At 46.9% G+C, this 144,179-nt stretch overlaps 1 protein-coding gene across 12 annotated transcripts; it reads right to left on the bottom strand.

Moving 5' to 3' along the window:
• Window positions 1–11,424: 11,424 nt before the first annotated feature.
• On the bottom strand, window positions 11,425–112,204 carry ARMC9 (armadillo repeat containing 9). 12 transcript variants are annotated; one of them, XM_075938168.1, is made up of 29 exons: window positions 112,070–112,118; window positions 107,766–107,870; window positions 107,100–107,187; window positions 106,573–106,618; window positions 104,584–104,709; window positions 103,346–103,516; window positions 100,018–100,173; window positions 96,331–96,423; window positions 93,983–94,007; window positions 89,115–89,272; window positions 84,196–84,294; window positions 74,074–74,109; window positions 60,393–60,427; window positions 59,829–59,940; window positions 58,815–58,907; window positions 56,047–56,146; window positions 54,685–54,808; window positions 51,643–51,782; window positions 50,381–50,457; window positions 48,188–48,262; window positions 45,151–45,241; window positions 43,577–43,635; window positions 32,174–32,278; window positions 31,648–31,763; window positions 26,569–26,693; window positions 22,643–22,739; window positions 16,531–16,703; window positions 13,967–14,073; window positions 12,324–12,457 (listed from the first exon to the last, which is right to left on the bottom strand). In XM_075938168.1, exons 4-28 carry the CDS (start codon window positions 106,573–106,575, stop codon window positions 14,009–14,011), a joined length of 2,454 nt encoding a protein of 817 aa, XP_075794283.1. In that variant the 5' UTR covers window positions 106,576–106,618; window positions 107,100–107,187; window positions 107,766–107,870; window positions 112,070–112,118; the 3' UTR covers window positions 12,324–12,457; window positions 13,967–14,008. The 12 variants fall into 12 exon arrangements, 10 of the variants coding, with proteins under 10 accessions (XP_075794282.1, XP_075794284.1, XP_075794279.1 ...); XM_075938160.1 differs by lacking the exon at window positions 106,573–106,618 and having other exon boundaries at window positions 112,070–112,116; XM_075938167.1 differs by lacking the exons at window positions 13,967–14,073; window positions 106,573–106,618 and having other exon boundaries at window positions 11,425–12,457; window positions 112,070–112,115.
• Window positions 112,205–144,179: the final 31,975 nt, after the last annotated feature.

The raw sequence follows: 144,179 nt of genomic DNA on the forward strand, positions 1-144,179 counted from the left end.
TTGGAACAATGTCCAGTTTCTCTACCCTGGTGCTGTAAACAGCTTTCAATCAAACCCTGTTCACCGATGCTAATGAGAGATTCCTTGCTTTCGACAAACACAATCAAGGATTGAAGGAGAATTGGGGGGGGGGGGGGAATCTTGCACAATTCTGTCTTGGAATAGAAAAAGCTTACACGACGAATAGTCCCGCAGATGGCTTTTTGTTACTTTCTAAGGTGCTGCAGGACTAGGGTTTTTTTAATGTTTTTTCATTCACTGATTAACACACCGATTAACGGCTCCCCCCCAAGACTTTTGAAATAGAAAAGCTTCCATAAGTAGGAGGACGCAGGGGTAAGAGCGCCCCGCTGCCGTGAGACAGGGTGTGAGCTGGGGTGCATGTTGGGTCTTGGAGCGTGCAAATGACACCCAAAGCGCCCCACTCCGGTGCAGATCCAGGCAACTCTGTCACAACAAATTGCTTCTGACCAGGCCGGAGTGTTTCCTCGGGCCAGGTGCATATCAGCACGATGCGGCTTCCTGCAATGATTCCCAGCATGAAGGTGAGAGGAGGGGGAAGGAAGGGGAGGCAGGAAACGAAGGATGTGGAGGATGCACTGAGCAAAGAAAGAGCCAGATTTTCACAAGAGCTCCGCACCCAGACACTGCCATTAAAAACAGTGCGCACATGTGGAACATAACAACGGCCACACGGGGTCAGACCAAAGGTCCGTCTAGCCCAGTATCCTGTCTGCCGACAGTGGCCAATGCCAGGTACCCCAGAGGGAGGGATCACAACAGGGAATCATCACGTGATCCCTCCCCTGTCACCCACCTCCAGAGAAACAGAGGCGAGGGACACCATTCCTACCCATCCTGGCTAATAGCCACTGTTGGACCTAACCTCCAGGAATCTATCTAGCTCTTTTCTGAACCCTGTTAAAGTTCTAGCCTTCACCCAGCTTTAACTGGAGGCTCTGAGATTTTGAACCTCCACCCTTAGCATCAGGCTGTCACCAACGTGTGGGGGAGTCGGAGGGCCCTGCACCCCCCCCCCCCCCCCGACACACACAATTCTGCAGTCGGATTCTGCAGCTAGAACAGAAAGTTTATTCGTCGACAGGAAAACCAGGAACATTCTTTGGGAGAAGGGATCCCAGAGCTAGGGGCCTGGCTCTTGGCCTGCGTCCCCAGCCAGCCTGGACTGCCCCAGTCCCAGCCCGGCTCCTCCTCCAGCCTTCATCCCCAGCAAAAGATGACAGCTGACTGCATTCCCTCTCGAGCTCAGGTGACAAAGAGCATTGGCCACTGTGTACTTGCAGATGGCTGGGGCAGCCTCCCTCCATGGAAGCTGCACCCGAAACTCCCATCTCCATCTAGATACTGGGGCAGCGCCCAGGGAAACTGAGGCACACACACACACACACAGGGTGTCTGTAGGTCAGTAGAACTCACAGGCTACACAACAAGGGGAATAAAATCCTCACTTGGCACACAGGCCCCCCAAAGCCAAGTTATTGAGAATGCCGGGGCCAGGCAAGAGTAACAGGAAAGGGAAGTGAAATACTCTCCCAGAGCCTCACAACACAGACCATGCCTATGGCCAGGGAGGATTGCAGAGGTCCTCTGCCTACCATCAGCGCAAAGGATGAATGGCAGAGAGCAAATTCCCTTCGTCCAGCAGCCAACTCAACCCTGCTCCGATCACAACAAACGCTACAGACGCAGGCCTGGCAGGAGCCATAATGAAAGACAGAATCCTGCCTTCTGACAGACGGTTCGAGGCAGCACGGTCTGTTGGCTAAGGCACTGGGCTCTGTTCCTGGCTGGGACACTGACCTGCGGGCTGCTCCTGGGCCAAGTCAAGTCTCTACTCTCTGCCTCAGTTTCCCCTCACAGCTTTGCGATTGTGAGCGCTTTGGGGCCATGACTGCAACAGCCCGAACAATGGGACTCTCTCAGCTGGGGCCCTTAATTGCCACTGCAATATTAGCAGCAGCAACAACAGTAAATCATTAGCCAGGAACAAAGGTGTCCCTGAAAACCAAGAGGCAGCAAGTTTGCAGAGGGAAGCAATGTCTAACTGGTGCCATCGCCTTATTAACCATTACACCTGGAAGCCAGTGGCTTGTGCCACAGACACACCTTTTAGATACAGATCGGGAGTGTCAGCTTCCTCTATGGATCTCCTCGCTAGAACGCCAGAGGTTTTAGACCCCAGTGCACGTTACGGGCGTGTCTACTGAGCGGAGTTATTCCGAAATAACTATGCGAGCATCTACACAGCCATTCCGTTATTTCGAAACACTTTTGAAATAACAGGCAGCTTATTCCAACTTCTGTAAACCTCATTCTGAGGAATAACGCCTATTCCGAAATAGCTATTTTGAAACAAGGCCTGTGTAGACACTCCACTGCTGCTATTTCGAAATAGCCTCTCACCAGAGCCATTCTAAGTTATTCCTCCCAACTACCTCCTGGGGCTCTAAATCGAGATAGCACATCTACTTTAGGGAAGCCTGATTCGGACTACTTTTGAGGTTTCTCTGCAGTATAGATGTGCTATTTCAAAATAAGCTATTTCAGAATAACTATTCCAGAACAGCTTATTCTAAAATAACTGTGCTGTGTAGACACAGCCAATGGGAGTCCAGAGGCCGGTTGCATCTTCGCAGCTGGAAATATTTCAGAATCACTGTGGTAATGAGAACCCCATCAGAGACAGACAGACAGATCCTTGCAAGGCTCTGCCTGTCCCCTCTAAAGAACGGGCTTGAATTGTGAAGTGTGTGAGGGCTAATAAGCTACTTGGGACTGGGGCGAGGAGGTTGACCCTATGTGGAAAATCAAGAGCAAACACTTTTCATTATTGCTGTCATGCAAGGGGACTGACCCAAAATCCCAGGCCCCATGTGGTGTCGGAGACCCAGATCCAAAGACTGCAGTCGGATCTCTCGTGTGTCACAAAGTCACTAAGAGACCACATTGCCCTTCAGTTCAGCTGTGCATTATCAACGGTAATTTAAAACTCATGATTTAAAATCAATGCTGAAGGGCCAGAGGCCGGGAGTAGAATTAGTGGGTGTGAGAGAGAATATTCAGTTTGACTTGTGGCCTGGCAGGCAGAGCTGGCCAGGATCCAGTGTATCTGAGGCTTGCGGAAATAAGAGAGCCAATCCAAGCGGAGTTAGCTTCCTCGAGTCCCATTTTTGCCAGATTCCATTTCATGATTCCTCACGTGGCTTGGAGCTGGAGGGTGGAAGACGATGGATGGGAAAAGGCAGATCGGGGTGAATGGACAGACAAGTAGATGGGTTAAAATATAACCTGACAAACCTGCGCACCACATTTCAGGAAAGATGTAGAGAAATTGGAGAAGATCCAGAGAAGAGCAAGAAAAATGATGAAAGGTCTAGAAAACATGAGCTATTATGAGGGAAGACTGAAGAATTGGGTTTGACAAGGAGGAGGGAGAAATATTGTTCTCCTTGGCCTCTGATGATAGGACAAGGAGCCATGGGCTTAAATTGCAGCAAAGGAGGTTTAGGCTGGATATTAGGAAAAACTTCCAAACTGTCAGGGTGGTTAAACGCTGGAATAAATTGTCTAGGGCAGCGTTTCCCAGTTGGTACTCCACAGAACCCTGGGGTTCCGTGAAACGAAAGTAAGGGTTCCGTGAGGAGCTGGCTTTTTTGTGTTGGGACTTTTTTTTTTTTTTGCTCAACAAAAAGTGGTGGCAGGTCTTCTTTTTAGACAACCCAAGGAGCTCCATGGCCAAATAAAATTGGAGAACACTGGAGATATTTAAGATCAGGTTAGACAGACACCTGTCAGGGCTGATCTAGATGATGCTTGGTCCTGCTGTGAGAGCAGGGGACAGGACTTGAAGCCCTCTCGAGGTCCCTTCCAGTTCTAGTGTTCTGTGAGGACCAATGATCTTCAGGGCTGATGAGGGAGCCATCTGCAACAGCAGAGAAAAGGCAAAGAAATGCACATGCACTGGATTTGCTGGGAAGATACAAAAAAGCAACATCCGCTGAAACTGCTTTCTAGGCTGAGCTGCCCGGTGACCAAATTCAAGTCGGTCAGAAAAAGCCACACACTCATGGCAAGGCCCTTGCTGAAAACAACGGCCCAGCTAGGAAGCAGTGGGGGAGGGAGGTGGGGTGAAATCTAGTGAGAGGAGCCACCTGGCAGGGACTGCAGGGCCTTTCAGTGAGAGCTAACCATCCTGTTTCCTTCTATGGAGATGAATTCCAAAAGCCAGCGCATGCCTGGACGCTCACAAAACAGAGATTTGTTCTCAGGAGGCATTCTGCCTTTGCCAAGGCCCGCCAGGTTTCAGAGAAGGTCTCCTCTCGTCCAGCTATTGCTCACCCCTGGTCTAATGTGTGTTAGAATTCTTCCTAGTGAAAGAATATTCTTTCAGATGTATCCAAGTGAAATATTAGTGGCAGTAATAAACCTCACGCTTATTTATCCCCTAAGCCCTTTATTCAGCAGAATTATAAATTCAATCTTCACAGGTGTTATAAATAAGTAACAGACCAAATTAAACAACATGGCTGTCCTGTTAAAGATGACTTGACTTTAGCAAAGCTTTAGCTACGGACTCCCACAATATTCTTGCCAGCAAGCTAAGGAAGAATGGATAAATGGACAATAAGGTGGATAAAAAGCTGGCTAGATTGTCGGGCCCAATGAGTAGTGATCCACAGCTTGATGTCTGGTTGGCGGTCAGTTTCAAGCGGAGTGCCCCAAGGATCGGTTCTTGAGCTGGTTTTCTTCAACATCTTCATGAATGACCTGGATGAGGAGATGGATTGCACCCTCAGCAAGTTTGCGGATGACACTAAGCTAGGGGGAGAGGTAGATACGTTGGAGGGCAGGGATAGGGTCCAGAGTGACCTAGACAAATTAGAGGATTGGGCCAAAAGAAACCTGAGGAGATTCAACAAGGACAAGTGCAGAGTCCTTCACTTGGGATGGAAGAATCCCAAGCATTGGTACAGGGTGGGGACTGAATAGCTAAGTAGCAGTTTGGTAGAAAAGGACCTGGAGATTACAGTGGATGAGAAGCTGGAGATGAGTTAACAGTGTGCCCTTGTAGCCAAGAAGGCTAATGGCATATTGGGGTGCATTAGGAAGAGCATTTCCAGCAGATCTAGAGAAGTGATTATGCCCCTTTATTTGGTGCTGGTAAGGCCACATCTGGAGAACTGTGTTCAGTTCTGGGCCCCCTACTATAGAAAGGATGTGGACGCATTGGAGAAGGTCCAGTAAAGGCAACCAGAATGATTGGGGTCTTGAGCACATGACCTATGAGGAGAGACTGGGGGATTTGGGCTTATTTAGTCTGCAGAAGAGAAGAGCGAGGAGGGATTTGATAGCAGCCTTCAACTTCCTGAAGGGAGGTTCCAAAGAGGCTGGCGAGAGGCTGTTCTCAGTGGTGACAGACGGCAGAATGAGGAGCAATGGTCTCAAGTTACATTGGGGGAGGTTTAGGTTGGATATTAGGAAAAACTATTTCACTAGGAGGGTGGTGAAGCGCTGGGATGGGTTCCCTAGGGAGAGGGTGGAATCTCCATACCTAGAGGTTTTTAAGTCCCAGCTTGATAAAGCCCTGGCCGGGCTGATTTAGTTGGGATTGGTCCTGCCTTGGGCAGGGGTTTGGTCTCTTCCAGCCCTAGGATTCTATCATTCTATGAAAACTTCAAGACAATGGGGAAATCGTATTTTTTTAAATTAAACATCCCTTCCTTCCTACAAGTCAGCACTCTCGGTGAACAAAGTAATTGACGTCCCTTAGAATTGTGTAGTATCATTGATACTCATAACAGAGCAGCATTTCTACTCTATCAACACAAGTCAGGGGGTTTCCTCACATTTACCTTTAGTGCCTTAGGATTTTAATGTTCATGGGTGTACACTAATGCTCTGGATTTGTGCAAGCTTAGAACTGGAGCAAGAGGGCCCGGTGGAATGCAGAGGTTGTAGGAGGAAGCAACTAATTTTTCTGAAGCCCTAGAATGTGGTCCTCAGACCAAAGTTTGGAAGGCATGAGACCCTTACAGAAAACCAGTTTGACTCAGGATCCTATATTAGACAGGATATAAATATTATAAGGAACAGAAAACTTCCCTCTTTGGGGCCTAAAACAATCAGTAACTTCCTGACAGCATCAGGTACTGATCACTGGCAGGTCACTGGATGAGATGAGCCATTGGTCTGACCGGGCAGGGTAATTCCTATGTTTTTTGATCAGGGTAAAAGTGTAAAACTAGCTCTGGGTTGCAAGGACAGAGGTCTCAGATCACATATTGCTTTACAATTCATTCCCCTCTGCTTTGCTCTTTTAACAAACTGCAGAAAGTCTTAAAGGAGTAGCCTGCAACTTGGAAAATGAGTAGTCCTCTGGCCCCTCAAGGTACATCTACATGGCATGCTTATTTTGAAATAAACTATTCCAGAAGAAACACTCTGAAATAGATTATTTTGAAATAGCACATGTACACTGCAGGGAAGCCTCAAAATTAGTCCAAGGCAGACTCCCCTAACGTAGACGTGCTATCTCGATTTAGAGCCCCAGGAGGCACTGGGGAGGAATAACTCAGAATGGCCCTGGTGAGGGGCTATTTCGAAATGGCACCAGTAGAGTGTCTACACAGGCCTTGTTTCAAAATAGCTATTTTGGAATAGGCGTTATTCCTCGTGGAATGAGGTGTGGAAATTTCAGAATCAGCCATCCGTTATTTCAAAATTATTTCGAAATAATGGAACGGCTGTGTAGACACTCCATTGTTACCTTGAAATAACAGTGCAGTGTAGACACACCCTTAGAGACGAACAAACATATATCGAGCATCATGAGCTTTCATGGGCAAAACCCACTTCCTCAGAGGAGGAGCTGGAGAGGAAATCTCAGGGAAGACCATCAAGATTTCACGGCAAGGTACGATTCTGACAACGTACCGAGAGCATTTAATTAAGACAAAGTGAGCTCGATTGTGGCCACTCTTCTTTTAATACAGAAAGGGAGGCCCATGGAGACCCTATGTGTCTCAACGTTGAACACTTCTCCCCAGCAAAGAGGAGTGTGTAATGGGCTGATTATCACCCATTGCCCAGCGAGGGCAGGAAGCAAATCAGTTCAGGGGCAAATAACGCAGGGGTGGGGAACCTCAGGCCCAGGGACTGGAGGTGGCCCCCGGCTTGCCTGGATCTGGCCCCCAAAGCTCAGAGCTCCCTCCAGCATTAGGAAGTCTGTACTGGTGCGCCAGCCCCCCCATGCTCCACCGCAGGGCTGGAGCACATGAAATCTACACGGCTGGGTCCCCTTAGGCGCTGGTGTGGGAGGGGAATGTGGGAAGTGTCTTTCTCCTCAGCCGGGGGGCCATGTCAAGTAAGGGTATGTGGGGCTTTTTGCTGCTCACCTGTGAGTGATCCCCAACTGATTTTCTGCGAGTCAGAGGCCCCGGGTTCCCGCCCCTGCTTTAAAGTGATGTTCAAGGGAGAAAAGACCCATCAAAGACTTGTTACTTCTTTTCAGCCTGCTGCCTCCCCTCAGTAACAGATCTGAAAGGAGGCCCTTTGGCTAGAATTGTCAGCTTGTATTTGGATTTGTCTGCCCAAACACATTGCGAGTTCCCCCGCCTCCACTCCCTTCCAGCCGCACTCGATCTAAGACACACATTATGAACAGAGAGCGGGAATGGGGGAGGGGGCAGAAAGAGTTAATCCGGGTTCTATTCTGTATCGGTATTGCTCGAGGAAATCTGCATGTCTCTCAACTGCTTTTCAAATGTAGCTGTAAAGACAGCGGGGCATTTCCTTCATCTGCATACTGCACCCTGACCTACAGTAGCAACTGGGTGGAATTTTCTCCATCACATTGCTTCCAAAAGTCAGGGGGAGAGGAGCTAAAAGCCCAAAACCCAGGCAGCGAACACCCCCAAATTCTCACCCCTCCTCTAATGTTTAAATCCACCCTTCTGCTACCAAGCAAATAACCTCCATGACATCAAGCTCATGCCATAAATGGCTTTCAATACAACACCCCAGAACTGCCATACCCAAACCACTGTGCAAATTCCCCCTGCTGTGCTCCCTTCAGTAATGCTACTGCTACAGAGACCATGGCCACGTCTACACTAGGGGCGCAACAGTGGCACGGCCCTGCAGAGCGTCCACCCCATCTACACGCCAGAGTGCAGATCCACCACTGTAGGAAATAAGGGATGTTTCTGTCAATACGTGACATCCACCTTCCCACGTGGCAGTACGTAGGTCCAAGGAAGAATTCTTCAGTCTACAGAGCTGTGGCCCCATGGAAGCATAGGTCAGCTTCGCTGTGGCACTCAGGGTGTGAATTTCTCAAGCCCCAGAGCACAACATAGCTTTGTTGACCTAACTTGTAAGTGGAGACCTGGCTTAAGAGCTAAATGAAAGGGCCACCTTTGTCTCTCAGACGTCAGGGACATGTAAAAACAAACAACTGAAACTGACTGAGCAAACCAACAAAAGGAATTAAGAATATCCATTCAGAAGAGAACACCTGTTTTTAAAGGAAGCATAAATCCTCCTCCATACAGAAATCAAACACTCTACTTAATTGTTAACACAGACAGACAAAAGATAAAATTAGGCCAAAGGGATAACAAAGTAGCTTTATCTAGAACAGTGGTTCCAAAACATTTTGGCATCACATCCCCTTTTTGATTTTGAAAAACCCTCATGCCGCCCCCCAAAAATAGCAAAACTTGTTGAGCGCAAAAAAAAAAAAAAAAAAAAGGAACTGACCAGGGCAGCAAAACTTGATGGGGCGGGGGGAGGGAGGGGGGGGAGGAGGGCTGGGTCGCCTCGTGCGCCCCATGGAATTTCTTCACACCCCCCAGTTTGGGAACCCATGATCTATAATGTGGTATAATCTCACACAGCCTTTTAACCCCGGAAAGCTTTCCTTTTCTGATAATGTGGAAGTCCTGTATTTGCTTCCTGTAAACACAAATACAGCTGGTGTAAGCAAGCAACGAAGCCAGCTCCATTCAAGCGGGCATTCTCCACTGCTCTGATTATAGATTCATTGTGAACACGCTTTACTAACCAGCAGCCTTTTGAGAGTATGTGAAAGTGACTAACTTCCTTTAGGCACGAGGTGTAGAATTTATTGCATGCGTGTTTCCTCTTTTCCTGCCTGGCTACCCGTAACCCTTTATTAACAGCAATACTTACACTTACTAGCCTGCAAAAGTTCTGCCTGTATGTTTGACATTCTGATTTTTCCACGAAGAAGGGTGCTTTACCAGCCTCTATCAGGAACTGCATTGCCGCAAATTTAAATACCCACACGTGGTCCGTGTCTAATGAATTACTCAGGTGAACCGAGGATCGCACAAAAATAGTCTGATAAGGTCTGCTAATTATAGACTGACATTCCAAAATGTAAACTGGCGCAAAGTGAGGAAAGTCCATAGAGTTCTGTCAAGGCCACTGTCAGAAAGAGCGATTTCGCCCCACCCCGGGGCTTGTTGATTTGGGCTCAATTCTGTGAGGTGCTCTGTGCCCTCAATTTATCCTGACCCTCAGTTGGTGCAATTCAGTGTCACTCCACTGACTTCCACAGGTTCCAAGCTAGAAGGGACTGTTGTGCTCAGCTAGTCCGGGGTCTCTATTTACAGCCCATGGCCATCTACGAACTAAGCATATTCACAATCTGGCCTAGGAGACACAACAGCCCAAGGGGGGCTTACCTGTCCCCAGGCCAGTCTCCCTCATGGCAACCTATTCCTCAGAAGGATGGGGCCTTGCAGATTAATGGGCGGGGGCCTGGACTCAAGTTTTAAAATGATAGAGGACGGAGGTCAAAGAGGGTTCACAACCACTTTTAGCCCCATACACACGGGGAACTCTAAGACCTGCTGATTTCCTGAGTATGTTACCCCTCCTGTGGGCAAATTACAATTACAATGTGATCTGCTCTTTCCACTATATTGCAAACTCATCAGTGTTTGCCCAATTCCAAAATGACGTCTGATTTCCCAGGGCTTGGGTTTGGTTACCCACTTTACCGCCCCCTCTGAAGTAAACTGGCAACGTTTCACTGTGCTCAGCGGACCTGATGCTAATCAACACTAACTGAGGAACTGACTCTGGGTGTGTAATATCACCCCAGGCTGAAACTTGCCATCCAAGGTCTAAAGCCAAGTGTAACATTTTTGTTCCGCTCAATATAAACCATGAGGACAAGGCACCCATTTCATTCCTATGGGAAAGGGGTGACATGTTTGCTTCAAAGGCAGTGGGCCAGCCAATCAAACCTCCACCAGGTTCATTCTAATTTGCAAATGCTGTTGCGTTACCATGTCGGAGGTTTTCCACTTGCTTTCCTCACATGGCAATCGCAGCACAAACAGCCTCAAGCTCCCCTCTCTCCCCTCCTGCCTTGGTGTTTGCTGTTGGAAAGCGAGCACGTTAAAAAGTGAAACAGCCCTGGCTGTGCCACAGCCCTGCTCCACTCAGGGGCCGGACTACAAAGGCAGATTTGGAAGCAGGCTTCTTGGCTTGGTTTCTATCCCTGCTGACAGATGAGCCAGAGGATGTTATTGACAAGCCGGTCCTGGTGGCTACTGCAGTGCTTCCTGAGCGCTGCTAGGTTTCAAAGAATGAACAGAACAGCTTCTGCATCATCAATCACCACTAGGGTTAACTGCTCTAGTTCTTATTCCATGACTGGCCCCTCTCTTCCACCATCCACTGGGCATTTACCGAAGAACAGCTCAAGCCTGTTTTAAGAAAACTGGTTCCTGTGGAGATTTGACAGGATGGAACAGTTGAGTGTTCGGAAGTGCCAGGCCAGGCGTGCTACAGAGGGCATCACAGGGTCGAGGCAGGACACCCAGGCGCACATGCCGGAAGGAGGTGTGGAGGAAGAATTGCTCGGTCGTGGCTTGGGGCTTTTAAGGAGAACGCAATCCTTCATCCCGTGCGAGGAAGCCGCTTTGGCACAGGGTGGGGTTTCGCAGGAAGAGTGCGCCACAAAGGGCTGCTGAATAGTTCCCTACTATGTCACTCATTTGGGCCCCAGCCCAACATTCCCTCAGTTGCCCCTCCCCAGGCAAATGCCCTATCCGCTAGGCCATTCCAGAACCCACCCCCTTTCCCTGCCTTCAGGGCATCCCTTATCCGGCCTTCCCAACCAGGGAACCAGCTCCATCCCTGGGACGGCCCATTTTCTATTTCTTCAGCCAAAGGGAGCAAGCACGCAATAATCCCAGGAAAAGATCTCTCTGTCTCACACCACCCACCCCTCAAATTAAGAGGATGCACGGAATTTGCGTTTTTACCAAGAATCTCGAGTTTTTACATATTGCGAAGATAGAAAAATTGACAGCAGAAACTCCTTTATCGGAGCCTCCCTTATCCAGCTCCCCATATTAACCGAAGTGGGGCTGCCAGCCTTGGGCGGTGGGGCTGAGGCTTCAGCTGGGCTGCTATAGTCACTATTAGATCTGATAAACAGGGATCCACAGGGTAGAATACAGACACAGAAGCTTTTGGTGTCTACAAGAAATACAACCTGCATTTCTATGACTTTTGTTTTATTTTAGTTTAAAGACTGATGGCTTTGAACTTGCTTACAAATCGTAACTGGATCAATAAAACACTTGCGTTCACTTCGACATAGCGTGACCAGGGAAACTAACGCTCAGCATTTTGTTTTCACCACACGAAACCTTGGATTTTTAAATATTATTTATTCGAGAATTTTTTTGGGGGGGACGAGGGGGTTCTGACAGAAAATTAGGATCCCTGTTGAAGCCCCCAGCACAGATCCCTGCAGGCCAAGTTCAGAGCTCACTTGTAGGCTTGGAAGCCCCATGAAGGAACGGATTGTGCGCGGTGTTAGTCAGGTTGGAACCAGACATGTTGTCGGTCTTGGCTGCTGCTGTTTCCCTGCACTTAGATCTTCCATCCCCGCAGCTCAGAAAGAAAGGGCTAGCTAAAACAGCGCGTGTCAGCACTTGGTCCAGGGAACAACATGTAAACAATACACCTCATCCAGCTGTCTGGACAGCTCATTGCATCAGCTCTGCAGACCTTCTCCCTGGGGGAGGGGGGGGGGAGACATGCACATCATGTGTTTAAATCTACTCAGCAATGTTGCTCCAGAATAAGTTATTAGGAATAGTGGGATTTGTACATCTTCCCAATCCACCGGCCTCTGCTGCCGGAGATGTGCTGCTACGCAAACTCGGATTCCTGACAAGGTCTCTTGTTTTTGCCAACAGCGGCCGCATCCCATCAGATAATCCCTGATTCATTGTGCAAGGGCAGCACTGATACCTCATTCTCCTCTCAGGCACCGGCCAGTGCAGTGAGGAGTCTTGTTACAGGATGCTGCTACCTGTGTCCTGAGGGATAAGACAGGTGCTTCCTGACGAAAGGAACTCATCTCACTTCCTGGAGGACTGGCTGCCTGCAGAAGGGGGGTAAGAAAGGGCTGTCAGTTGAAAGCAGAACTGATCGGTGGACAGGCTCAGCCTATGGGGAACACATGTTCAGCCTGGATGCCTGCAGAGAGAAAATGCACAAAGGCAACTTCAACCACAAACGTTACAACTCGAAAACGTGGGCTGGGTCATGACAGGCAACGGCATTGATCTTCTCTGAGCTCTCACCTATTAGCCAAATAGGACAGTCACCATTGCTGGACAATGGGACGCTGGTTTAGGGGCTGGTGTTTTCACAAAGAAATTTGACTTTTGTTTGTGTATTGCAGTAGCATCCAGCTGTCCCAGCAGAGATCAGATACAGCACAGACACCCAGTAAGAGAGCCCCCATCCCAAGGAACTCATGCTCAAAAGAGCCACTGTGAAAGAAAGGAAGGAGGGATTGTTCTCCTGTTACAGATCCGAAGCCGAGCACAGATTGAGTTAAAGAATGTAACTAGATCGTCTGCGGCAGAGCTGGTAATTTAGTACAGATCTGAAGTCTCAGTTCAGGGCCTTAACTGCCAGCCCATGTGTCCTCCCTGCACAAGTGGGAAGTGCAACTCGCAAAAGCCTCAAAGCTGAGGGAACTTTGTTTTTGTGGTTACATCTGTGCAGGCAGTCCCAATAACGTCACTACCTGTGCAGTGCTCCAAGGAGGGTGAAATTTGGGCCACAATGGGGAGCTATCCCCATGCTACGCACACGCACAGAACACTTACCATGTGCCCTCATTTGCTTCAAGCAAAAAACTCAAGCAGGCAAAGGGAAAGTGTACATTAGAAGCTAGAGACAGGAGTCCCGGCTCGTACATCCATACACACTGGCTCTCCCTACTAGAAACAGCAGGGTGGCTGGAATGGAGCAAGTATGTAGCCAAAACACAGGGCTCAGGAGGATATGCACTTGGGTGACAACAGGCAAAGACGCCAGCCTGGGAGATTACACTGATCATAGCTGTATTGGACAATCAACTTTCCTCATCATCGTGGCCAGTGCCTGCTCTCTCTATAACCCGCCCTCAGCCTCCATGACTCGCACTGTGGGCTGAGAGCAGATTTTTAAAAGGATTTAGGTGCTTTGGAAAATCCCCGTAGACACCTGCCTGCATCTTCAGACGCTTCACTACTTCAGAAAATCTGGCCCTTAGCCCATGTATCTTAATTGTCCCCTCTGTAAAATGGGCACAAAGATGCACTCCCCTATCAAACACCCGTGTGAGGGAGGGGGGTTAATTTGTTAATACCTGTGAAGGGCTTTGCAAAGGCAAAAGGTTGTCATGGTGTTGGGTTGTTGTAGATACAGATCTCACTAGGGGCCAGCCCAGCCAGTTTGGTCTGGTTCTAGTTAGTTCTGTGTTATGGAATAAATGGACACTCGCAACTGCTCAAGTTCTCTGTGTTTCCAGTGATTAATTTCTAAACTGTGGAACTCCAAACGATACAACAGTTGTGCACATGGTAAAGATACCGAAAGTAATGTTTAGGGAAGATACCTGTCGGAAGCCCCTGGACTGCTTTGAGATCTCAGCCGTTACTTACAGGATAATACAGTGAATAGCAAAAGAGGCCCCAACTAACAGCAAAGTTAGTGCCAGGGAATCTGTAACCAATGAAAAAAACAAAACAAACAAACAAAACCACTAATAAGCCTAACATAGAGCCTCTTTTCAGCACTGAGATAGGGAACTGACTGTTACGTGTTCAGATGTATCCACTGTGTACGTTAGGGATGTTTGCGCGAAGTCATTTACATGATTAACCAATAACCTGATACAGAGGCAGCAGCACGGGGGAGGAGAGGCAGACGTGAGACGGTACGTCCAGGAAGCAGCTTGCACGTATCAGTTCCCATGGAGCCGCCTGGCCCCCTGCATTGCTGCCTCTTTATCAGAGGCATGGGGGAAGAGGGGGAGACGGGTGCAAGCACCGGCTCCCACCTGTCCCCCCTTTCCCCGCATACAAATGTGTAATCACTAAACAAAAATCCAGTGGTTACACAATACATGATAGTTAGCATCCCTAGTGCACATAACTTCAAGATGGACACCCAGGGCAGGAATAACAGATTTATTTCCCAGGGATATCTGAGCCTGTGGAGAAGCCCAAGTGACTCAAACCTCTGATCACATTCCGTTTTGATGCGATTTCGAACCAAGTTGCACTGTACACTGGATAAGGGATTCCCTTCAAAGCCCCTCACTGAGCACTTAGAACTAGGCAGGGCGTAGACAGGAATAATCTTTCATAAAACGAGCACAACCAGGAGCATGAATTCACGCCAAGCTCCCTGCTGCCTGGAGAAGCCTGACACATGGACAGCGTTTCCTTGTGTGCGTGCGTGCTGCACTCTCCCCTTTTCCAGCAGTGCTTCCCTTTCAACCGGCAATGACAGGAGCGAAACAGGAACTGGGGAAGGATTCTTGACTATTAGCACCATTATTGATTCAAGCAGGACAGGGCTTGTATTACAGGAAACAGCAAGCACTTAGGTCAAAGCTCAAGGGAGGTGCAGGCAGCAGGAATACAATGGGGTCAAGCAGGATCTAGAGGAATGAACATGGAACTGCTCTCCAGGAATTCTCATCCCCATTCTAATCCTGGCTCTGCCATTGACGCACCATGTACAGTCCCAGCTCTGCCACTAATTTACTATGTAACCACACTTCACCTTTGGGCTTCAATTTTCCCATATGTAAAATGCTGTTAAGGATACTTCTGTACCTGGTGCTGGGGGAGGGCTAGGAGCATTGCACCGCTAATTAATACTTGCAAAGCACGCCAAGATCTTCAGATGAAGTGCGACAAAACTGCAAATGATGATGATGATGATGACATGCTTGTAATAAGTGCACAGCTAGCAGGTGCGTTCACATTTATTAATGCTGGCTCCAAAAATATGCTCAAGTTTTGGAAAAATATCTACAAAAAAGACAGGAGTGTTTTTAATTGGAGTTAAAATCCTACCAAGGAGCTGACAGTTTGTGGTTTTCACGAGTTGGAAAATACAGAGAAAGATCTACCCCCGCTCCCCACCCCGGTAACTGAACCCACAGACTTGTATGAAAATTACAAAATGTCCTGTCCTCACTATGCTAACTTGAGTGAAGAACGCACCTTCTCTCCTAGTGAAGACACAGCCCTTTGACGCCTTCAGATCTGCTGACAGGCACTAACAGCTGGGCAAGCATTTGGGAGTCAGCAGGGGCACTCACTCACTGGGGAGTCAGAAGAGCTAAGAATATTAAAGCAGGCTTGAAGCTTCTTTCCTTTCCACCTTCTTGGCCCTCACATCCTTCTTTCTTTCTTCTTCTTTGCGCTGTTCTCCTCTCTTCTAGAGCCTGGGCAGGCAAGTTACACTGACTTCCTTCAGGCTTCCATGCAACAGGCCATATTGAAAGATGGTTCACAGATTATAAACCCAGAAGGGACCTCTGTAATCATTTTTAGTCTGGCTGTTCAAGCTACACATCAGTGAGTGGGGATGAGCCAAAGGAAGAAAGGAAGTTAAAACGATTTGAAAGAAAGTCTAATGTGGGGGCTGAAAAAAGGTTTAAATGCCACTTAGGTTCACCTCTGAAACTGACCACCTTCTATACCAAAAGCAGGAAGGAGATTGGATCTAAATGCTGACATGACCGTCTAGAATTATGAGCAAGCCAGCAGGCTGTAATTTTAAGGTTGTATGTCCAACAGTGGATAACTACATAGTCATATACTGCCAGGACATTTACAGCACATACCACCATTAAGGTGACTGCTGCAAAGCTGCCTTCTTTCCTCCCTAAACATAGACTCATAGACTTTAAAGTCAGAAGCGGCCATTATGATCATCTAGTCTGACCCCCTGCACAACGCAGGCCACAGAATCTCACCCACCCACTCCTGGAATAATCGTCTCGCCTATATCTCAGATATTGAAGCCCTCAAATGGTTTAAAGACCCCAAGATGCAGAGAATCTTTCAGCAAGTGATCCGTGCCCCATGCTACAGAGGAAGGTGAAAAACCTCCAGGGCCAGAGACAACACAGAGACAACTTAGAGAGAGGTTTTCACTTACTCTGCCTGCTCCTTGTAGATGATCCCGAAGAACTAGGCCGGCTTGTTTGCTGGGGCCCAGACTGAGAGAACTGTGGTGCGATGGTTGGGATCTTTCCCCTTCTGTGGCTAGGACTCTGTGCTTCAGGAGTGCGGGGGACCCTAGGTTTGCTGGTGAAGGCAGAGCAAAACTCACTGCAGGGAGAGGCAGAAAGCGTTAGAACGTTCAGGTTTTTACATCACGGGACAGAACAGGCGCAGAACACCGGGGTGGTGGTAGGGGGGTCTAACAGCAGTTTACATGCCTAGTCAACCAAATCCCATTGCACACCCTCACAAACACAGTGTTAGAAATACTGTCCAAGTCAAGGGAGGGCACAGATGGAAATGAACATGGCACCCGAAGAAGCACACGCCTTACTAAGAAGCCACATTCCCTTCTGTGGCTCGTACGTCTTCCACCGTACATTATCCAGATCAGAAACACAGAACCAATTCATCTGAGGTGCTACGACAGCGCTGCAGAGCTGAATCAACGGCTTTCACGTCATTTTACAATTGCACTGTTATTTTTCTTGTGCATCTCATCTAGATGCCAGCCCTGAAAGATGCAGAGATTTCTCAACTCCTGTTTAAGTTAATGACACGTGTAGGCACGCCGCACCTCACAGGTCTCCCCCGTTCATGTGGGTCATGGTACGCTCAGAGCTAAATTCCCTTGGCGCTCTCTCAGCTGTGTAATCCACACATTTCTTGATTGTATTACGAGCCTCTTTAATATCTGCCCTCATTGAACTACCCTCTGCCCTAAGTTCAGTTCCATTTAAAGTTTAGCTAGAGGGTAGGCAAGGATAAAGTCTCCGGGGCAGTATTCTTGTGAAGGGCATGGCAGTTATTAGCACGTAGTGGTGAACAATCTGGAGGCACCTGGCCAGTGACCCAAGAGCTGATTGACGGAGTATTCTTGTTCCGGAGCTATATTAACTTATTACTGAGCCTCACCAGAAAAGGCCGAACAACATCAGCAAGAAAAAGACCAAGACAATCACCTTTAGAAGGAAACAAAACGGGAGCCTGAAAACCGCCAACCGGCAATAGGTAATTAAAGTGATAGCTGGGGAGCCTCTTTTGGGCCATCAAAAGAAGCCATTGTGAGGGGCAGGAAGAGCGATTAGGAGGATTTGAAGACGTCTAATCTTCCACTCTGGCTGGAATGCTGCTGAGTCGCCAGGGAGCAGCTAGTCCCTCGCTGCTGTTGCACCTTGAGCAGAGATGCCTTAGCAAACATTTCATTTCGTTTGTACATTACATTCATTGTCCAGGATTTTGCTTTTGGGAGCACTAGCCACAAGTGCCACCGCCTTGCTAATCAGTTAACAGTCTGCTCTGAACAATCTTGGTAGCTAAGATTTCTCTCCGATAGGCCTTCCCTTGCCTCTTCTTTATTGTCCTTCGTTATCATTTCAAAAGATCACACAGTGTAGGGAAAAAACTTTTACAAAAAGAGGACTCTGATTGGCCAAAACAAAATTCCAAGCCTCCCTTACAAAAGATCACAGGGGCTTAGAACCAACAGAAGCAATTTGAATGTTTCTGTCCACAAAACAGTTTCATTGGCATCTCCTGTTTGCAACTTTTATCTCTTGGTTTCAACTCCTTTCCTTTTTGATATTCCAGTGATGTGTTTGTTACATTTCTCAGATGTGGATAATCATCAGGATGCTAATGACAACCCAAAACAAGCCCTAAACCAGCTGTGCACCCTTTGAACAGAAAGCAAGCTCTCTTATTCCTCAGTCCGCAGGCTCTCTAACAAGTCTAGATTTTAAATTCGGCATGTTAAAAAGCCCTTGAACAGCCATTAAAGATCTCCCTGGAGATTAGATAGAGGAACCTGAATAGCTATACTGTAAAAAGCACACTTAAGAAACAATGCAAAACAGCGCAATCAAAATTCATGTCTTTGCAAAGGAACAAGCAGGAGAGGCCAGGCAATAAATATGCAAAGAGCATAGCCCCATACAAAACCTCTCATGCTGAAAGCTAAATCTATGGAGCCAGGCCTACCCATGGGGTAGAGAGGCAGTAAAAGGGTAGTTGCACCAGGGCCTGGGGCTCCCGCCTGCTGTCAAGCCCTTTAAATTGCTGCTGGAACGCTGCCATTATGCTACACTCCGGGTGGCATGGAGGGCTCTTCGGCCCTGCCCCTTCTGCCCAATGCTCCGCCTCTTACGGGAATACCTTCCCCCACTTTACCCAGGGGCCCGCAGAGGCTGTTGGTGCCCTTACGTGGAGCATATATGGCAAGTGTTTATAGTAGATCCCCAGGTGTTCACATGTGCACTGGACCTCAGCCTTGCGTCAAATATCAAATACCCCAAACCCAATGAAAAGAGAATTAGCTAAAGATCTCCTATTGTCTAGCATAGCAACTGGCTGTTGTGTGTATAATAATTAGAGTTTAATTACAGAGGTGATGACGACTAATAAGTCATAGGAAAATAATTAGCAGTGCCTCCTCTTTTGTTCTATAAATGCCAAGGTGTTACCTGGCCATTTCACCTTGAATAGTCTCTTACAATGTGCGTTAACTACTTACGCTGAACAATTTGTTCCACCTTGTTTTTAGTTGTGATACCCGAACATCTTTTTCCAGAGCTGAAAGAGTACTCTGTGTCTGTCCCTTTCCCAAACAGAAACTCGTCCAATAAAGATATTACCTCACCCACCTTGTCTTCCATCAAAGGAATTATTTATGACAACATACTGCCATACAGAGTACACATCACCTTAGCATGTCATCAGAACTTAACCCTGCATCTAGATCAGGCTGGGCAATATTTTTTGATGGGGTGCCCCCTCCAAGATTTTGGAAAGTGGCCGCACTCTTCCATGGTATTAATGGAGGAGGTGCGGGGTCTAGGATGGAGGTTGGGTGCAGAAGGGAGGTCGGGGTGGAGGCTGGGGTAAAGGATTGGGGTGCAGGAGGGAGACTGGAGTGTGGGAGGGAGTTTGGGCGAAGGAGGTGGTTGTGACCTCGGGCAGGGGACTGGAGTGCAGGGGTTTGGGATGTGACCTAGGAGAGGAGGGGATTGTGATCTGGAGCAGGAGATTGGGGTGCCAAATCTGAGAGGGGGTATGGGTGCATGTGGAGTAGTGGGGCAGGACTGTTGGGCAGAGGGTTGGTGAAGGGAGGGGCTAAGGTGCCAGAGGCAGGTTCTTGCCAAGAGACTTACCAGCCTGCCTGCCTGCAGGGCTCAAGACTTGCAGAGCTCAGAATGTTTCTGCCTCCTCGGCCATGTGCTTAAGTGAGTGAGCGAGCAAGAGGGCTGTGCTTTGTGGCTGCCTGTTATTCAAACAGGCACCTCTCATTGGCCAGTGTGTCTAGAAACTGGCCAATGGGATTGTGCTGGGGGTGGGAGTAGCATCTGGATCTTCCCCCCTCCCCTCCAGACTCAAAGAGAAAGTGTCCTGCAGCTGCATTTCTGAGCAGCGTGCAGGGCTGCGGTGCAAGCAAGGGAGCCTGCCTGGGGTTCCCCACTGCCACCGTGGGCTGGATCCAGTGGCTTGGCAGGCCAGATGTGGCCCACAGGCCCTATTTTGCCCAGGTCTGATCTAGAAGAAACAAATCCATTTGCTTTCCCAGTAGCAAGCAGCCTGAAGCCAGAGAAACAACTGGAGAAGAAAATATGCATAATAAATTCAAGGATCAATCAAGAGATGTGGTAGTGTTTGACTGCGTGCAGATTAAGCAGGGCCTTGTTTTCTCCAAAGTTGAATTTCTAGGTAATTTCACTAGACAATTAAAAATGTGACATTAGGGAGGTATCCAAACGTCCTCTCTTTTCTGCAGGTGCTGAAAGAAGGACATAAGATACTAAAATAACAGATTGAAAAGTGGTATTGAAGCAAATGTTCAAAGTTAAGACATGTGTAAGTTTACAATAATAGGGATAGTGAATTCGGGGGTCAAAGGGAAACAAGAACGCATAACCCACGTTAAAAGCAATAGGCGTAACCCGCCTTGTCCTGGATGTAGGTGGGGTAGTTTATAAATCTCAGTCAATAAGTGTCCTTGGGGGCACCATGCATAAAGCTAATGCATAGAGGTCTTAGTCTCTAGCTAATGGGTGGATCGCGCCCCGCAATAATTACACTTGCTCTTCTCCAAATATAAATACATCTTCAGCCAGTCAGAAGCCAGCTGATTTAGAAGTGTTCAGTTTACTATTGAATTATTAGGACTAAAATAGTTTTTGATTGGCTAAAACCACAACAGACCTGTTAGTCAAATGGCCGCAGTCTATACTGAGCCAATCGGAAGCCGCATATTAATAAATGTACAATGGGCAACTGTCAGGTCGTCATCCATGAGCTAAAACGAAATCTGTGGCAATGGAAATAAAGCCATTGCAAGATGAATTGTCAGAGCCAGTGACCCTCACTTGTTTCTCAGTTTGGTTTAATACCGGTGTAAATTCATTAACCTCAGTGGGGTTATTCCAGATCTCCATTACTCTGAGCAAGAGAGGGATTAGGCCCAGGGTCCCTGGCATGGAAATAGAACAATTCTCAGTACATATTTTTCCATACATGTGTTGGCATGTATGTAGCAGGGACATTCACTCTTCTGTTCATTGTTAGAACCAGTGTACTGAAGTATTTAGCCAGTTGAGGAAACGAGATATTGGAACAAAAGGCATGCCTGGCTTCTGCAGAAGCACCGGATTGATTTAGCTCCTCTGATGCAGAAAATCCAGCGCATTGTTTGCTTTTCAAATGGCTACATTCCAAGAGCCATCACTTCAGGCTGCTCTTGTACATACAAATCACTACCAACGGGGGGGAGGGAAGGGAGAAAAATCTCATCATGGGTGAGATTTCACTTTTAGTGTAAAACAAGAGAACAGCTGTGCGTGCAGGCAGGGTGCTGAGAAGGGGGAAGGATGCTGTCAGTTCGCACCTTGCTGCACTCCAGCGTGAGAGAGAGACAGCCGGCTTTGTGTGATGCAAAGGAGGAACCGTGGATCCTTGCACTTCCTTCTGATGAATCATTTAAGTTTGTAATGGTTCCTCCGTTACCACGGAGACGGGCAATTCAGAAATACAAATAATACCGCGGCTGCGGAGCAACAGAATCTGACCGTTACACGTCCCAGCAGCGCTAAACTGTTGGCAGCAGAAAATTCTCAGATCTCTTCAATGGGGCTTGAGAAATTAAGGAAATAACTGGGAGCTCATGCAACATAGAAACAGAAAGCTCCAGCCATGGAGCCCAATTCTCAGAAGGTCGACTGCAACTCAAGTCTATGGTCCAGGACATCTAAAAGTTGGCCCCAGATGGGAAGAAGTTATACCAAGCCTAACGGATCCACACCGTTATCCGTTCAGCATCTATCCTCGGACACGCTATAGCCTCTTGCTCCGAGTCAGTGCTTTAAATCTGTCCCGCGTCCGACATCAGCAAAAGTTGTCACCACCCCGTGGTCATTTGAGGGACTGTATAGAAAAAGATGGTGGGTTTCAAGGTCCAGTTCCTAGTAGGGAAGGACCCTCAAAGCTAATCAATTGCCGTGCATGACAAAGCCTTGCAGCGAGGGCAAGCAGTAATGATCCCTTCGGGTTAGGCATGGGCACTCTGATGGGAGAACTTGCACTGAGGCTGTCTGGAGTCAATGGAAACTCAAAGGCTCCAGGCAGCAGGGCTGTCAGCTCAGCATCTTTCAACCATTTCTACACCCCACCTTAGTGTTTAAATCCTCTTCTTTTTGCAATTTAATCCCTGTCGTGTTCCCAAGGGCTCTGGCTCCCGATTTTTATAATAAATGATTTTTTTTTCTGCACTGTAAGTCATCCAAGGATGGGACCAGGATATATTTGCAGCGACAGTATTGAGGGTTATGGGCAAATGAAATCTGTTTGCTTTAGATTTCTTTTGTTCTGGTTCAGATTTTTAAAACTAAATTGCTGCCACTGGCAGAGCGAAGAGTATTTTGTTTGGCAGGTGTCAGCACAGCTGTGTCACTCCACACTACATCATACAGCAACTGGCTTCCCAACAATATGGAATTAGCTGGTAACCACACGGACTCCTTCCCTGTTTCCTGATACTTGGCAACCCTTTATAATCATACCTGTATGATAGCCCATTAACTCTGTCCTGGGCGAACTCAGTGGATTGGGCTGACGGGTCTTCAGTAACTGCTGGGGTGTGCTGATCCATTCTGAGACCTGCGGAGAACAACCTCCGATGAGCTGCTGTTTGAAAAGAGGTCATGTTTCAAGCCAGAGGTGTCACTTTCCAAATTGCAAGTAAACACACTTAAGCCATTTGAGTCCCCCTTACACATTCTGTATTAGGCCAGTGGGAATTCACAGGCTACAAGGAGCAGGCACTTAAAGACCCCACTGTCAGCACCGTGTTAGTTATGTCATTTGCTCATGACATTGGACTGCCCTCCCTGGGTGCAGCACTAGAATGAATAAACCAGAATTGTGCACGAAGTCAGTTTTCTGAGAAAGGTGGATGGCATTAGACACGCAAATTCAACGGAAGTGAAAAGAGGCTGGTGGCTAAATTCCCTCACTTAGGGCATGTCTTCGATCCAGTGGTGATCTATTTAATGCGTCAAGCACTGATGGAGAAGAAGCGGAGTGGATGGGAGCGTGTCAGCTGCGAAGATCCTGCGCTAAGCAGACTTAAGGACGTAGGCATTAGCTGCGTTAGTCATGTTGCTGAAGTTGCGTAACTTAGGTTGACAGCCTGTGGTAGTACAGACAGGCTGTAGAACACACACGCCTGGAGCATCTTCTGTTGGTGCTCACTTAAGCGATTGCTCTCGTGCTGAAACCAGGACACAGAGTGGGACATGGTCAGATCAGCTGGAAAGAGCTTTCTAGTACGTCTCACGTTCTGTGCAATGATCAGACTTGAAGTCACAAGGTCTCCACTTTAAGGCTGCCAACAGCTGTCAGAAGGTCATCCCCACCATGTTCTGATCATATTGCTAAATGGGAGGGGTGTGGTTCGAGTTAGATCCTTACTAGGCAGGAGGGGGATTCCCAGGTAGCTGAAGATCCAGGTATGGAAGGGTTTGAGAGGCGGTTAAAGTGGGCAAAATGTCTTGGTGCAAGGGCAGGCCCTTACTTGTGACTCTGATTGCTGATGCTGGATCACACTGATCCAACTTTTGAATGGTTTGTCCCATCCAGACGTTCACTATTGGTCAGTCCCTGACCATTTCATAACTCCACTGCATTAAACCCAGGGACACCGCAGCCCTGGGCTGATCACAATGAATGTATAAAAAAAAACCAATCAGGTTTCTAGTACAAGGGCAAAACTTAACTAGCTGTACACTCTACTGCAAAACAATAGTATTGGATCACAATAGAGCTCCTAGAGGAAGCAAAATTATCATCCCATACGTATGGAAATATATGTTACTGGGAAGGGACAAAAGTGTTCTGTAGGCTAAGATTTGTAGGTTTGTTGTTTCATGTGATTATTCTACATATTGGTTTTGGCTCAGCCTTTTCACGGTAAGATTTTCCCATAGGATCACACTGTTGCAAACAGATGGGAACGCACCACGGACCTAATCCAACTTCCACTGAATTCCATGAGTGTCCATGAATTCCATGAGTGTCTTGTCACCAACTCCAATGGGAACTGGATTAAGCACCAAGTTCCCTTTTTTTCCTACCCTCTTCCATCTCCTCTTCCCTTCTGAATTCCAAAGATCAGGGGAGAAATAGATGAGCAATATCTGAAGCAAACCATTGGGAACCCTACCACAAAGTTCCATGACTATTAAAAAAGAGCCACGATTCTGCTACACAAAAAAGAATTACTTTACCTGTAAAAATATTATATTTATAACAGGTGCATGGCTATGTACATAACACAGTCCCATTCAGTGACCTCCTCTGTACAAGAAGAAATCACGTAGTTCCCTTGATAAGCTATACATTGAACACATTCATAGGTACACAATCTGGCTAGAAGCTAGTAATAGATTTTGATTTACATGAAACATAGTACCAAGGCTATAATGACCTGTGATGATTTCCAAGGATGGGGGAATTCGTTCATTATCCTAATCAAGATAAAACAATAGCATTTACATTCAGCTCTCACCTACATTTCCTCTTGTTTGACAAGCCCCTACTAACAAACTGCTGTCTAGTGTCACTGGCAAGGAACAGCTGCTGCACAGTCACCCCAGACGTAGCCATATTTCAGGGGTGAGATAATATCTAAACTCACCGTTTATAAGGCATGTTGGGCTCCTTGAGACTGAACTATGCCTTAGAACTAGAAGGGATTATTCCTCAAAATGAGTATCCAATGGAGGGTTTCATCCTACCGGACATTTTGAATCAGCAAACAGCAGCACTTTTGATGTCTGATTTGCTTAATTTCCTTTACAAAGTTTGAATATTGAAGAGGTTGTTTTTTCCTCAATGCAGGAAAACTGCCAAGCCAGCAGGTTTCCTATTAACTTATAACATCTGATGTTCTGAGCGGCTGTTCCTGGCCAGCTGATCTCTGCAGAATGTTTTTGTTCTGTGCCTACGTACTATTATGAAATCTGGGGCTTGAAGACCATGCCTCTCCTTATGACGGAATACGTGGAACCCTCAAATGCATGCCTTAAAGCTGGAACTTCATCTGTTCCTTTTGTACCCCTTGGGTTAAGCCTATTATATCAGCTCTGTGCATTATGCAAGTAAATTCTTCTCTGTGAAACCGCAGCTACTCTTCTCAAAATCCCTTTCATTTCCTTTCGAAAATTTAAAAAAAAAAAAAAAAAAGCTATTTCTTCTCTGATTCAAAGCACATTTTTAGCAAAGCAAAGACATCTTAGTCTCTGATTTTTTAATAATGCTGCACTGGCCAGCACCTTCTGCTGTTAGTCCCTAATTTACACGGTCAAGCTTACCCCCAGAAATTGGCTGGCACCCCACTATGCAGATCTGTAAGCCACACACCCCCTCCCCTTCTGAAAGGCAGGCCCAGAGGAGTTTGAGTTAGCGTCCGTTCCAAGTTGCAAGGAAAGAATCTCTAGCAGCATCTTCCATGCTACTGTTTTCTCCATAGGGCCTGGAAATGCTGCCCAGCTCAGAGCAGCTCTGGTAACTTGCTAAGAGCCTAAAAACCATGGGCAGTGGGTGAAGGTAAGTCTGGGGAAGGCAACCCGGAGCCCTGCTCCAGCTCCGCCCCTTCTGCCCAGGCTCCGCCTCAGCACCATGGGGAGGGCCTGCGGCCCCAGCCTCCCAGCCCCAGAGCACGGGGAGGGCGGGCGCTCGGAGGCAGCAACACTCCACCCTCAGTACGTCTACAATAGGCGTTCTAAGGGTGGAGTGTAGGCGGGGCCAGGCCTGGTGGTTTGGGAAGGCAACGCCTTTCCCTGCGTATGATACCCACCACCACTGCTAAAGACCACAACTCATTTAAATAAAACAGAACAGATGTGCAGGTGTAGCCACAAGGGAGAAGGTCTGGGGGATATGCTGTCCTCTCCCCCCCCCCCCCCCCACAAAAAAAAGTTTTACTGTCCTGTTTATGTCTCTGCAGCTTATGTGGTTCCCCTCCTCAAGCACAATTTGCCATATGAGAGTAGTTGTGCAAATGACCACCGCTTCCTTCGATGGGAAGACAAAGATGACAGGTCCCAGCAACAATGCCTTTAGGACCAAGTGAAGGGATTATTTGGTCCGGGCAGTCACACTGCTTGCTGTGTGGGTTACAGTTCCATTTGAATCCAATGGAACATTGCGTGCTGGGACCATTAGCCTGTGGAACACAGTCTTGTGCTGCTCAAGATTCAACACTACATACTACATTTCTGGACACTTCGCTCTTTGGACGGCCGTTCTGCTTGGATCAGGGTGGAACGTTTCATGCTGGGGGCTCATGGTTCACCCTGGCATACTAAAGAGCATGTCAGAGGCACACTGTATAGAACTCCACAGCACACCCACAAGGCGTCCCGTTCTCCAAATGTCCGACCCGGTTAAAGAACAATTAACAGCAGCATTCTCAGAATATCCTTACATGCAGAGGAAATACCAAAGTTGGAAATGCTGGATCTGCTACCGCTACGAGTAGGTGGACGACAGTTCTGCATAGCCTGGAGTTTGCAGTCCCTGCCATGGGAAGAAATGGCATCATTTTCTGGCCTGGAGGAGAAAGGAGAATGCAGGGTGATAAATACCTACAACCTAAAAAAGCTGCTTATACCATATAATTTCCTGGAAAGGCACCCAAAAAATAGAAAGGTGTATTTTATGTGGCAAGCCACTGCCAGGGGCACAATTTACCAGAATTTTGACTGTACTACTGACATCAGATGATGTTAGATGCATTGAAAATTAACGCTTTCCTAGAGTAATAAATAGCTTGGGAAAGAACCCACGTCTTGTGACAGTCTGGCATGAAAAAATACCAGTGGCCCCCTCAGTGCCAATGAGTCAATCAGATTGCCCACATCAAGCTTGTTCAGGAGTGTAAAATGTGTTTCTGAGTATGACAGGGGATTCACACCATGCAAAATGGAAACATAACACAGTATTGTAGCTGAACAGCTGTAAAACTAGATCTCTTAACTTCTTGGGTGGGACTGGTTGTTAGGAGGAGGGAAGAGCTGCTGAAAGAGAGGAGAGAGAATAAGACTGCTTGGTAACTAGATGACAAGACAGGAAACAGTAAGGGCAGATTGGGTGGACAGAGTAGGTGGTTGGTAGGAAAGCTACCCACAGATGAGAGTTTTATTGACTATTCATGGCAACATCAGGCTAAGATGTGTCTAGTTCGAAAAGGGACTTTCCAAGAAGGTGGTTAATAATTGGACCGCTAAATCCGTTTCTAAGGCAACAGACAGAGGAATATTAAACAATTTGTACCCCCAGAGTATTCTCATGAAGTAGAAGATCTTTAAAAAGAGCTCTCCAATATTTCCTGGCTAGTGCATCCCCTTACAGCATAGACTAAGGGCTTGTCTACATGCGGATAATCAGGAAAATTAATCCAACTGAACTAAACCTTCCAATTCAAGAGGATTGGTTAAACTGTATTATATCCCTATAAAGTCACTGTCTTTCAGAATTAAAGTGGTCTTAATTTGGTGTAGTTTAGTTCACTTGCAAATGCCTCTTTTATATTGAATGGGAGTATCCATGTAAGCGGTTAAGTAATCCACTTTTAAGTCACACCTTTAATTAACTGGAAGTAATTTTTCTGAGTGCTCCCCTATAGTCAAGTGTAAACTGAATGAAGGCCAGGCTAATTTTTAATAAGAATATCCACATAGGATTTAATGCCATTAATCCACTTTAAATGTATACTTTTAATTAATTTGGATTAATTTTCCTGAGTTTCCTCATGTAGAAAACTTAAAATAATAGAATCATAGAATACTAGGACTGGAAAGAGGTTATCGAGTCCAGTCCCCTGCCCTCAAGGCAGGACCAAATACTGTCTAGACTATCCCTGAGAGACATTTATCTAACCTACTCTTAAATATCTCCACAGATGGAGATTCCACAACCTCCCTGGGCAATTTATTCCAGTGTTTGACTACCCTGACAGTTAGGAACTTTTTTCTAACGTCCAACCTAAACCTCCCTTGCTGGTTTAAGCCCATTGCTTCTTGTTCTATCCTCAGAGGCCAAGATGAACAAGTTTTCTCCTTCCTCCTTATGACACCCTTTTAGATACCTAAAAACTGCTATCACGTCCCCCCTCAATCTTCTCTTTTCTAAACTAAACAAACCCAATTCCTTCAGCCTTCCCTCGCAGGTCATGTTCTCTAGACCTTTAATCACTCTTGTTGCTCTTCTCTGGACCCTCTTCAATTTCTCCACATCTTTCTTGAAATGCGGTGCCCAGAACTGGACACAATACTCCAATCGAGGCCTAACCAGCGCAGAGTAGAGCGAAAGAATGACTTCTCGTGTCTTGCTCACAACACACCTGTTAATGCAGCCCAGAATCATGTTTGCTTTCTTTGCAACAGCATCACACTGCTGACTCATATTCAGCTTGTGGTCCACTATGACCCCTAACTTGTCATACTCCACAGCAGTTTAATACAACACAGTCACTAGTTGACTGAAGTGATTTATAATCAAATAAATACAGCTTAAGACTTTCTCTTCATATCTGGATTACTAAATTCTGATCAGTTTTATTGCTTTGCTCACAGAAAAGTGGCATCCTATTCATGCTTATCCTCTAGTAATCAATTTCATTTGCTAAAAAGTTAGTGGGGTATAAACTCCATTAGATCTTGTTCTTTTGTCGTGAAAATCCACACGTATGGTTATTGCTGGTTTACTCAAGTTTTCCTGCACACAGATGTTAGCTAGAGAGGGTTTCATTGTAAAATGCAAATGTCTCATGCATGCTACTATTGCCTGCTCTCTATTTTAATCTTGGTTGGTACTTAACTGTGTTCACATGGGCTTTACCATCGGAGTGAAATAATGAAAATTAAATGTTGCACAGTTTTTAAATAAGCAAAACTAAACACAATATTTGCAGTTTTGTACTATAGGGCAAAGAAACCATCTGCAGAGGCCGTTATTCCCTCGGCTATGGTTGCTTGCACCCAGAGGGTTTCTCAGCAGCAGGTCATTGAGTGGCATTGTGGAGACAGGAGTAGGCTAGGAGGCACTGCCCATTAGGACATTCAAACTGTGCCACAATCAACTGGTGGCATGGAATCAATATCAGGCAGAGATGCCTAGGAAGCCTTGATGAACCCTCTTTAGAAAGAGATCAGTTCTGGAGTACTGCATGGGAGGGAGGGAGTAATGGACATGAGTTATTTAACCTCATCTAGGAAACAGCTGTGGCCTAGAGATGAGCGCATGTGGAATGGAGTCAGAGGACCTCAGGGCTGTTCCCGGCTCTGCTACTGACTTGCTGCATGACATGCTTCATCTTCCCCATCTAGAGGATGGAATAATAAGACTGTGTCACTTTGGTGGCCTTTGAGAACTACAGGTGAAAAGCAGGATGTAAGCAAGGCATTCCCATTACTGTAGAATCCACAGGAATTGCAGGGGAAAGGGAACCCTTGAATGCATTTGAGGGTGTTAGCCAGCAGTAACATGGCTTTGATCTGATGTTCAGAAACATATTCAACAGATGACATCATGTGGGTCTATAGCCCTTCTGGGGGAAGTGAAAGAAAAACAAGAATAAAAAGATCTGTGTGTTACTAATAGCAGCCCACATAATGACTAGGTCACTCCTCTCCTGCCATATGTAGAAGGTTTGCTAAGATGTGGGATTTTATGGATATGGAAAAAAAGACCATTCTGAAGGTTCTTTTACCATATACTTTAAAATCTGTACCCCCTGCTTATGCTGTAAGGAGGAACTAGATTCAGTAATTGCAAAGCACCCAGTTTCTTTAGAAGTGTACCAAGAATAGTATACGGGCACAAATAGGAGCTTGCAGGCCAAATTCTTCCTCAGAATAGCCACATATATTTCCAATATCAGATCTTAGGTCTACTTGTTTGATAAATCATGCTCAGGTTTTACATTCTGAAATGGCGAAAATGTTATGCACTCAACTAGAAACTGATTTTGTCAAGGTTCTCCTAATTGTCTTTGTAGATATGCAATACATGTACAATAAATGTTGTCCTCTACCATTTTCTCATACTTTGTGCTTTGATATTTTATCTTTGTAACTGTTTTGATCGAATAAATATTTTGAGACAGTGAATATAAAAGAAACTGCACAAAAGTCATATTATAGGCAAGCAGCACATAGAGGTTACAAAACAAAATTTGCATTAAAGGAGGCGTTCGCTCATATCAAAGTGATTTTGACCTTTGGGTTTAGTGCACATTCTCTGTATGCAGAAACTCAGTATAAAATATGTTAATCTACTGATATCACTTCCCCAAACTTTGTGACTGTAAAGACAGCTTTATAAGAAATTATCACAACTTGCCTGAAAATGCTATTTTTACAAAGAGCACCCAGGGTGACTGTAGGTGAAATATTTTCTCTGTAATTACTTTTTGTTTAATCAATTCTACTGTTTGCCCATTCAGAGTCAGTTTCCCTCATTCGTGTGGATCTTCCATACGCAACGGGAAAGAAAAGCATTTTAAGAAATAGAAAAGTGAAAATAAAACAAAAACAAAAATGACTGGAGGACTTGAAAGCAGATTTAGACTTGAAACTGAATGTAACTCGTATTTTAAAATGCCCAGTTTTCAACTTCACATTTTCCTTCCTAATTTAAAAAAAAACATGAACTAAGTAAAAAAAATATGTAACTATGTTGTTGATCTGATGGTGTTTGAGGTAACCAATTCCATCTGAATAGAAATGATTGGTATTCTCTCAGTTTAAAAAGTGCACACAGAAATCTGCAAGACAGACTACTCTTCCAGTCTGTATCGTAGCTATTTGAATTTGGTACAATCCAAGATTGCATGCACCTGAAAGAAGAAAAACTGGTTAAACTTGTTCCTTGGCGTGAGATAGGATGATGTCAAATCCTTTACCTCCTCCATAGGGGAGATGTAAGAGCCTGGAAGTCTCTTACTTTCAACTGCAAAACAATGGCCTATCAGTTCACTGATTTCAGCTACACAGAGCTGCAACCAGAAGTCACAGATCTCCCTTCCACCTGATCCCTTTTACTCATTATTTTAAGTAACTGGTGCATCTATCACACGTGTAACGTTTGTCTTAATTCCTTCTTTCACGTGGGAGTAGCAATAGTCTCTGGGTGAGATGACATTTTCTGGCGTACAAAGTGGAAGGGCCACTGGTATGTCAACTGCTGCATGGAAATCATCCACAGAACTACTATAGCCAGGTGGAGAATATGGACACGTTGGATTTACTGCTCTGTACGTTTTCACTCCGTTATCCCAAGTACATGACTTTGGTCAATGGACTCTGCTCTGACTGCAGTTTTTTCCCCCTTTCTTTTTCAAACATCCATTATCTTACGCGAGGAGCTTTAAAGAATGACAATGGCAATGTACTTTCCAATATGGAGGCTTTATTTTTTGTATGTTCAAGTTACATTATTTTGGAGCAAAATTCAAAGTTAAGAAAAAATAATCCAATGTTCTGCCTTGTTTGCCCAGACTTACGTTGGGTATGCAGCTCTGTGATAGCCTGGGGTGACTGGTCTCTGGAGAGGCTCGTCTACACTCAGGTGAACACCAGGAAACAGCTTCTTCTTCACTTTTGGCGTGTGGGTCATTATCTAATACACAGGAGGAGAGAGGAGGGAAGAGAGAGGGGAAAATAGGCCACTGTGGTCATTCGGGCAGAGCTAGGAAGACAATCTGAGCATTGACCCGGGTTTGTTCCTTATGTCACTGAACAGAGCTGCCATAGCTTGCTTCGTGTCTGGGCTACGGCTCGTTCTGCTCAGTAAGGATGGACGTTTCCCTTTCCCAAGCTTATCTTATTTCTGCTGGAGAGACCCTTGTCAACAGGTAGCAAGGAATTGGGGCTGAACAGGCACACAAAGAGCTGAGTCTCAACAGCCTCCTATGTAGCAGGCGGCTGCTACAATGAAACCTCTGGTTGTTAAACGTGGACTGAAATGTTGAAATCAAATGCCTAGTCAAACACATTCATTATTTCAGAATCCCAGGGAGCGGTTCTTACCCCCAAATACTCTGTGGTCAGCAGCTTCTCTCCTGACAGTTCTCCCAGCTGAGGCTGGATCACCTCATCTTTGTCCAGATCAGCCTCCATTGTATCATGGTCCTCCTGTTACAATAATGCGCCTCGGTTATTTGAACCCAGATCCTTGGGAAGCTTTCAGTCCCAGCTGAAGCATTTAATTTTCACTCCGGCCGCCTCTTGTGTAATATACATTTAAAACACAAATGATTCTTGCTCCTAGGGCTATTAGAGTGTATGTCCATTATTATACATGTGTGTGCATGTACATATACCAGGGCAATCCGCAGCCCGCGGACCCATCTGACCCCCTCTCCCACATGTCTCTCGTTCACTGGGGCACTGGAGCCCCCACTTCTTACTCTCCCTCCTAGCACTTTTGGAGTTCCACAAATCTGCTGATTTGCACTCCATCCCCCCTCCTCTCCCTCCCTTAGCAAGAGTGGAGGGAAAAAATCATAGTCCCAATCAGCAGCTCTCCTTAAAATTTCAAATCCCTAAGTATTCTACGCAGGCTCTCCAGACGCAGTAATTAAGGAACCCGGTGTTAATTTTCATTACTTTCTAATAAGAATAGTTCCCCTCCAACCTCCAAAGAACACAACAGATCAGCACCACAATAGAAAGAAAGGTGTTTTGATTTTTAAAAAGAAATTGTATGTAAAAGTCCATTATCCGTTCTAGAATAGGTTACTTGCTTTGTATGGTAACTAGAAGATTTACCCAGGACTGCTCAGATCCTTAACTATTAATTTTTGTGTTTTGGGAAATAAAAGGAAAAGATCCAGGCTTCATTTAAATCATTGCTCTGGAGTAGGGCTGGGGCTTCAGTATGAAAGACTACCACTAGCCCTCTCTCACCGCAGCAACTTGAAGCCAGGTGAGAAGTATGTCTCCATGGCTGCTGCAGTTCCAGCAGGTACAACCAGGAAAGGGGTGTATGTCCCCCCGGCTGGGGCAGGTCCAGGTTCATCTGCCTCCTGTGCTCCACAGTCAGAATTAAGAATGCAGCAAACTGTGCATTTTCCCCTTGCTCCCTGACGAAGGAGAATAGCCAGCATCATCCCAGTATGAACCGAGGTAGGGGACTTCAGCCCCCTCCACCCTCCCTAAAGGGCACCTGAGGGGTGGGTGGCTTGAGTCTGTGGCAGTCCGAGGGGGACACACACCCCCAGCAAGTCCCTTTCACCTGCCTGGTGCTCCTGTCTCTTTTCTGTATGGTTTTTATAAGAAGCAATCAGAGTCCAGGCATAATAATCCATTATTCTGGCACGAGCAAACCCTGACTTTAAGTTAGGATAAGAGGAAGCTGAATAGCAAATTTGGTAATCCTACCTCTTACCATTTAGGAGTTCTTGAACAAATAGACTGACAGACGGACGTATGGACACATGGATGGACATACAGAGGCACACACTCTCTTAAATATATAGTAGATTTAAAGGAAAAACCTTTGAATTAATTATTGTTTCATGTAGGGAATTAAGAGAGCACCTAATTAAGTTAATCATCTGGGATGACTTCCAATTTGCAATCACTAAATAGGGGTTTAATCTTTATTCATTTTCCTTTCCTATTTATACTTCCCCAAAATAAATGCAAAAAAGACCAACACATCAAGAAGACACCCACTTGTTATTGTAAGGTGCTGGATTGAAGCCCAAAGGTGAACTCAGAAACCCGGAAGACTAATCTCTGTTGTACTTACAATTTGAGAGGAAATGCAAAAATAGACTCTTTTGCCTACTATTTTTATTTATTTATAATTTACTTTCCTTTTCTCAATAGGCACATGATTTACTGGCAAATGAATAACCCACTTTATTACACTGGAGGTCTGCACAACTGAAAGTTTTTCTAACTATTGAACTGTCCACATTTACAGTGTATCATTGTATAAAGCAGAACACCGTGATGGAATCCATACGTATGAACACAAACAATGATGCACTAGGGATGTTACATTTAGTTTAAGAAACTAATTGACTAGTCGATGGATTTTCTATTGACTAGTCAATAAGCAGGGGAACTGCAGTTGGGTTAGCTCCCAGCCCGGGAGCTAACCCCGCTGCAGCTCTGCTTTTTAAATGTCTGAAAAGCCTGTCTACATTTAAAAGGCTAAAGCGCAAGAGGAAGGACCGAGCGTGAGCCGTGAGCTGATTTCTGGCTCGCACCCGCCTTTTAAATGTATTAAGAGCCAGGGGAGCCTGCACGAGATGGGAATCAGGTGTTCTGTTGGTTTCTAATACATTTAAAAGGCTGGTGCTAGCTGGGAATCAGCTTTCCCGGCTCATGCTGGGTCTTTCCTGCTGTGCTTTAGCCGATAGGTTCTTAATACATTTAAAAAGCAGAAGCGCAGCATCTGGGACTGGGCACGAGCTGGCAATCAGCTGATTCCTGGCTCACGCCAGGTCCCCACTACCCTCTTACCCCCGCAGAGATGGCTTTTAAGCTGGCCCCACCCAGCACTGGCTCCTGTTCTCCCTCATTGCTGCCTCTGATAGAGGCAGCAAGGGGGGGGGGGGGGGAGAGCAACCAGTCGCTTACATCCCTATGATGCACTGTAATTATAACTGACTTTATTGCAATTAATATTTTTTAAATCCATCTCTTCTTCCTCTCCTCCAAGGAGTGTAATTCCTAAGAGCTGGATAAAACTCACCAGTCATTTTTCTCAACAAACTGGATACATTATTTTTCATCCTGCTTTCTAAAAATGGGGTTGCATAGCACTGCTGCTATAGAATGACACCTGTATTATAAGAATTACATTTCAGTGGAATGTGAGAGAATTCTGTGCACGTAAATCAAGATTTTCAAAACACTTTAGGGGATTTAGACATTTTCCAAGACAGGGTGCAAGAGGTACTTAGACCAACTTCAGTTGTAAAGAGAGGCAAGCTTTCAAGCTCAAAAGCTTGCCTCTCTCACTGGCAGAAATTGCTTCTGTCTTTTGATGTTGCTTCTTGCTGAGAGGTATTTTCACACTGAAGTCAACTGATTTTATTGCCAAGTGCCGAGTGATAGGTGGCTCAGAAGGTATCCTGTAAATGTCTGTTGTCCCATTATCTAATAAATTTCACATTTACAAATTAATTTAGAATTAGAGCTAGTATCTCATGTATTTAGTCTTACAGACTGCTTTTAAAGACTGTCCAAACTCAATTAAAACCATATTTAAAGATTATTTAAAGTCAAGCTAATATTTAAAAATAAATACTTTAGCACTGTATCTGCTACTACAAGGTATAGCAAAAACACGGAATATGCTTTGCTGAAATAGGTGATTTAATCTGTTCTTAAAATAAGCAGGGGGGCATAAAAATCTGTCTCTTAAGCAATAAATCCTGCAGCCTTTATTTCTGGGGAGAGTCCTATAGGGGCTTTAATAGGGGTCCAGGGCACACTCCAGGAGTAGGTACTAACGATATATTCAAGGCATACATTTTTTAAATGATTATGTATTTGTTCCTGAATAAGGCAGGAAGTCACATGATATGGCATGCAGTTGAATTGGTAAATTCACAGTTTGAGTGTGTTGTGAGATCACCTAATCCAGTGGTTCGCAACCTTTTCAAGCATACGGACCCCTTTTCAATTTATTAAAATTTCACAGACCCACCCCCCAGGGGAGAAAAAAAATAAAAGGAAAAGAAAGGGGGGATGGGGGGAAGAAAAGTAAGGATTGGGCCCATTGCAATGGGCCCGATCATTATTTTTAAACTTTCAACAGAGCCCCAGCAGTACACTTGCAGACCACTAGGTGTCCGTGGACCACAGTTTTGGGCCCTAATAAATTATCTGGTAAATCTGAACTTGCTAAAGAATGTTGCTGTTTTCAGAAAATGTTCTGTCAAAACATGTAAATAAAATTAACCAAAAAATTGTATTGCAAGAAATCTTGTGTGTAAAGACACTTCAAGATTTGTATTCTTTTCTTTAATATTTTTTTCTAGGAGAAATACATTTGGATTCCTAAATTGTGCACATGATTTATGGAAACCAATAGTCTTGGCTCTCCTTTGGACACCTGCTGTTGAGTCTGACAAGACATAGTTCTAGCACCCAGATGGTGACTGACTTTCAGCCCCTGTTTCCATGGCATGGAAAATGGCAGATGGAATTGTTGAAAAAAAGGGATGAACATTTTGAGATCAGCCAGCACGTGCCTTTTTTTACCTGGGCTTTGTGTCTGATGAGCCACTGTCTATTTCCAACAGTCGGGCTCAGCTTCCGGCTCTAAGCGCCATGAGGCTGCCAACGGCCGGGCCCAGCTCCTGGCTGTCTGGGTCTAAGTGCCGTGTGGCCGGGTCTAAGTCTCTGATGTCCTGCCCTCCTTTGTCGGGACCCCTGAAGATTCCCAGTGCCAAGACACTGTCGGTGCCAGGGGGACATGCCAACCTAAAGCCCTGGGACAAACCGCCGGTGGTCTTGAGGAGCCAAAACCGACTTCATCAGCGGTGCCTAAATCTAGTATCTCTGTCCCGAAAGGTCCTAGGATGGAAGGATCTACAAATGCTGATGTGGCCCTCACCCAAGCAGCGGAGGCAGTTTTCGTGAGGGTTACTAACAGGCACAGGCCTGTGACACTTGGCAAGTGTTTAAACCTGAGACCCCGGAGCATACCCCATCTCCCGGGCTAGCCCAGTTGGGGGGGGGGGGGCGCTAACTATTTACAAAGACTATGAACTCTCAATGATTTAAACCTGGGAACTCCCTATATAGCGCAGCATATGCTTGCCACTGCAGGAGGTGCTAGGACCCGGTTCCTTATGGATACTGCTGAGGAAAAATCTTCCAGCACCGGTACGTGTGGCGAGCGCACACCCCTGCGTTGAATGGACATAAGCATCACTCGAAGAAAGCTGCAATACTTAGAAAGCTACTTTTTAGCACAGTGGTTTGAACTTAAGTGGTCACTACTACTAGATCCGCTAAAAGCCAAGAGAAAGTCAGATTAATTTAAAGCTAAATACAGAAATAGCAAATATAGAAAGTTGATGGTAACTGGGGGATCTCATTGTACAGACATATTGCTATAATGGAAGGCAGGAGGGATGTGATCAGGAAAATGGGCAGTGATCAAAAAAAGCCACCTCCCCACAATGCTGTTTTTTTTTTTTTAATATTCACTAAGCTTTAAATGTTTGCAACAAGATGGGCACTAACATACTATAAAACAGGCCGTCTGTGTTAGCGGCCAACACAGATACCCTGCAATGCCTAGATTTTGTGACAGTTTGTAAAGTTGCTTCAACTGGCACTATGGATTTGAGTGTGTAGTAAAAGACTTTTGATGCGTAACACTTTCCCAGACTCTCCTTTGTGTTGGTTTGCCTGGCAGCTCTGTAAGATCAGATATAATCATGAAACTCCATCTAAACCTGGAGAACAATTACATTCTGCATTCCACAGATACAAAGGTCTGAGAGACCGGGAATGGACAAATCATGGGTTATTTACAAGAACAATAACTTGCATGAAACTAGCATATAATTTTGTTGCCATTTATTTTGGTATAAATCTGCTCTACCAATTTTGTAATCAAGGGACTAGAATAGGCCTCCAGTTGATAACAGAATTACAGTTATTCAGTGGTAATGATATAGCTAAGGGCAGGAGCAGGTTAGATACGGCCCACGGGCCGCCCCACCAGGATCTTCAGGCACAGAGCAGTCCCACACCACTTTCAGTAGCTGGCTACTCCTTGTGGCTCTCTGCTCTGGGTGCCAGGGAGAGGGGAAGGCTTCATATGCACTGCCCCCACCCCCCCAGGAAAATCTCTCTGCTCCTACTGGCCTGACCACAAGGAGCAGACAGCCATTTTGAGCCACCTGGGATTGCAGCAGGAAGGAAGCCTGCCTCAGGGTCCTGCAGGGCTGCTGAGCAGAAGGTACCTAGTTAAGTGCCTCCTGGCCAAAGCTTGCCTCTAGCACTCCAGTCCCTCTCTCTCCCCAACTCCTTCCCCGCAGCCATCACCCAAACTTGCTGCACACCCCTCCACAGGTCACAACTCGCTTCCAGATCCTGCAACCCCTTCTATAATCCCTCTCCCCGGCCAGAGTCCTCTTCTGAACCCATATCCCCTCCCAGATCCTGCACCCCAAGCTCCTGCCACAGACCACAACCCCCTCCTTGACCCAAACTCTCTCAAAGATCCCACATTCTCTCCTGCACCCCAGTCCCCTGCTCCAAGCTCCCTTCTGCACCTAACCTTCGCCCCAGACCCTGCATCCCCTTAACAGAAAAAGTACAGCCCTTGACCACCTACTAAAATGTTGAAGTGACCTCCTCCATCAATAATTATTGCCCACCCTAGCTAGGGGCCTATCACTATTTCTATAAACCCCTGGAAATAAAGACTTAGCATTTACACTTAAGCATTGACCTTAAAGTGGACACAAGTTTTTAAAAAGGGGTCTTGGGAGGTTTTTCTTTTATATAAAGGAAGATTTTATGTACCACAAAAATTCAGACATTTAACTGTTTCAACATTCCATGGCTACAAAGATGGAACAGGACATGGAGAATTAACTCCCCTTTTACTCCTGCATATGACCCCTGAAGAACAGAGTGCTCAACATTGATGAAATTCGGACCACACCTTTCTTGAAGTGGTTTCTGCATCACTCTCCATCTCAATGGACCAAAGCCATGTCAAAGTACCTCTCAGAAACAAAAAAGCCAGAGACCAATGGAAGATTTCAACATCCTGTGCTCTCACAGTGGATGTAAGGCAATCACTGTTACAGACCTTCACTGCTAGCAATATCTGCACCCCTCATAAGGTCTTTTGAAAGCAAACGACGTGGATTGCAATGAGAGGTCATAAAGATGAGCTCCTGGAATACCCAGGATGTGCCACATCTATTGCTATAAGGGTCTCCTGTCCTGTCAGAGGGGATGGTGGCAGGAGCTGGGAGGAACTCCCTGAAGCTGCCAGGAACCACAGTGAGTGCCCCGCGGTTCCCAGCCCCCACGGGAATGCATCTGCCACAAATGGCGAGAATTTCCTGTACTTCAAGATAACTGGAAATGCAGCAGTTACAATAACTTCATTCCAGAATCACTCGGTTCTTTGCACCACCTAGGGCCGAAACAACTGAGAGTATTAATGAACATTTTTGCAAATGAAGGTTCAAATGTAGGGAAGGTCAAAGGTGGAATCAGTTTGCTGGATTCAATCTACTATCAAGGGACATGTTCTCATCATGATCCAACATATAGTCTTTGGCTACCAGAAATCGCAACTGCTTCCGAATTATCCAACCACGGAAGATAATGCTATGCCAAGGTCAGATGCTGTGAGGTGCTGAGATCAATAGCAACTGAGGGTGCCTAATCCTTCACCCGACTGGGACCTTTGCAATGGTCCTCTAACTTCACAATGAATCAAATAGGGGCCAGGGCCGTCTTTTCCTTCTGTTTCTATACAGTGCCTGTGACATTCTGTATTTGGGGGAGTGTCCATATAAAGCATGCTATGTGAGGCATTGAGAAATGATCGGCTGGAACCCACTGTTCCATCTAAGTACACGTATCATTAACGCATATGAAGTTACTAGACGATCTACCTGGTGTTGCTCAAGTCCTTAACTCAATTGTTTTGTTCATTGAAATCATTGCTCTGGGGTGGGGCTGGGAAGGAGGGTTCAGGATGCAGGCTGCCTCGGGGTGGGGCCAGATCAGAAGCACTTCCCTATGGCAGCTCTAGCGGGCACAGCCAGAAGAGGGGTGCACGTTCTCTGGCTGGGGAAGGTCCAGGTTCATCTGTGTGCTCCCCAGCCAGACTGAGGAATGGAGCAAACTGTTCACTTTCCCCTCCCCCCGACAAAAGGGGAACAGCTGGCAATGTTCCCTTCCAAAAGGAGAATGGAAGCTGAAGACCCTCCCTAAAGGGTGGCTGGAGAATGAGAGACTCAGGGCTGGGACAGACCCAAGCAGGGAGCCCATTTCACCTGCCAGTTGATTGTCTCTTTTCTGTACAGTTTTGTGTCCCTACATGCATCGTGGACACAACCAAACCCTCACTTGGCCTTACACAGCCCTTTTAAGTTAGGCTAAGAGGAAGCTGCATACCCAACTTGGTGTCCTAGCTCTTACCATTTAGGAGGGACAGACTCACTTCCTTGCTCACAGACAAACTCTCTCAAATATATTGGAGAGGAGAACGAGTTGTATGGTTGCCACTAAAATACACTGCGAGCTGGGAAATTGACCAGACATTAGATCGCCAAGAACAAGGGCAGGTATCAACCAACCATTAATAGCCATTGTTCTGCAAGGGGGCTGCTTGCACAAGGCCATAACTGGGAATTGTTCAGTCTTGCCTTATGACTCAAGAGTGCCCACCAAACACGCCTGGACTTATGGCCTCCAAGCACAGGGGACAGAGGGTATGAAACAGAGAAAAGGAGTTTCCTTGCTGGCCTTTCTCCCTCCCTCACCTATGCTGCAAGCCACAAGGACATTCAGAAGATTGAAGACTCCAATGGAGGAGACTGGCCCAAATTTCAAGGGTGAAATCTGTGTCCTATGAATTGCATTATCCAGTGGGGTGGATACGACAGCCCCTTGCCCCTACACACAGCAACAGCACATACTCTGCCCCTGCACACATCACCACCACACACACAGCCCCTGCACACAGCACCACCTCCACACCCTCTGCCCCTGCCCACAATGCCACACCCAGTCCTCCCCACACCCTGTTGTGCCACCAGAACCTACTCACACATCCTGTCCCTGTGCACAACACTACCACACGTATCCTGCCTATAAATTAATACATTTGCTCCGCTCTCCTTCAGCGGCAGAAGACAGTATATTCCTGAGGTACAGTGCTGGGAACTGGGGGGAGGGGATCTGGCTGATGCCCCTTTCTGTGCGATTCATGAGTGGCTCTGGAAACATTCATGCAATCTATTTGTGCTGAGGGATTTTCTGCTTGTCATTAGCAAAACATTATGAGAGACAGCCCAGGCTGGACAGCAATGATCCCCTTAATTTTTTCCATCCATGTGGGAAATAATGTTTGTTATGTGCACCGAGGCATGTGCAGATGTACACCATCAATAGAAACACATGCTGCCGGCTGTGGGTAGCTGTGGTTCCTCTATCAATCAGCTGGGCAGCACCTGAATCTCTCCTGGACAGCCACCTAAGCGCTGAGGTTACAGGGGACACTGCTGTAGAGTAAAAGGGACACAGACTGCACCCCAAGGATCTAGTGTCTGTTTTCTCCTTTAAGTTCTATACGATTTAGTTTTTCTATAATGCACTTTACACCCTAACACAAAGCATTTACAAACAAGTTGGTAATTTCTTCTCATTTAAAAATAAAATAGCAGCTCTGCTCAAGAGCTGTAACTATAAAATTAAGAAACAAGGAATGGTCTAGCACACCTTAAAGACTAACAATTCATGTAGATGGAATCGTGAGCTTTCGTGGGACAACCCACTTCACCAGCATCTACATGTTTTGTTAGTCTTTAAGGTGCTGCTAGACCAGTCGTTGTTTTTTAAGGATTTCTAGTTACAGACTAACTCTGCTACCCCTCTGAAGCTTTTATACGATTAAGCACAGCTACTGTAGCAGAGAACAACAGGAGTACCTTGAAGTTAGCCCAGCGTCTGCATGACTTGAGGGATAACATCTGTGTCTGGAGCTAGTGAATACAGGACAAGCATGCTGAACTTTGCATTTCTTACTATTTGCTGGTTTGAATCATATAAATGTTGTCCATATGGTGAAGTTTGGGCTAATCTGACACTAGCTATTCTCCAGGAATTTTCATAGTACAAAGTGATTTATAAACCAAGACAAACCATGATTGTCAGCTATCAATGCCAAGGATCATTTTAGAACACATACTATACATACACACACATATTCATAGGCTCTGCCCTTCCCTGTAGTGGAGGGGTGAGGGAAGAGGTGGGAGCCCCAGGCCCAGCTCCCACTACAGTCCCCTCCCCAAGCCCTCACCCCACCTCTTCTCATCCATGCTCTGCCTCTTCCCACTCCTCCCTCTCCCCAGTGCCTCCTCAACACAGCAAAAAAGTTGTTCACAATGGGCAGGAGGCACTGGGAGGGAGGGGAAGGAGTTGATCTGTGGCCAGGAGGCAAGAGGTGCTGAGGGAGAGGGGAAGCACTGGCTGCCGGAGGGTGCTAAGCATCTATTCATTTTTCTCCATGAATGTTCTAGCTCTGGAGCATTCATGGAGTTGGTGCCTAGGTGTATATACACACTCAGCTATTATACTATATGCTTATAACCCTGCACGTTCATAGCTTCCAGCTGTCACTTCAAATTGCTCATGCAGCACTTTTTATGCAATGAGAGTGCTATCTGGAGGAACTCCACTCTGGCTGTCTACAGTATTTTTCCAAGATATTTTCTACTGTTGCACTTGCATAGATGTTGCAATGACAGATGTGCTAATTTGGACAGAGCAAAAGCATTTTTATCGCCACGCCACATATTCAGCTTGCTAGTAATCAAATGGTTAAATAGTCTACATGTTGTCTAAATTAAAGTTCCTCCTACTGCTGTGTAGGAGATTTTCTGAACAACACTAGCAAAAGCTTCAGGGGGTAGCCGAGTTAGTCTGTTACAGAAAAAAAACAACAAATGGTCTGGTAGCACTTTACAGACTAAAAATGATGCTACCGTCTACATGTTTTGTTAGTCTATAAAGTGCTACCGGATCATTTGCTGTTTTTTTAACACTAGCAAAGACCATGCTTAAGTTAGCAGATCTTGAAATGCACAGCTGAGTAGTTCTTATCTACCCAAATTGCAGGCTATCTGCACATTTTCTTCACAATTCTGACTCAACTTTGTAAGGGGACTGTGGTAATTTTCCAAATCAAGAACCACCTTTCTATTTACTGGTTTGCTAATTTTACATTAACAGAGTTAATTCAAATAGATCTTCCATTTTCAAAATAAGAAGCTACACCTTCAAGCAGCTGATGATGCTTGAAAGAAACTTGGTAAACATTCAATTTACATGCATTCCTGCTGGTGTTCGTGGTCATTTGCATCCCAGGTTTCTAATTACAAAAGGACATTTGCATGAAAACAGGATCTCTATTGATATAAGAGCATTTCTGCTTATTCCTTACTTAAAACTGAAACCCTTTGTTATATCACCGTTTATTATTATAATAATTAGGATTCCATAAGAAAAGGATTAGGGCTTCAAATGAGGAATAAACAGCAGGAGCACAGATCCTCTTTTCATGCAAATATCTTTGGTAATGACATTTAAAACACCCCCTACAAAAGAAGAAATAAAAGTTGCCACAATCACCAAAACTGTTCATGAACAAAATGTTCATCAGTTTCCCATGAGATCTTAGCACCCCTTTACACTTACTTCATCATCTTCATCCTCCTCTTCATCATCAGATTCAACACTATCATCCAATGGCTCTTCTAGAAAGAAATACACAAAAAATAGCAGTGTAAGTGAACAAAAGTGAATTAGCCTGTGTCTATCCCATCAGAAATTTTAGATATTAACCCTCCATGCTGAAAAATTGAGTTTGACAATATTTATGCTAGTTCTTTGTACGGCATCTCTTGAACTTTGGGCTAGTATTTTGAGGACAGCAACGTTTTTAGAATCACCAAAAATCACTGGATTCTCTGAAGAAAGCAGAAGCAGAAAGACTCAAGTCACGTCTTTACTTCCTGCACCGGAGATCACCTCATTTGGAATTCACACCTCCAGATCAGCTGCTAGAAGTGGGCCTCATCCTCCTTGATTGGATCCACCTCGTCATCTCCAGCCTGATCCTGGCCTGCATATTTATACCTGCCTCTGGAAATTTCCACTACATGCATCTGACGAAGTGGGTCTTTGCCCACGAAAGCTTATGCTCCTACACTTCAGTTAATCTATAAGGTGCCACAGGACTCCTCGCCGCTAGTGCTCAGAAATTTTGCCTAACAGTCATATGTTCCCTTTCAAAAAAATCCCATTTTCACAAACACTGCAGCAAAACCTTGGCATATGCTTGATGGATGTAGGATGTGAATAGTCTCTATCGCCAATACCTTAGTCAAACACAGACTGCATGACATTCTATTTGTTCTTTTCCTCATTGTGGCTATGTCGACACGAGAGAACCGCGCTGTTGTCCTAAGGCGGAGCTCTCCTGTCAACATTATTAAACCACCCCAATGAGCAGCGGTAGCTATGCCAGCAGGAGAGCGTCTCCCCCCGAGATAGCGTTGTCCACTCGGTTGGTGTAACGTATATTGCTCAGAAAGGTGGCTTTTTCCCACACCTTCGAGTTATACAAGTTATACCGACAAAAGTGCTAGTGCAGACATAGCCCACTACTAGAAGATTCATCAGTGCCTCTATTCTTTTACAAAATACAAGAAAGCAACTCAATTAGAATTGTTTTTAGTGAGCAGGAGGAAGCCTCCTGAATTCACCCTGGTTTGCTGTCTTGATAGCTTCTCTCTCCAACCACTTCCCCCCAGCCACAAAGGCTGAACGTAACTTGTCAATTCCACTTTGGTTGGATTTGGGTAAGGAGAGATCACAGATACCAAGAGCTTCCTGTCCTTCCCCATATATAAACAAGAGAAGAACAAGACTGACCTCCCCTGTGCCACTCTACTGTGCTACAATTAAATTGCCAGCTGATTCAAGCATTGTACCTTTGCGTCCAGGAGGACAATGCCCCAACATAACCATCATGCTGCACAAGGTCAGAAAGCTTTGGAATTTAGGCCCCAATGTTTGTTTTTGAAATACAAAGGAAATTTTAAAACACATTTGACACTGAAATCCTGATGTTCCCTATTTGAGCACTCTCAGTCCATTACACCGTTATCATTCTTTGTAAGTTCCAATGTCTCTCAAAAACATGAGCTTTTTTATGGCCTTTGTGAAAGATTTATAGCCCAGTTAATAGCTGCATCTGTTCCCCTGACCTGAATTAAGCTGCTTGATAATGAATTCAATTTGCCGGATCATCTCAGCATTTCCTTCCTTGATGAAGCACCGCAGAATTTCTTCCATTCCCTGGATATATTGGAAAACATCACTGGGTTAGTGTTTCATGAGACTAACCCAGCACAGGTCATTTCACTAGCTAAAATCATTGTTTTGCCGGAAAAAGAAAATATACAGGCAGTCCCCGACTTACGCGGATCCGACTTATGTCGGATCCGCACTTACGAACGGGGCTTTCTCGCCCCGGAGCTCGCAGGCAGCGGTCCGCCACCTCGACCTCCGGGGCGAGAAAAGCTGCTCCCGGTGTCCCTGGTCTGCTGGGGACCGTCTCCAGCAGACTAGGGGCACCGGGAGCAAAGCCACAGCCGCGGCGGGTTTGCTCGCGGTGTCCCTGGTCTGCTGGAGACGGTACCCAGCAGACCAGGGACACCGGGAGCAAAGCCGCAGCGGCAGCGGTCCCGCCACGCGCCACGCAGCTAGTGTGCCCTCCCCCAGCAGACCAGGACCCTGGGGCAGAGCAGCTGGGGAGCTGCCGGTTGGTCCCGCAGCGCCACTCTGGGCACTACTGGACCAACCCGGCAGCACCCCAGCTGCTCTGCCCCAGGCGTCTTGATTCTGCCGCTGCTGGTCAGTTTCAGCAGCAGCTGAATCAGGACGCCTGGGGCAGAGCAGCTGGGGTGCTGCTGGGTTGGTCCAGTAGCGCTGAGGAGCGGCACTACTGGAGCAACCCAGCAGCACCCCAGCTGCTCTGCCCCAGGCGTCCCCAAGTCAGCCGCTGCTGAAACTGACCAGCGCTGACTACAGGAAGCCCGAGGCACAGTTGCTCTGCCCCGGGCTTCCTGGAATCAGCCGCTGATCAGTTTCAGCAGCAGCTGACTTGGGGTTCTTAAGTTGAATCTGTATGTAAGTCAGAACTGGCGGTCAGTTTCAGCAGCGGCTGAATCTGGACGCCAGTTCCGACTTACATACAGATTCAACTTAAGAACAAACCTACAGTCCCTATCTTGTACATAACCCGGGGACTGCCTGTACAGGGAAACTGCTGCGTACAGTTATAAATATTCCATTCTGTCCATTAACTGCCAGAGATTAAGGTAACGTGGTATCACACTTGAACACAGAAGCCACCAGAACATGCAACGTTAACAGATTTCTACAGGAGCTACTCCTCTGCTTTCAAAACTCAGAACATAACTGGTTCGTTACAAATATTACTCAGTAAGGAAACAGCATGAAAAGATGAGGTGGGCCTGATTTTTATCCTTTCCTTCTGGTTCATCTCTTGTTGCAATTGTGGGCTCTGTTTTGTGCCTGTAATACTTTAAAGTCATATCAACATCCCACTCTGTATGCTGGATAGCGGCTCACAGATAGGACAAGGAAAAGGCACCTAAATGAAATCATTAGACCTGCAAATTATGGATGCAAAGAGAGAGAAGGCCATAAACTGGTAATTAGGAAAGAAAGTGGCTCAGCTCCTTCCTACCAGCTTTCTGTTGCCATCAGAGACTCCATCCCCGGTTTCTTTCCTCTATTACTGCACTCACACAGTCCACATGCCCTCAGAGCTATGTCATCCAGGATGTGTAAAATCCACACGCCTCTGTGTGATGCCGTTATATCAACCTAATCCCCTACAGACAGCACAACAGAAGAGCTTCTCCAGATAACATAGCTACCATGCAGATGGGAGAAGCTGTCCCCTCAGGGTAGTAGTGTCTTCACGGAAGTGCTACAAGAGGTGCAGCTGCACCATTAGCACCGTACATGAAGACAAAACCTAACATTTGAAAAGTCTGCCTTCCATGCCAGCAAAACCTGTCAAGGTAAAGTCTGGAGGCAACGTGCCTAGAAGTTAACACGATCATCTTGGCATATGTTAAAATCTATACTGCATTGTCTACATTTGATTTTTCAAACATCATTTTAGGATTGTGTTCGTTAACAAGTTCTCAAGTAATACCTTTCAATCCTAACTTTGCCAAAACCCTTGAAACCAAGTCCCTGTACCCTCCTCAAAGGCACAAAAAGCAGTTGAGTGCCCAACTCCAACTGAGTCTGAAAAAAATCAACCCCAAGTTCTCCTCTACAATAGATCACCAGGACAGACTATTCCTCAGGAACCTGGCAGATGCAACTATGCAGCCTCTCCTCCTAATTACTGTCACTATTATTTAATGCAGTATCACCTTCCCTGGCGGATGCTGGAAGAGCAGACAATGAACAGCTATTTTTAATCCAAACATTGAAACCACGAAAAAGCAGACAACTGAGACTTCTGAGATACCTTTTGAATAGACTTTGTATGATAAGAATGGCAGGAAAGGAGACATGCTGTCCAGGTTTACATTTGAATTGATTCCGCATAATAAAGCAGACAACGTGAGCCAGTATAAATTAGACCAGACACAAGCCTCTGGCTGTTGGCTTGCGATGGGGCATTGTTATCTTCTCCAACAGATAGTAACGGCTCTGCAGGAGACCATTCATCACCTCAATTCCTTCACCATCACCTGCTACAGAGATGGCAAATTCCTCTTGCAGAATATCCAGCAGTTTCATTTTGACTACAATTTCCCACCAACCATTTTGTAATGGATGGAATACAACATAGATTTGTATTTGCAGCAGTCAATAGGAAACAATGATCCAAACTCAGCCTTGACGTAACTGGATGCAAGGCCACTGACTTCAGTCACATCAAACCCATTTACATCAAGGTGGAAAGTGGCTCAATATCTCCCCAAAATAAAATGACACACTCCATGACAGCCCAAAGAACTGGAAAATTTAACAGCTACTTTAATGAAATTACATATGGGAAGGGGAGGCAGGGGGTGCGGAAGCAAAATGAGAACTCCAAATAATCATTTACATTAAATTTAGGTTTACTCTGGAATAATCACAGCCTGGTTTGAGGTACGGTTGTCAGAAAAGCGACTATGCAGATATGTTCTTCCTTACTCAATCAGCTTCTTCTGATTTCTTTTCTTTGTATAGTCTGATGTTCCTTACCATTGCTCTGGCTTCTTCTCGTATAGAAGGGATAGCAAGAATGCTGTACAGCGCTCCATTCACATATGGCTGTATCTGAGAAGGAAGAAAATGTGCCAATGGTCAGTCCATTTTTCATTATTCCAACTCTTGAATCCTACCCAACTGCCAACAGGTGAAGCATCGGAGTAAATTGCTGAGCCACATGCATGGAATCTGATCCCTGCAATCCACTCACACAAAAGTCTCCCAGCTTGAAATAATGCCACTTTGTGAGCAGTGAACTGGTAAGGAAGATGATCAGAAAGCCAGCTGGTCATCAGGAGCTTTGTGTGGAGACCAACTGTAGGTGCAAAAGTGCTCTCTGAAGTCTGCACCCCTTGAAAAATGACTTAAGGCAGCTCGTGTAGATTTAGACAAAAAAAGTAACAAATATGCAAAGGTCCTCCACACTGTTCTTGGCAAGACTTGCTTGCTCTCTTTACTGTCCTGGATAGTTTTAAGGAAAAATAAGCTAAGCGAAAGTTGTATACAGGCAGTCCCCGAGTTACGCGGATCCGACTTATGTCAGATCCGCACTTACGAACGGGGCTTTCTCGCCCCGGAGCTCGCAGGCAGCGGGACCGCCCAGAGCGCAGCGGTCCCGCCACCTCGACCTCCGGGGCGAGAAAAGCTGCTCCAGGTGCTCCTGGTCTGCTGGGGACCGTCTCCAGCAGACCAGGGACACCTGGAGCAAATCCGGGGAGGCGGAGGGGTCCCGCGCCTCTGAGGCTTTGCTCCCGGTGTCCCTGGTCTGCTGGGGACTGTCTCCAGCAGACCAGGGACACGGGGAGCAAAGCCGCAGCAGCGGCGGGGTCCCGCGCCTCTGAGGCTTTGCCAGAGCAAAGCCTCCGAGGCGCGGCACCCCACCGCCGCTGCGGCTTTGCTCCCCGTGTCCCTGGTCTGCTGGGGAGGAGGGAGCGCAGCTAGTGGCCCCCCCCCAGCAGACCAGGCTTTTGTTGTGGACCCTGGGGTAGAGCAGCTGGGGTGCTGCCAAGTTGGTCCTGCAGGCTTGAGATTCAGCCGCTGTTGAAACTGATCAATGGCTGATTCCAGGAAGCTGGGGGCAGAGCAATTCTGCCTCCAGCTTCCTGTAGTCAGCCCCTGGTCAGTTTCAGCAGCAGCGGCTGATTCTGGAGCCAGTTCCGACTTACATACAAATTCAACTTAACAACAAACCTATAGTCCCTATCTTGTACGTAACCCGGGGACTGCCTGTATCACATTTCTTGAGATAAGAACTAACCCAGAGGGTCTCAGCGGTCTCTTCTTCTGCCCTATTACCTGATTTTATTAGAAGGTCCAGATAGTGCAAGTATAAGCAGCAAACTCCCTATTATGAACCAGAATTGCCTCCCATGATGGAGAGGATTGGTTCCCACTGTTCTACGCATCTACTTTAAAAACCCATGAGGAGTCTATTTAGCAGAGGCCAAAATGACAAAAATTATAATAATTTACTGGCAAGGGAGAGGGCGGAGGGAAATGCGTGTAGTCTAGAGCATTAACCTATAAGCTTGTGTTTACTGGTTAATCAACCATACTATTGCATCCCTACCCTGAAGTGCTGTGCTGTTGTGCTGTGTGCAGTTAACCAGCGATCCGAATGCACCAGCAGTGGATGAAGTAACGCTGCATAACAAGGGTAAGTGTATTATGGGATCCTTTGAGATGAAAGGTACTAGCTGTTAGTATTCTGCCCCAGGTCAGATGTGTTTATGTGGGCCAGGGGAGAGGCCATCCAGCTATTTTTATACTATTCTTGACATGCTAGCATCTGATGCTTTGCATATAGTCTGCATTGCAAATAGCTTTGTATCTCCTGTTGTATTAAGGCTTGGGAAGATTTGGATTTAAAGATTACTTCAAAATAATCCCAGGAACCTGCAGGCTAGAATGAGATTACCACACCGCTACCAAACATTCATTTGCAAATGACCAGTCATACTGTTGGAGAGAGACATCAAAATCTCTAGGAATATACCCCCCATCCCCGCCCCCCACAATGTTCACTGAGCCCAGATGAGTTTACAGACCTGTGAACTTTACTGAAATTCTATGTGATTTACTACGAGGGTGTAGTAGCCAAGGATCAAGCAAAACACAACTTTAAAAAAAAAATCAGCAGCTTTACCCTTCCCTTGCCAAAGAAAGGAATATTAGCTGTACAAGTACCTCATGGTTCTCATGGCCCAGGAGATCAGAGAGAACTTTGAGCACGCGGTTTGCAACTTTCGCACACATTTTCTTCCCTGCACAGGCACAATGTTTTTTCAAATACAGAAAAGGCATTAAAAGAATCCAAACTCGTCTTTCTTTCCTAAAAATTAATACAATGCAACATGCAATGCACTGTTGTCCATGCCCGCTAAATTCTGCTCTCAGAATAACCCTACTGAGGTCAATGGAGTTACTCTGATTTTAGACACACGTAACCATGTGCAGAATCAATGAGAAGTCTTGTGGCACCCTAACGACTTAACAGATTTGAGCATTAGCTATCATGGGCAAAACCCACTTTGTCTGATGCAAAAATCTGTTAAGTCTTTAAGGTGCCACAGAGTCCCTTGCTGTTTTTGCTGATACAGAGTAACACAGCTAACCCTCTGGGACTTGCCATGTTCTAAACAGTTACTTTCAAGGTCTGAGACACTGATCCTACAACAATTTAAGAAAGATGTTACTTTGATGATGCCAACTGAGGGCTATTGTGTACTTGTCTGGGTTTAACTTTTTCCCTTTAAAGACTGCAAATTCCTTGGGTCATTATTTTATCCTAGGGATCTCTAAGTGGTAAGAGGCCTGTTAATCACTGTGGATCCAATCCTGCAAGGTGAGGAGTGGGCTTTATGGCATTATTGAATTAAGAGAATAATTCAATTCTAACTGGCTTTTATAAACAGGCATATTGTTTGCAGTCAGAAATCAGGTAACTCATACTAGCACGGTAGCAGGCAGGCAGTGGTTTTGCTAGAAACACTCCACCCCATTAGGCGATGAACATGCTGGGAAGGGGTTCAAGGAGTTATGCTGACAGTGAGATGGGTGGCTGCTTACTACAGAGAGGACTCAGGGTTTAGGCAGAGCACTTCTAAAAGGAAAAATCCTAGGGACAGACAAGCCAGGGAGGATGGAGCGAACACTAATTTAATTTCTTTGGTAACGAAGGCTAACTCCAGTGAGGAGGCAAGTTCTGACTTCTCACAAGGTGTGGATTTTGTTTCAGAGCAGGTTGGGAAAAGATACCTTATCAAAAGTACCATTTATGGAGCTCTCATTCTATGGTGGTGGGTGCCGTTTAACACAGATAAATATTGATGAACACAGACAAGCAAAATCACTTGAAAGACCTCAGTAATATCGGTATGAAAAGTTCAAGCTCAGGGTTTCCCCCATCCATTTCCCAGCTGAAAAATCACACATATAACACAAGAGACCTGAACTCCTGAGACAAAGATTCATGAGCAAGGCTACAGAATATTCCAGCGTGTAATCTGACAAGCAATCCGTATCCTTTAGGACATCAACTAGCCAGAAAATGAGCCCGTCATTGATCATAGCCGATTGCAAGGCACGTCTAGGAAAAAACACAAATAAATATATTTTACTCTGGATATATTTACTTCAAAGAAGAACGCAGTAAAACATAACTACTACTTAGGCTGTGACAACACTAGGGAGCGTGCAGCAGCACAGATGCACCAAAACAGTTGCACTGCTTCTAGCTCTTTAGTGCAGGCACTGTAAGCCGAGGACTTAATCAATCCACCCCAATAAGCAGAGGTGGCTATGTCAGTGGGAGAAGCTACAAGAAAAGCTGCCCCCATGGTTCCCTCCTGATTTAGCAAATATTATCTTTGTTTAATCCAATTTGTTCTTTTCCCTGAAAAGATTCCTGGTTCATTTAACTATCTATTCACAAAGAGAAAACTTAAAAAACAACGAATGGTCCTGCAGCACCTTAGAGACTAACAAAAAATGTTGATGGTATCATGAGCTTTTGTGGGCACAACCCACTTCCTCAGATGAGTGAAATAAGGGGTCCGGAGGCTCCACTCATCTGAAGAAGTGGGTTGTGCCCACAAAAGCTCATGATACCATCGACATTTTTTGTTAGTCTCTAAGGTGCTGCAGGACCAATCATTGTTTTTTTAAGTTTTTTCAGTTACAGACGCAGCCACCCCTCTTCGACTTTTATTTACGAAGAGTTATCTCCTATACAACACCACACTGAATTCTTGGAGTTTCTGCTAACCACAAGGGTTTAGTGACCCACCGCAATGTGGTAGGTAGTTCATTCTCTAGCAAAGCAAGAAATCCACCAGAAACTCAAAACTGTGCTGCAGAACTCCTTCTACCTGGTGTCTAAGCCTGAAACAAGATGTTGTTTTGTTGGTGGAAACTTTGTGCTGAAGAGTTCATTACCTTCATTTTATCTAAAGTCCATGGCACTTTAAGCTTAATTTTCAAGTTGTCCAGAAGTAGCTTTTAATGAACAAAAATACGTATTTCTCTTCTTATTAAAAGGCTGGGCAATTGATCCAGATAGTTCCTCCCTCACCGAGCTTACTGCACTCGTGGATTGCCATTTGTGGCATGGACTAGACCAGGGATGGGGAAACTAAGGCCCAGAGGCCACATGCAGCCCCCCAGTTTGCCTGGATCCAGCCCCCGAGGCTCAGAGCTCCCCCTAGCATTGGGGAGCCTGCGCTGGCGGTCCAGACTCCAGGCTCCTCTCTGCAGAGCTGGAGCACAGCAAATCTACTAGCCTAGGCCCTACTAGGCTCTGGTGTGCAAGGAGAATGTGGGGAGTATCTTTCTCCTTCTCAGTCCTTCTCAGTCAGTGAGGATTTGGTTTTTGGATATTTGATTCTCAGTTGTGTGCAGCCCTCAACTGATTTTTCTGGGTTTTTTTGGCTCCCGAACCAAAACAGGATCCCCACCCCAGACTTGGGCAATACCTGGGGAACATTTGATATAAAGAAAAAGTCTTCATATGGGGTATATGTAGCAGCCTTTCCACAAGATTAAATATTAGTATTAAAAATACATCATTTTAAATTCTTTGCAGCCTATTGCACCATAATGTGCTCAATGTCAAAATAATAGTTAATAAATTCCCCTGTATTCTTTATAACAGAATGCTCCTTTTCTCAAGGGGGCATAAAAATGGCCACCGCGGTTTGGCAACCCAGCACTTCGTCAGCAAAAAGTGGCACTCTAGAGGGGGATCTGTCAAGAAAAAAAAGCCTTTTTCAACAGATCCCTTATGCCTCCTGCAAGGAGAATTACAGGATCTGTTGAAAAAGGCTTTCTTTCTCGACAGATCCCTCTCTAGACTGCCACTTTGCTGAGTCGGCAAAACGTGGTGGCCATTTATGGCTTTCTTTCTCGACAGATCCCTCTCTAGACTGCCACTTTGCTGAGTCAGCAAAACATGGTGGCCATTTATATGCAAATTAGGCACGGGATAGTTAAATCCCTGCCTCATTTGCAATGTCGACCTGCCTAATCTGCATCCCTGTGCTGACAGAGGGATGCAGTCTAGACATACCCTAGGAATGGCATCTGACTTTTTTTCTGGCAGGAATTCCAAGCAGCATGGTACAAAAAGTAGACATTTGTCCGATACCATGAAAATCAGAATGAAAGTAAATAAATTCAATCTACTCTATGTCAGGGGTCCAATGTAGGACCTCTACTTTATGGTGTATTTAAATGTTTTTTTTCCCCAGTCAGGTTTTAAATTAGAGAAATTTAAAACCCACCCTCTTCAAAGGCAAACTTTTAACCTCAGTTTAAAAGAGAGACTGAACATCTTTTGTAATGCTATAAGACTGATTCCTTGCTGCTCTTCTGCGAGAGGAAGGGACGTAGAACAAGTATAAATGACTCAAGAGGGTCAGACATCCTCTGCCTCCCTTCAGTCCCATGAGAAATCTACTGTGGGGGCCCTTCCAGCACATTTTCTAAGGCAGAAGTATTATCACAAAAGCCAGGAGAGAGAGAGCCTCAGAATGAATGGCTCCAGACTGAGAGGATAAGTGGGTCGAGGAAGAAAACCAGCTAATTCCATGCAGAGAGGGCAAACCATAACCCCATCCTTTGCAGACAACTGAGTGGAAGATGACTATAGGAATTCACAGGTTTTTTGGTCCTCGAATAGCTTTTTAAGACTTTCAAGACAAGGAATCTGACAGTGTTTCAATGAGGTTATGCAATTAAAAATCCATATTGTCATACACAGACACTAATGTGAATAAATTCACCTGAGTCTGACAATTGCTAAGAAATCAGACTAATTCTGCCAGCAGAGTGGAGTCCTTCTCCAGTTATCAATGGCACTTCTTTCATCAGCCTCAGTGGGTTCTGATGATTGTTAGACAAAAATCAAGTGCTCTTCTTTCCTCCCTGAACAGAGCCTAACTAGTTTGCATTTCCCTTCCTGCTGTCACCACTGCCTGCTGGGCTATCATCACCTGAGGCTGAATTTCTGCAAAGCCCCCAGAACATTCTCCCGAGTAAGGGAATCCTTGTCTTCAGCTTTCAGCCTTTCCTCCAGCAGTTGCAGCAACTTTGGGTTCTGGGAAAGGTAGAGGCGACCTGATGCAAACAGTGATGAAAGAATAGAAACTGAGATCCCAGCCAGTGACAGAGAGCCTCCCTCCCCTTTTGCAAAGAAACATGGCATGAGCCCACCTTCTCTAACAAGGCAGTAGAAACCCTCACTAGAAACTTACAATGTGCACAAAACACATCACTTTTAAAACTGTTTCCACCCATTTGGAGCAACTGTGCCAGTTTACCAAGCTAGTGCTTTGGCTGTACTATCCAGACCCAGCTACCATATGCAACCATGTGCTTTCTACCATATTGCTTACGGTGGGCTAACACCCAAGTCTGGGATTCCCAACGGAGCCTAAGAATGTTAAGTGTCCAGCTCCTATTGACTTTTAACAGCAGCTGGGTACCTACGTCTAACGCAGTGTTTCTTAAACGTTTTAAGACTGAGAAACACCAAACAATAATTTTTTTTATGAGGAACACGAAGTATTTTTTTTGTTGAGGGAAAAAAAAAAGGTCGGGATGGAAAAGAGTCGGGGGCCTTTAAGGGGAGCCATTTTGAATTCTGTTCTCCGTGGCACACCTCCGACTGCCTTGCAGCACACCAGTGTGCCACAGAATACAGTTTAAGAAATACTGGTCTTACAAGTCCCTTTGACAATACCAGTCCAAGAGACTAAGATTAGAAGCTAGCTCCATCCCAGTTTAGCATGCAACTGACCGGGCAGCAGGGATGCACAGATGTTCACCGTGCTAGAGAAGGAGAGTGGGACAGTACCAGTTACCAAGGTCTGCTGTCTCAGTACTAGCACACAGTGCAGGGGCTGGGAGACTCTGCAGTTGACGTTGATCACTGGACAGTTTTTCAGGTAGTTGTTTTAAATGTGCATTTTCAGAACATTATTGATGCGGGATGGGAACAGTTACAAGTTTGGTTCTGCAAGATGCACAACTGCTGTGGTTGAAGAGCACACTTTGCTGCCCCATGAAGGGACACAAGGCATAACAAACAGAATGCACAGTGTGCAAATCAGGAAATATTAACAGCCTACAAAGACCACAAACTGTACAAGGTTGGAACTGAACTAATAAAAGCTGAAATAAACTGTCCAAGTGGCAACTGTACAGACACTGACAATCTACACCTTGGACAAACATAACAAAGGACAGCTAATGCTCAGAAACAGGATGTATTTAAATTTCCACACACAATGACAATGAAGTATCTATCATGTGCCAAGGTACATGGGGCCAGCCCTTTATAGTGGAGCTCTTACCTTCTGCCAACGAAGCAAAAGCATTGATAAGCCTCGCTATGTACTGTCGGACCGCCTCACTCTTGGAATGTAACAATTTCAGCACACTTCTCTGCACACTCTATGAAAATAAATGAAGCTGGAAAATTCCAGTCCTGGCTTATGAAATGCTTTAACTTATAGGTATAGTAAACAACGCAGAGCAAATTTCAGAATCATATAAAAAAGCAGATTAACAAGTTGTCAACTTGACTTTGATATTCCATATGTATGTATGGTGGCAAAACAGAATAAACTCTGATGTGCATGGTAAAGTCATAATGAAGCAGCACCCTAGGAAAGGAAATCTAAATTGACTGCACTTAAATTAATAAAGTGTCTTTGAATAAAACAATTATTTTGTAGAGTTTTTGTTCATTTCTCATTAAGTAATAATACTACTTGCAATAGAAATATTTGCTGTTTGACAGCTATTAATTAGCATGTTTAGGTGCAAGGAAACCATTAATGAAAAGTCTGACTAGCAGTGCTTGGCTCACAAAGCACAAATGCAAATCTTTGTTAAATTTGGGCTCAATTTAGAGTTTTCAATACATCACTATCCTTTACAGAAAGTTTCAGGTATCAAAAACAGAACTTTATTTTTTTTAAACTAATTCCTTGATAGTTTTGTAGGCCAAGTAGGGAAATATGGTCTAGACAGCATTATAAGGTGGGTGCACAATTGGATGAAAAAACATATCCACAGAGTAGTTATTAATGGTTCACTGTTGAATTGTGAGGAATATCAAGTGTAGTCCCATAGAGGTCTCTCCTGGATCTGGAATTATTCAATATTTTCAGTGGTTCTCAACCTGTGCGCCTCGACTATGGGTAAAATTAACTCTTATTTAAATAAACATAAAAGTCATGATTTTGTTAATGACACAGTTGGACTGTCAATTGCTGAAGATCCCTTCCAATCTGTATGTAGGCTAGAGCATTCTGCAAACGCCCGCTGCTGCCGCTTGAGTCCCGGTGCCTGTGGTCTGCTGGGGACGGTCCCCAGCAGACCACAGGCACTGGGACTGAAGCCGCAGCCGCGCGGGGAGGGGGGGGGGTCCCGCGCCTCTGAGACTTTGCCAGAGCAAAGCCTCAGAGGCGCGGCACCCCGCTGCCGCTGCTGCTCTGCTCCCCGTGTCCCTGGTCTGCTGGGGGAGGGGGCGCGGATAGTGTGCTCCCCCCCCCCCAGCAGACCAGGCTTTTGTTTTGGACCCTGGAGCAGAGCAGCTGTGGAGCTGCGGATTGGTCCTGCAGCACCCGCTCTGGGCACTACTGGACCAACCCGGCAGCACGCCAGCTGCTCTGCCCCAGGTCCTGATTCAGCCGCTGCTGGTCAGTTTCAGCAGTGGCTGAATCAGGACGCCTGGGGCAGAGCAGCTGGGGTGCTGCTGGGTTGGTCCAGTAGCGCCGAGGAGCGGTGCTACTGGAGCAACCCAGCAGCACCCCAGCTGCTCTGCCCCAGGCGTCCCCAAGTCAGCCGCTGCTGAAACTGACCAGCGCTGACTACAGGAAGCCCGAGGCAGAGTTGCTCTGCCCCAGGCTTCCTGGAATCAGCACTCATCAGTTTCAGCAGCAGCTGACTTGGGGAAGCTTGGGGTTCTTAAGTTGAATCTGTATGGTCAGTTTCAGCAGCGGCTGAATCTGGACGCCAGTTCCGACTTACATACAGATTCAACTTAAGAACAAACCTACAGTCCCTATCTTGTACGTAACCCGGGGACTGCCTGTATTGTATGAGCATCTTATGATCAAAATCCTAGTTTACTTCTCACTCTGGGTCATCAGAGAAATGACTTCAGTGGATCCTCTTACAATATGTAATTTACTCAGAAACGATTTATCGAGTGAGTCCTTATACAGGTGAGGACCAATCTCCTATGTTAGGGTCTGATTCCGCTCCTACTGAAGTGAATGGTATAATTGCCACCACTTTCACCTGCCACAGGGGCAAGTCCCCAATGCATTAATGAATTTCCCTGTCTCTACATGTGCTACACACTAACATGCAAATTAAGAACTCTAGAAACACAACTGCTTGCTATAAACAGCACAACACTAACCATGAAGAAACACACACAATGTTTCAGCAAACTGACCCCAGAGAACCACTTACAGAAACTGTTTCAGAGCCTGGTCTATAAGCTGCATTGCCGGTGAGTGCAGTGTACCTCTGACTCTCATTGAATCAAAGGTGAATGTGGCCTAGCAGGACTGAGCCCTACTACTGCATAAATGACAAATGTCACATTTTGGCTTATGAAACACCACTAAGTAGTCATCCCCCAACACTGCAATTAGGACGAAAAAGGTCAGTTTCCAAACACAGGCAGACCAGCCCTTCCCCCAACAGTGAATGGCTTTCAAGTAGGAATAAGAGATCCTCCGGAAAAGGCTTTATTTTCCAGAGAATCACGTCTAGACTGGCGCTTTTCTCCGGCTTATCTCCAAGCCGGAAAAAAGCGGCAGCCATGTTAATGCAAATACCGCGGGGATATTTAAATCCCCCGCGGATTTGCCTATTCCAAAGTGCTACATTAGCATCCCTTTTCCGAAAGGGAGGCCAGTGTAGACACAGCCAATCTGTATTAGTGGTCAACGTATTCTGAAATGTATGTCTAAATCCAAGAGATCACATAGACATCTTTTCAATTATTTGCAGTGCTGTAATACACAGGGTTCTCTGAGCAGCACGTTATACAAATAAACAATGTCACACACAAACCAGGGTAAGACCTTCTCTTGCTGACCTGGCTACTGTTGTGAATATCCAGTAGGTCATTGCTGATATAAGCTTGCAGAACGGTGTCTCTCTGCTCACCAGGATGAGACGTCGTCAAACGCTGCAAAAATAGGGGTGTCAAATTAATGCCAATATGAGAGTGTGTCTAGAAGAATTCTTCTTTGTGGAGAATGACTCCTCCTCTCACATAGAGGACGAATTCAACTTTGATGTCGAACAGCAAATGAGTTTAGCGCTCTCAGCTCAGAGGCCCACCACAGAATTGTTATTCAGAATTGGTTAGCATCTGCAAAGGCACCACTGACCTGTAAGGCAGACAGGAAAGGGAACCATGGTAGGGCTCAATTAATTAGCAAGATAGAACCATTAATGAAAAGTATGGCTAGCAAGGGAACCATTAAAAAAAATCTGACTAGCGGTGCTTGGCACAAATGCAAATCTTTGTTAAATTTGGACTCAATTTGGAGTTTCCGATACATCACTATCTTTTACAGAAAGTTTTAGGTACCAAAAACAGAACTTGATTTTTTTAAACTAATTCCTTGATAGTTTTCTAGGCCAAGTAGGGAAATATGGTCTAGACAGCATTATAAAATGGGTGCACAATTGGATGAAAAAACCAAGTTTACACTCCATCCACCTGGTTTATATGATCATCTTCCTTGCCTGTCATTTTGCCCAGCTCAGCTTTCCTTGTCAATCTCTCCATCAGCTTCCCCTTTTCTGTGGCATGAAGTTAAGAGAGTCTTACTGCCACCATCACAAACCAAGCCTGCATTCTTCTCCCAGCCTGCACCTTCAGAGCCTCAGCAAACATCATTAACGGGAACACAAGCAGAAAAGCCTCTGCATTTTCTCTCTGCTCCCCTCCCACCATCCTATGATGAAGGAAGACAGTTTACTCCAGATGTGAACCATCTTGTCTGCAAATTAAATTTTGGCTCCAGCTCTAGAGAAAGGTCCTAAGCCAGTAGCACGAGATCCTTCTTCATTTGTAGTGAGACTTACAAATCTCACTTACCCAGCGCAGAGCTTGCAGTAAGAAAGTTTTAAGACGGTCGCTCCCGCTGATCAGATCTTTCTTCAGCTTCTCATAATCCAAAGAGGGTAACAACGGCACTTCCTGCATTTTCCTATACGGCAGATGGGAAACCAGACACTATTAAAATCCTGTCTAAGTTCTTTAAGGGGGCTGTTAACGCTATGGAGAAGAGCAAATCTAGTTTCAAAAAAGCAACCTGATCACGTTCTATTCTTATGCACTAGCACAATACTGCTTCTTCACAGAGCACTGCAAGGAAATGATGATTTCTTCACAAGTTCCTTTCCCTAGATCGGTTTTGTTCTTATGTACTAAGGATGTTAAGAAGCCGGTAACTGACTAATCGTGTAGTCGATACAATTTGTACCAACTTCATGGTTAGCTGCCCTCAGCCCCATCCCTTCTGCCTGTGGCCCCGCCCTTTTCAGGAGCATGGAGGTCACCTCCCCGCAGCTATCCCAGAGACCCAATAAGGCTATCTTATGTTTCCTCCCATGCACTCTCTTTACTGATAACCAAGCAAAGTCAGCAAGAAAGACTTACACAGGGGCTAAAGATGCTCTTAACATTGTGGATGCCTGGATAAAAGAAAAGGAAACACAAGAGGTTAATCCAAATTGTATGCAGGCAGTGCTTTTTAAACCAAATTGACAGTGTTCTCGCTCATCAGCGTTATGAGGTCTGGAGTCTATCACTAGTGCCACCGTAACGTACTTAAACACAGCTAACCCTAAGGATGTTAAATTTAGATTAATCAACTAATCAAATAGAACTGGCGGTGCTTCTGCCTTTGAAATGCAGCAAGCGCAGGACTCTTGCTCCATTTCAAAAGCAAAGCGCCGCCAGGAGCATGGGTCCAGCTGGGGGCTGTTTGAGTCCCCAGCTCACCCAAGGTTCCCCGCAACGCTTCTGCTTTTGAAATGGAGCAAGAGTCCTGCGCTTGCTGCATTTCAAAGGTAGAAGCATCGCCAGTTCCCCACTGCGCTCATCCTTCTCCCTGTGGAGATGGTGCTGGGGGGAACCCGCTTTTAAGCCAGCTCCCCCCAGTACCAGATCCTGCTCCCCCCTTGCTGCCTTTCTCTGATAGAGGCAGCACAGGACAGGGTGGGGCAAAGTGACTAGTCACTTACTTCCGGCATTAGCTAGGGATGTAAGTGATTGCTTTTGCTTCAGTGGGAGCTGGATCAGACACTAGCTCCCAAGTAAAAAGGGCTGACTGCACAGTATTCACAGAATATTCAGTGTCTTCCTTTTCATTATGATTACATTTCTACAAATCTCTCATTACCCCTTATGCCTTTAAAACTGGTCTTCCTCTATAACCCAAGATCTTTCAAGACAGATTGTATAATCAATGTCTATTGCTCAGGACTGACCCTTCTCTTTGCAGACATACGCCAAAAATTACCCACAGAAGATCCAATCATTCAAAAAAAAACCCGCAAAAAGTGATAACAGGGAGCAGGAAAAACAGGTTTACAGGTAGTGGGCTATCGTAAGCAGTTAGCCTGGTATTTCATATGACTCCCCTGAGGACACACAGTCCCTGAAGGAAATGATGGGCTACTTGGAAGGTCTTGAATGACTCTAATAATTTTAAAATACTCTTTAAGGCTGAAAAAAGTACTCTTCTATATTTACAAAAATAAGTATCAGAGGGATAACTGTGTTAATCTGTAACTGCAAAACAAGGAGGAGTCTTGTGGCACCTTAAAGACTGAACAAATTTATTCGGCCTTAAGCTTTCATGGGCAAAGATCCACTTCATAAGATGCATCTGACAAAGTGAGTCTTTGCCCATGAAAGCTTAAGTCCAAATATATGTAGATAGTTTCAAACTCAGATATAAGATAGAAAATAGGAATTTTATCTAGGGAGCTTTGTCCTGTCCTTAGTGATGTACAAAGTAAAGGAAGATATAGACCCTACTTAAAGCAATGTAAACAAACATGACTATCATGGCACCTCTGCACTACAGAGCGACGTTGATCTTCTGGAGTTTGATTTAACAGGTGTAGTATATACCTGCTGGATTGAACTGAAAGGGCACCCCGGTCAGCCCTGGTACTCCTATTCCTTCTGAGCATTTGCTCCTGTTGACTTCCTGCTGCGTGGACGGGATACATTGTTGTATATCTTACTTTGACTTTCCCGAGTAGTGCAGACCAGGCCTCAGAAGAGCAACTCACAGCAGCAAAGCTTGTTTCTGGCCCTATCTTAACTTAATTCATTTTAAACCTTGTTTCCCTCAGTAGAAGCCCTTTTTTGGTGATCAGAGAGAAGCACCCATCCTAAGAAACTTGTTAATGTCAGCATGGTTTGTATAATATGTATCCATTTTAATAAACGGCCTTCACTAAAGACGACTGTGGGTATGCCTGGGAAAAATATTCTGGCATAAAAGGGTCCCCTGGAATGTATTCCACTGATGTCAACTGTGTGCAATATTCACAGAATATTCAGTGTCTTCCTTTTCATGATGATTACTCCTGCTCAATTTCTAAAAAGCTCTCATTACCACTTATGCCTTTAAAGCTGGTCTTCCTTTATAACCCAAGCTCTTTCAAGAGAGACTGTATAATCAATGCCTATTGTCCAATTTAAAACAGGGAAGTTTAGAAATTTAGAAGACGAAAGGCAGGAATCACCATAGAGAATATTTAATGACACCATCTCACATACCACTGAGCACTTAGATTTCACAATGGTCAGTGGTATCCCTTACTAATACAAAGAACAATTCTCTCATAAATAGAACAGAATTAAAATTCCATTGCCAGTCATTATATATGTTTACATCAAAGAAGAATGTACACCACAGCTAATTAATGGTTCTTAAGGCCTTAAAATTAACCTGACTTGACAGCTGTTCTCCTATGATGCTAGAATTACTTTTCACAGTGGAAAAGTCTTTCAAACGTATCATCTACTATACATTTGAAGGTGTTTTCCTGTTTGTTCAAGAACTCCTAAATGTTAAGAGCTAGGACCACCAAATTCAGTATACAGCTTCCTCTTATAATGTAAAGCAATGTAAGGGTTTGGTTGTGCTAGGGAAAAGGAGACTAAGGGGGGATATGATAGAGGTCTATAAAATCATGACTGGTGTGGAAAAAGTGAATAAGGAAAAGTCATTTACTTTTTCCCATAACAAACACTAGGGGTCACAAAATGAAACTAATAGGTAGCAGGTTTAAAACAAACAAAAACGTTTTTCTTCTCACAGCGCACAACCTGTGGAACTCCTTGCCAGAGGATGTTGTGAAGACCAAGACTTTAACAGGGTTCAAAAAGAACTAGATAAACTCATGGAGGTTAGGTCCATCAATACTTATTAACCAGGATGGGCAGAAATGGTGTCCCTAGCCTCTGTTTGTCAGAAGATAGGAATGGGTGACGGGAGAGATCACTTGATGATTCTCTGTTCTGTTCACTCCCTCTGGGGCACCTGGCATTGGCCACTGTTGGAAGACAGGATTCTGCGCTAGATGGACCTTTGGTCTGATCCAGTATGATCGTTCTTATATTCGATATGCCTGGAATGGGATTGCTTCTTGTAGGATGAAATTCAATAAGGACAAATGGAAAGTACTCCACGTAAAGAGGAACAATCAGTTTCACATATACAATATGGGAAGTGACTGTCTAAGGAGTACTGCAAAAAGTTATTTAGGGTCATAGTGAACCACAAGCTAAATATGAGTCAACAATGTAACACTGTTGCAAAAAAGCAAACATGATTCTGGGATGCATTAATAGGAGTGTTGTGAGTAAGACACGAGAAGTAATTCTTCCCCTTTACTTTACATTGATTAGGCCTCAACTGGATAATTGGGTCCAGTTTTGGGCACCACATTTCAGAAACAATGTGGAGAAATTGGAGAAGGCCCAGAGAAGAGCAACAAAAAATAACCCGTCAGGGAAGGCCGAAAGAATTGGGCTTGTTTAGTTTAAAAAAGAGAACACTGAGAGGGGACAAGATAGTTGAAAACCGCTATCTAAAAGGGTGTTACAAGGAGGAGGGAGAAAAATTTTTCTCCTTGACCTCTGATGATAGGACAAGAAGCAATGGGCTTAACTGGCAGCAAGGGTGGTTTAGGTTGGACACTAAGGAAAAACTTCCTAAGGGTACGTCCTCACAATAGCTCGTACCTCAAAATAAGTTACACAATTTGAGCTACACAAGTTGTGTAGCTTATTTTGAAATAGTTTATTTCGAAATTTGGCGCTGTCTATACAGCACTTATTTCTAAATAAATCACTATTCTGGTGTCTTCCTTATTCCTCATGCAATGAGGTTTACAGGACGCTGGAATAAAAATGCCGTTCGAAATAACAGGCATGCTGTTAAGATGCGCAGAACGTTATTTCAGGATAACGGATGTTATCGAGAAATAGTGCCACTGTGTAGACATACCCCAACTGTCAGGATAGTTAAGCACTGGAATAAATTGCCTAGGGAGGTTGTGGAATCTCCGAGAGATTTAAGAGCAAGTTAGACAGACATCTATCAAACAGGGATGATCTTGACGATGCTTTATCCTGCTGTGAGTGCAGGGGATTGGACTTGATGACTTCTCAAAGGCCCTTCCAGTCCTAGTGTTCTATGATTCAATGTAAACCATACAGAAAAGGGACAGAATCATCAGGTGGTAAAAGGAGCTGGCTGGGGACACATGCCCCCTGTCCAGGACTGCCCCAGCCCTGAGCTTCCCACCCCATTTCCCCCCGACACCCTTTAGGGAGGCCAGGGGGGGCTTAAGCTCCTTACACCCAATTCATATGGGGACGTTACTCACTGTTCCCCTTTGTCAGGCAGCAAGGGGAAGTGCACAGTTTTCTGCATAGCTTGCTCACTTGGGCTGGGGAGTGCATAGGGGGAGACGAACTTAGACCTGCCCAACCAGGGGACACGGACTCCTCCCCTGGCTGTGCCTGCTGGAGCTGCAGAGGTCATGGAGAGGGGCTTCTCACCTGGCTCCAACCTGCTGCAGTAAGAGGGGACTGGGATAGTCCTCTCTCCCCGGGGCAGCCTGCAAACTGAACCTTCTCAATGAAGCCTGGACATTTTCATTTTATTTTTTAAAAACAAAATGAATAGAATTAAGGACCCAAGAAATGTGGGTAAATCATCTAGTATTATATATAAACATTCATTCCATTTACCTTCCAGTTATTTTTATTCATTTTTCTTGATGCTTTTGTCAATATTAAAAGGTAAGTTTGGTTTAAACAAATCATTCTGACCATCCTAGGCCTTATCAACACTTAAAATGCTGCAACTGCACCTCTGTAGTATTCATGGGTAAGTTGGAATGTGGGTGGGGGAAGGACAAAATAACAATAGCAAAGAAAATACAACAGATCCCCAGCAGGGTATGCGATAATGTTTACATATCTTCATCCTTTTTACAAGAGTAGGATAAATTTTGTACAAAGTGAGGAATCATTTGAAAACTCGTAATCTACTGAACATTACTGTCCTGCTAAAATGTGTGACAACTTTGTATGTAAAGTTATAAAACTCTACTGTATAAGCCATGTTTCAAGTCTAAGGAAACAGCTTCAAATCAATTCCCCCCTTTTCAAGAGACAAAAGGGTAACCAGCATCTCAGATTGGTGTCAGCATCATTAGATGGACTATGTTACCTGTGTAAGTGGCCATTCTTTGGAAAGAAAAAGGGTGAGTGCAAGAAATTTACATGTAGGCAAAGAAACAGCTAGATGTGTCCATCTCCTCAAACTTCCTGTCTTCTGAACCCCAACTGGAAAGGATGCTCAAAGAGGAGGAAATGGATAAAAATAGAACAGAGACCTCAGATCACTCCTCTGTTCCCTCTCTCTGCATACAACAACCAAAAAACTTGAGGGACAAGGAAAAGAACAGTGGATTGGAGGAGAGGTCCTGGCTAAAAGGCATCCAGCCAAGTCAGACTATAAAAGAACATGTGGTGAGAGAGACCCTTTTGCTTTATGTTCACTTAGGGTGCGTCTACACAGTAGGGTTTAACTCAAAATAAGCTATGCAAAAATTGAGCTACATCAACTGCGTAGCTTATTTCGAAATAGCTTATTTTGAAGCTGGGAGCGTCTGCACAGCACTTATTTTGAAACAGAGCTCTCTTCCTTCGACTTCCCTTACCCTTCGTACAATGAGGGTTACAGGAGTTGAAGTAAGAAGTCCTCAAGCTTGACAGTAATTCGATATTATTTTGAAATAATGTCGCTGTGTAGATGTACCCTTAGATTGTAAAGTAAGGTATTAGTGGGCATTTTCCCTTATAACTTTGTAATCAATTTTGACTTATGCCTCATTATTTGTAATTGCTTAAAAATTTTCCTTCTGTAGTTAATACACTTGTTTTATTGTTTTATCTGGACCAGTGCATGCTTAAACTGAAATATTTGGGAAATTTCATTTGAGATAACTGGATTTGTTCATATCATTTCCTACTAATAAAATGACAGATTTCCAATTAATTGTATTGTCCAGAAGGAATGAGCTGGGCAGTACAAGACACACATTCTGGGGACAAGTCTGGTTCTAGAAATTTGCTGGTGTCACTCTGTAATGGGTGGCTGGCTAAGCACTCATACAGTACAGCTGTGAATAATTGACATGCTAGACTAGAGGCTGTAAGAGAACAGGCCAGGAGAGGTTGTTATCATAGCCAAGCAATGTAAAAGGCACCCCAGGCTGGAGAACTGAGGGGACACATCTATTCAGAAGTCCAGACTGTGGTCCAGAAGTCCACCAGGACCATGGATGTTGCTGAACCAGAGAACCCTGGACCAGAGAGCCCTGGCAGTGGGCAGCTAGTAGCCCGGCAGCCATTGGAAGGCCAGAAGCAGATCCTGGCCAGCCCTTTAGCCCCTGGGCAGGAAACACAGCCAGGCTGGCAGCTGCTGGGGGCCAGGAGAGGGGCCAGTGGCCAAGAGGGAAGCCAGCCGGGAGGCCAGCACTCCTGGAAGAGCCCTGACCTTCCCGGTCCGGCAAACTCTCTTTTCCAAGACCTATCAGATTCCGAGGATGCCAGACAAGGGAGGTCCAACCTGTACTGGCTTCCTTTGTAAATTGCTTTGAGATCTACTGATGAAATGTGCTAGATAAGGGATAGGGATTGCAATCAAATTAAATAAATGCTCATGGCTGTTAAATAATGCACAACCAGAGAACAGACAGTGTTTGACTCTGCCAGAAAACAACAATGCTCCAGAAAGTATGTTAACATGAGTTACAATAAATAATAATTTTGCAATAAATGTAGTTTATATTTGGAACTTGTTTGGGCCTATATTGTAATAACTTTATGAGAACAAGAACAGCAGTAAAATATTGCTAGAAAGTTATTTGATTTCTACAGAAGGTCATTTGAAAACCAAACACTGTGGTTACTTTTATGCTTTATAGGGCTATAGATTCAGTTTCCAAGATGCTTTCAGCTTGCTTTTGACAAGCAACTGAGGCATACTTAATACATGAGCACCGTATCCCACAGAGCCACCCACCACCCTCTCCCCATCGCGCTGCTGCCTCTGATAGAGAGGCAGCAGCATGGAGTGTGAGGTGGGCAGACAGGAGTCGATGTGCATGGGAACTGGCTTTTAAGCCGGCTCCCCATGTGTACCGGCTCCTCAGAGTTGTCTTCCCCTCTCCCCCTGTGCTACTGCCTCTATCTGACACAGAGAGAGCAGCGTGGGGTAGCAGGGCTCCCCATGGATGGCACCAGGAGCTAACTGGCTGCTAGCCCCGCCCCCTGGAGGACTATCAAATAATCATGTAACTGTTAAGATTTGATGCAGTTACACAATTATTAATCGATATATCTAGCATCCCTAGTTAAAACCTCTTACCAAATTTTTCCAAGTCCAACACAACAGAAATTCTTTGTGAGCACAGCAACTTCGGGATCACAGCTCACAACACTTCACTAAGTGGCGAGTAACACTGACTCAGCTGTGTGACTGGCCAATGCTCGGCTACTGAGAATGACTGAACTGCCAGATCCCACCCGCAGGCAGCACACCTGGGATGCACTCTTCTGAAGCTATGCTGTGACACATGTGAACTGTATTTACATACACAGCCATAACAACTTCTGATGTGGCCATGATGCCCTGTTTTACAAGTACACACATTAATATATTTGAAAAAGAGAAAAAATTGACGTCTGTCTAATTTGGCCCTCCTTAAAACCTGGCGCCCTAGGCAACTGCCTCGTTCGCCTATGTTCAGGCTGGTGGCGCCTCAGAGCAGTGCATCTGGGAGAGAGTAGATATATTAGGCACACTGGTTGACTAACTCAATTTTTAGTAAGGGGAGGCATTTCCAAGACAAATGCCATAGAACAAGGGCTCAGGAACTCACAGGTAATCAGGCGTGTTAGCAATTCCTGGGGCAAAGGTCGGACCACTGAGATCTCTCTCACAACAACCCATTTCTCTCTTTAATAAACTCCTTGTGGTTCATGAACTGGTACATTCCATGTACAATGGCACAGCACATGATTAATTACCACAGGGCAGAGGGAAAACAAAGCAATCTGAACAAAATTGATCCTATTAAACATTTAACAAAAGAAACACTCATTGTAATCTAGGTTTCCACTAAGCACATTGAAGGTTAAAACTAACAATGACTGAGTCTCTACAACCTAAATTCTAGAGCAGTGGCTTCCAACCTTTTCATTTGGAGACCTCTAAAAAATTCAAACGGAGATACAGACTCCTTTTAAAGTTCTGGACATAATCTGTAGACTTCTACCATCCACAGACTCAGCAATGCTTCCCCTCAGGTTTTCAAGTTTACTGAGTGCAATGTTCTTCTTTAGCTATAATTAGCTAACACTAAAAGGACTCGTCAGGCCATTTTAACATAGAACCATGGGGTTGGAAGAGATCTCAGGAGGTTCCCTAAAAGCAGGAACAATCCCAACTAAATCATCCGAGCCAGGAATTAACATCTTCTAGGGATAGGGTTGCTAAAAAACACCAGGAAAAAATTCTGTTGAAGAATTTTGTTGAGAGAGAAAAAAGACTCCAAGACTTATTAAGCAAAAAACAAACAAAAAAAAACCAATAAAACAGCATTAAAACAGCATGTCGCCTTTAACAGTGAGTGCAGGGATAGGAACAGGGGACTGGTTGAGCACTAAGACCCAGGGGAATCATTGCTTCCCCTTGGTCTTTTTGCCGGCAGTCATTTTGTGCGGGCAGCTTTGCGGAACCAGGTAAGCATGGGGGCTGGGGTCGGGGGGCTAGGAGTGTTGGGGCCCGGAGGGATATCGGGGGGGGAAAGGCCGAGAGCTGAGTGTTTGTAGGGTTGCCAGGTGCCCGGCATTTTTGCCTCCTGGCCGGGGGGCGGGGGGAGGAAATCAGAAAATACTGGATATCTTAGGTGTCCAGTATTTTTTAACCGGACAGGAGGCAAAAATACCGGACTGTCTGGGTGAATACCGGACACCTGGCAACCCTATCTAGGGATGGAGATTCCACCCCCTCCCTAGGGAGGGGCAACTCCCATTCCAGTGCTTCCCCACCCTCCTAGGGAAATAGTTTTTCCTAATATCCAACCTAGACCTCCCCCACTGCAACTTGGGACCATTGCTCCTCATTCTGCCATCTGTCACCACTGAGAACAGCCTCTCTCCACCGTCTTTGGAACCCTTCTTCAGTTAGTTGAAGGCTGCTATCAAATCTCCCCTCACGCTTCTCTTCTGTAGACTAAACAAGCCCAAATCCCTCAGCCTCTCCTCATGAGTCATGTGCTCCAGCCCCCCCTTCATTTTTGTTGCCCTCCACTGGACTTTCTCCCATGTATCCACATCCTTTCTGTAATGGGGGGCCCAGAACTGGATGCAGTACTCCAGATGTGGCCTCACCAGTGCCGAGAAAAGGGGAATAATCACTTCTCTAGGTCTGCTGGTAATGCTTCTACTAATGCACCCTAACATGCCATTAGCCTCGTTGGCTACAAGGGAACAATGTTGACTCATATTCAGCTTCTCATCCACTGTAAATCCCCATGCCCCTGATCTTTCTACATGTGCAACAGGCACTGATAGATTTTAAACATTTGAATAATAGTATTTTGCAAGCTATCAATTACATGATTAAGAGGAACATTCAGTATATATATGTATATCCATGACATCCTAAGGTTTCATTCTGAACAAAATCCCATACAACTTATGCCTTGGGGCTAGCCAGTTTTTCGAAGGTAGACAGTGAATGCAGTACAGAAACTAGGCATCTTTCAGTAAGGAAATAAAAGACTAATAGCCAAGCACAGCTCAGTCTGGCAGGGTCATCATAGGCCTACGACTAATGTTGCTGTGCTGGGTCTTGCCAATGCCGATACAGTTGCTATATTAATTTAAGTATTTCTGTCACAATGCAAAAGTAGCTACAGATGGCCACCTTGCATTTCAGAAAGAAACAAAGCATGAATGTGATCAGGGCTCAATAAAAAAAAAGTTCAAAGGGAAATCAATGTTTATAAAAGAAAACAAATACACGTCAATTTAGAGCCAAAACCCAAAGATGATTAACAAATACTGTAGCTCATAATCCATCCAACTGGCTCATCTACATTATTTTACATGGTACTGCATACATCCGAAAGCCAGATTCTGATCTTAGTTACTTGCGGGGGCGGGGGGGGGGGAGGGGGAACCAGTGTAAAACCTGCAGTCTCTCTGAATTTACAGAAGTATAACTGAGGTCAGAATTAAAATTATAGCTGCCTGACGAAAATGTAAGTTTCAATATCCAAGTTCAGGCTAATTTGTGCAGCTCACTTGCACCCTGAAATATAAACAGTATGCATACAGTTTGGATGCTGAACTTGTTGATATTCATAATATGTTGATGCCAAGCAAAAGCCAGATGCAACCTGTAATGGGCCATATTCTGAGCCTGTGTCAAACAGAATAGCACCACTGAAATAACTGGAAGTAGGCCAATGTACACGATCCGAAGATCTGCCCGGAGTTTTTAATTCTTGAGGAAAATGGTTAGTTCCTAGCATACTGCAGGTATTTTCATGTATTCGGTCTTATGCAAATGTCTCTTTTCTCATACAAAATAGATCCTCTCTTGGTGTTTGACAATCCACGCTAAAAGGCTCTCAAGCAGGGGTTTGGAGCCCCTGGAGGGCCACGAGCTGGTATCAGGGGTCCTTCCAAGCAAGGCCAGCATTAGACTTGCTGAAGCCCAGGACAGAAACCCAAAGCCTCCCTGCTTGGGACTGAAGCCTGGGGCCTCAAACCTTGCCATCTGAGGCAGAAGCCAAAGCCTGAGCAACATAACTTTGCAGGGTCCCTGTGGCATGGGGCTCCAGGCAACTGCCCTGCTTGCTACCGCTTACCACTGGCCTTGGCTTTTATATGCAGAAAAACAGTGTTGTGCGTGCCTCAGAGGAGCCATGGAGTTTTTATAGCATGTTCAGGGAGCCTCAGAAAGAAAACCCGTGCAGTAAAAATCAATTACTTATAAAAGAATGAAAGTACAGTGCAAAATTATCGTGGTGCATTAAAGGGTCCCCCACTAGTCTAGTACCAGTGTACTAGAATGTATACAACACCTGAGTAAAGAAGTGACATATTGAATGGTAACAGTAAGCAAGTGAGAGAGAAAAAAGAACCACAGCTATGAGCTTAACAGATGCTGTCTAGCTAGGGGTCAATAATGCTCCAGAGAGAGTTTTGAAAATAAGTGGGGGGGGTTTTTTATTTGCATTTTTCTATCTTAAACTAAGAACATCAGCATAAAAAGCAATACTTGATTCTCCAAGAGTCCATTCACACCTGCTAATTTCTCACCTGAAAGCAATCTTCCTTATTAAAACCTCAACTGGCCACTGCAGAAGTGAGTGGAATGTCAAACACCAAGTGAAGATTGATAGCATCATAGAATCATAGGACTGGAAGGGACCTCAAGAGGTCATCGAGTCCAGCCCCCCGCCCTCAAGGCAGGATCAAGCTCCGTCTACACTATCCCTGACAGATGTCTATCTAACCTGTTCTTAAATATCTCCAGAGAGGGAGATTCCACCACCTCCCTTGGCAATTTATTCCAATATTTGACCACCCTGACAGTTAGGAATTTTTTCCTAATGTCCAATCTAAACCTCCCTTGCTGCACTTTAAGCCCATTACTCCTTGTCCTGTCCTCAGAAACCAAGAGGAACAAATTTTCTCCTTCCTCCTTGTGACACCCTTTTAGATATTTGAAAACCGCTATCATGTCCCCCCTTAATCTTCTTTTTTCCAAACTAAACAAGCCCAGTTCATGAAGCCTGGCTTCATAGGTCATGTTCTCTAGACCTTTAATCATTCTTGTCGCTCTTCTCTGTACCCTTTCCAATTTCTCCACATCTTTCTTGAAATGTGGCGCCCAGAACTGGACACAGTACTCCAGCTGAGGCCTAACTAGTGTAGAGTAGAGCGGCAGAATGACTTCACGAGTTTTGCTTACAACACACCTGTTGATACAACCTAGAATCATACTTGCTTTTTTTGCAACAGCATCACACTGTTGACTCATATTCAACTTGTGGTCCACTATGACCCCTAGATCCCTTTCCGCCATGCTCCTTCCTAGACAGTCGCTTCCCATCTTGTATGTATGGAACTGATTGTTCCTTCCTAAGTGGAGCACTTTGCATTTCTCTTTATTAAACTTCATCCTGTTTCCCTCTGACCATTTCTCTAACTTGCTAAGGTCATTTTGAATTATGTCCCTATCCTCCAAAGAAGTCGCAACCCCACCCAGTTTGGTATCATCTGCAAACTTAATAAGCGTACTCTCTATCCCAATATCTACATCATTGATGAAGATATTGAACAGTACGGGTCCCAAAACAGACCCTTGCGGAACTCCACTTGTTATCCCTTTCCAGCAGGATTTAGCACCGTTAACAACAACTCTCTGACTACGGTTATCCAGCCAATTATGCACCCACCTTATCGTGGCCCTATCTAAGTTATATTTGCCTAGTTTATCAATAAGAATATCATGCGAGACCGTATCAAATGCCTTACTAAAGTCTAGGTATATGACATCCACCGCTTCTCCCTTATCCACAAGGCTCGTTATCCATGATCATGTAAAGGATCAACAGGAATACGTTGCTTAATGGAGGTAATCTTTTAATACAGGTGGGTCGGGGTTGGACTCAATGGTTCCAGGACATTGGAAGTACACCAAGATTGTATTTGGCCCAGTGCATTCAGAGATACTTTGGGGCAGTTTCCTAAAACAAAAGATTATTTACAAAGGGTGGGGTGTACTGGTTTCTCTGTATTTTCAAGGGAAGAATAATTAAAAGCAGCAAATGGAAGAGAAAAAAAATGTGTTTTATGAAAACATCCTTAATAAAGTCAAAAGTAGTGCAAGGAAAACACATAGGATTTACTAAAGAGAACATTGCTTGACATTTTTGAATGAGGTGTCAGTAGCTCTTTGTAGTTTGATTTCATACTCGATTGTTTAACAAACTAATATCCTTTCTCTGCAAAGAATGCACTGTCTGTGGGCAATATCAAATGCTTACAATGCACTTGTAATATTGTCAGAATACAAATATCCATCTGGGGTGCAGAAGGTGCTGTTGGCACTCCCTGTACTATTTGGGTTTTTAATTTTTAAAGGAAAATTATGTGGTTTTAATTGTATGACAATCTGATCATTTTTCAAATACCAGATTTTGATTTGTGACAAAAAATACAAGTAGCTCTTTTGGGGGACAGAAAATGAACCTGTGCCATGTTATCTTAAGTAAAGATGTTTATCAACTTACCTAACAGGTTGGTACAAGGGTTAGCTAATGTTTGCACTGAACTTTGAAGATGCAGTGTGTAATTCAAGTGCTAAATATTAAGGCTCATAGATCAAACAAACATCTCCTCCATTTTATAAAGAAGCCACTTTCCTCTTAGAGCTACATTAATGCAGCAACTCTTGAGCTAAGGTGCCTTGTGTCAGAGGTGTTACACACGAATGAGTTGCCCTGGAATGTGTATCTTGTTCTCCATGCAAGCATCCCCAAAACCCATATATACAGTTTTAAAAAATAACTGTGATGTCCAGAATAGTCAGTGACTTGGTATGGAGTAATGTAGAGCAAGTGAAATTATCATACACAGAGCAAGCAGAGAAATACAGAATGTGACAGGCTGCAGCAGGCAATGTGAAAGATACAAAGAAGATATAGAAACTTACATATCCGTCATCACAAGGGCTCAGAGAGTAATATCCCTTGATGGACAAACAGGCACACATTAAAATAAAGAAGATTAAAAAAAATAAGTTAACAGAAATAACTCACAGAAAAAAAAACAATTAAAAAAGACCCAAACAAATCAAAATTACTTGAAGAATAACATACAGTTGAATAGGAAAAGCAAGGGTGCAAACTCCTCTTCCTCCTCTCACTCTGCAATAAAGCTAGTTGTGCCTATGGCTGTGGGGCTGAGAACAGGATAGGTCTCTAGTTACTATTTGCATTGGTAGGCCTGCCACAGACACACCTGGTCTACACACAATTTTTACAGGTATAATTATTTTGATGATAGATTATTTTTTACCAATATACTTTTATACCAGTTAAACCCCTAATATGGATACAGATTACTGGTATAAAAGTATATCTTTGACTAATATTACTTACTCCCCTTCCTGTTAAGAAATAGCTATACAGCTTTAAGTGCCTTCATACAATTGTATCCATACTAGATGAACTGTACTGCTGTAGCTAGACCGGTATAGTCAGAGCAACAAATACCAGTGAACTCAGTCTTGACTGGATGATACCAACTACAGGTTGAACCTCCCTCGTCTGGCACCCTCAGGATCAGACCATTTCTGTATAAGAGAGTTTTCTGGATCACAGGAGGCCAGTGTTTTCTAGCAGCATTACTAACATTTCCACTGCTTACTGTGCTTTTAGAGGACATTTAGGGGTAAATCAGAGCTAAATAATAGCAAGAACACTGAGAGCTAGGACTGGTGGCTTTAAACAAACTTTATGGGGTTACAGGAAACTTGGTCACAGCCATGAAAAGTGGTCATCCGACGAACTCAAATAATTCTGGACAACTGATGTTTCTAGATAAGAGTTCTGGACGAGAGGCGTCCAACCTGTACTGAGAATACTGAGAATGTAATCGTCGCTTGGTTTTTCTCACAAGTGCAAGGAGACAATTGTGAGAAATAATGCAGCGGAAGGGTGTTTAGTCTAGAAGCAATTTCCTACAGAAGGCAACTTTAGAGTTACTGAGGAGACTTCCCAAAGGTAAAAATCAGGGCGTAGCTACACACAAAATCAGCTGTAATTCCCACCTTCAGTTATTTTAGTACATATCTGCTTGTGAGTTCACTTCAGCTGAAGACCAACCCTTTCCAAATTAAGTTGTTTTTAAATCTAAATAGGACATTCTGAATCCAAAATAAGAATGTCCACACATACTGGCACCAATATAACTAAGGTACAACATTCAACCACTTAGTTATTTTGGTTTTTGGTTGTGTGAAGAGGAGTCCTCAGTATTCAGTTACTCCTGCCATAGAGTGACCAGATGTCCTGATTTTATACAGACAGTCCCACTCTTCAGGACTTTGTCTTACATAGCCCATGTCCCCATTTTTCACACTAGAATCCTGCCCGTGCAAAGAAATAAATAGATAAGAAAATACTACTATCGGCAAGTTTCTCATTTAAGTGTCATCCATGCTGTACTGTTCCTATGATATATGGGTAAGGAATTTTGCTGCTCTCCATCATGACTGGGGTTTGGGCAAAAGTTTCACAAGAAAAGACAACAAATGCTAATTTCTAGACCATTGCAGGAGAGAGGGAAATAAGCCATAGGAGTCCAGATTCCCCTTTCCTCCCGCATTAAGGCATTTTATTCAAACATGAAACATCTCTCCTACACTCAGTAGAGAGGGCAGTTACACGCAAACTGTGTACGATGCTCTGCATCAGCTAGAAAGCATAACCTGTCTTTGTCTAAAATATAGAGCAGTTTTGTTTCTGCATTATCCAAGATCACACATGAGCATTTTTTTCTGCAGGAAGGCGGGGAAGACGGGAAAAAGTATATTTTGTCCTGGAGCGAGTCTACTTAAGGCTGATATTAATTTATACAAAAGGTGTTTTTGTTTTTAAAATGACAGAAGTACACCCGTAGAAAGTTTAGTAAGCACATTCTAGAAAGCTAAAAACAAGAATTCTTCTGTTGTGCCCCCCTGGATTTGCTCCGGTAACCTCCTGTAAAGAGCATTTTACTAACAAAAAGAGACACTTGCTACAAAGCAGTTACTGTTAAACTTGAATGGCATATTTACATTAGCAATGAAAGATGTGCTTATTAGGGAAAGCAAGCAGTGCAAGACAAGAAAAGGAAACATACTATGCTGGGTTACGCAGTAAAAAAAAATAAACACAACCCCAAATCCCAGAGAGCCAAGATAATAAATAACTTATGTGCAGTCATTAAATCAATAAGCACCATATGCAAAAGCTGATGTCTGACAAGTGTGTCAACATTTAAAAAAAAAAGGGTTTTCCCCTCACAGTTCCTTATGACGTCTGCCAAAAGGACAAGTAAAACATAAATATAATTACGGGTAAGCCCCCAAAAGGCAAGCAGAACACAAAGGAACGGCAGAGCGCCAATGGCAGAGAAAGAATGTATTATGCTTTTTTGAATAAAAAATTAAGAACTTTACAATGTAATATAGGTTTAATATGGGCGGTCAGATATTTGGATTCTTAGTCATAACACAGTCCCATGAAAAGGGCAATGACTATGATGCACCCACCACTTCAGCTACAACAGGCTCCATCAAGGAAATAATTTCTCTTCGCCTTTACACTTAGATGTTTCACTGACTTGAGCGCTTTGTATTTCATTGTTAATATTTCGCAAATTAGATGCTTCAATGGTTTTTATAAGTTTGTGTTTCACTGGTCACATTTTAAAATGTGACCTATGAATAAAGTGCTAAATGCACCAAACTACCCTGATAATGCCCGTCTAGAATAAGATAAAAGATGGTTAATTTTGTGTGTGTGTTTTTATCTAGAGTACGATGAAAGGGATACCGTAACCGTGAATTTGCTAACCCATGCTAACTGAATTGGAGGTGTAATTCCCAACTCAGAAAGACATATCTGTATAGGTTAGATGGACTTAGCAAGCTACAAAAAGCAGCATGGGTGGTGGGACAGGCTAGTCCGCTGAATCCCTGGACTCTCAGACAGGATTGTACTCATGGCAGCTAGTCTGTATTACTACGGCATAGCTCAATTGCTACTTTTAGTGCACTAGTTTGACCAAAACTAGTGTCCATGCATCTACCTAAAATGGAAATGACACCTCCAGTGGCAGTGTAGACATACCTTAAGATCACTGAAAAGTTTTTTTTAAAATGTATTCACCAGCAAATAATGTGATTAAACATTAAATCATAAAGACAATTACAGTTTTAACTCATGGTAGTTGGTCAACATATATTCAAGGCTCCTCCTAGCTTTTTTTGCATGAATTTCTTTGATTTTTAAGGGGTTTTTAATTTTTCAGATAACTGGAAGAATATTTTTCATCACACTAATCTAGGCTAAAAACAGAAGCCTAGTTGGGAGCACATGTACACTGGTGCTTTACAGACCTGTAACTTGCTGGGCTCGGAAGGCAGTGGGAGTGTTTTTTCACACTCCTAAGTCAGAAACTTTGCAGTGTAGACTTGGCCCTAGCAAAGAGCGGTCTGAAATACAGATAAGTGGGCTAAAACTTAGAGGCCAATCCTGCATAGACTTAAATGTGAGAGTAATTTACTCATGCGTAATCTTATTTGGCATTATTCATGCTTCAATTTTTGCAGGATAGGGCCCTCTGTGTGCAAATTAAAATACAATCTGCATTTACAAATCAACATTTTAATTAAAGACCTTGATTTTCCTTAGCCAAATAATGGCTCAGCTGACTACAATCTGAAAAGTTTTAAAAACCAATGTGTTTAAACTTCCAAAATTATTCCTTCAACTAAAAATTATTTTCAAGTGACAGAGCCGACATCTTGAAGGCCAACTTTCAATCCAAAACAAATTTTTACACCAAAATTATGAAGCACGAATCATAAATATTATTATGCAAAGGCTGTCAAATTCACAGACAGGACACATAGGGTGGGACGAGGCATACCCGGGAGGTCGACAAATGCCTTTCATGTTGACCGCGGAGCATCCAGACTACTGCGCTGAGCTGACAAACAGCTGATCGGCTCAGCGCGGCAGCCATGTAAATTTAAATGAAGCAGCGATTATTTAAATCGCCGCTTCATTTTCCTATGCCGGGTAGTCTAATCTACATGCCTCTGTCATCAGAGGTATGTAGTCTAGACGTACCCATATAGTGCAATGTAGAAAGTAGTACGGGGACAGCACTTTAAATAAAAGCATGGCCACAACATGAGCACTGGGAGAGAGCTCTTCCAGCGCTCCACGTAAACCACCACCATGAGGGGAGTAGCTAACATTGCTGGGAGCCCATGTACACTGGTGCTTTATAGCCTGTAACTTGTTGGGCTCGGGAAAGGGTGGAGAGTGTTTTTTCACACTCCTGAATCAGAAACTTGCATCGTAGTAAATTGGCAGCATAGACTTAGCCTTAGTAAAGACTTTTTAATACAGATGGGAGACCTTCATCTGCAATTCGAGAGGTGTCGATAGTATCTTTCCCTTCCAAAGAAAAGTTTTCTGAGCATACCCACACCTACTTGATCAAAAGATAACTGACTAGGCCTCACCCCATCTCTACCTTTGCAATCTCCCCTATACAGCTCACTAAAAGTAGCATAGCTTTAAGGCTGCATATCAGGCCAACAAAAAGGGAACTCCACAGTCAATATCTTGCACTTTTTCCTTTCTGTTAACCTGGCTGGAGAACAGATTTTAAAATGTTATTAAAGCTAATGTTTGAAATGAAAGATCACATGTTACACAGGTTTGGAGGAAAGGCTCTGTACATCTAGGGTCATAAACTGCATCTGAGCCAACCAAGCTGATCCAGGTCTTACTAACTTCAACAGGGCAGGACCACATGCTAAAACCTCAAGGAATAGGCTAAAAGAAAACTATGAAAGCTTAATAAATTTGCTGAGGGGCTAAACCAAACAAAACCACCCTGAATGCCAAAGGATGAGCTTTAAAAAATTCTGCCGTGCCAACACTTACCTTATCTAAGTCTAAGTCCCTATCTATCAAAAACAACAAGGAATCCAGTGGCACCTTAAAGACCAACACTTTTATTATGGTAAAAACTTTTGTGAGCTGCAACTACTTCGTCACACATGAAATGAGTTGCAACTCACAAAAGCTTATGTTATAATAATAAAATGGATAGTCTTTACAGTGCCACCCAGCTCCTCCTTGTTTTTGCTGAAACAGATGAACATGGCTTCCTCTCTGAAGTCTATCTAGCCAGAGAAAGTGGTCTGTATAAGAAGAGACAGTTACCGCTACATTTGGAGTCAGTGCACTTCAGTTGGAATGTAAATTGTAGTCTGCATGTGTCGTGCACTGACTGGCCCACATGGACCTTGCTGATGAAAACTATCAGATCCTACTGGCCGTTAATGTAGTACCAGGACTACAATGAACACACACTTGTGTACCGACCCCTTGCATGCAGGGGTGACCCAGGCCTGCAGGGAGAGCAGAGGAAGGGTGGCTGGTTCCAGCAGTGTTAGTGAACATGCTCAATCCCAACCAAACAGCAAATCTAGGAAGGCACATGACCCCACATGCTGACACCTCCCCACCCCACACATACCCCTCTGCCTAGTGGTGTGCATTAGCACACCATGCAGACAATCCCCTAGTAATGGTAAAGGACACATTTTTAAACCACTCTGACTGGTTTAAAGTAAACAATGAAGTGACCTTCCAACACATACCCCGCACAGATGTTGCTTAGGACACACTGCTTTATTACAAAGCTTATGTGAAAATCTGAAACCACTTAAGGACATGCAGAACATCTAGTTGCATAATAAAAATGTTATTTGGACATTTTTAAACCAAGTGTGATAGGCTACCTAAGCAGCCTGGTGGGCGATCTGCAATGCCATGCCATAGACCTGGGGGTTTGATTTCTCATCTTTTGTTTTCTGGGTCAACAGAGACTGGGAGTACTGCAGCGTATCATAGAGATGGACAAGGAAGAAGTCCCTGAGTTTCTGATATGTCAAGTTATTCCAGCTTTATCTAAGGAAGCGAGTTGAGCTGGAAGATCTTCAGTTTTTGGTGTGACTACTCTTGTGTTTGTTTTTAACTATTCATTGTTCACACGCCAAGAGTGCTTCTGGGAGGCATGTGGTATATATTGGAAACAAACAAGAATTCTATAATTCAGAAGAATGAAAGGACTGAGTTAGAGAAGCTGCTTATAATGGGGCTCAGATTTGCAGGGCAGACTAGTTAACCCTGCCCCCAAACCAGGGCTAGCTGCTTGGATGGCAACATGATTATTTCTCATCCACACTACACATTTTAACTGGGTTGTAACTGGATCTCCTGATAGTTGTGCTCACAGTCACAGCTCAAATGCCTACATAGTGAGAGTATAAACAGGAAGAAAGTAGTGGAAACCACCAGAAATTAGGGATGTCAACATGTAGTTGACTATAAGATTAACTGATAAGCCTAGGCTAATCAGTTAAATCTTGTTGACTAAACACATCCCCCCCCCCCTTTTGCTGCCTCTGTATAAGGGGGGAGTAGGAACCGCTTAATGGGACCGACTGGGGCTTGGATGCGCGCCAACAGCTGCGCCCTATTTCCCGGGCTCCCACTCTTACCACCCTCTCGATTCACCCCACCTTAGCCCCACCAGGCACGTTCTGTTGAGAGCTCCCTCCCCCCAGTGATAGTTTCATTTTGTTGCCCTGAAGATCCTAAGCACCAGCCTGTTTTTGTTGGTAATCAGTCAGGCTGCACCTGGGTCCTTAGTCCGTATGGACTATTTAACAGCTCCGGCAGTAACGTCACCTCTCAGTTTGTTAATGTCCCGGACCACAGTTTCCCACCCAACCTTACCTCCATCGCCTTTATTTCCCCTGAGGAGAACGCCTCATGGGCATACCCCTTTATCTCCACTAACGCCATAGGGAACTTGTTAACCTGTCTATTTCTTGCATTCATACGGAAACCAATGGCCATGAATACCGAGATCCCATTCCCATTCCCTGGTATTGGGGCGATGACCACAATGAGTACAACCTCACTATCTTTCTAATGGACCACCAAAAGCTAAACACACCAGCTTTTTCGAAGCTCAGTGCACTCCGCCCTGGACATTTCTGGATTTGCGACAACCAAGCCCATGCCACCCTTCCTGCACACGCCATAGGATGCTGCACCCTTGGCTACGTCTAAATTGAGGGAGGAGACATCTACTCCTACGCGAGAGATGAACATCCCCGCTTCACCCATCGACAAAAACGTGGGTCTGGGGACATTTGGAAGTCAATTGAGGGCTGGTTTAGTAAAACCGCACAGGCTGTGGTCACATTTAACCCTGTAGGCAATTTGATTTTGCAAGAAGAAGTTCGAGCCCTTGGCATTAGCATTGAAAGACTTGGCAATAAGACTGCTACTGCCTTACTTCTTACTAATCAAAAGGTAGAAGAAATGCGCCTGTATGTAATGCAAAACTGTTTAGCTTTAGATTATTTGTTTTTAAAGGAATCTGGGTTTTGTCGTTGGTTAGGCAACAGGTACCCTCAGTTTGCAGGTAATGTTGTATGGAAATTAAATCTATTGAGCAAAATGTAACACAGATTACTGATGATATCGAGGAGGTTGCTAAGAAGGCCAGAGAATCTGTTTCTTGGTGGGAGAACATATTCAGCTGGGTCCCTTCCATATTTGGCCATATTTTCCCTTTGTGTCATATTGCTGGCTGTTAGCTTTGTGCTGTGCCTTGTTTGCGGCATCGTAAAAAACCTCACGAACGGCATCTCCGCCCTACCTATCTCCACGCCCGAACAAGAGGGGCCACTTGCCTTTGAGGAGGCGGAGACGGACGAGGAGGTGGAGGTCTAGGTCTTCCCAGACGCGGCCATGGCCACGGGGGCATGTTAGAGAAAAAACTGCCCCCCCAGTAAAAAGTTTGGCCAGGCCGCTTTTGCTATAGTGGGCTACAGTACTCCTTGGGAGAAACCGGCCGCACCCTTCCTGCATACCTTTGCCTTTAGAAAAAGGGAAGGTGTGAAAAGGGGAAAATAGCCCCAGACTCTCTCACCCCTCACCTTGGCGTGAGAACTGCGGAGCTTACCTGGTTGCATGAAACCTGCTCAGTTTCAGCCCAACCCCTGGGACACAGACCCCCTACTTGGTGACCGTTGGGCCATATATGGTAATATGCAAGCGTGGAAAAGCAATGTGCAGATTTGGGGATAAATACCTATCACACATGTCGCTCTAGGAGGTCTTTGCAACTGTCACGTTACTGGATTTTGAGGGGAGCAGCCAGATCACTGCTGCACCCATGGGGGGGTGTTGGCCCCAAAAGTGGCACAAAGGGGGGCCATGTGAGGTGTCAAATAGAAGCCTATTTCCTTCTGATTCCATATATGCTATTCATGTGATTGTATAATGTCGGTATGTGAAGTTATAAGCATGTATTTTGTGTGGATACCAAATGTTTCTCTATATGTGGTTGAACTATGGGCAAAGCAGCTCAGCCTATGGACATGCTAACGAGCAAAGCTCTGGAACAATAGCCCTCTATAGGCTAAGGACACACCTCAAGAGTGGTGACTCATACCTAGGGGCTACCAGCAGGGAACACAGGGATAGGCCACAGGCCAGGTGACCTGCTGTAGCCAAGAAGAGACCAGGAAGGAGGGATAAATAGACCATGTGGCTGACTCCATCTTGGTACTCAGCTCAGCACTTCATCCCAGAGGCAGCAATGCAGGGATCGAAGAGCAGGAAAGAACAGTGGACCTATCCTGATCCTAGGATGCGCAATAAGGACTTTTAAGCCAGCAGCTGTAACATCTCTGCTAAAGCCTGCATTGAGAACTGGGAGATTCGATGCATGTAATGTACTATCCTTTAACAACCTTACTCTCATGCTTTTCTTTATTGTAGTAATAAACCTTTAGATGTTAGATGCTAAAGGATTGGCTCAGCATGATTTGTGGGTAAGATCCAGAGGGTAAATTGACCAGGGATCTGTGGCTGGTTTCTTGGAACCGGACAGAACTTGTTCGGGGTAGGTGGGATTGGGTTCTAAGACCCCCCCACCTGCGTATGAGGCCCGGGGCCATCTGGGGCACGGATATTGCTGGGGTGTCGGAGGGGTTTTGCTCGTGAGGCTTCAGGCAGGCTTCTGAAGCGCTCTGTGGGACTGGTTTGTGGCCTGTTTGGGAAGGTCACCAGTCTGGGGGCTGTAAGGAGCCCCATATTTGAGCAATTCGCCCTGAGCGGACGCCCTCAGTGGTGCCCAGACCTGGTCCGGTCTGTCACAGCAACACACGTACCACCGTGAGTGTGCCTTCCCGCATACTTCAAAGCACTGCCGGCCTGATCAACCGACCAGCCACCTCCCCCGACTCTCAGGCGTAACCAAGGCCTTCGCAACCGAACTGATATCTTGGAAATGTTCCATGTGCTGTGTAAGTTGGTATGTAGGATTTGATTTTTTCTTGTTGTATAAGCTTAGTGTTGTAGTAGTTTTGGGTAGTACATAAGAGTTTGCAGTTATCACTGTTATTTAATTAGTGTAGCTGGATATTTTTAGAATAGAGATTATTCCCCTTGCCATTCCCATCCTTATATCTCTGACACATTTAACTAGAAATCATAGAATAAATATAATAAATACTGTAAATTCATTATTAACACGGTCTATTAAAAATCTTAGAATAAATACTATAAATTCATCACTGTTATAAATAAATATTTTTTATTTGCTAAAACGGTCCACCTGGTTCTGTCCTTCCCCCCCTTGGGTATGCATCATCGGACCTGTGATTCTTGAGACATTTATAACCAGTAAAACACAAAATGTCGACATCACATGGTCAAAATAGACAAAGTAAATATCCTTAAATCAAGCGTTAAGTTCTCAAGTAGCATTCTCTCTCATTTTGTCTGTCTGTATATTTCTGTCATCACTGATGGAAATATTTGTTATTGGTGTATGTGGCAAAATCTATGTTTATGAATAGAAATCTAATTCCTCCATGCCTAAATAGACAGCTTACTGAATATTGCATGTTAAGATGGTTATAGTGATTGAAGTAAATATTTGCATTGATTATACTTACAGTTCCAGGCCTTGTGAAGTCAATGCTGTGTGCTATGCTTTGTCTCATCTGATTGCTAAACAAGCGAACACAGATGCTTTGAAGATATTCTGGTGTGATCTAAAATAAGGAAACAAAACAAGCCCAGGGAATAACATAACATTTCCATTTGACTTCAGCCAGGTATTTGTACAGCAGGTCAGTGCTTCTTGGGTGGTCGGACCCAACCATCAGCAAGTGACAGAACAGTTCTGGATGGGTCTGGAACCCAGGGTGGAGGTAAGACCCTGCAGAGGGAGGAGAGGGTGGAAAGGGGGAGCAAGCTTGTCCCACAGTCATTCATGGGGGCTGGACCCGGCTCTGGGTTTTTCAGCCTGGTATATGGGGTCGCAGCCCATTCAGGTTTGATCTAGCCACCCACGCACATATCATGAAGGGGGCAGACAGACAAACACAAGCGGGGATGCAACCCTTCGCACCAGGATGCTGCACCATTCACTCAAAATTTGGACCCACTGCCCTTCCAATCATGATGGCAAACCTGAGTGCCACTGTGACTTCGTGTACCAGGTCACAATGCCTGGAATGGGGTACTAGTCTCAACTACATGGGATAGGAGCCATCTCTGCAGGGTGAGTGCAGGGTGGGTTTGCTCTCCATCCCCTCCCCTGGGGATTCCCCTTTGCACTATGCTGGGATTAGGGCTGTAGTACCAAGGAGGGTGCTGCTGTGTGTAGCTGGTGCTCCAATAGTGGGGCACCAAGAAGCAGGAGGTGGCAAAGGATGCTGACCTATGATTTTGGGCCTCCCGGCTAATTTAGATCCTGTGTGGGCCACACACACAAAAAAAAGACAAAATGCAGTTGATGGTTCACCTTAGTAAAAAGTTTTGGAGAACCTCTGCAGTAAGCAGTTTTACACAGGAATGCCAGAAATGACATCCCTTAGCCACTCACTGAGACAGCTGTAAGTTCTGCATTGCAAACCAGGAAACTGTGTCTGGAAATGGACCAAACTTTGGGCTAGGAATATTAAGTTATGACAGTCATAGAATGTTCCCGACTACAACACTATAGCACCGTGGTCCCCAACACAGTGCCCGTGGTGGTGGGGGGGGGGAACGCGCCGGCCCCAGGTGCACGGCGTTTGCAGGGGGCGCCGGCCCCAGGTGCGCGACGCTTGGCGGGGGAAGAGCGCCGGCTCCGGACGCGCGGCGTTTGCAGGGGGCGCCGGCCCTAGGCGCACGGCGCTTGGCAGGGGCCCTGGCCCCGTGGCTATGGGGGGGCCCCGCCCCCAGGCGTGCAAGTGTCCCCGCCCCCTGGCGCCCGGTGGGCGAACGGCCACGCCCCCTGGCGCCTGGCAACCTCTAATGGCTGGGGACCACTGCTATAGCACATCGCCCTTGGCAATCAGTTCATAAGGAAGATAGAATTCATCATATTAAAGTCTGTGTGGTTTTCCTTTGTTAAAAGGGAAGTTAGACCAAGAATAAATATGAAGTGGAAATACTGCTGAGAGTAATTGTAGGCAACACCTCAGTATAATCCAGCCTAAATGAATGGCAGAGTTCAAAGCATACACAGGTAGCATTCCAGGAGAGAGAGAGAGTAAGCACGTATCATATATGAATACATTTTGTGCTTCATTTCATACAATTGAAATGTTGTTTTCAGTGGGCTTTAGAGTTTGGGGAAAATAAAATAACAGCCACCCTGCCTCCCAGGGAAATGGCCATATGATTCCTGGATATTGGCAAATCTGAGAGTTGGGCTGTTCACCCCTCATTCCCTCTAAGGGGTTGCTGAATGGGATCTATCTGCCTCAAAGCAGCTGAAAGCTCTTCAGTGGGTGAAACGCCTGCTCTTTCCTATCCAGGGAACCCCAGTGCGTGATCTCTCTTGGACCCCCTAACAGCAGCAGTACAAGGTTCCTGATGCCTTCATAGTGTAAAACAACATTATTTTAAATAGCCCAGTTTGGGGCCATAACTGTCCCTCACCCTTACTGGTTTGGTTTTTTACAACGGGATGGAAGGGACACACCAATACTCCAGTACTTTCATTTGGAATTAAAGCACTTCCAATATGATTCTATTCAATGTTCAAAGCTACCCTGAAGTCAAAGCCAGAGCAGACACATTGGTCCACAACTCAAGACCGCCATCACCTGGACACATTTGGGAAGGACAGAATGCTGTGCTGGACTTAACTTTGGGCATGTCTACACAGCAGGGCTAAACTTGAAATAAGCTGCACAACTTGAGCTACACTAATTGTGTAGCTTAAGTCAAAATACCTTATTTCAACATTAGGCGCTGTCCACACAGGAGTTATTTCAAACTAGAGCACTCTTCCCCTAACTTCCTCTACTCCTCATACCAAGTTTACAGAAGTTGGAGTAAGAAGCCCATTATTTGGAATTTGTTTCCAAATAACGGGCTTGCTGTGTCGACGCACACTATGTTATTCCGGAATAATGCTGCTGTGTAGACACCCCCTTTGAGTGCAAAACCAAAACAACAGCTCCTCAGCCTTGTGCTCTTGACACAGCTCCAGATAAAAACACAAGGTATACCCTGTGGGATCGCACCAAAGTATTGAATGGGAGCAGCAAGTGACTGGACATTTTTCTCCTAATTTTTTTCAAAGCTAGCGTGAGCAATACACCTTTCCCATCCTGTTCTGGCCGAGAGGGAACAGGATAGCACTTTTCAAGTATATAAACAGGTGTTACAAGGAGGAGGGAGAAAAATTATTCTCCTTAACTGCTGAAGATAGGACAAGAAGCAATGAGCTTAAATTGCAGCAAGGGAGGTTTACCATCGTGAGACGGGGCCGATCCACACCGCACCCCACTCACTGTTGCGCACACGCTCCTCGGGGCGAACCGAGAGGCATGAGCTGCGTGCACACACTGTTCTCAGGCCGCAGCCCAGTTGACCGGTACGGGGGTCAGCGGCGGTGGAGCACTCCATGCCGAGACGACACCGGGCGCAGCGGGACACTCTCAACCCCTGGGTTAGCGGGTGACGTCATTAGGAGGCGACCCAGGTAGGCGGTTGAAAGGGACAATGGGGGCACAACGGGGAGGAGGAGGAGGTGAGGAAGGGCATATCATGGTGTGGCAGCTCTTAGGGTACGTCTAGACTACATGCCTCTGTCGCCAGATGCATGTAGATTAGGCTACCAGGCATAGGAAAATGAAGCGGCGATTTAAATAATCACCGCTTCATTTAAATTTACATGGCTGCTGCGCTGAGCCGATCAGCTGTTTGTCGGCTCAGCGCAGTAGTCTGGACGCGCGGGTGTCGACATCAAAGGCATTTGTCGACCACCCAGGTATGCCTCCTGGAATGAGTAGGATAAGCGAAGAAGGGGACTCGAGCTGGCCCCAGGCTGCATACGGTGTTTCAAAGCGGCAGCGCAACGTGGAGCCCAGGATCAGCTGCGGACTCCCCTACCAACCGTGGGCTCCATCCAGCACTGCCACTTTGAAACACCGTGGGAGCACAGGGCCAGCGGGGAACTGCTTGAGTTCCCTACTGGCCCCGTGCTCCCCGCCGTGCCTTTGCCTTTGAAGTGTAGCAACAGCCCTGGAGGCGCCCTTATTAACTAATCAGTCGATGCAAATTACATTGACTATTCAATTAGCCAATTAATCTAAATTTAACATCCCTATTGCATGGTCCCACTTTAACACTGCTTCAGCAGCAGCAAAGAACCCTAAACTCAGTCGCCAGCCACCAGACGTTCACTCTTGTGTAGGGGGATCCTTCAGCAGCACAGAGCCCTGCTCTCCCTGCTCCCATCAATCCATGGCTGCCTCAATTGCCCCAGGGAAACCACTGGTAGCCAGCATAATTAAGAAGAGCCTTCAGGCTGTTCCAAGTTCCACTGGAAGACAAAACCAGTACAGAGTGAGACCTTGGCTGTGCTACTAAAGTAAATCGAACAAAGTCCGACGGCTGTCTGTCAACCTCAGTAATTGCTGCAGTGGTTCATGTCCACACTATGTCCCCTCTCTTGGTGGTGTGCCAATCTCACCAGGAGTACGTCTACTGACTTAACTGTGCGGGTCTCTGATAGCCATGAGCTCCAGGCAAGCCTGACAGTCAATAGGTGATACCAACGATGCAGTGACTAAACAGACACTAATTCATCCTGAGAGCTACTCTCACAGAGGCAGAGTTATTAGGTCTCTGCAGTGCACAAGTTCATTGGTGGGAGCAACACTGTAATGCAGATGCTTACAGAACTCGATCAACATAAGCTGCCTCATCTCAACCTAACTATGTAGTGCAGATCAGGCCTCAGCCTAGGCGTAGGCCAGGGGACAGAAAAAGACTTTCTGAGACATCTCAATAATGCAGTGCCCCAGAGTTGAGCTGTGCATTCCCGAGTCACAGATAGGGACCCGAGCCTCCTGGCACTGAGACAACCCACCTCCGTCGTAGCAATTTTTCTTTCTTAACTAAATTAACATCACGCAAAGTTGAGCCTGGGGGACCGAGGCAAAGGTGTGCTGAAGTCACTGCTGCACCACCCAAATCTTGGATTAGCTGGGAGACTGGTAAAAATTAAATGAAGCCTCATGGAGGTGCCTCTAATTTAAATAGCTTCCCCAAGGGCTGCTTTGTGCTATGCCGCAGTCCATAATCTCCATATCACTAGGCGCTATGAAAACACCTCCTTCCTGCACCTATGAGGAGAGCATCACAGAAACAATGAGCCTCTACTGTTTCTTAGCTAGGGTACTTCTATTCCAGCCCTGTGTGACACGTTTACACTACTTGAGTAGCATGCAGGGACCAAGGATGACTCTCTCCCCAAGAATTCTGTTTGTCTAGTAAACGCACGCTGTATTTACAGAAACACTCAGCTATTATAAATCGTAACTTGCACTTCCATTCCAAGCAAGTCCACACTTGGGACTCCGCTTACCATCTTGCCATTGACTGTGGCCTCGAGAGAATCCACCAGCTCAGCAGTGACCCCGATGAGATTGTGATAATCTACCTGGATTTTATTAAACCGTTTGAGGTAAGTCATGTTCCTGTGCTCAGCCTCCACTAGCTGCTGATGAAGCTGCTGCAACATTTCTGCAAAAAGGTTAAAAAATAAATCAACTTATTCTTCTGAATAAGAGACAATTTTTTTAAAAGTCAGAAACACAGTTTTATTGCACTGCAGGACAACAACTTTGCTTGCCGCCATAATTTTTTTTTGTCCCAAGATAGAGTTAGAGCAAATTCACTTGTAGCTGTGAGCACTTCCCTCTTGTCCAATCCATTCAATGAAGCCACAATCACAATTACTTCCACAGTTTCAACCTGTGTAATCAGAAATAGCACTGTAACCCTTTGGAAGCATCAGGCAAGATGCTGATTAAAACAGAGATGAAGAGAAGAGAAATCTGTTTCTATGTAAAACCTCCAAATAATCAGAAAAGAAAGGAAATTCAGAAAAAACGGTGTGAGAAAGGGCTGCCCAAACTACATCCGCTGAACTCTGCGAATGTCTCTTTGGATTGTTTTGTAATCTGCATCAGCATACTGAGCTCCCCAATTCCATTCTCCAGCTAAGCTATCCTCACCTACCATAGCCCCTTGCATCTAGCCAGCATCTGGTCCACGCACCAGAGTTTAAGAAGTGAGAGCAGAGGCAGACTCAAAATACAGATTAATCCGCAGGAGGTGACCCATTGTTATCTACAATTTCTAGTTCAAGTTACTTGGAACAAGAAGAGATAAAACCTGTTCGAACAGAAAGGATATTTTCAAGTTGGAGCTGTCACTTCAAACACAAACCAGCAAGAGGTGAAGGAGGACACATAATCACTAACTCATGGAGAGCCCTTCTGGTACTTCTGCGGTAACATTATTAAACTAAGCCCTTCCTATAGTAAAATTTGGGAGGATGATTTTTGTAAATGTAACCGTGCAATGCTCTTTTTCTGTGCTAAATTATGGGACTTGAAGAAAAAAAATAATTATAAAGACAACTTTAAAAGTCCTCTTACGCTATCTAGTAAGAATGTAAAAATTTATAAAAACAGAAACCATGTAACCAATAAAAATTATATAGGTGACATGGTTAACTGTGGGGCTGCCCCAGCCCGGGGGAGGGGCGGGGGGCAGCTCCCAGCATCAGCTTGTCATATAACCAGTTAAACTCTTACCTCACTAATATCTAACCATCCTTCTACATCACAACATTCATGGACTTTTACAAATTCCCCAGGAATTCTGGGCATCTTCAGCCTTAGAAGTCTCTTGGAAAGGGGCAGGAGGACATGATTTCATCATGTATTTTGGAAGATGATTCTCCCATCTAACAGACGTGGTAATAAGCAGAATTTGCAATTACAGTATAATCTCATTACTTGCAAACACTGCAAGAGTGGAGATTGATTGGAACTCCGAAATATTTAAAATTCTAAACATGCTGTTCTTTCAAAAGTTTCCAAGTAAACGCTGACTTAGTAAAGTTTCAAAGTTGTATTATGCAGAAGAAAAATAATTTAATTTAAATGAAACAAAAGCAAAGAATTTCCTTACATTGTCAATTAAAATAATTTCCCCTTAAAATTAGCTTATATTTAGCACAGTAATGTACAGCCAGTCTCCAAGTTACGAACACATCGACTTACGACCGTTCGTACTTACAACCAACCTCCCATTAAGCCGGTCCCTGACTTAGGAACGAAAATCTGCACTTGCGAGCAGCACGGCCATATGTAAGTGAATGTAATCCAACTTATGAACAGATCGAGTTATGACCTAGTGTTTGGTACGTAAGTCATTTGTAAGTCAGGGACCAGCTATACTGTGTTTGCTACATCAAAAGGGACAATAAGGTACATTAATGGGTTACATTCCTGTTCTTTCACATTCCATCACTTCTGGAGTAAACAGAACCCCAATGCAAACTAAACAACATTGCTTTAAGCTTCAGAGTTCAAGTCTAATCCCTAGATCCTTGCTTTCAATGAACAACAGCAATCATGTTACAGGCTACCAATAATGGTGTAAACATACACACAAGATGGGAATTTGAAATTGTATGGTATACTGGACAGGACCACAAACTGACAAAAGCAATAAAGGGAAGCAGAGGAAGGCTATGTCACAATACTGAGTTTTGTTGAGAAAACTCATGTCAGCATGCAAACATCACCAAAGCATGTTTACATTTGCTCCCTCTGTTCACAGATTGTGTCCACATCTTCAGCTTCCCCATTGACAACAGGAGCAATGCACTCTGGGTATGTACTAGTTTTGTAAGTCTGATGGGGAACATTTTCAGTGAGGAGAATAAATCTTGCAACAATGGATGGCAGGAAGAACTACACACCCAAATGCCGATACATCCCATGAAATGTATTTAAGCATCTCCGCATTTAAGGACACTTTCCACACAGAAGAAGCACTGCCCTCCCTCCGCTGTTAAGCCTAGAGTTCTTCACTTACCATCAATGGCCTTCTTCACTTACCATCAATGGCCCTTCCTCAAAAAAATGGTTTCAAAAGCAGAGGGTTCACTGGGTTTTTGCACCCTGTGCATTCCACTGCTCTTCACCCTCCCCTAAGTCACCAATCAGCTGTTTGGAAGCATCATTGAACAGCTGGTTGGCAGCACTTCTGATTAGCTGACATGGGGTGCCACCTAACAGCTGTGGCTGGTGGGTGCCACTTTTTTTTTTTTTTTGCAAAGCACCTCTGGAGTCAGTGCCCTATGCTTGGGGCTTTGCTTGTACAGCACCAAAATTTTGTAATTCCTCTAATCTACCTAATCAAATAAATAAACCTAAAGGGGAAGTTGTCAGGTGAGCACGACTGCCACCCAAATTTTTTTTTTTTTACCTGTATGATTGAAGAGACAAAACAGGTGAGGAGCCAGAGTATCTAGCAGATTAATCAGAAAAGGTGAACACTTGAAACTCTCAAGTGCATCCTCCAGAGCATCTGCACCAACTCGTCTACCCTCAAGTACTTCAATATGTCAGAGACTAATGACAGGCAACTATTTACAAAAGACTGTGCTCAGAACTCTTTGCTATGCTACATTTCATTCACGTGTTCCGTATTAATTTTGTTTGCATTTCTACTTCATTGATAAAGCAAACATTCACTCGTGTCTCCAACAGCGAGCCTATGGATCTCACTGAGACTTGTGCAGGAGAGCCGGGAATCACAGGACAAAGTTCTTTTTAGTCTTAAAACTGGCCTAAATTCTAAGGAATAAAACAAAGCTACATATTAAGGCCCAAAACCCCAGAAGACTCAGTCAAAATCCAGAAAACAAATTCATATTTCAGAAAGCAGTAATTTCTCTAATAAACCAAATTAGCATAGTACAATAAATAAAGCCTCAGAGTGAAAGAAACTAGGGATTAGAAATGGGAACAAATAGTCGACTGGTCACTTCCTCCCCCACCCTGATACCTCCCGGTTACTGCCTCTAATGGAAAGAAGCAGTAAGGGAGGGGGAAAGAGGAGGGGGTGCTTCAGAGCGGCAGTGCTGCGTGGAGCCCGGGGTCATCTGGGGACTCCCCCACAGGCCCCGGGCTCTATGCGGCACTGCCGCTTTGAAACGTTGCAGGGAATACGGGCCCAGCAAGGACTGCTCGAGTCCCCCACTGGCCCCATGCTCCTCACAGCGCGTTTAGCTTTGAAGTGTAGGAACAGCCGGGGGGCCGTTGCTGCACTTCAAAGGCAGAAGCGCCCTTATCCGACTAATCGAAATTGCATTGACTATTCAATTAGCCAAATAATGGAAATTTTACATCCCTACTAGGGATGTTAGACACGTGTAATTGAATAGTCATGCAACCACACCACATTTTAGTGGTTACATGACTATTTGATAGTCCCCAGGGATGGGCCCAGCAGCCAGTGCGCTCCTGGTCCCACTCCTGGGGAGCCCCCTGACACTCTGCACTGTGTCAGAGGCAGCAGTGCAGGGTGGCAGGCAGGCGCTGGTCCAAATGGGGAGCTGGTTTAAAAACTGGCTCCCCACAAAGCCCAGCTCCCACCTGCCACCCAGTGCTGCAGCCTCCGATCCAGAGGCTGCAGCAGCCCCTGTCCAGGGCGGGTCCAAGCTCTCTGCTGACAGAGGCTGTACCAGCATCCCAAGGAGCAGCTTCTGTCTGCTGGGAGCTTGCCCCCCCCCCCGTCCCAGGGACAGGGATTGCTGTCTGTCTGAGGCAGGCCCAGGCTCACCACAGAGGCTGCTCCATGGGATGCTGTCTCAGACTCTATCTGCAGGGAGCTCAGATCCCCTGCAAACAGCAGCTGCTGCCAGGAAGCAGCCTCCTCTGTCACCTCACCCTATGCTGCTGCCTCAGAGAAGCAGCAGCGCAATGGGGAGCGGGAGGTGGATACACGGAATCAGCTCCCCCCCAAGCACCGGCTCCATGGAGCTGCCTGCCCCCACCCTGTCTCTGTAGGAGGCAGCAAGGGGAGGCCAGGCGGGTCTGCGAAGGTGGCATACAGGGGAACCGGCCTAAAAGCTGGCTCCCACCTGCTCCCCTCACCCACCACACTGCTGCCTCTCTATCAGAGGCTGCAGCATAGGGTGGGGGGAGGCAGGTGTATCTGATGCTTATGGGGAGCTTAAAAGCCAGCTCCCCACGGGCACTGACTCCTGCCTCCTCCTGAAACATCCATATTCACTGCTGGTATATATCATTTGGAAAGTTATAACCTGTTAAACATCATTATTCTATCAAAATGTATCATTATGAAATTCTGATACATGTTTGTTACTGAAACCTGTTGCAAGTCTGGGAAACACCCACAGACATTTACCTTTGCTGCATTGTCCATTCTCCTTCTGTTGTAGGCGAGGGAGAGCAATTCAGGAAAACATCTCTTCATTAATGGGATGTTCAGCCTAGGGACACAGACCAATGGACTGTATCACCATGGCAGAGCCTATCTAGTTCGGTATGTACACTGCTTCTGGCAACACTGGCTGATGCTTCACAGGAAAAAGGAAAACTCACAAAGCATCTAACCTGATATGCAATGTTGCACAGAAACACGTGAGCCTCTTTTTTTATTCCTCGTGAGCTTTGGTAGCCCCGATGAAGTGCAGACACCAAGAAAGGGCTCAAAACTGCACCAAATATTAAATTAATGACAAATCTGTACAACTGGTTTATAGAAAGAAATGTTTGCTATTAAAGAAACTTTTAGGGTTCAGTCATGAGTCAGCCTATGCACCCACACAGAGGAATAAGGAGGCATAAGATGCCCACTTACTCCTCAGTGTTGGCTTGCCTCATGAAGAGACATAACATGGGAAAGAGAGCAACCACCGCAGATCACAGCTTCCTAGCCAGCCAGCAGGTAACAAGTGAAAAAGCATAAAAGAACACACGCTCCATTTCCCCGCTACAAGGGCCAGCAGAACCGCAGTGATGTATTGGGGGAAAGGAAGCTGCATTAGGAAAAGGGATGGTATAGTTCATGTTTGCTGCGATGTTAGGACTTTGTAGCATCACAATTCGGTCCATGTTTTGTTCCCGGGGATACACAACTAAGTGCTGTCCCTTACAGAAATCTGTGAGGTACCAATCTAGCCCTGAGTGAACTGAGCTGAGGAAAAACAGGGCAGTCTTTTGATGCCTCTGTTACTATGCAGATTACTACAAGACAGACCCAAGAAAACCAACAATAGAACACCACTTGTCATCACCTACAGCTCCCAACTTAAACCTGTCCAACACATTATCAATAGATTACAGCCTATACTGGAACAGGACACTAAACTCCAAGAAGCTCTGGGAGACAGACCCATAGTCTCCTATAGACAACCGCCTAACCTCAAGATGATTCTTACCAACAACCACAGGACATACCACACTAATACCAACCCTGGTACCTTCCCTTGCAACAAACCCCGCTGCCAGCTTTGTCCACATATTCACTCTGCTGACACCATTATTGGGCCTAACCAAGTGAGTTATAAGATCAAGAACACATATTCCTGCGCCTCCAGAAATATAATCTATGCTATCATGTTCTGAAAGTGTCCGTCTGCTATGTACATTGGACAAACGTCTCAGACACTTCGTCAAAGAATCAATGCCCACAAAACAGACATTAGACAGGATCACAAAGAAAAAACAGTTGCTTGTCATTTCAACCAGAAAGGACACTGTCTGAATGACCTGCTAACCTGCATCCTACTTCAGAAGACATTCAAATCTGCACTTGAAAGGGAATCCTCTGAACTGGCATTCATGCTAAAATTCGACACTCTCGGCAGGGGACTTAACAAAGACTCCAACTATCTTAGCCATTACAAAGATAGCTTCCCCAATTATCACCTCTAATACTATTAACTCACAAACATCTACCCTTCCCCACCTCTAATATCATTAACTCACTGGCATTCACCTTCCTTCCCCCCCCCCCCCCGCATCCCCCTTCTGTTCTGAAATGTGATTTGTCCTTTTCATATGTGTTCATTTTTTTTAAATTGTATCCTTTGGTATATGTGGTTGTGACTATTTTCTTCCACTATTTGATCTGAGGAAGTGGGTCTGGCCCACGAAAGCTCATCATCTAATAAACCATCTTGTTAGTCTTTAAAGTGCTACATAGTCCTGTATTTTGTTTCAGCTACACCAGACTAACACGGCTACATTTCTATCACTATGCAGATTAGGCCTCCCACTGCAGCTCAAATAACATTGATAGAGGAAAAGATGATGATTTTTCTAACAAAACAAAACATGCAGCATAATTTGTTTAGTAAAATGATCATCTCCGGGACTCCTGAAAGCTTTGAAAAAATTCCACTGAAGTGAGCTTCTGAGAAAGACTGAGGATTTATTGGCTGCCCAGAGAGGAGTCATGTCAAAATTGTGCCTCGGGCAATGATATACTAACCCATTACACTAAATAATGGTGATCTGGTAAGCAAGCAGGTCAGTAGGTACCAAATATTTAGACTGCTGTCCTAACATTTAGTGTAACTTTCTTTAAAACGACTTTTCTAAATGTGGTATGTCAACATTTCCTAGAGTTAGTAACACAACTCAGTAACGGTATGATGATTTCAGGGCATACAAGCAGCATGCCGCTTCTATACACTTTCTATAAAAAGGATGATCTTATGATCTTTAAAACATTTTTCAAAAGGATACATATAAAGTGAGAAGTCTTGGGGCATGACTGGCTTTCAGAGTCAGAGACAGGAACTTTTCCAACCTGGTCTTTAACTCTGGCGTCCAAGAATCCTTAAAAAGAAAAAAGAAACAACAAAAAAACATTATAATTGGAGTCATAGCAACATCCAGAAGCAAGCAACACAGCCAGCATGGCAGTGAAAAGTTGGTTTCTGACGTATGAAAGCTAATTTGCTTGATGAGTGGTTCATAAGCATGCAAGAATTCAACAATAACCCTAGATGTTTCATATGCAGTTTTTTTAAAATCCTGAATAAATTATATAATATTTTATTTCAATGTTAAAATAGTTACCCAAGAGAAGCTTACTGAATGTGAATGGAAAACGAGGCATTAAGTTGCACAAATGCAAACAAATCAAGCAAAAAAAAAAAAAGGCAAATAAGAGAAGTTCATTTATTTGTAATGGAACATAATAATAAACCCTTGCTAATTCTTCAGCTTTAATAAACAAAGCTACAGAAATCATTGTATTCATTTTTCATAGTTGACTGTGTGTCAAATTTAAGTCAATGTTTTGTCATTAGACTACCAAGGGTCATGGGATTACATCAGTGAATCAGAATGCAACATTTCTTTCAGAGACTGGATTCCAAGAACCTGTAAGAAAAGTGGACTAATTCATGAATCACCCATTGTAGCTATCTGACAGATGCACAGTGACCATATTCCCTGTGCTGAATATAGGACACCTGGTAAAATTACTCATATTCAAGTGAGCTCAATGGCAATCAGTCGCACAAACTTTCAAATTAACAACAAATGGTCTGGTAGCACTTTATAGACTAACAAAACATGTAGCTGGTATCAAGAGCTTTCGTGGGCACCGCCCACTTCTTCAGATGACTGGTGTTTTGAGTTTAGGATGTGCAGACCCAAAATAAATAGGAGACGGAAGGGTGGGGGGAGAGAGAGAGAAAAAAGGAGGAGGGTGGGAAACAGAGAGCTAGAGGGAATCAGTAAGTACCTGAAGATTAAGCAGTTAAAAAGAAGCAGATAAGAATCAAAGTCAATTGATAGTACCCTTCCTGACATAGGAGTCTACACAAAGAGTTGTTTGTACCTTCAACGAGTGTTAAATTGATAGTGTCCCACCACCCTTCATCACGATTGAGTCCATTAGCACGTGAACTGAATTTGCGGATGAACTCTAATTCCAATGTTTCTCTGTGTATCTGGCTAGTAGAACTGGTTTCTGACAAGATAGCATACTACATAGTTGTATTTACCTTATCTTTAAGTCTTTAGGGTTCAAATGAGGAGGGGGTGTCACACACATATTCCCATACACCTCTTTTACATGGAGATGGGGGTGTTTGAGTGACTAAATCCTTCCTGCCGGGCGCTCTCTGCCCTCCATGCCTGGCTGGGCTCCTAGGACAGACCTCCTCTCCTGATACCTGGCACAACCGACCCCTCCTCCCCACTGCCACCACCACTCCAGTGGGGCTGGAAGCAGCTTGTCCCTTCCTGCACACACAGCATCAAAAGGCAGCTAACATATCCAGGCTGCTACTGGCCACCAAGATAACCCAGCCACCTCCTGTCCCTTGACAGAAAGGGGTTAAGCCCTAAGGATGCACTGTCCAGCAGGGCCCAGGGAACCTGACTGCAGGAGCTCCAGCGAACTCGGCCACAGAGGTGGCTCAGCAGAGAAGGGCTGGGATTCAGAGCAGCACCCAGGCCTGTGGGTGTGTGTAAAGAGAATGCTAAGCCTCTATCCCTGGGGCTACTGTGGAGTCTGCAGGTTCAGGGTGTGAACAGGCTGGAAATCACTCCCCTTACTCCACAGCTTAGCTGAGGGGGACAGAGGCTTCCCTGTGCCAGGACAGTGCAGGGCTTGGCTCTCACACAGTGCCCCAGACCAGAGGGTCTTGGGCTTTCCTTGGACACTGGTGCTGCCAAAGGCAGTGGGGGAAGGAAGGAGCCTGCTGGCCAGGCTATTGGTGAGCTGAGTGCTCCGATCAGGGGTTGGAGGGTCATTTCTTCTACCAAGTGAGGGTGGCTGCACTGCTTCTGTGCAACATGTGAGAGCCCCACTGGGGAAACTGTGGCAGGGGTCCCCATGCAGATAACCTTGGTGGGGTAAAGAGAAAATGCAGCCTTGGGCCAGGCGTGAGGGAGGAGGGCTTGCTGGGGAAGCAGGTTCCCTGAGCTCAGCCAGAGTTAGTGTCCAGGAAGGTGTGGGAGCTATGAAGAGAAACTTTGTTGCTGTGAATCTCCCCCACCCAGGAGCTGAGCTGGCCCAGCAGCACATGCCTCCCCCACTCTTGCAGCCTCAGCTTCCAAGAGCCAGTGCCATTGGCTGCCCTGGCCTAGGAACGTGAGGTTGGAAGGTTCTTGCACCTAGAGGTAATACAAGAGGCATTCTCGTCCCCCCCAATTGCAACAGTTACATGTCATCTCTATCTTGTATGTTTGAAAAAAACCTCTAGTCCTTTTCCAGGACATGAAGATTCTGTTGAAATCTGGTCTCTTATTAACAAGACTGCTGAGTAAGTTAGTGACTTCTTTCCCCCCTTCTCTTAACTTTGGAACTGAACAACGGACTTGCCTCAAGGAGGCATGTGAATTGTAGCATTCCACCGAAACGGTGAGTGACTAAGGATTAAGATCTTGGACAGTGAGATCCTGAGGATAAATTAAATGTTTCTCCTAGAATAGCATGTAAAAAGGCTGCTGACCACAATTCAGAGATCCAATCAGATCCCATTCTCTGAAACCAAGCAACCCTTGGCCTTTTCTCATTATTTGCAGCAAGTTCCTAAGGATGTGGTAAGATGTTCCTTACCAGAAGATAGCCAGGTACCAAATGCATGCAGTCTGCCCAAGGGCCAAGTCAGCACCACTAGTTTCATCTAGACATTGAACTATCAAGCTGGGCAGGTACCTGGAAGTGGATTTACATAGAGACCATTCCCCCATTCCCCCCACACACTAGTAAGTCAATGGGAGAATTGCTATAAAAGCTCCAAACTAAGATTAAAGATTAAACCCACTTCAAACAAAGATATCCAGCTGACAATGCATTTGACTTTGTCCTCTTAAAATCAGGAATAAGGGATCTTCCGGAAAAGGCTTTATTTTCCGAAAGATCCCGTCTAGACTGGCGCTTTTCTCCGGCAAAGCCCCGAGCCGGAAAAAAGCGGCAGCCATGTTCATGCAAATGCCACAGGGGGATATTTAAATCCCCCACGGCATTTGCAATTCCGACTTGTCTCATTAGCATCCCTTTTCCGGAAAAGGGTGCCAATGTAGACACAGCCTTTGTGTACTTCCAACAGACTCTTTACACATAGGCAATGTCTACACCACCACTTATATTGCTCAGGGGTATGAAAATACATACCACTGGCGACATAAGTTTCACCAGCATAAGTGGTAGTGTTCACAGCACTACCTTGGTGGGAGAGTATCTCCTTCCAACACTGCTACCAGTGCTCATTGAGGTGGTTTTATTATGCCGATAGGAGAGTTCTCTCCCATCGGCCCAGCTCTTAGGCTTTATCTCATCACAAATACCCTTTTAGTGATTTGCCATGTCTATAAAAGAAAAAACTTAAAAGCATTACTGGACAAAACAGTATTCACATCAACCCTATGAGAAAAATAATTAACACAAATCTGTGCAAAATAAATATTTACCTGAAAGAGTTCTTTAAATGATGGGTGGACCATGGGGTTGGGAACAAAAGGCAAAGCATAAAAAGGGAGGAATTCTGTGGTCTGACTGAGTGCAGCCCCTTTCGTCTCCAGGTAAGTTTTGAAGCGAGAAATCCTTTCATCAAAGTCAGCTTTGTCCTAGGAAACAATGCCACAGGCATCATTATTCAGAAGACAATGCCTATGGGTGTTTAATGGAGCCGGCCCTTGCAAGTGGAGACTTAAATTCAACATCAAGTGCTAACCCTCCATCCCACCATAGCTGCTGAACAAGTGTTTCTCAATGGGCAGGCCAGAGAACAGCATCCATTATAACTAGACAGAGAGCATTTCACCTGCTCCCTTATCCAAAAGGAAAATGTAGAAGGGTTCTTCCATGTTAGGACAACAGAGCCAAAAGAAATAAGAGGGGGCTACTTGCTGGATAAGCAAAACAGTCTTGAGCACTTGGAGCAGACTTCTGCAGGTCAAGTGCCATATCCGCATTCAGCAAGTGGAAAGGAAGTCACTACTTGATTTCAAACATGTTAAATAAAATAAGCCATCTCGTTTCTCTGGCAAGCGGGGTACAGTCAAAGCCACATAAGAAACAAAATCAACGGATCAAAAATCATCCTCAATGTCACATGGAATATATTTTGCTGGGAATATTTATTTGATAAACTTTTAAAAGGAAGCATTCTGCTAAACCTAGAAGAGATAAATGTTGCATTAAAAAAACTCCACACATTTTTACTAAAAATCATTCTCACTTAAGCCACTAAATAACACATTTAGCTGTTCAGAATTTTTAAAACATAATTAATTTTTCAAGGACTTCTCACAGACTGGACAATTAAAAAAAAAAAAAAAAAAAAGACCAGTCAGTTTCATTGTTGGCAGCTTGCACCATTGCACTAATGCATTGTTTGGATTATGCCTGAGACTATTTGGGTATGTCTACACTGCAATTTAACACCCATGGCTGACCCATTTCAGCTGACTCAGGCACATGGGGCTTGAACGAGGGGACTGTTTTATTGTGATCCTGGAGTCCAGGCACCAGCCAAAACCCAAGTCAGCTGCCACTGGCCAGTCTGGGTGTTCAATTGCGGTGTAAACATGCCTTTTGATTTACACATTGTTTCCAGTGAATATATTTTAAATTCTTGGGAACATCGCTATTGGAATTAATTTTTAAAAACTTGCCATTCAGATCAAAACGTACCTGACATTGTCCCTTTTTGTTGCCAGTCATAGTAAAGCAGAGAAAAAACAAGAACACAAAAACTCACAGACAGTGGGACATTTATTCTAGCAGGTACCAATTCTCACCTATGAAATACTGTGGACAGTCTTGCTGACACCAGATAGCCTGTATAAATTGATTTTTCACAGCTGGATGTTCTACTTTTCTATTGTTTAGTTACTATACATTGCCCTGAAACTATCCCTGTTATAGATGTAACATTACTAGGGTTCACAATAAACTCTCCTATATTATAGTTAAGGTTACAATCATGTTTACAATACAAAACAGATTTCTGACCACACTCTAAAACCCAGAGCAGCGGTTCTCAAACTTTTTGGGCCACGGCCCACCACACTCAATGCAAACCTTTCCATGGACCACAGCCATCCACCCATGACAACAAAATGCCTTTGCCTATCTCTACATACCTGAAATACCAAATTATTCATATTAGGCTACTGGAGCATAAACACTTAAATACAATTATGTTTGTTTAACAACGTAAGGGGGCGTTTATAACCAGTAAGAAAGGAAATATTAATCACGTTAATTTAACAGATTAAGCGCTTTAACTTTATCATGTAAGTGTACCAACCCTCACTGATGTGGCCCCCAACTGACACACCTCACTCTCCTGGAGCTCCTTTCCACACTGGGAGGGGTGGGGGGACAGGAAGGACCAATGTTCAGGGCTTCCTACAGGCCAGTTTAACTCTTCTGGAGTCCCAGGGTTAGTAGATTTTGTGAGCCCCTCAAGGCTTTGGGGTGGGGCCAAAAGAGGGGTTCAGTGTGCAGGAGGGTGATGCCAGGGAGGGGGATAGAGACGGGGTGCAAGAGGATGTGAGAGTGACGGGTCTGGGGGAGTGGCAGGGTGCTGGAGCAGGCTGAAAGTGGGGATCTGGCCAGGAGTTTAAGTGCAGGAGGGGTTCAGGGTGCGAGATCTGTCTGGGAGTGTGCAGGCTGGAGGGGGAGGGTCTGTGAGGGAGGGAGAGTGCAGAAATGGGCTGCAGATGAGGGGTTTGGCCAGGAGGGAGGGTATAGCAGTAGGCTGAGGGTGGGGAGGGGCATGAGAGGCAGGATGCAGCAGCGGGCTGGGGGTGTGGGGTCTTGGTGGGAGGGGAGGGGAATCTATGAGGGTGATGGGGATGCGAGGTCTAGGCATGAAAGGGATGTGGGGGGGCACACTTACCTGGCTCCACACCTCCCACGCGTCCCAGGCACTGCCTCCCGCTGTTCCCATTGGCCACAATTCCAGCCAATGGGAGCAGTGGGGAAAGCCTTCAGGAAAGCAGTTTCCTTGCTACCTTTTCCCTAGCTGAGGAGAGGGGGAGTGGCAGCAGGTGGAGCCACTTGCCCCCCCGGGAGCTGGCCCATGAAGCTCGGAGGTCCCCGCACAGCAGGAAGCCGGCACCGGTGCTCCAACCTTACGGAGATGGGAGTGAAAGGGACCGCAAGTTTGGAGCACCAGTGCAGGCTCCAAGCTGTGGGGGCAGGGAGGCCTCAGCCTCAAGCCACAGCCCAGCTGCAAGGCTGTGAACCACAGTTTGAGAACCACTAACCTAAAGAAAAGGTCATTTCTCAGCCCAAAATGACAATAGAGATGGTAAATGAGGCTAAAAAGAGTCCCAGAAATGTGAGGGGTTCAATCTATTTGACAATATGAGAGTTTGAAAGAATGAGTTTTTTTCCTGGTTAGTGGTAGATTCTTCTAATTAATTTGGTGGTCACATCTTATTTGCCTTGCAGGTTACTGAGTATCCACTGGAACAAACTAAACTCCCATGAATTCCAGGGCAAGATTTTGAAGGTAAACCTCCCTCCCTTTGACTCTTTTGACACTGGACAGCACTCAGCACCTCATAGGATCAGGTTCGACTGGAAAATTTCATCTCCACACTTGACCAGCCCAAATGTCTGTTTTCAAGACCAACTCAAAGATAGATTGCTGTCAATGGAGTGGATTTGGTCTGAGGATGCCTACAGACCAACCCATCTGAGTCCATATTAATTTGACAAACACCAAGACTGGAGAAGATACACAAATAATTAAAACAAGTGCAAACTGAAAAGCGAACCTACAGGCTTCCTGCCAGAGTGCTTCAAGAGGTAGATGGCAAAGTGGATGTGAAGATAAAACTCCAGCTTCTGGGCAAGAGGTTCATTGTCTCGGAGGGAAGAGGAAATATGCTCCTCCCAAAGTTCAAAGAACACTTTCTGATTTCCATCTTCAAACGCTGTAAGTAGATCCTTCTGCAAAAGGAAAAAAAATAGTTCATTCCACCCCCTATGTAAATGGGCAACATTTTCAAAAGTGCCCGACTTACGAGCATAAGTACCAGTTTCAAAAGCAGTTAAGTCTCTTAGATGTTTTGAAAATTGTATGTAATTCACCAGCCACAGTCTAATTACATGAATCATATTTCAACCTGTACCCTACCAGCTTTTAGATATTGTAGCTCCACATGAAGCTTCTTCTCCAAACTCATGAGACCACCCAGCAGAAACTCCAGCTCTTCCCTACCCTCCAGCCAGCATTATACTATTAAAGCGCTGACCGAGCACTGAGAGATCCCAAGGAATCAATGCATGCAATAAACCTCACTTTGATAAGCCTTTGATCTTGTGACACCCGCACAAATGTATCTGCATCTTATTAAACTTGACCCCACTTCAGATGTTGCTCTTTCCATTATTTTTTTTGGTAGCTTCTACCTCAAGGGTTTGTTTTTCTTAGCATGGGCCTCTCTCATCATTTCTACAGACCTGGTCTACAAACTGATCCTGGTGTCAAGGGGCCCCCCCCCCACGCTTTATGAAAATTTGGAATGCATAACTCGAAGACACTTTATGCGAAACAGATTGTGTCATATGTCATTTTAAAGGCTGTAATCTGCTGAATCTGCATATCCTATTTGTGTGCATCTATCTACCTTGTATGTGAAGTTAAAAATAAGTGAAAACCTGTTTCATTGGTCCATGTATTCTAGTAAAAGTTGTTAATGATACTTTAGGAACTTGATATTTCAGTGATCAAGTCAATGACCTGTGAATGGTTTGGTTTTTCCTGTAAGCCCAAACTCTGGTTGGTCCTACAAAGTTGTAGGCCATCTAATGCTGAAACCCATTTTGGATTTGGTACTTTTCCACTCAAGGTGAGAAAAGTTTGAACTGAACATAAAGAAGTCCTGTTTAAACCAAAAGTTAGCTCAAACGTTTCAGATTATTTCAGCTGATGTAATAGCACTTGTTACATGCAAATTCTTACCCTAACTGTTCTTATCATTAGCTAGTCAAACCAAACATAAAAGATTTGTTACCTGGATAATCAAAGCTTTTGAGTCTCTCAAGGAACCACCTGTTGTTTTAGGTAATGGCTTCCCTTTTATTTTACATTCCTTTGTAAACGTTTTCACTGTGTCTTCAAATTCTGCAAAATCTAAGTACTACAGAGACAGGAATACACAAAAAACAAACTCTATACTTTTTAATGTTTAAAACAGTTACTGATTAATAGTCAAACTTATTTAAGGCTTTGCTACAAAGTTTCACTATTTTCAGTTGATTTGTTCATTTAATCAAGAAAAGGAGTTAATACCCTATAATGCAACAGTTACTTTAAGCATGGTTGAATAGACAGTCACATAATTTACACTTTCTGAAGGTAGCATCATCTATAGGTAACTGGAACTCTACTTCTAGCACCAAGAGAGTCAGACAAATGCTGCGGCTGAATTTTAAAATAGGTCCTGATAATTTTAATCACTACTCATAATATCCGAATTAAAGCAAACCAAGCTAATGATATTGGTAATCAAAAATTATTCTACAGGGCAAGTTGTAAAGATCCAGAAAGATTTCTCCCTCCTCCTTCCAAAAGATATAAAACTGGCCACATTACAGGATTTTTGGTTGGTTTTTTTTGTTGTGTTTTTTTGCCTGCCTCTGAACAATTAGCCAATGCTAGAGGCAGGACATAAACGTGAGTGGACCAACACTCTGGTCTGTCCAACTATGGCAAATTTTGTGTACAGCTTTGCCATTTCATGAGAAATTCAGAAAGTACAAATATAGACTAAAAACGTGGTGTTAAATTGAAAAAAGAGAGAAACCAAATCAGATGAGTGGAGCCCGTCACCAGAAAAAGGAAAAAAGATACGGAAATTATGCGATGAACCAAGTTACATGTACTGTTTGGTGCTAACCCAATGGCTGTATCACAGCAAGAGTGGTAACTTAAAACTACTTGCTCATAAGCCGACTATTTTTGGAAAAAAATCCCACTGTGAAGGGCGGGGGGGGGGGGGGGGCAGCTTATGAACTAAGGATGTAAACAAATAGCAGACTACCCAATAAGCAGGAGCTTATCCAGTAGCACTATCGACTACTCACTCATTTTCCCCTCCTCTCCACTGCTGTCGTGCTGCACTATTAAAGGGACAGGGAAGCTGACATGAGAGGATGCTGGCTGACTTCTTGGTCTTGGGTCTCAGCACAACCTCCTCTCCTAGCCCCCTCACCCCGCCACACACACACTGCTGCTCTGCATTTTTAAAGGGACGGGAAGCCAGCGCGAGTGGTGAGACCCAAGACCAGGGATTCAGCCAGCATTCTCTCACAACAGCATCCCTGTCTCTTTAAAAATGCAGAGCAGCAACAGGGAGTAGAGGGGAGAGGTTACGTTGAGACCCAGGACCAGGGAGTCAGCCAGTGTCCTCTCATGCTGGCTTCCCGTCCCTTTAAAAATGCAGAGTGGCAGCAGGAGGTTGTGCTGAGACCGGGTGTTAAGTGGGAGTGAGCACTGAAACTGCCCTTCCTTATCGATTAATCGAGCAGTCAGCGGAAATTCCACTCACTACTCGATGAGCCAATTAACCACTACTTAACATCCCTATTATGAACGGGTTCCAAATAAATACAGCAGCAGTGGGGGACCTGCCGTGAACCAGGACACAGCAGTTGCAGCTCGCACCGGGTCCCAGATGCTGCAGTTCTGCCTTGTAAATGTAGTAAGAGCTACTACATTTAAAAAGCAGAGCCGCAGCGGTCTGGGACGTGATCCCCCAAACTTACAGAGGAAAAAATTGTAAAAAGTCACTGGGCTGTTTATAAGGTCCTAGGCCGCTGCACTTTGGAGTTGGCTTATAAACAGGTCAGTGACTTTTCACCATTTTTACTCTAAGTTTGGGGGGGGGTAGGCTCATAAGCAAATGTGCTTGTGTTGAAGTATATACAGTAATTTTAAAAACAAAATCTGTATTACTGACACCAAGATGATTAAAATTGAATAATTTATGTTGATATTTCACCATTCATGCTGTGTTCTTGTTTGTTGCATTTTGGACACATTCAATCCTGTAAAGAGTTACAAGTTACTTAACTTAAACACTGCAAAGAGTCCCACTGAAGGCAACAACATTCATCACACTGCATAATGTAAAGTATATATTTAACTCTTTGTAGGATCAGAGCCTTAGGTGAGACAGTAACCGTGGACTGGTACATTTCAGTTTCCAATTCTCAAGCACTTGCATGTTTGGTCTTGGGAGTTTTTTAAATTTCATTAACAATTCTATTCATATTATATTTGCAAAGCCTATTTAAAGTGATACTTTTTGGGTCCAAAGTTAGCTGATAGTGTTGTCTTCATTTTGCAGTGCTCCACACTTTGCTTGCATAATGCTCCATCAGTGGGGCTCCATGCAGCTGCAAGCAGCTGCCCAGATAGAATAATTGCAGGATTGATGGCTAACATTTACAAATGTGCCCCCTTCCCCCATCCCTAAGTGCAGGCATCAGATGATTTCCTCTTTTCTGTTCTATAGCAAACGTATACCTCTTTCACCAGCCCAAGTAACTCTGCTTCATAAGCTAGGATGTCTCCCATCATTAAAGGTTACTGCTGAGCCTCATGGAAGAAAGACCTACAAAGTCATGAAAATACACAATTATTAGGACCACTGATTAGCTACCATTCACACATTATCTATCAGACTGTTTCCCAAACAGTGATCCCAACTTGGAGGGTCACCAAAAGTTTCTATATGGGTGGCAGGCTCCACATGGAGGGGAGGTTCCAGGAAAGTGGGTTTGGAGAGTGCACTCATTCCCTCCAGTCACCAGGAATCCAGAGGCACCTGGCTCCCCACAGCAGGCATTGAGACCTGGTAGGTCCCACAACCAGGAACAGGGAGCTGAGACCAGCCTCATGTGACAAGAACTGCCACCATAGGGTGAGTGTAGGGCAGGCTCTCTCTCCAACCAACCCTCTCTCCCCCTACTACCCCACAACCTCCCTTCAGCACTAGGCCAAGATTAGGATTATGATAAATGGTATGGAGGATGCTGCTTCGGATGGTCACTGCCCCATCAGCAAAGTGAGGAGGTGGCAGCAGAGGTGGAGGAAAATAATGTTGGCCTATGATTCTGGCACCCATCTCCGCCCATGAATTTGGACGCTGCGTGGGACATACAAAAAGACAAAGTGAAATTGGTGGGTCACCTTAGCAAAAAGTTTGGAAAGACTGGTCCACTATATCTCTGGTAATGGTCCAAAAAGGAATGCTGTAAATACATCTTCTTGGTGTCCCATGTTTCAGCCCCAATCCTGCAAAGAACAAGCTAGCCAGTTTGCACGGAGACCCATAGACTCCAGTGGAGCATCTTACAAGTGCAGGGATATGCCTGGCTAGTGCCTTTGCAGATTGGGCCTAAATCTCCTTCAAAGACCAAATTAAAGGAATTTACACCAGCACAACAAGTTCAGTCCCATTACTGGAAACTAGCAGGTGCTAGTAAATCAACTTCATCACCAATAAATAAGGACATAAGAACACAGTTGGCAGTTTGCTGAGGGCACAATAGCAAGTCTTTTCAGTTCCCATTCTACAAAAGTACATTCGTGAATGTGTAGGGAAAAGCACAGATACAGTAGCTGGCTGACAGGGGAACGGTGAAGCTAGATCTACTATTCTAGTTTGGCGTGGAGGCTGTCATCAGCTGCCAGCTACATTTGGAAGCCAGTCTCTGCTGCTAGTGCCGATGACTTTCAGAGCAGAATACAAGCTAGAGTAGGCCCACCTACCCCCAACCTCTTTGGCTGGCTACTAGCCCATTGCTAGTCACCCCTTTCTCAGTAGGCACTGCACCAGAGCTGGAGCCTGGGAAGAAACTGGAAGGAGGAGAAGGAGCAGGACCTGCAGTAGGGATGTGAAGGACTAGTCCACTATCCAATAAGAAAATGCTTATCAGAAGTTGATAGGATAGTCTTGACTGGTCGTTCCCCCCCCCCCCCCACATCAGATAGAGGCAGCTGGGGGGTGGGAGAAGGGAGGTACTTCAAAGAGCCCAGGGTCAGCTGCTCTGAGCAGTGCTGCCGCTTTGAATGCCGCGGGGAGCCCGGCCTTAGGCTCCTCAAGGCATTTCAAAGCATCAGCACCTGGGGAGCTCGAGATCAGCTGGGGGCTCAGCTGGCCCCGAGCGCTGTGAGGCGCTGACGCTTTGAAAGGCCGCGGGGAGCCCGAGATCAGCTGGGGGCTCAGCTGGCCCCGAGCGCTGTGAGGCGCTGACGCTTTGAAAGGCCGCGGGGAGCCCGAGATCAGCTGGGGGCTCAGCTGGCCCCGAGCGCTGTGAGGCGCTGACGCTTTGAAAGGCCGCGGGGAGCCCGAGATCAGCTGGGGGCTCAGCTGGCCCCGAGCGCTGTGAGGCGCTGACGCTTTGAAAGGCCGCGGGGAGCCCGAGATCAGCTGGGGGCTCAGCTGGCCCCGAGCGCTGTGAGGCGCTGACGCTTTGAAAGGCCGCGGGGAGCCCGAGATCAGCTGGGGGCTCAGCTGGCCCCGAGCGCTGTGAGGCGCTGACGCTTTGAAAGGCCGCGGGGAGCCCGAGATCAGCTGGGGGCTCAGCTGGCCCCGAGCGCTGTGAGGCGCTGACGCTTTGAAAGGCCGCGGGGAGCCCGAGATCAGCTGGGGGCTCAGCTGGCCCCGAGCGCTGTGAGGCGCTGACGCTTTGAAAGGCCGCGGGGAGCCCGAGATCAGCTGGGGGCTCAGCTGGCCCTGAGCTCTGTGAGGCGCTGACGCTTTGAAAGGCCGCGGGGAGCCCGAGATCAGCTGGGGGCTCAGCTGGCCCTGAGCGCTGTGAGGCGCTGACGCTTTGAAAGGCCGCGGGGAGCCCGAGATCAGCTGGGGGCTCAGCTGGCCCTGAGCGCTGTGACGCGCTGACGCTTTGAAAGGCCGCGGGGAGCCCGAGATCAGCTGGGGGCTCAGCTGGCCCTGAGCGCTGTGACGCGCTGACGCTTTGAAAGGCCGCGGGGAGCCCGAGATCAGCTGGGGGCTCAGCTGGCCCTGAGCTCTGTGAGGCGCTGACGCTTTGAAAGGCCGCGGGGAGCCCGGGATAATCGGGGGCTCAGCTGGCCCCGAGCGCTGTGAGGCGCTGACGCTTTGAAAGGCCGCGGGGAGCCCGAGATCAGCTGGGGGCTCAGCTGGCCCCGAGCGCTGTGAGGCGCTGACGCTTTGAAAGGCCGCGGGGAGCCCGGGATCAGCTGGGGGCTCAGCTGGCCCTGAGCGCTGTGAGGCGCTGACACTTTGAAAGGCCGCGGGGAGCCCGGGATCAGCTGGGGGCTCAGCTGGCCCCAAGCGCTGTGAGGCGCTGACGCTTTGAAAGGCCGCGGGGAGCCCGGGATCAGCTGGGGGCTCAGCTGGCCCCGAGCGCTGTGAGGCGCTGACGCTTTGAAAGGCCGCGGGGAGCCCGGGATCAGCTGGGGGCTCAGCTGGCCCTGAGCGCTGTGAGGCGCTGACGCTTTGAAAGGCCGCGGGGAGCCCGGGATAATCGGGGGCTCAGCTGGCCCCGAGCGCTGTGAGGCGCTGACGCTTTGAAAGGCCGCGGGGAGCCCGAGATCAGCTGGGGGCTCAGCTGGCCCCGAGCGCTGTGAGGCGCTGACGCTTTGAAAGGCCGCGGGGAGCCCGGGATCAGCTGGGGGCTCAGCTGGCCCTGAGCGCTGTGAGGCGCTGACGCTTTGAAAGGCCGCGGGGAGCCCGGGATAATCGGGGGCTCAGCTGGCCCCGAGCGCTGTGAGGCGCTGACGCTTTGAAAGGCCGCGGGGAGCCCGAGATCAGCTGGGGGCTCAGCTGGCCCTGAGCTCTGTGAGGCGCTGACGCTTTGAAAGGCCGCGGGGAGCCCGGGATAATCGGGGGCTCAGCTGGCCCCGAGCGCTGTGAGGCGCTGACGCTTTGAAAGGCCGCGGGGAGCCCGAGATCAGCTGGGGGCTCAGCTGGCCCCGAGCGCTGTGAGGCGCTGACGCTTTGAAAGGCCGCGGGGAGCCCGAGATCAGCTGGGGGCTCAGCTGGCCCTGAGCTCTGTGAGGCGCTGACGCTTTGAAAGGCCGCGGGGAGCCCGGGATAATCGGGGGCTCAGCTGGCCCCGAGCGCTGTGAGGCGCTGACGCTTTGAAAGGCCGCGGGGAGCCCGAGATCAGCTGGGGGCTCAGCTGGCCCCGAGCGCTGTGAGGCGCTGACGCTTTGAAAGGCCGCGGGGAGCCCGAGATCAGCTGGGGGCTCAGCTGGCCCCGAGCTCTGTGAGGCGCTGACGCTTTGAAAGGCCGCGGGGAGCCCGAGATCAGCTGGGGGCTCAGCTGGCCCCGAGCGCTGTGAGGCGCTGACGCTTTGAAAGGCCGCGGGGAGCCCGGGATCAGCTGGGGGCTCAGCTGGCCCCGAGCTCTGTGAGGCGCTGACGCTTTGAAAGGCCGCGGGGAGCCCGGGATAATCGGGGGCTCAGCTGGCCCCGAGCGCTGTGAGGCGCTGACGCTTTGAAAGGCCGCGGGGAGCCCGAGATCAGCTGGGGGCTCAGCTGGCCCCGAGCTCTGTGAGGCGCTGACGCTTTGAAAGGCCGCGGGGAGCCCGAGATCAGCTGGGGGCTCAGCTGGCCCCGAGTGCTGTGAGGCGCTGACGCTTTGAAAGGCCGCGGGGAGCCCGGGATCAGCTGGGGGCTCAGCTGGCCCTGAGCGCTGTGAGGCGCTGACGCTTTGAAAGGCCGCGGGGAGCCCGGGATCAGCTGGGGGCTCAGCTGGCCCCGAGCGCTGTGAGGCGCTGACGCTTTGAAAGGCCGCGGGGAGCCCGGGATAATCGGGGGCTCAGCTGGCCCCGAGCGCTGTGAGGCGCTGACGCTTTGAAAGGCCGCGGGGAGCCCGGGATCAGCTGGGGGCTCAGCTGGCCCCGAGCGCTGTGAGGCGCTGACACTTTGAAAGGCCGCGGGGAGCCCGGGATCAGCTGGGGGCTCAGCTGGCCCTGAGCGCTGTGAGGCGCTGACGCTTTGAAAGGCCGCGGGGAGCCCGGGATAATCGGGGGCTCAGCTGGCCCCGGGCTCCATGCCACGTTTCAAAGTGGCAGCGCCTCACAGAGCCGGGGCCAGCGGGGGAGCCCCCAGCCGCCCAGGGTCCGGGCTTCGCCTTGGAAGCGCGGCTCTGAAGGCGGCGGCGCCCTGACACCCCACATCCGTCTCCTGCAGCCCCGCCTGCCGCTGAAGAGGATGGGGGGGGGAGGCTCATTTCTGCAGCACCCCCAGCACGGGTCAGGGCGGGGGCTGAACCTTCTGGCGGGAAGGAAGGGGGGGGGCCTCATCACAGCACCCACCCCCCCCACACCGCCCAGGGCCGGGGACCCCTCCCCCCAGGAGGGGGCCCCCATTAAACCCCTCCAGAACGGGGGGGGACCAAGGACCAGCGGGGAAGTCCACACACGCCCCCCCCACACACACGTGACTCGAGCCCCCCCCCGCTGACGGGAGGGGTCGCTAGCCGGGGGCCGCACCCGCTTACCTGCCCCGCAGCCCCCGCCGCCTCGGGCCCGACCAGGCCGCTCCCCGCCGCCCGCTACGGCGTTGCCTGGCAACGACAGCTCCCTCGCCGCGACCACGTGATGCGCCTGAGCCAATGCGGAGGGAGGGGTGAGGGCCGGGATCACGTGACGGGGGGGGCGCGCACGCCCCAGCTGGGAGCCGCTGGCTGGCCAGGTGGGCGATCGCGGAGCGGCGGCTCGTCCCGGCTGCCCCGCTGGGAAGAGAGGCCGGGGCAAGCCCTGCACCCCCCCCCCCCCCACTCCTCCGGGGCTGGGGGGCTCCGCCCTTCTTACCCCCCCCCGCTCCGAACTGCCCTTCCCCACGGCGCAGATGGGGAAACTGAGGCACGAGAGGGCGCCACGTGATGCGTGCGGGGCCACCGCTGAGCATGGAACCCGGCCCCGTCCCCCAGCCCGGCCCGAGCAGGGACCTTCCCCCCCCCCCCCCGCCTTGCAGCGCCTGACTGCGCGGGGGCTGCTCGCTGCCCTCCCGAGACAGGCGAGCCACGGCCCCGCGGGACGCTCCTGCGTTTGCACCAGGGCTCCGCGGGGATCCGCGCTTGGCAGAACGAGGACAGCTCGGCCTTGTGGGGGCGGAGGAGGGGCCCTGGCACAGGGGCGGGGTTCTTTCTTTTTTTAATAAAAGTTATTTTCCCACAGGCTAAGTCTACACTGGCACCCTTTTCCAGAAATGCTTAAAACAGAACAGTTTTCTGTTATAAGTATTTCCGGAAAAAGCACGTCTACATTGGCAGGATGCTTTTCCGGAAAAGCACTTTTCCCGGAAAAGCGTCCATGGCCAATGTAGACGTGCTTTTCCGGAAAAAAGCCCCGATCGTCATTTTCGCGATCGGGGCTTTTTTGTGGAAAAGACTACTGTGCTGTCTACAGTGGCCCTTTTCCGGAACAGTTTTTCTGGAAAAGGACTTTTGCCCGAACGGGAGCAGCATAGTTTTTCCAGGAAAAACACTGACAATTTTACAGTAGATCGTCATTGCTTTTCCGGAAAAGCAAGCGGCCAGTGTAGACAGCTGGCAAGTTATTCCAGAAAAGCGGCTGCTTTTCCAGAATAAGTGGCCCAGTGTAGACACAGCCACAGTGTCCGCTATCGCAAAAAATGAGGGGGGGTTGGTCTGTGTTATTGTGGGGAAGAGGGGGGTGATTTGGGGTTTTTTCCCCCTCCCCGATTCGCTGAGGAGACTGTTCCTTTAACTCACTAACCGTCCATGACATTTAATTTAGGGTTGGAATTAGTTTCTTTAAAAAAAAAAAAAAGTCTAAACTGCTGTCTGCCTAACTCCTTGCTTTTGAGGCTTACTGGTTGAAATCTACAAACTACCTACACAGTTTTCTCAGTTTTGCAAAAACAGCTTTTAATTACACAATTAGTTTACCAGCTATAAATCTGATGAAGTGGGTTTTACTTACAAAGGTCATGACCTAATAAATCTGTTAGTATTTCTACACTGCAGCATTATTTCAGAGTAACTGACATTATTCCAAAATAACATAGTGCATGTCTACACTACAATCCTTTATTCTGAAATAATGTTGAGCTGGAGGACAAGGAGTAAGGAAAGTCAAAGGAAGGGTGTTTTTCCTTTGATTTCTGCTGCACAGACAGCCCCAAAAGCCAAAAAAGCTATTTAGACTTAAGCTATGCAACTGACGTAGCTGAAGTTGCGTAGCTTAATTTGACTTTAGCCCTGCTATGTAGATGTGCCCTAAAGTGCCACAGAACCACTCAGTGCAAGGAAGGGACCCTTAGTTCATTTACACCGGATCTCAGGGCTGTGTCTACATTGGCACGATCTTGCGCCAAAGCGGCTGCTTTTGCACAAAAATATGCTGCCTGTCTACACTGGCGGGGAGTTCTTGCGCAAGAATACTGACATTCTAATGTGTGAAATCAGTGCTTCTTGCGCAAGAACTATGACGCTCCCACAATATATGGGTGGAATAACCATATAAAAATGAATGCAAACTAGTCACACTTAACAAGCATTTTCAGTCCAGGGGACCAAGCAATGGAATGAACTTCTGGAGGGAAATTAGGTAAATCGAGTGTCTGACCCTGGAAATGCTGCTAAAGCCTCTTTGCCATGAGAAAATGAGACTCTCAACCCCTCCCCCCCAACAAAACAAATCATCTAAAACAAACCAACAATTGATTTTACATGAAAGGCACTCAGGGTGTGTCTAAACTACATGGCTCCGTTGATGGAGCCATGTAGATTACGCTGATCAGCAGAGGGAAATGAAGCCGCAATTTAAATAATCGCAGCTTCATTTAAATTTAAATGGCTGCCGCACTGAGCCGACAAACAGCTGATTAGCTGTTTGTCGGCTCAGCGTGCTAATCTGGATGCTCCCGTGCCGACCTGAAAGCCCTTTATTGACCTCCCCGTTATGCCTCGTAGGATGAGGTTTACCGGGGAGGTCAATAAAGGGCTTTCATGTCGACGGGAGCATCCAGACTGCCCCGATCTGCCAACAAACAGCTGATCAGCAGAGCGGGGCAGCCATTTAAATTTAAATGAAGCTGCAATTATTTAAATCGCGGCTTTATCTCCCTTTGCCGAACGAACAAATCTACATGGCTCCGTCGACAGAGCCATGTAGTCTAGACGTACCCTCAGATACTGTGGTGATGAACAGCAGAATAAAACCTTATGGTAGAATCTAGGAGGTACCCAGGGCTGGAAAAGCAGGGGGAGTCCTACATGTCAGAATTGAAGTGGACTGACAAAGCTGGGTGGAAACACAAGACTGGAACAGCAGGGGTTGAAGGGCATTGGTAGAATTGTGTGGGACCTGGAACTGATGCTGAGAGTCAGGCAGCGCAGCTGGGGAAAGAGAAAGGACTGGAATAGGTCGATATTCTGCAGGCCAACATTAAAATACAGTCTCAAAAATGCGGAGACAACTTGCACAGAGTCAGCCTTCATCACTCCTAGGAGCGCCTCACACCTTTACGAGCAACAACTGCACTCACTGTGGCATTCAGCCACCTTTTTATGGCTATATTAACAGCTCTCTCTTGTGTAAATACTGTGTGTTTTTTAACATCCCTGCAGTTGTGCCGAGTTCAGAATTTCCACAAACTAGAACCATCTGCCTCCCCTGGCGAATCTGCAAAAGGCTGAATGGATTGTTGATACTTGTGGGTTATGCTGCTGTTGCTATTAAAAGCTAAAATTACTGTAGGTCCCCGGCTGTTTATTCTAAAAGCAGATGGTTCCTGCTGTCAACAGAGAAATCTCTATAACCCTGCAGCTTTGGGGAGCGTGTTGAAACCATGGAGTTACTTTTATAGCGATAATGTTTGCACAGCCTTTAAAGAAAAGGAGTGCACTTTGGGTGCAGCGTGGAAACTGGCTGGAGGCAGACTACAGTGACTCAGGGAAGCTAAATCTGCATCAGACAGAAGGTAGATCATATGTTGAGATGTTTGCTGTTTTCTTTCTGAACTTACTAAATTTTGCTTTAAGAAAACTAAAAATATAATGAAGTCACAAAGGATGTGCAGTCGGCTACAGAAGGGGATGCTCTTTGCATATAAGGATGACCTCATTTTCCAGCACCTATTGCGTAATCTCCCGTACTCTGGAATGCTGCAGGTGTTGAAGCTGCATTAATTTGCGGTACGCTGCACAGCATATAAAAGGAATACAGGTTTGCTTTGCTAGTGGATCATGGGATTTCTTCAGCCCCCTTCACGCCCGAACCATCTCCATGCTCAGTCAATCTGTCTGATTATTGAAGTATACACGGGTCATACACAAATCTGTAGTTCAAAGCCAGAGAACATGAAATCATTGGGTTAGACAAAGGCCGTAAACAGCCAATAAATAAAAGTCCGGCAAGTTCCTTCCCTGTCCAAATGTTTAAGAAAACATTAAAGTAACTGAACAAAACCCAGAGATGCTACTTCCAGCTTACTGAATTGCTTAAGAGTGATAGCAATACGTAGCACTTGTGTAGTAATTTTAATTAGAGGAGGAGAAAGAGCTTTCTTTATAAAGATAAATATTGTCCCCATTTTAAAGACAGAGAAAGTGAGGAAAAGAGGTTAAGTGATTTACCTCAGGAGTAAGGTCCTACTTAATTTGAGGCATTGCAAAAATTGGGGATCTCTGCAATTTTGAGAGAGGGAACCCCCACTGCCTGGAGCAGAAAGCAGCACCCCGTTGCTCTTAGCACCAAGTGCTGCTCTCAGGTGCCCCCACTATCAGCCCCAAGTGGGCGCTCTGAGTCCAAGACTACCAACAGCAGGAGCCTCTGCTCTCAGCCACAGATGGCCGGCAGAGGAAAATTTCAGAAAAATAATAATGGACTTTATTACCACATTATTACTTTCCCGCCATTTTCCATAGCTTATTTGCAATTTAGCTGCAATATTTGGATGATCATCCCACGATGCGAGTAAGGTGAGTGGCAGAATGTAGCTATGAAGCCCTGTTTCCTGAGAGGCGGTGTACTGTTCTAACCATTAGACCCCACTGCCTTAATCAAATTGGTCAATCCATCGTAAACATGACACACAACGCGGTGGAATATTTTGGATCAAAAATATAATTCTGCACCACCCATGCTTAGAACAAACACCTGGGCCCAGACATAACAAAGGTGGATTGGGGATCTCCTGGTGGAATTTTACACCACTATGCCATGCAGCATTAATGTTCTGTACAGAATTTCCTTTTCCCCTGCAGAATTGGCACGGCAGAGCTGCTGGCTGCTATCAGGGGCTGCTGGATCCAGCAGAGTCCAGCTCTCCAGCTTAGAAACAGAAGAGGTTGCCAGGGAGATGGCAGAAAGAGCTGATGGTTCCCAGCCTCTGCAGTTCCTGGCACACCTTGAAGGATGGAGGTAGAATGCAGGAAATGCTATACAAGCATAGGACCCAGCATCTGACTGTTTATCCCTCTGGATCCGTGGGCTCCAGGGTGGGGGGAAGGGTAATAATGGGTGTCTGGGCTCGGAGTGCCCCATGGATGGAATCTGGGGGAAGGAAAAGCTGTGGATATCTGGGCTGGAGGGTGGGGGGTGCTGAAGCTGGGCTCTGGAGGCTAGGGGGTGTGGGCTTATGGCTCCCTTGCTGGACACTGGGGAGAAGGGAGTAAAGAAACTGGGATTGTCATGGGGGTTTCTTTAACTCTCTATTCCTGGGGGGGAATGTTTGTTGCTGTATTGTTACAGAAACGGTTGCTGACAGTATTTTGAAATGTCTCCAAATAATTTAAACTGGCTGTGTTATTTTTCACACATAAAACATGCAACATTTTGAATAATTTAAAACACCACGTGCAGAATTTGTAATTTTTTGGTGCAGAGTTCCCTCGGGAGTAAAATTGAGCTAGCGTTAGAAACATCATGGCTACGTCTAGACTGGCATGATTTTCCGGAAATACTTTTAACGGAAAAGTTTTCCGTTAAAAGCATTTTCGGGAAAGCGCGTCTAGATTGGCCGGACGCTTTTCCTCAAAAGCACTTTTTGTGGGAAAGTGTCCGTGGCCAATCTGGACGCGCTTTTCCGCAAAAAAGCCCCGATCACCATTTTCGCCATCGGGGATTTTTGCGGAAAACAAATCTCTGCTGTCTACACTGGCCCTTTTGCGCAAAAATTTTTCGGAAAAAGACTTTTGCCCGAACGGGAGCAGCATAGTATTTCCGCAAAAACACTGAATCTTACATGAGATTGTCAGTGCTTTTGCGGAAATTCAAGCGGCCAAAAAAGTGGCCAGTCTAGACATAGCTCATGAGTGTCACACCCAGCACACAGTATCCATAGACTGTACTAATCCCACATAACTAAGAAATATGGCTAAAACTATCATACACCACCCCACAATGTTGATTATCTTTGGCTAATCTATTTTATGTGCATGGCAATGCCCCATTCTAGACAGTTTTGAAACCAGACCTACAAATTGTAATACAGAAATGAGATTTACTTCAATAATCATCACTCTAGATCAGAGGTCCCCAATCTATGGGGCATGTCCCCTTTGGGGGGGGCTCTAAGGAACATTGGGGGGGGGGCTCTTCTGTTTGTGATCTGCTCCTGGCCCAAGTCTCCAGCTGCTAGCCCCACACCTGCGAATCAGCTTCCTCCTGCTAGTCTCACACCTGGGATCTGGAATGTGGCTCCCTGTGCCCCGGGGCTCAGCTCCAATTTGCTGCTGCTGGCCCCATGCCTCCAACCAGGCCGGGGGCTGAGACTGGCAGCCAAGGCTCCACACCTGCCACCCTCTCAGTCCCCAACTGTGGCCCCAGCCTCCCCTCTCTTCCCACTAGCTGTGTTCCCCTCTCCCAGAGCCATGGCCCTGATCGTGGCTAGGGCAGATTCAAGAGGGGCAGAAGATAAAAAGGTTGGGGACCATAGCTCTAGCTCTAATTCTGGGGTAGCTGCCAGGATAACTTCAGTGGATGCAAAATTAATGGGATCAACACTATTCTCACCAGTCCTTGTCCCAAATTTGTGGCAAATACAAAACCTGAATTATTTTAAGCTCGTTCAAGTCACTTCCTGTTTCAGGAGGATGGATGGTTTTAAGGTTCGAGTAGTACAGAACTCGGGAGAATGCTGAAGTTCAATTCCTAGCTTTCCACAGACCTGCTGTGTCCTAGGGCAGTCATTACCCAGCTTTAAAATGGAGATAATACTTCCTTCCCCTGGGTAGTTTATTTAGATTGTAAACATTGGGGGGGGGGAAGGGGAGAGGACTGTATCTTCCAGCACCAAGCACAATGGGGATCAGGGCCCTCTGTGTGCGACAGGAATATAAATATAAATTATAACAGTAATAAGAGGGCAATGATACATTGTATGCAACATGGTTCATTTATTCAAACCATTTCAAACTTGCGGGCTAGGCCCAGCTCCATCTAGCATCCAACCCTGTGCAACCATTTCCTCCCACCCCTCCTCCCCTCCTGAAAGATATCACAGTAGTAAAATTGTGAACAGTTCTGCTACTAGGAAGACTTTTAGTCTGTGGGGGGGAAGCGACGGTGCTGAACTGGGAACAGATACACTGGATTCATCAATGACGTTGACTTGCCTTAACAGCTGTCTCCATTAAGTTACAAGGCGAATCGGGAGTTTCTCTGGAACCACAGCCCACTTCCTCAATTCCAGAGTCTAGAGCACCCAGTCTCTAACAAGAGCCTGTTTTCAGATTGGATGCACAGAAGTTTTGGTAGCGCCAGATTAAGACATACTGAGCCCTCACCGGTGTCAATTTTAAGAGTTCGCATAGCATTACCTCCCAAAAGTGGATTATTCTAACACATGACAATGAAAATAGAAATAATATTGAGGAATACTGATAATAGAGCAATATTAATAATATTGAAATATTGGTGGTTAATTAAATAATTAATACTATCGAAAACAGACATTACATTTGCCTATACACCAGTGCCTAGCGAGGATGCCACTAAAAACTAGTCTTTTTTTGTATTGAGAGGCCCCTCATAAATCTGAGGCCCTAAACGGTAGCACACTTAGCTTGTGTGTAAATCCGGCACCAAGGGCAAGCCCAGTGTCCATGAATTAGGGATATTAAAATGGTTAACTGGCTAAACGATCATGATTAAGCAGTTAACCATTTTAACCTAGGGCCTCTCGCTGGACCTGCCACTGTTGTGGGGTCCCATTGCCCCACCCACTGCCCCCCACAGCCAGAGCTCCTTTGGCTTGGCTGGCCACCACTGGAGTTAACGGAAAAGGGCCAGTTAACCGGTAAGCATATGGGAAAGCCCCGTGCTTACTGCTGTGCTTACATCCTACGGCAAATAACGCTTTCTACCATCTCCAGTTGGCTCTGTCCCTTCTTGGTCTAGGTTATACACGTTCATCACCTCCTGTCCTGACTTACGACAGTGCTAAGCCACACACCTCAGCCGCAGGAAACTCCAGCTACTCCAGAATGCTGCTGCTCATCCCGCCACTATGGTGAAGTTCAACTGAGCAGGGGACCGAGCATCCTGAGAGACCAGTCCCAACGTCCCCAGCCACTAATTACTGGCACCAGCTTTCCCATCTTCCCCTCCCAGTGCCAGGCATGCTGCTAAACCAACCGTCTCCGAGTTACCCACAGAGCGGCAGGTAGAACCCTGCCAAAACTCCACACGACACCCTTCAGGGGAGAGGATGAATGAACTATGGGACAGACATGCTCCTCCCACTGCTTGATACCCTGCTGGAAGGTGCTGAGAGAAGACAGCATTGAGGCGGAATAAGAACTTGAATAGCATAGAAACGCAACATAAAAACGGGACCATTTGTCCCTGGACGCCTGATGGCTGAAGAGCTACCCTAGCAATCCTGAGGTGGTAGAAGCCCAACGGGGCAGCAGCTCGCAGTGGAAGGTTGTTGCCATCTTCCAAACAAGAAAGAAAACACTGAATAGGGCCCTGGCCACTTATAAATAGCTCCTCCCCCTCCCCCCCCGCCGCTGTATTTATTGTCCTACAAGCCTCGTCTGCCTCCAGCCAAAGGAAGACGACTGCACCAAGTGCTACAGATGAAGCACATTTTCAGGAATGCATAAAATCCAGGTGCCCTCTTTCTCGGCCTCTTCTTTGTGAGCTTCACCCCTCTAATTTACTGCAGCTTTTTTTTTTTTTTTTAAGTCAAAGACATAAATGGCCCATTTAGCGGGTGACTCAAAGGCTTTGGGCAAAAGAAGCTGCTGCTGCCGCCCTCACTATTTTGAGGGGTGCCTTAATATTCCACGTGTTCCTTTTCTTGGATTCGTTTAACGTTCGCCTCGATCGGAAAGAGCCAGGAGGAGGGGTTTTATCTGCTGATTTTCTCCTCTTTCCATCTCCCGTTTGACACGGTTTCTCTTTGGCCTTGTCCCAGTGATGCACTGGAGCAGCTGGACCCGTTCTGGAGCCGACGAGGAGGGATGTTATTGGAGACATGAGCTGGACTTTCTCTTCTTGGCGGGATGTAAATCTCTCTCGTCTTGGCCACGCTGCTTGTTGTACCCACAGTCGGAGAGTCATTTCAGGAGACAGGAAAGACCATTCTATATCCCTTTAACCAATGGTTCACTCCCAACTTAAACTACCTGACCAATTGCCTTCTGCTCCCATTCCGGTAATGATCTTTGCTGTCTTTAGAGCATCCCTAGCATGGGGGACATGTTAGGGCATATCTTCACTTCAGAGTTAGTCTGGGCGCTAACAGAGGAGCTGCTCCCACCGCCTACAAACAGCCACACAAAAAATTTTCTGACCCAGGTTTGGTGGTGCTTTAAATCCATGTTAGCTGGTACAGCTGAGGGTAGAGTTTACAGATGATACCAAGCTGGGAGGGGTTGCAAGTGCTTTGGAGGATAGGATCGTAATTCAAAATGATCTGGACAAACTGGAGAAATAGTCTGAGGTAAACAGGATGAAATTCAATAAGGACAAATGCAAAGTGCTCCACTTAGGGAGGAACAATCCGTTTCACATACACAGAATGGGAGGTGACTGTCTGGGAGCCTTGCAGAAAGGGATCTAGGAGCCATAGTGGACCACAAGATAAATGAGAGTCAGTGCAACACTATTGCCAAAAAAGCAAACATAGTTCTGGGAGGCATGAACAAGAGTGTTGTGAGCAAGACATAAGAAGTCATCCTTCCACTCTAACCTGTGCTGATTAGGCCTCAACTGGAGTATGAGGAGAAAATGGAGAAGGTCCAGAGAAGAGCCACAAAAATGATTAAAAGTCTAGAAAACAGGAGCTATGAGGGAAGACTGAAAGAACTGGAGAAAAGAGAAGACAGAGGGAACATGTTAGCAGTTTTCAAGTACTTTCAAAGGGTGTTGCAAAAAGGAGGGGAGAAAAATTGTTCTCCTTGGCCTCTGACGATAGGACAAGAAGCAATGGGCTTAAACTGCAGCAAGGGAGGTTGAGGTTGAACATTAGGAAAAACTTCCTGTCAGGGTGATGACAAACTGGAATAAATTGCCTAGGGAGGTTGTGGAATCTCCATCATTGGCGATACTTAAGAGCAGGTTGGACAGACACCTGTCAGGGATGGGCTAGTTGGTGCTTGGTCCTGCCGTGAGGGCAGGGGACTGGACTCGATGACCTCGCGAGGGCCCTTCCAGTTCTAGGGTTCTGCGATTCTATAAGCTTGAAGCTGGTTCTGCTTTAATTCGGGCTGGAAATTCACCAGTTTTGCAGTGAGGATAGCCCTCCAATACCGTCCCACAATTCTCCTTGGATTGTATCCCCTCCCACCGCCCAGCCCGTATCTTCTCCCTCTTACTGCACCACAAGCCACCTTCCAGTTTCTAGACACAGGTTGGCATTTGAACCCCACGTGTCTTGTGGCCTAGCACCTGACTGGAGAGGTCATCTTCTCCGCATGCTGTCAGCCGGCCAGAGGCTCATACAACACATCCTGGTGCAAAGCCACTTAGATGCAACACCTGGGGAGATGCACCTGAAATCTCGCCAAGATGCTGGTGGTGGAGAGGGCTGTCTGAAGGGCATTTGAGTACAGGGAGAAAAATCAAAGCCCGCACAGATGGGGAAAATCAAGGCTCACAATGGCCAGTCTGGCAAGTCACCGATCACAGACCCCTTCTGTGAAGAGTTTGACCTAGCGCCGCCGGGGCAAGGCATGCTCAGCGCTGGTGGGACAAGGAGGTTTCCTGCTGGGCCAGGAGGGGCAGAGGGATGAGAGGTGCCCAAGCAGACACTGCCTGCCTGGGGTCACAGCTGGGATGACCTCAGACCGGAGTCCCCGGGAGGAGATGGCAAAGCGGAGTGAGAAGCGGCGGAGCACAGTGAGGTCAAATTATCCGGAAAAGGTCAAATCTCCCATGCCAGTGTGCCTGGTTCACCATCGCATCCATCAAACTGTGTGCAATGGAATTCCTTCACTGACTTCAATGGGGCTACCCCAATTTACACCCGCTAAGGCTCTGCCCCCGGGGGTTCAGTGGAGGGACAAGCCTAATGCCTGTGTCACAGGCACAGAGAGGCAGATGCTGAGAGCCGTGCTCTGGGAAGGGAAAGCCTGAGAGAATGTGACTGACTGAACCGGACACACGAGGTGAGTCCGCTTAGGCAGAGACAGCACCGCAAACCGAGGTGGCTGCAGGCTGGTAGGAAGCAACCCAGAGGGTAACAATGCAGAGTCACTTGGTAACCGGGCTGGACACTTTGAGACACCCCTAGATCTTTGGGTCGGGAGCCAGTGAAATGCCTGGGGAACCCGGCCTCGCCCCTTCCACTGCTTTTTGTGTGACCAAGCTCTGAGGGCAGCGAGGACTCCTTCTGGGACAGCTAGACCAGCAGAAACGGCAAAGACCACGAGCTGACCACTACGCCAGCTGGTCACCAGACCTTTCTGCTTTGTTTGGTCCCGTGGATAAGAGCATGGTGATAAATGCAGAATAGCTACAATCTGCTCCACATTACGTAGCGGCAGCTCTTGTGCAATGAACCAGGGATGCTCACACATGGTAGGGATTATATCTGGGACCCTTAGAGCCAAAAGCACAAGCCTCTGCCATTTGAGCGAAAGCGACTGAAACGCCTCTCGCTGCACCTATGCAGCAGCCTGCAGCAGGCACGGAGACTGGAATAACCTTTTTTTTCCTGTACAAAGTGGAAATTTCTGCGGGAAGTTCCCCGTTTTGATGGGATTTTCTGGATTTTTGTTAAAAACAACAACAAAAAAGATCCTAAACCCAAACCATTTTAGCCCAAACCCAAACAAATGCTTTTAACACCAAATATTTGAATTTCAGTTGATATTTTGGTTGTCAAAAACCAACAAAACAAAACTTTTGCATTTCAGATTTCAGAGGAACAGATTTAAAGCCACTTTTAGACAAAAGCAGCATCTTTCCAGCTGTTCTCAAAAGCTTTTGGCAAGAAAAAAATACGTTTTCCCAACCAGCTCTAAGTGGAATCTGCCACTAGAGGAAGACACGATCACATAGGCTAAATGAAGGATCTCACTTGGCCTGGAGGGAAGTTGCCAGGGCTGCTCTCAGCCATCAGCAAAGCTGAAGCCCTGCTGATGTAAAGAGTTACACTCCAGATTACAGCTGTATTTCCCCAGCACCTCCACAGGGGGAAGATCACAGAGATTTGCTGCATGATCTCCCTGGTTTCAGCCTGCATAAAGCTGATCTGTCCACGCTGGGCCAGCGTTGATTAGCTGTTCCCGAGCTGTGAATTCTGCCCGTCCCTGTCTCACCGCATTACCGCGCACACAGCACCACGCCAAGCTATTTATACCCAGACTCCTTTGCAGTGGTCTCCAGGAACGGAAAGCGCTGGCCAGAGAAACGGCCATGCAAATATAATCAGCATTGGGATGAAAACATCCTTCTCCCAGGGAAAAGTGAGACTTCTGCCCTCCGCTTTCACGGCCGGGAGGTGGGGAGTGGGGGTGGTGGAGGAGAGAAATAAGCAGACACACAGAAAGGACGCTTCACTGACCATCCACCCAGCTCCTGTGAATGCCCGCTCCAGCTGGGTGGAATCGGGACACCATCTGGCCACAGGAGATGTGGCTGGGATGCTGCACATGCTGTTCCCACTGCTGCCGCCACCCCTCCCAAGCACACCCCGCCCTCGGAGTCTTGCCCGGAGAACACTGAGGTCAGCAGCATGCAGTGTTGCTATGATTCTGCTAGGGGCTCTGTTTCAGGCTCGGCGCGCCGGCTTGCAGAAAATAAGCAGAACGCCCTGGCACAACGCAGACCTGGATTCTGTTCTGCAGGGGCCGGGACGCAGCAAGCATGGGAGCAGGAAAGACCCAGTTCTCTGCAAGATCCAGCGGCATTTTCGACATGTGAAGGTGGCCAAGAACAGACTGGGGCAACAAAAGGCCCAGGGCAGAAGAGAGCCAAGACACATGGATCAATACGCCAAGTGCATTCACCCTTCCCCAAAGAGGAGAAGCAGAACTCCCCACCCCACCAGCCAGACGCTCCGATCTCTACCCTGTTATCAAATGGACAGGGACCACCAGGCATTCCTGAAGTTGCAGGAGCTCCCTTGTTTTGATCTTCCCACTGGTAATCAAATACATCTCCCACATTGACCTAGCTCATTTCATCGCAGGGCACTTTCCCTGCCACACACACCGATGGCTTCAGCCTGTCACCTCCCAACAGCACAGACGGCTCCCTCTCAGCTGTAACAATTGCAGGGCAGTGTGCTCTGATCGACTCTCCTCTACGGATTGATTTAGCCACCTCACTGGGGTTAACCGCCTGACAAAGCGCAGGGATCTGTAACAGCCACAAGGAGCCACTCACATCTGCTGGGTGTGGCACCCAGACCACACACGGAGAGGAGGAACGAATTTGTTCTACGGCCTAAGCAGAGAGCCAGCCGGCTTTTCGCGCTGGGTTAGAGGCTCATGCACTAAGCTCCAGAGGTCCCTGGTTCCGTTCTGCCCACAGATGACCGGGGTCGGCTGGCGTTACATCAGGACCTGGGTTTGGGACTGCTCAGTGCCCATGAGCACCACCAGGGATGTTACATGAGACCTGGCGGGAATAGGGACACACATCCCAGATCACCAACCCCACTTCCTGCAGCCTCTGGCTGTTCCCTGGTGGTTTCGTGCAACTCCCCCTCAGGTCTGGGCCTGCTCAGACTGGATAGGTCACAGCAAGGAGCCGCTGTCCCTCAGCGGGGTATGAACCCCGTGAATGCCAGCACAGGCACAGCCCTTCAGATTATTTCTGACAGGGCATCAGTGTCAGCCGAGGGGGGATGCAACAGCAGGTCCTGCTCAGGCTCCGGGCCAAAGGAACACGTTGGGGAGGACTCAGACTCCCTTCCCCAGAGTCCCTGAGACTCTCCGGCCTTGCGTGTGACAAGCCCGGAGCCCTTCGTGCCACTGGCCAGGAGCCTGTGGAAACCGAGGAGGTGAAAGGGCGGGGAGGCGCTATGTTTGGTGAGCAGCCTCTGGCCGGAGGCAGCGGAGGGACCTCGGTGTTTCTAGAAGCAGCAGCAAACGGCTCCTTTCTCTCCCGCCGGGTGCCTGCCTCAGAGCCCCACTTCCAGTGACGGAGAATGGAAACGTTTGCAGTGCTGGCTGCCTGTCTCCTCCACCCCGAGCAGCAGCCCTAAGCTCCAGGAGAGAGAAGGCACCTCGGCCTCATTGCGCTGCCTACATTCCCTTCCCGAGCCTGCCCCCAATTCTGCCAGGCTGCAGCCCTGGGGGGACCACCGTGAACGGATGCCAAGCAGCCAGCCTGGCGGCGACAGGGGGAGAGGAGTCAATCGACCCGGGAGATGCACAGAACCCAGCTGCTAATTGCCGGGCTGCAAAGATGACTTTGGCGCCTGGACCCTGCTCGGCTGGCAGCAAACCCAGGGCTGCCTGCCCCAGGAGGGCCCCTCGGCACCGCTGCTCCTGAAAAGACGGCCAAACCAAAGTGCAGGGAGGGGGCATGTCAGGCTTCCCCTCCCTCATACACACTCTGCTTGTGCGTATCCACGGCACAGGCTGTTCTCCTCACAGGGAGATGGACGTGGGTCGGTGCAACTACATGGGCCTTTATCCCCTGCAGGCCTGTCCCGGCCCCTGGCCTCCGTGACACCAGCGTGGGCCTTCTCCCAGAGACTGCCGCAAGGCTGAGCAGAGACGAGCAACTCGCTGCCTTCCTCCCCGTTTCTCACTGCTAGCACCTGCCTGTCTGTAAGGAGCGTCTGCAGCTGGCCCCAGGGAGCCTAAATGTTCCGGTCTGGCGGGAGGCTGCAGACCTACCCGGGTCCCATACTCGCCCCTGGGTGAGCGGGAGTCTGGGCTGGAAGCACGGGGCTTAGATCTTTTCTCTGTTTTTCTTTTTAATCAAGGCAAAGGCAGCGGCTAGTGGGGATTGGCGTTCCCCGATGCCCCTCAAACAGGTACAACGCAGGCAGCCTCCGGGCCAGACCCTCTCTCATCTGGAGATGTGGTTTCTGGGGTCCGCCTCCTGCAGAGCTCTCTGCTTCTCCCACTGCCACTCAGGGGCCCCGTCGTGGCGGTGGGTAGGACCCTGGACTGAGAACCACCAACCCACTTGATAAAGGGGCCCCCAAAGAGGAATCAGATGGTAACGGCCAGTCATTCCGCCCCAGACACCAGCTCCCTGCCCCGTTGGCGCTCCACCAACCTTCACGTTGAAACCCTTGGCTTCCCAATCCGAACTCAGCCCTTGACAGTCGGTGGCAGGGTTCCGAAAGAGAAGATGGCACAGGATTCCACCGCCAAGGATGGAAAGCGCTGGAAGGCGAAGCGAGGGGCCAAGTTTGGAGCCGCTCGCTGCTCTTCCAAACCAGCCTGAGGTAATGCAGCTCCTTCCTGTCTTTCAAAGCCTGACATTGTTACCTCGTGGCACAGCACAGCTGGAACCCTAAGGAAATCAGCCGGGCTGTTCCAGGCGGCATCTGTTCCCACGGCACATCTGTCTCATGCCCCACTGCACCGTTCAAGCCTGGCACATTTGGCTAAGCTATTGCCCCAAATCTTGCTTTTTGCGCTCTTTAAGTCAAGCCAAACCTCCAGTGCATGCAGCTGCTTCGGAAATTAGTTTGGAAGCCGTCGCCTTTCTCTGCAAGCTGTGCTGAAAATGACTGGAAAAGTTAGAATTGCTCAAACGGGGCCAATATTTACAAAGCAGCTTCTAGCCAGACGGCTCCAATAATGCTTTGAGAGAGAGAGAGAGAGAGAGAGAGAGAGAGAGTGTGTGTGTGTGTGTGTGTCTGTGAGAGACAGAGAAAGAGAGAGCTCCCCCCCCCCCCATCCATGCATAAATTTAACATGATTAAAATTGCCGACCCAGGCCTCCGAAGTTCGGGAATGAGTGAAAGGGGGGTGCAGCTGTCTCATACGTCTGCCTTATGAGGCAAATCTGAATGGTGCAGTCACATGCTATTTGTTCGGTAAGACCCAGCCTCGCTCAGTGCACAGGATGGACTCCACTTCGGAATGCAGCTCGCCACACTGCGAGGAAGGCCGGCCCAGTGGTTAGGGATGCGCTGTGACCTCTGCAGAGCTGGGCTCAGTTCCTTACTTCACTGTCACTTTGGACAAGTCATGCCAAGCAGGCCAGCTGACGAGGGGAGTGGAGGGGAGGGGAGAAGAGGGCACAGAGGGCAGTTGCCTCAGGCCCCAGTGATTCAAAAGGGACTGGAACCAGGATCATTTAATTCTCTGCCAGAGCACCACATGCCTGCTCAGGGCAGCTCTAAGGGCTGGGCGGGGATGCTGCGATCCAGGTGGTGCTGAGGACTGGCTAATCCAATGTCGATACCCAGCGCTCGCTGCGGTCCCCTTCGGCAGGGGCTGAATTCAAAAGCCGAATGCGCCTGTGTGGCACATTCTGCATGAGGGAGACGGTGGGGGTGGAGGGGTCTCTGCAAGGAATTGATGCTCTGCGGCCGTGAGGCAGGTTGGACAGGTTGGTATCCTCTGCAGCCTCGTCTGTCCCCCCGGGCCGCTGCAGGCTCTGCTGCATATGGACGGGGAGGAGGAAGCGCGTGTTTGTCTGGGGGCACCGGTTTAATAATACTGTCTAGAAATCCCAAGCCCCCCACTCACACTGCCGGCCCGGGCTAAGAGGTTTGGGACCCCAGACGGCTGAGGAAGCTCAAGTGAACGCCACCCCTCTCGCCGCTCTCCATAAAGGGCAGGTATCAGCGTGCCACAGAACTAGGCTGCGCGCAGCACCTTGTGTGTTCCAGCAGCCAAACTCTGAGCTCAGTGACACAGGTGTAAACGCCTCGGACTGCAGTGGAGCCAGTCCAGAACATAAGAACGGCCACACTGGGTCAGACCAACGGTCCATCCAGCCCAGTGTCTTGTCTGCCCACAGTGGCCAATGCCAGATGCCCCAGGGGGAGGGAACACAACGGGTAATTCTCACGTAATCCCTCCCCTGTCACCCATTTCCAGACAAACAGAGGCTAGGGACACCATTCCTACCCATCCTGGCTAATAGCCATTGATGGACCTAACCTCCAAGAATCTATTTAGCTCTTTTTTGAATCCTGTTAAAGTCATCGTCTTCATCACATCCTGTGGCAAGGAGTTCCACAGGTTGACTGTGCGCTGAGTGAAGAAAAACTTCCTTTTGTTTGTTTTATTCCCCTCTAACCAAGACCCGTGTATTAACCCTGGGATGTCCCAAAGTAATTTACACTTTGCCGAGAGGGTTACTGCAATCTCCCCATGGCCCCTGGGACATTAAAACCGGGATTAGCGGGAGATGGAACAGGAGGAGGGTGCATACCCACACACCCCCTCCAGAAAACACCAGGGGATCCTGCACATCTCCCCAGTCACCAGAGCTGGGCCCTGGGTTTCCCCTCTCACAGAGCACAGCCCGTGACAGGGCCCAATTCGGATCAGCAGAATCAGCACTGGGCCCCGCTCCAGAGGCCTCCCCACAGCCTAGAGGAAGATGGGAGGAGGCAACAAGTCAGTCCCGATAGCTTGGCACCCACTGTTACACCAAGACCTTGCTGCTGTTGGCGAGCATGTCAGAGGGGCGGGCCCGAGCCATTATTAACCAATGAATTGTCCTACAGCTGTTTCTCTCTGAAGGCGCCTAGGAGACTGTCAGGGGTGAATTTCCCCTGGGGTCAGAGCCATGCAGAGGTTTACAGGGGCCTGTTGTAAAACCTGAAAACGAGGCCCTCCCTCTTCCAAAAAACCCCAAGGCTGCACAAACACCCAGGGGAGGGGAATGGCTGGGCCCGGCTCCCCACACCCCCTCTAGATGGGGCACACAGGGATCAGAGTGCCGAACCTGAATGGCGTGGTGATGCCATACACCAGATTACAATGCCACTCAATTGGGGACCCCTTTGAAATGGGGGCCTGGGACATACCCCTTTGCCCCCCTCCCAGTAAAGCTGGGACCCCAGTCACCACGGGACTCAGGCTCCGACCTGTGCCCTCTAGCGGTGATTGGGGTAGTTCTAGACCACGTCCATTCCACTTCCAAGAAATCAGCGCGCCTCCCAACTCACCGCTGAAGTTTCTTTATTGGCACAGGAGCAGCCTACACTTTGATTGGGTTTAAGTGTGCGGGGGAGGCAGGCGGGGGGGGACGACAAGGGCATACCGCACATCCAACATATACAACCATGAATCAGCTTATATACACACTTGCCCGGAATCACTACTGCTTAATGCATCGTCTCACGCACTTTCTGATTGGTGCGCTAACGTTTGCAACCAATCCCTGCATCGATCACGAACTGGCCACGAGCTACCCAGGGCGCTAGTAAGCAAAGCTGTGTGGTGAGTGCACATCGGTCTTCTTCACTGTTCCTTTAGCCACTAACTACGCGTGACTTACCAGGTCTCTTGTGAGTGTCTGCTTTGTCTGCTGTGAACCTGTTTCCTGACCTCTCCCTTACTTCTGCTTGCATTGTGCATGCCAAGCCTGCGTTTTCACTCCTGTCTTTTTAGTTTCAACCCTTACTTTTTTTTTTTTTTTTTTAAGGCGGATTACCAAGCAACACAATGGTGGTTACTAGTTGTAAATAAAAGCAAATAACTGCTGATCTACAGGATGGAGGCTTACTGCTTCTGGACTGGCTACTCATAGGTTAATTGTTTTTGCAATGGTAGTGCTTACCACCTCATTTTGTTTGGAGAGGAGCAGGGTGATGGGTACCGACTGTTCCAAAGCATGTTTCACTAAACTCCCGTATTTCTTCTTCTAGCCCCTAAAAAGCCAAATGAACCATATATTTATTGCCATATATGTCTCATGCAATAGCTGTGAACCCAGGAGCTGGATTTCCCCTCAGGTCTGGGCCACACAACGGTTTGGGGGGGGGGGGGAGAGAGCAAAAACTAACCTGAGACCTCCCTCCCCGCCAAGCCTTCTGTCATGGGGCAAACTCACTTCTCTCCCCTCAGTGTCTTCGGGGCAAACTCACTTCTCTCCCCTCAGTGTCTTCGGCGCCTCCTGCTGGTCCTTCCAGGGAACAAGTTCTCCCCACAGCAGGGCAGGGCACCATGTCTCACATGTCCTCGCTCCACAATCGCACTCTGGACTTGCTCCCAGACCACAGCGCCCTCCTTGGGACATTGCCCGCCACAGTGGTCTCTTGCCCCCTTCTGGGGGTATCAGCAGTTCTCTGTCTCACTTGCCACTGTGGCCCCAGAACATAGCCTCTCTGTCTTAGGACAAGCCACAGTCTGCGTGGCCCACAGTTCTTGGTGGCAAGGTGCAGTGGAAGGGAGGGTCCCAGGCCTGCCCACTACTCTGGCCCAGAAACCCTTTGGCAGCAGCTTTGTTCTGCCTTAACTGCATCCTGTTCCCTGGGCCACTTTCCCTGTGATCCTTGCACCCCCTTGTGTCCAGGCCACAGCCTCACAGGCATCAGGCTCTCTAGCTCCCCTCAGCCTACCCCGCACTGCTCTATCAATATATATAATACGGAGATCTACCATCTCAAAGTGCTGGAAGGGACCTTGAGGGGTCATCAAGTCCAGTCCCCTGCCCTCATGGCAGGATCATGTACCATCCCTGACAGATTTGCCCCAGATCCCTAAATAGCCCCCTCAAGGATTGAACTCACAACCCTGGCTTTAGCAGGCCAATGCTCAAACCACTGAGCTATCCCTCCCCCACAAAGGCAGTTCTCAAAGATGCCTCTTCTTCACTGGGAACTGATCCTACACCCTTGCTAGTAGAGCCCCAACTGTCTCTCTTTGCTGGGCAGCTCTTTATATACAAGGCTGCCTCAACAAGCTGCCCTTTGATTGGCTCCTTCCATGCCTCTCTCTGATTGGCCAGGGCTCTGAGCAGGCACTCTCCAGCTTGCTTTAACCCCTTGCTAGCTGGAGTGGCGCCTCCACCCCACTACACCTTCCAAATAACAAAAGCCAAGAGTGTGAAGACACTGAGGGGAGGGAAGTGAGTCTGCCCCGCCCCGGAATTTATCACCACAGGAAATTCAGCTGTGAAAATAACACCCCCGGGGCCATGCCAGGCCCTCAGCAGGGTCTCAGCTCCTGTTTACTTGCTGACCTGAGTCAGACAGATGTGAGTGTGGACAGAATGGAGGCTTTGCCTCGAAACTAAGGCACAGCCTGGGCTCAGCGTGCAGCATAGACAGCCAGGAGGATCAGAAGGGCTGTTCCTGCTCTGGCAATAGCCACTTCTTCCCTGTCCCTGCCTCCTTCCCAGTCCCCTCCCCCGTGTTTCCCATCTCCTGCCCCAAGGCGCTTTGTAGAGCTTGGCCCCAATCTTGACTTTGTGAGCAAAGCGAAGGACCCAACTCCACTCCAGCGCCCAGGCGCATCACACCCTGCAGCCAGAGCCCAGCGTCTATTCATACCTCGTTTAAATTCACAGGGCTCAGCACCTGGACGTGGACACGCCGGAGCCCCTGGCGTCAGGCAAACACACACAAGGACGCAGCTCCTGAAACCCATCCATGCTAAGTCTAGAAAGGCAGCTGGGCGGCTGTGAAACCGCGGCCAAGGGAAATAAATCACAGCCCCAGGGAAGTAGCTGCCTCATTTCCCTGGGTCCAGGTGCTGCCTCGGGGGACAGATGCGGAGAGGAGGGCTGCTTGTGTCCAGCACCGGCACAGGAACCGTACCCACGTACAGTGGCTGGCAGCCTCCAGAGCCCCATCCCAGCTGGCTGCTCTCTTGTCGGTGTGCCACACTGGCTTACTTTCTCCTGTGGAGGTGCAGGAGCTGGGGGAGGTGAGTGCTGGACAGAGCCAGTAGTGGGTGCTTGCTTGCCAGCCAGCGCACACAGACACTGCACGCCACGGTGTACGTCTCAACAGCAACGCTTCTTGCACACGCTTCCCTGGGCCAAATAAAGCAGGAGGGAGAAGTGAGGGAGGCAAGATACCAGACAAGGGAGGACACATTATCTGAAGGAGATGCAGGATTCAGAGAGAGTCACAGAACCGTAGTACTAGAAGGGACCTCGGAAGTCATTCAATCCAGTCCTCTGCACTCACAGCAGAACCAAGCACCATCTAGGTTGGGATGGGCAATAATTTTTCACCGGGGTTACTTCAGAAATTTTTGAAGTGGCCCCGGGCTGCCCCAGAAGGGGCGGGGCCTCAGGTAGAAGGGGCGGGGCCAGGACTCTTCCGTGCTTCCCCACCCACAGGCCAATCAGAGCCTGGGGGTGAGGGGAGCATGCAAAGTCTCCTTCTGCCCTGTGCTTCTAAGTGCCACACACTCCTTGCAGGGTGGGGGAGGGCGGGAGACTTCGCGAGCTTCCTCCCGCCCCCAGATCCTGATTGGATCCAGCTCGCGGAGGCCCTTTGGCCCACCCCTAGATCGTCCCTGACAGATGTCTGTCTAACCTGCTCTTACATATCTCCAGTGCTTTTTTTTGTGACGGTACACACCTTTTTTGGGGAGCACTCGCGGCCGCACCGGATGGAAGCCTGCTCGGGACATGCAGCAATGAAAGGGGCCGCGACTGCATTTCAGCCCTGACCTCGACAAAACCATTTTGCAACCCTAGTACCGGCACTTTTTTTTTTTTTTAACACAAAAAAAGCACTGCATATCTCTGATGATGGAGATTCCACAACCTCCCTGGGCAATTTATTCCATTGTTTAGCCACTCGAACAGGTAGTGTCAAAGTCAGACAGGACTCACAGATTTGGCAGACTGCTCTGTTTATTTCAGCAAAGCTTTGCTAAAATGCATGGAGAAAATGTGAGTACCCTACAAGGTTCAAACCCCTTGATTTTATACAGTCAAAAGGAAGCCAAAATTAACAGGATTAAAAGGGTGGCAAAACTTCACATAATTAGTGTGAGGTTACTCAAGTACTATTCATTTCAATATTAAGCACACAGCAATCTCCTGGCTATATCTCCCTGATTATCTGGAATTGTTTCCTAACACTTAATGTTTCTTTTCCTGTTAAACTCAGGCCCAAATTGGCTAGCACCTTGATCTGCATACCTACAATCAACATTAACATACTTTTCTTCTTCCTCTTAAAAAGACAAACAGAATTCCTTCAACTTATTCAATTATTACAGCACAATTCATCTTTTTCTTACAGTATAATTCTTTCTACTTTCACAATCCCTCCTTTTGGTCAAGCCTCGCCTATGACCAACAATTACTGGGTTCCTTGCATTAACCGTTCTTTGTCTCTCTGTTCATCAGTGATATTTAAAATCATCAGATTAGCACTCTGGTGAGGGGTAGCTAGCTGTGTGATATGTTTTGCACAGTTTTGGATACAACAGGAGATTTACTGAAAACCTACAAAAATCATTAAGATCCCAAATAGGATAGTCAGGGTTCCCTGAAACAACCAGTTTCCTATGCCAGAGAAATTGAACAAGTTACTCAGCCATTTCCACAGGGAACTTGGCTCTTCGTGAGGAAGATATGCAATCTTTTCTAAGTAGCTAGCGCGATCTATTACATCATTGGTGTTGTCTGGTATATATATATATACACAACATTCTTTGCCAATGAGAGCACAGGTCCCTCCTTTTGCTGCCAGCACTATATCCAATGCCTGACAGTTTTGGAGGACCACTTGTCTGATCGCTCCCGTTTCTTTGGCCAGGGCCCTTAAACTTTCTCCAGTTTCATTTGCCATGATTTCAACTACTGCTTGTAACCTCAGAAGCCTTTTTGCATGATGTATTACTCCCCCAAGTGGGATAAAGGAACCACCAATAGCCTCTTCCCAAGTTAAAGGGCTTATGTGATTCACATACATTGGGCATCCGACAAGTCCCTTCTTTTTCGCCTAAAATTACGGAGGCGTTCTCGTGGGAAGGACTCTAACACTCGGAATTGTGGGAAGAGTTGGTCGGGATAACAGATACCTGACCAGTTAACTGGTAATGTGGTATAGGCCTTTGTCCCACAGACCCAATGATGCCCTATCAAAGCCGGGAAGGGTCGGTTGCACCCCTTTGCCATATAGATGTCTATAAAGGAGGAGTAATATCCCCCGAAGGGCACAAGGTGATTCTCCTTACGGGGAGTGGTGTTATTTGCATGGCATTGAAAGATTGTACTGTTCTCACTAGGGTGGCTGTAGCGGGAGCAGGAGAGTGATTTCCCTGTTTGATCCCAGGTTGAGAAAAAATTCATATCCCCATACCCGGTCCTCCATTTTTCAATCTTGTTTGAATAATCCCATACACCATTGGTTACAATATGCTGAAGACAACTGCTCCTCCCCAGATTCAGCCCCGTCCCATTACACACCCAACACCAGTGACCTTTTCCCTCCACCACGCTTATCCATTTAGATACATTTATTCCTACTGCTTCCCAAGTGTCATTACTGTTCCATGTCTTGTTAAATGGATGAGGTCCTCCGGTGAGGCCTGGGGAATTAAGTGGGATTGCCAAGACAGGAACCAGCTTGTGAGTGGGCTGGGATGTGGCTGCAGACCCAGCAATTAGAGATATTAAGGGTCTGAGCGATCCATACTTGCTGGTGGATAAAAGAATTGTCATTGTCATTGTGGATTCCCCAGACCTTAAGACACCAGTAGCCGAGGAACAGGCCCCACCAGAGGCACATGCTGGAGGCAAGACCCTTTTTGGTTCTGACAACCTCAGCTGAGGGAACCGCAGTCACGGTTTTATGTCCACCAGGCAGCAGGCGCTAGGCTCACTGCTGCTTCTTCTTGGGCCTTGCTTTTGGTTGTCGTCTGCTTCAGGCAACCCTTACGTGAACGTAGGTTGTAAGGTATTGCAGGCTGTTCCTCTACGTCTTCTTCTGGAGTCAAAATTGACTCTGCGTGGTCCTGAGGCGATGACTGGTCTGCTGGGGGTGGTGCCTTCTTACACTGAGAAGCATGTATCCATGCTGCTATGCCGGATAGCTTAACAGCCGTCTGGGTAGTGAGCAGCACCTGATGTGGGCCCTTCCACCGGGGTTCCAAGGCGTGTTTTCATTGGTGGTGTCGTATGTAGACCCAATCACCTGTCTCGAGGGTGTGGCAGGCGTCAGAGGTGGGTTCGGTTGGCCAGGCGGCTCAAACCTGTGAATGGAAGTGACTTACAGCTTGCATTAGTCCCTTGCAGTACTGAAGGAGTATACTGTGAGTCAAGTTCAAGTCTGAGACTGGAGTAATGGTAGTCATTGTTCGCATAGGGCGCCCCATAACAATTTCAAAAGGACTTAATTTATGTCTTTGGGATGGGGTGGATCGAATTTCCATAAGGGCCAATGGTAAGGCCGCTGGCCAGCTTAACCCTGTAGAGTCACAAATTTTTGCAAGCTTATTTTTTTTAGCATGCCATTTCGTCTTTCAACTGCACCTGCGCTCTGTGGGTGGTAGGGACAGTGCAGCAAGTGCGTGACATGTAATACACGATCCAGGTGCTGAACAAGTTGTCCAGTAAAATGTGTACAAAGTGGCAGGAATTCCTTTGTCACTGGACAAAGTGGCAGGAATTCCTTTGGCAGGCATAATATGATTTAACAAACATTTGGCAACAGACAGTGAATCAGCTTTGCGACAAGGAAAGGCTTCAATCCAGCCCGAAAATAAGCATACCATAACCAGAATGAATTCATAGCGTTGACACTTAGGCATTTGTACAAAATCAAGCTGCCAATGCAAGAACGGTGCTTGGGGCAGGCCTCGGAACCCTTGAGCTACCTTTACAGGTTTGCCAACATTGTAGCTTTGGCAAGTGGTACAGGTGGCACAGTGGCGAGCTGCAAAAGAGCTGAAATGGGGGGCCCACCATTCTGCCTTAGTTACAGCAGAGATCATACCCTCCTTTCCGACATGCGAAACGCCGTGTAGCAGGGCGGCCAGAGCTGGGTAGAGCGAAAAGGGGGCCACAAAGGCACCACTAGGCGAGCGTCAAAGGGAATCAGGGTGTAGAGAGCAACCCTGGGCGACCCAGGAGTCTTTTTCTGTTTCTGAGGCAGAGTCTTGGAGCAGGGTGACTTTCGAAAGGGACTGCGGTGGTACAGAAACAGAAAGGGAACCGAGAAACGCACCTGGGGAAGGTTCTATGGCAGCATTACCCTTAGCAACATCAGTATCTGCTGTGGAGTGACCAGGGCACTTAACAATAGCTAATGCAGATGGGAGTGCATACAGGAGAGCAGCAATGTAGGGGCCATTCTTGATAGGGGTACCAGCAGAGGTAAGGAAACCCCGAGCTTGCCAGAGGGTGCCAAAGTCATGTACAACCCCAAAAGCATATCGAGAATCAGTATAAATGGTGGTGGAGCGTCCCTCAGCCAGAAAGCAAGCGCGGGTTAGGGCAACTAGTTCAGCAACTTGTGCTGAAGTCACAGAAGGTAAAGGCGCAGCTTCTAGGGTTTCAGAGAGTGATACCACAGTGTATCCTGCAAGGAGACGATCTTGGCTATCTCTAAAGCAGGAACCGTCAGTGAATAACACAAGGTCGGAGTTAGAGACAGGGACATCAGAAAGGTCGGGGCGCGGGACGGTGACAGCAGAGACAGTTGCAAGGCAGTCGTGGGGTTCACCGTCATTAGACAGAGGAAGGAGAGTGGCAGGGTTCAGTTGAGAACAGCGCTTTATGGTGATATGCGAAGCCGAAAGCAGTAAAAGTGAGGCGGGCGGAGGAAAGGTGAGCTGTATTACCTTGTAGCAGGAGAGTTTCTATAGAGTGAGGGACCATGAGAGAAACAGGAGAGCGGAAGACAAGGGACTCAGACATTTTAATTAGGCGTGCCGCGGCAGCCACAGCCCGCAGACGGGGGTAGACCTTGGGCAACAGGATCCAAGGTGGCAAAGAAATAAGCTACTGGACGATTTTTTTCCACCATGCTCCTGAGTAAAAACCCCAAGTGCACAACCAGATTGCTCGTGGCAGAAAAGGGTAAAAGGCTTACAGCAGTTAGGTAACCCTAAGGTGGGGGGGGGGGGGCAGTGAGAAGCACTAAAGAGTCAGTTTCTGAGGCAGATAATGAAGGGGAACAGAGGAGTAGATCATTTACACATTGGACCAATGTGGACCCAGAGGGGAAGACCAGGTCAACAAGGTCTTTGGCTAATGCTTGGGAAAAGTAAGACGGGCTTTCTGTGTACCCCTTGGGAAGCATACTGCTGCTCCTTGTAAGAAAAGGCAAAAAGATACTGGGACTTAGGGTGAACCGGGACAGAAAAGAAAGCAGAACACAGATCAACATCAGTAAAATGAGTTGCATCTGGCAGGATAGAAGCTAGATTAGTTGCTGGGTTAGAGATTACAGGAAAGGTGGGTACAACAATGCAGTTAATAGCTTGAAGATCCTGAACAAACCGCCATGATTTACCATCAGCTTTTCGAACTGGGAGGAGGATAGGGGTGTTACAGGGGCTGGAACAGGGGACAATAATGCCTTGTTCCCACAGGGTGGATATGACCGGAGCTGAAACCTCTAAATCCCAAAAACTGGGTGCCACAACCCCTTCTCTGACCTTATCCCCATTCTTGGTACCCTCCCCATTCCCAGTACTGTCTGCCCTGCCCTGAATAATGCTGTATTTGCAGAGCTATCAACCTTTGTGAGGACTGCTTCTCTTTCCTTTTAGAGTGCAGTGGCAATGCTCTGCCACTGCTTGCAATTTGTCCATGGTCTTGGCCTCCCATCCAACACTTATTTGCTTTAACATACTGCTAATAGCAGATAAGAGGCTATTAACAAACGCATGCGCCAGGGTGCCCTGTCCATTTTTACCTGGTTGCTGTACCCCAAAAAAACCCCAAAAAACCAAACAAACAAACAAAAACCATCAGTCAGTCTGTGTGATAGTTGCCCGGGTTTTTTTTTCTTTGTTGCTGTTTACGGGGTTATAAGTAGCTTACACAGTTGCAGCAGGTCTGCTTCAGAGGGTTCATAGGCATTGCACACTAGCAAAATTCCTCTGCAAATTTGGTAGGGTTTTCCTGGGGCTTTGGAAAACCTTTTAAAATCGAGTGGAGCTCCGTGTGGGTCCAGGGTTTATAGCTTCAAGTGGGACCGGTCTGAGTCTTCTTGGAGGACGGGGTAAAGGGAAGCGCTTGGTCTGGTGGTGGGAGAGGAGGTTTCCAATAAAGCTTTTTTTTCTTATAATTAGAATTTTTAAGGGAGGCGAGCTTCGATTCAGTTCATTTAAGATGTGCCTCATCCCACCACTGCATGAAGCAATCTACCTCTCCTCTAGCCAATTTAGTTTTTGGAAGGCCAAGTTTGTCTTTTAAGACGTCCACTTGGTCTTTGTTCCAAGATCCTAACAGTGGCCACTGAGTTTTGGGATCCCCCCAGAGTCAATCTAGATCATTTTTCCAGAAATTTACAGGAGTCCGGACCCTTTCTAAAATATATAAACTGAGCCAGGGTCCCTTTAGGGAACTGCCCTTGCTTAGACGTCTGGTTACCCATACAGGAGGACTTCACACACCAATCACACCAGGAGGAAATTCGGGTTCGTCAGAGCGGTGCCCGGTGCAACACACTAAAGAAGCCCACAGGCTACTGCCTCAATCGCCCTTGCGTTCACTCCAAGGATTTTATCCAAGGTGCGGTGCGGCTGCGATTGTGCAGATTCCAGTCACACAGACCGCGGGGACAGGAGCCCCTTGGTCGGCCAGTCCCTGGACAGGGATGGCTCCCAGACTCACTCACACCACAGGGAAGACGGATAGACACAGAGACAAGACAGTCCTCAGTCCGGACAAAATAATTACCTGACCAGAGTCCTGATGTTAGATCCCGGGATCCCTACCAGAACAGAGCAGGAACCAACAGGTTCGATGGCGTAGACTTCGCTGTGGCTGTGCACCTTTCCGTTCTGGCGGAGGACCGCTCGGGCTAAATGCCCAGGTGCCGGCTGCCACGGTAGTCCTGCAAGACAGTCAGGGATCACACAGCTTCAGCGAAGACGGTTGCCATCTCAGTGGAACCTCCAAATTGTCAAAGTCAGACAGGACTCACAGATTTGGCAGACTGCTCTGTTTATTTCAGCAAAGCTTTGCTAAAATGCATGGAGAAAATGTGAGTACCCTACAAGGTTCAAACCCCTTGATTTTATACAGTCAAAAGGAAGCCAAAATTAACAGGATTAAAAGGGGGGCAAAACTTCACATAATTAGTGTGAGGCTACTCAAGTACTCTTCATTTCAATATTAAGCACACAGCAATCTCCTGGCTATATCTCCCTGATTATCTGGAATTGTTTCCTAACACTTAATGTTTCTTTTCCTGTTAAACTCAGGCCCAAATTGGCTAGCACCTTGATCTGCATACCTACAATCAACATTAACATACTTTTCTTCTTCCTCTTAAAAAGACAAACAGAATTCCTTCAACTTATTCAATTATTACAGCACAATTCATCTTTTTCTTACAGTATAATTCTTTCTACTTTCACAGTAGGAAGTTTTTCCTAATGTTCAACCTTCAACCTCCCTTGCTGCAATTTAAGCCCATTGCTTCTTGTCCTATCACCAAAGGTTATGGTGAACAATTTTTCTTCCTCCTCCTTGTAACACCCCTTTAGGTATTTGAAAGTTTTATCCCTCTGAGTCTTCTCTTTCCCAAACAAACCCAATTCTTTCAGCCTTCCCTCATAGCTCATGTTTTCTAGACCTTTCGTCATTTTTGTTGCTCTTCTCTGGACCCTCGCCAACATCTCATCTTCCCTGAAATGTGATGGCCAGAACTGGACACAGTACTCCAGCTAAGGTCCAAACAGCGCAGAGTAGAGCGGAAGAATGACTTCTCGTGTCTTGTAATTCTGTAATTCACAACACTCCTGTGAATGCCGCCCCGATTCATGTTGGCGTTTTTTGCAGGGGTCACACTGTTGACTCACACTTAGCTCATGGTCCACAATGACACTGGAACAAGTCCTGTCTCACCAGTATGGCGCCTCCTGCTGGTCACTCAGAGAATCAGCTCTTCAGCCTCCAAGCGCCCTTCAGCTTCCTGCACTGGTTCAGGCCCCATGTCCCTTCCTGGCCATGGTGCCCTTTCCTCACAGCACTGCCTCCACACTCTGGGGTCCTCCCCTCCCAGAGAATTCCAGCCCCTGATGCCCACCTTGCCTCAGTGCCCCACGGCCAGTGGGCATCTCACCCCTGCCTCAGAGGCAACCTGCAGTCTGACATGGCCACTCCTCACTGGCAAAGGGGCATGAACCTGCTGCCTCCCTGCAGTCTTAGTATCCTCAGGCCTTGCAACCTGGGGGTACGTCTACACAGGAAGCCTCTAGCTTCCCTGGCAGCCAGGTCCCTCCTGCTCCACAGCTGGAGCTAGAGTGTGTTCTCCTCCTCACCAGGAATCCGTATTTATACAGCCCCAGCTGGGCCCTAATTGGCTGCTACCTGCCACAGATGCAGGCTCCACCATCTCAGCCCTATCCTAGGCCTGAGTTTAACCCTTGTTAGGCCAGTGCGGGGCAGCTGCCCAGTCACAGACCCTTAGATCCGTTTCTGCAGGACTCCTTGGATTGTCACTTCCCATTTTGCACGTGTGACACGGATTGTTCCTCCCGACGGGGAGCACTTTGCATTTGTCCTGATTGAATTTCATCTTATTTACCTCAGGCCATTTCTCCAGTTTGGCCAGATCATTGTGAATGACGACCCTATCCCGACACAGCACTGGCAACCCCTCCCAGCGTGGGATCATCCGCAAGCCTTATAAGCGCAGTCTCTCTGCTGCTGCCGAAATAACGGATGAAGAGACTGGACGGAATCGGTTCCAAAACTGAATGAAGAGACAGGGGTTCTGAGCCGGAGCTGGATTTTTGGCTTACGATAATTCCTTGTCCCCCCCCCATTCCTGTGTTGGCAATGGCAGAATTCCTCTCCAGAGGGTATTCCTCTTAGTCTATGGAAGTGGCAGTGTTGAGAGATGTATATTGGTGGTCCACAGGTTGCAAATACCCCTGATGCTCAGTTCTGGGTAATTCCCAGCGTAAGGGCCTTCTGCTTCCTGCATGGGATGGGCAAGGCAAGAAAAGGCTGTTTCTGTGGGTAACTGGCCCATGCAATTTATAATGCCTCCAGGGCTAGCCAGAGGTGTCAGGTGACCCCTTGCCATGAATATTCATGGTCACTCTCCAGACAGGCTCTAGGTCAAGTGACAGATCCCAGAAAGCTCTTGATGGTCTCCCATATGAGTCAACGCCCTGACTTCTTTGGTTTGGCCAACAGCTGCAGAACGTCCATATTTCATGCATGTATTACATCATGTGCCTCTGGCAGAACACACAGCATTTCTTGGAATATGACTTTTCCCACAACCTGTGCACATCGGCTGGAATTTGGGCCTCTCGACGTGGGAGTTCTCTCCCCTTATCTCAGGGACTTTATAACAACTTTTAACACTCAAGTGCCTATAGCGCCTAAGCTAGTCTGTGCATCGCTCTGCCCTTTGATGAATTCTGACTGCTTTGCTCTTTGTATAGCTGTTGGTAGGGTTAAATCGCTCCTCAGTTGTAGCTGCTGTGAACAAGTTTTATTTGTTAACCCAGTAACTAGCCTGTCTCTGATCTTTCCATATTTTGCATACCTCAAAAGCATAGTTTTCAGCCAGCGTATGCAGAGCGATTATAAAACATTCAACACTTTCCCCTGGTTCTTGAATTATTTGGTGGAAACATGGTCTTTCATAAACCACATTTCTCTGAGGTATAAAGCATGCATCAAATACAGTCAGGACCGTTTCATCTCTGTGGCTGTCTTCAGTAAGCGCAAAGGATTTTAAGATATGCTCGGCTTGCTTCCCCAGAGCATAAATTAAAGGCCATACCTGCACCGCTCCAGTTTCTTTGTGCGGGTTGGTAGCAGCGCTAGATCTTGCAAAACATTGTATCCATTCTGAAGCGCTGTCAAAGCTGAAGTTCTCTGGAAGGGATAATACACAGGGCAGGAAGGATCAAGCGCTCTCCCAATGCCATGGAGAACCGGGGCAAGGGGTTAGAGCGGGGGGGAGATTTAAGAGCAGCCTTCAACTCCCTAAAGGGAGGTTCCAAAGAGGATGGAGAGAGGCTGTTCTCGGTGGTGACAGATGGCAGAACGAGGAGCAATGGTCTCAAGTTGCAGTGGGGGAGGTCTAGGTTGGATATTAGGAAAAACTATTTCCCTAGGCGGGTGGGGAAGCACTGGGATGGGTTCCTTAGGGAGCGGGTAGAATCTCCGTCCCTAGAGGCTTTGAAGTCCTGGCTTGACCAAGCCCTGGCTGGGATGATTAGATGGGTTGGTCCTGCTTTGGGCAGGGGGCTGGATTCAGTGACTCCTGAGGTCTCTTCCAGCCCTGGGATTCTGTGATTCTAAGAGGGCAGCAGCAGCAGAACCATGACAACCTCCATAGGCCCATAGGAAGAGGCAGGCAGGGGACAGAGCAGGGGCAGTGGCTTAAGGGAAGAAGTGAGTGGGGCGGGGCGGGGCAGGGTGGGAAGATGTGGGGCTGGGAGCAGAGGAGGAATTGTCCCAGTCCCTGCCCCCTCCTAGGGACGGCTCTCCCCTAGGCACGTGTGACATGGGGAGGAGTCACATGGGGGTCACAGAGCCCCACTGCTGACATTGAAATGCTGAGGGAGATTAGAGAGGCTACCAAAATAGAGAAGTCTATAATAATGGGGGATTTTAATTATCTCCGTATTGACTGGATACATGTCACCTCAGGAAGAGAAGCAGAGAGAAAATTTCTCAATGGCTTAAATGACTGCTTCTTGGAGCAGCTGGTACAGGAACCCACAAGGGGAGAGGTAATTCTCGATTTAGTCCTGAGTGGAGTGCAGGATCAGGTCCAGGAGATAACCGTTACAGGACTGCTTGGGAATAGTGACCATAATATAATAACATTGAACATTCCTGTGGTGGGAAGAACCCCTCAGCAGTCCAGCACCTTGGCATTTAATTTCAAAAAGGGGAATTACACAAAAATGAGGAGGTTAGTTAAACAGAAATTAAAAGGCACAGTGACTAGAGCCAAATCCCTGCAAGCTTCATGGAAACTTTTTAAAGATGCCATAATAGAGGCCCAACTTAAATGTCTACCCCAAATTAGAAAACATAGCAAGAAACCTAAAAAAGAGTCACTGTGGCTTAACCACCATGTAAAAGAAGCAGTGAGGGACAAAAAGGCATCTTTTAAGAAGTGGAAGTCCA

The sequence above is a fragment of the Pelodiscus sinensis genome, chromosome 10 (assembly GCF_049634645.1).
Source record: "Pelodiscus sinensis isolate JC-2024 chromosome 10, ASM4963464v1, whole genome shotgun sequence".
Classification (NCBI taxonomy): Eukaryota; Metazoa; Chordata; order Testudines; family Trionychidae; genus Pelodiscus; species Pelodiscus sinensis.

What these genes read in the sequence shown, in the direction of transcription:
- ARMC9 (XM_075938163.1), bottom strand. Translation starts at nt 107,153, where the DNA reads ATGATGGGAGACATCCTAGCTTATGAAGCAGAGTTACTTGGGCTGGTG. An exon ending in CAAAAGCTTTGATTATCCAG is followed by an intron (nt 103,517 to 104,583) that starts GTAACAAATCTT and finishes TTCCTTTTGCAG; the next exon opens with AAGGATCTACTTACAGCGTT. An exon ending in CACAGAGCTGCATACCCAAC is followed by an intron (nt 26,694 to 31,647) that starts GTAAGTCTGGGC and finishes TTTCTCCTCCAG; the next exon opens with GCCAGAAAATGATGCCATTT.